The sequence below is a fragment of the Triticum urartu genome, chromosome 4A (assembly GCF_056163025.1).
Source record: "Triticum urartu cultivar PI428250 chromosome 4A, HENAU_Tu73, whole genome shotgun sequence".
NCBI classification, from domain to species: Eukaryota; Viridiplantae; Streptophyta; class Magnoliopsida; order Poales; family Poaceae; genus Triticum; species Triticum urartu.
The window spans coordinates 575,308,546-575,452,724 of record NC_141876.1 but is presented as its reverse complement, the minus strand read 5'-3'; positions in this window follow the sequence as shown (position 1 = coordinate 575,452,724).

Here is a 144,179-nt window from a genome sequence, read left to right as displayed (position 1 = left end):
GCCCTCCCGATGGAGGTAATACCCTACATCCTGGTTGACGGATCTTGATGATATGAGTATTACAAGAGATGGTCTACCACGAGATCGTAGAGGCTAAACCCTAGAAGCTAGCCTATGGTATGATTGTATGGTGTCCTACCGACTAAACCCTCCGGTTTATATAGACACCGGAGGGGGCTAGGGTTACACAAAGTCGGTTACAAGGAAGGAGATCTACATATCCGTATTAGCAAGCTTGCTTTCCACGCCAAGGAGAGTCCCATCTGGACACAGGACGAAGTATTCAATCTTGTATATTCATTATCCAACAATCCGGCCAAAGGATATAGTTCGGCTGTCTGGAGACCCCCTAATCCAGGACTCCCTCAGTAGCCCCTGAACCAGGCTTCAATGATGATGAGTCCGGCGCATAGTTTTGTCTTCAGCATTGCAAGGCGGGTTCTTCTTTCGAATACTCCATAGAAGATTTTGAACACAAGGATAGTGTCCGGCTCTGCAAAACAAGTTCCACATACCACCGTAGAGAGAATAATATTTCCACAAATCTAATCTGCTGACATGTTTTGATAGCATGACATCATGTCATGGCTCGGTCATTATTCGAACCGTTTTTCTCAACCAGCACTGCACATATCGCGGGGCGATTTTCTTGACACGTCTTGTGAAAGCAGAGATCGTGTCCCCCTTATTACGATATTCTCATCAATACGGACGTGGGTAACCCAACCGCACCTTCAATTACGGCGCTTGGGGAATAAGCGATTTTACCAGGTAAGTGGGGAGGCGCATCGCCTCCTCTGCCCTTATAAACGGACAATGATTCACCCTTTTTACCCACGCCTTCTTCCTCCTTGCTTATCCATTCTTGCGCACTCGAGCTCCAGCGCCCAAGTTCGCGTCTTTCTTCTCAAACCACTCCAAGCATGTCCGGAGCGGGAGGCAAATGGATGGTCTCCTCCGTCATGGAGGAGCACATCGCAAAGCTACGGGAAGCCGGATATCTGGTCGCGGATATCGCGCACCGGCTACCAGATGTAGGGCAGATCATCCCTACGCCCGAGCCCCATGAGAGGGTAGTTTTTCTTATCCACTTTGTCCGCAGACTTGGATTTCCCCTCCACCCGTTTGTCCGCGGGCTCATGTTCTACTACGGGCTGGATTTTCATGATCTGGCCCCCAATTTCATCCTCAACATCTCGGCGTTTATTGTCATGTGCGAGGCCTTCCTCCGCATCAGGCCCCACTTCGGCCTGTGGCTGAAGACCTTCATTATTAAACCAAAGGTGGTGGTCGGCCAGCAAGCAGAGTGCGGAGGCGCCATGGTGGGAAAAATGCCTAATGTCACATGGCTCGAAGGCTCCTATGTGGAGACCATAAAGGGGTGGCAATCGGGGTGGTTCTACATCACCGAGCCATGCGACACCAACTTGGTGGCGGCCCCCAAATTTCGATCCGGAATCCCCACGCGGCTCACTTCCTGGAAAGAGAAGGGCCTGTCCTGGGGTTCCCCGGTAGAGCTGACCGGACTCCAGACCTGTATCAGGAACATGATGAGCAAGAAAATCAAGCTCGTCAACGTGGTCCAGGTCATGCTCTTTCGCCGGATTCTCCCGTGTCAACAACGGGCATTCAATTTGTGGGAGTTCGACCCGGCCAAGCACCAGACGCTGCGAGAGCTCTTCAACACGATGCAAGAGGACATCTGGAGGGTGCTGTTCAAGGGCACCGAGGTACCTCCTCCACTTACCGAGGACCGCGGACTGAGCGCAAAGCGCCATGCCAATCCGGTAAGTTTTTATATCTCACAGGATATTTATTTGCCCCAGTTTAATCATGTGTGGGATCTAAGCTCCCATGCCATTAACAGGACTGGGTAGAGACAGCGGAGCAGGTCGATTGCCCAGCCCCCCTGCCTGAAGATCCTGCAAATGCTCTCCAAACGGAGATGCTGGTTCCGACGCCTTATGAGGTGCCGGTGAAGAAGGCCCAGAAGAAGGCCACGGGGACCGGAAAGGGTCTCCAGTGCAAGGTTATATCAGATTCATCATCTGATAACTCCGACGCACACTCCTCCCACGAAAACGAGGAGGAGGAAGAAGAAAGTTCTCCCCCCAGTCGGGGGAGACAAGAAAGGAAGGCCGACCCAACCGGGGATGCCTAAGGGTCCAAGAAGGGAAGGAACCTCCTTCCGGACTGCTCCACGACAGCCGCCTACAGCGGCGACGAGTGGTTACCCAGGGAGAAGCCCTGGCGAAGTCGTAAGTATCCGGATACCATAGTAATTCATGGTATGTTTTATTGCACTGCTTCTCCTTTTGCCGAATATGATTATGCAGTCCGTCCCGAGCCTGTCTCGACGAATATTCATTGGAAGGTTCTTTGGACTCGTCGGATATGAACAGTGATTCACCTCCGACCGCCTCCACCCCTTGCCCTATGGACAACGTCGAGGTGTTGTCTCAAAAGGCACCGAGACGAGGGGAGGTAGTCCTGGGGGCACCTCGAGGCGACCTTCTGGACCCTGGGCGCAAAGGGAGAAAGACTCCCACGGGCTCCAAGTTCGGCCCCCAGCCGAACACTGCGCCGGAACCTTCGGTGGTTCCGGACTCCGGCAGGCAATCCCCCATTAAGGGGGGCAATCCGCCCATGCTGGTGGCCTCTGTCCATCCAGAGGCACCTGAAAACTTGTTGGAAGCGCTTCGCGGCGCTTCCATCGATGAAGAGCACCGCACTATCATGAGTGCGGTGATCGAGAAGGTTCAGTGCGCCAAAAATGGACTAACTGAAGCTTGTGCCAGCCTCCTAACAGGCCTTGAGGTAAGCAATCAAAATATAGGGAAAATATTACTGCATAGATAGTAGCCCCTGATGCTCTATTTGGCGTTCGCGAAGAAAGGCCGAATAGAGGATCAAATAATGACTCAGAGTCTAATCTGGACATGTCTATGTGCAAATGCAGGCTTCACTACTAGCCGCTGCCGCACGTACTGCGGAGGTCGCTGCACTGAAGCAGGACCTTGAGCGGTCCGAGGACGAGCTCGGCCTGACCAAGAGGCAGCTCGAGGAGAGCAAAGGTAAGCAATACTTTGTCTACATGTTAAAAAGAAATTCGGTTGTAAATTAATAGGATAATCATGAATTTTTTCAGGGGCCACGACCCAGGTGGCGACCCTGAAGAAGGCGCTGTCCGAGGCCGAAGACAAAGCGGCCAAGGAGCGCATTGAGCGGGAAAATCAAGAAGCCCGGGTAGGCAAGGTGCAGCAAGAGCTCGAGGCTCTCGCCAAAAAACACGAGTCCTTGGAGCTTGACTCTAAGACGCGAGAGTCCGAGCTTGTGAAGGCGCTCGAAAGCACACGGAGCGCCAAGGCTGAAGCCCACAAGGCCCTCCAGGAGATGGATGCGGTGAAGAAGATAGCAGCGGGTAAGGCATTGATTATGCAAAGCAAGCATGTGAAGGAAACTTTCCTTTTACTTACCCGAGTTCAGAGCCCTCCAGGAGCGTTCGCAGATCTTCCCCGTAGTGTACTGGATGCCGCAGGGTTTTACCGAGCTGAGGAGGGGAGCTCAACGGAAAAGTTGTTCTGGTCTTAGTATACTGAGACCGAACACCCAATGCCCTTGAGCGACCAGCTGAAGCAATTGGTAGAGCTTCACAAGCCGGCCGAACAGGCCATGAAGGGTCTTATAGTCCGGATGTGGCCTGGCGAGCCCCTGCCCGGCAGCTACTTCAGTCTGGTGAGGCGGCTTGTGGATGCCTGCCCACGGCTTGAAGTCATAAAGTGGTCCGTCTGCATCGAGGGTGCGCGCAGGGCTTTTGCCCGGGCGAAGGTGCACTGGGCGAAGCTGGACGCTGTGAAGCTGGTGAAGGAGGGGCCGCCGGAGGGCAAGGAGCATCGTTGCCCCGAAATGTATTATGACAGTGTCCTGAAGGGTTCCCGCCTGGTGGCGGAGGAATGTGCCAGAGATGTAATTTTTGAATGAACATGCTCATGTGATCCTGTAATATGAAACGAGTTCATTTGCGCAATGCAACACTTTTTGAATTTAAAATATTACCTTCTGTGCGGCCGTTTATAAAATATGAGAGTTGGCCAGTCGTCAGCTTCTGCCCCCATGTATACTAGTACTTGGGTGTTCGGGATAAACCTAAGCACTCTTTATCCCAATTTTGGGTCCTTCGAGGGAGGTGTTCAGCACAACGAACCAGGCAATCGGACTATAAGGCTTTATCACTCTCACTTAGCCATAGAAGTCTACAATTTTAAATTTTGGCAAAGCCCCTAGTATTCGGAAGGCCAAATTTGGGGCGCTATATACGCCTAAGTCGGGCAAGGCCGACTCCTCGCCCGAAGCGGAAAAAGTCTTTAAGGACTTGAGACCTCTCGAACAGTGACCAGCTCTCGCCTTATCATGACAGTCAGTTTTCGGCTTTCTCTACTGAGGTGCTTGTCCAGAAGAACCGGGACACAATCGCAGTAGTTCTCCCAGCGCTACCTTAGGCGATATAGCGGAACATAAGGTACCAAAGCATGGGAGCCGGGCAAACCAAACTATTGACCCAAGACATGATTCGAAGCTGATGCATATAATGCTATAAGTTCGGGGTGCCGCACTGTCGAAAGTGTTCGGACTTCTCACGCCGTATTATGGGGTAAACGAAAGTCCCTGGCGTACTGACCGTACCAGAATGTACAGGTGCAAGTTGTTGTAAATGAACATATAAGAAAAAAGGGATGGGTAATGCAATAATAGACTAATGCTATGCATTTAAATAATACGTCGAAGCGTACTAATACAAGTAGTGCAATAAGCAAAAAATAGGACTATTTGACATGTCCTATCCAAGGGCAAGCTGCGTAAGGATAGTGAAAAGTGGGTATATCGATTATTGTTAGAGACCACCTAGGGGTTCCCTTGTACGTCTTAGTTTCTTGCCTCCTTGCTTGTTCCTTCCCGTAATGTGTCCGGTAATCCTACTGCCGGAAAGGGCTTCCAGAGGGTAAGGTCCTGAAAGAGAAAAATGATAAAGGTATGCAGCCCCTAGGGCGGTTAAGCCGTATTGCGGGACGTGCCCTGATCGTACCCCCGCCTATGCCCATGGTATTTTCAGTGTGTAATTATGTACGCGCGGCACGGATTTTTTCGCTTGAGTGGGACTAGGACGGGTGCCGAATTGCTAGGCGAGCTCTGAACATGCCAGGCGATCTTGTTGCAGGTTACTCCGGACTCGCTTGACGGTGTCCGGGGGCTGTATCGCCGAATTGGCGGTTTGCCTTAGAAGGCTGCTTTGTGCTTCTACTGCGAGGGCCCCCTAGGTCCTGGCATCTTGAGCTTGAGGTATGCGTAATGCGGTACCACATTGAATTTTGCAAATGCAGCTCGCCCGAGCAGTGCGTGATAACCACTACGGAACGGGACGATACCGAAGATTAACTACTCACTTCAAAAGTTGTCCGGAGATCCGAAGGCCACTTCCAGTATGATTGAGCCCGTGCAATGGGCCTCTACACCTGGGATGACGCTCTTAAAGGTGGTTTTGGTGGGTTTGATCCTCGAGGGATCTATACCCATTTTGCGCGCTGTATCATGATAAAGCAGGTTCGGGCTGCTGCTGCCGTCCATAAGGACTCGAGTGAGGTGAAATCCGTCGATGATGGGGTCTAGGACCAATGCGGCGGATCCGCCATAACAGATACTAGTGGGGTGGTACCTGCGATCGAAAGTGATCGGACAAGAGGACCATGGGTTGAACTTTGGGGCGACGGGCTCTATCGCATAGACGTCCCTTATTGCACGCTTCCGTTCCCTCTTGGGAATGTGGGTTGCGTATATCATGTTCACCGTCTTCACTTGTGGGGGGAACCTCTTTTGTCCTCCAGTGTTCGGCGGCCGGGGTTCCTCCTCGTCATCACTATGTAGCCCCTTGTCCTTGTTTTCGGCATTCAACTTGCGGTCCTGCTTGAACACCTAGCATTCTCTGTTGGTGTGATTGGCTGGCTTATCGGGGGTGCCGTGGATTTGACACGAGCGATCGAGTATGCGGTCCAAACTGGACGGGCCCGGAGTACTTCTTTTGAATGGCTTTTTCCGCTGACCGGGTCTAGAGCCTCTGAATCTGGCATTGACTGCCGTATTATCCGTGTTATCGCCGTTGTTGCGGCGCTTTTGTCTGTTATGACGTGGTCTGTCGTTGGCATCTTTGGTATCCGAGGTGCCCGGATTCCTTGATATGTTGTTGCTGCGAGCCAGCCAGCTATCCTCGCCCGCGCAAAAGCAGGTCATGAGTGTCGTGAGGGTTGCCATAGACTTCGGCTTCTCCTGGCCGAGGTGCCGGGTGAGCCACTCGTCACGGATGTTATGCTTGAATGCCGCTAAGGCCTCTGCATCCGGACAATCAACAATTTGGTTTTTCTTAGTTAGGAACCGTGTCCAGAATTGCCTGGCCGATTCCCCTGGCTGCTGAATTATATGGATCAAGTCATCAGCATCCGGTGGTCACACATAAGTGCCCTGGAAGTTGTCAAGGAATGCATCTTCCAAATCCTCCCAACTGCCGACGGAGTCCGCTGGCAAGCTATTCAGCCAATGCCGAGTTGGTCCTTTGAGTTTTAGTGGAGAGGAACTTGATGGCATGCAGATCATCACCGCGAGCCATGTGGATGTGAAGGAGGAAATCCTCAATCCATACAGCGGGATCTGTTGTACCATCATACGATTTGATATTTACGGGTTTGAAACCCTTCGGGAATTCGTGATCCATAACTTCATCAGTGAAGCATAGGGGGTGTGCGGCACCTCTGTGCCGGGCTATATCACGAAGCAGTTCATATGAGTCTTGTCTGCTGTATTTGGCCCGGCCGGATTTACTTTTAGTGTATCCGGCGCGACGGTCATCGTCTCGCGTTGGCGCGCGACCCCGTGGCCCGTATATCGACCTTGCATGTTTTTCCCTACTGTCCAATACGTCTCGTAGGTCCCGTGTGTTGCCCCAGGCCTTGGTATTTTTGTTTGAGTGGCGGCGGGGTGCAGGCTGTACTTCAGGCTGAAACGCCTGTCTGGCTCGGCCACGAGGTGGCCGGTCAGCCGCATCGTATACTGGTGATGTAGGTTTCAATGCTTCCTCCTCGAGGTGAGGTAGCAACCTGCGCTTTGGGTAACTCTTGGAGGGGCGCTCGAGTTCGTATTCCTCGGCCGCAAGGACTTCGGTCCATCTGTCTGCTAGCAAGTCTTGATCAGCTTGAAGTTGTTGTTGCTTTTTCTTCAAGCTATTTGCTGTGGCCATAAGCCGGCGCTTGAAGCGCTCCTGCTCGACAGGATCCTCAGGCACGATAAATTCTTTGTCGCCGAGGCTTACCTCGTCTTCGGAGAGAGGCATGTAATTGTCCTCCTCCGATTCTCCATCTGCTGCCTGCTCTGGAGGGCTGGCTTGTTCACCCTTCCGCTCTAAATCGTGCTAGAGGGGATTGTTGTTGTCTTCGGCACTATCCAGAGTGTTATTGTCTCTTGTGCCGATATCACTACTTTTGCTATGGCGGTACTTAGAGTGGCGCCGCTGATGTCGGCGCTTGGGTTGCGTCTTGGAGGGGTCATCCTCCGTTGTCTCGTCGCCATTGCCTTCTTTGGGGGTGTCCACCATGTATATATCATATGATGAGGTGGCGGTCCAGCGCCCTGTGGGCGGTGGTTCCTGTTTGTCTCCTGCATCGTCGTCCATACCATCGATGTCTTCGGAGTTGAAGTCAAGCATGTAGGCTAAATCGTCGACAGTGGCTACTAAGTGGGTGGTGGGTGGGGAGCGAATTTCTTTGTCGTTCGCATCCCATTCTAGCCGGACATAGTTCGGCCAAGGTTCCCCTGACAAGGAGAGAGACCTTAATGAATTTAGCACATCGCTGAAAGGTGAGTGCTGAAAGATATCCGCGGAAGTAAACTCCATGATCGGTGCCCAATCGGATTCAATAGGCACGGGCGGTTCGGAGCCTATGGCCGGGGACGAATCCAATTGTTCGGCGGCATGGCTCTCGCAAGGGGTGAAGTCAGTATCCGGCTCCATCGCCACTGAGAGTGCGTCTTCCATGGCGGGGTCTATCCCTCCATCCTCGGATGGCGCAATTTTCTCCGGATTGAAGGCTGGAGTAGTTGTAGGTGTGATCTCCCGAACACTGTCCGACGGTAGAGCTAAATCATGCTCGTCGTGATCGTGCGGTGCACCTGACATGGGCTCGGATCCGTCGAAGATCAAGTCTCTGCGGATGTCGGCAGTGTAGTTTAGGTTTCTGAACCTGACCTGATGACCAGGGGCGTAGCTCTCGATCTGCTCCAAATGGCCAACGCGAGTTGGCCCACAGTGCGAAGCCGCCGAATACAAAGATCTGTCTGGGGAGGAAAACCTCGCCCTGGACTACATCGTTACCGATGATCGAAGGAGCCATCAAGCCTTACGGTGACGGCACAGTGGAACTCTCAACGAAAGCACCAATGCCGGTGTCAAAACCGGCAGATCTCGGGTAGGGGGTCCCGAACTGTGCGTCTAAGGCGGATGGTAATAGGAGGCAGGGGACACAATGTTTACCCAGGTTCGGGCCCTCTCAATGGAGGTAATACCCTATGTCCTGCTTGATTGATCTTGATGATATGAGTATTACAAGAGTTGATCTACCACAAGATTGTAGAGGCTAAACGCTAGAAGCTAGCCTATGGTATGATTGTATGTCATCCTACGGACTAAACCCTCCGGTTTATATAGACACCGGAGGGGGCTAGGGTTACACAAAGTCGGTTACAAGGGAGGAGATCTACATATCTGTATTGCCAAGCTTGCCTTCCAGGCCAAGGAGAGTCCCATCGAGACACAGGACGAAGTCTTCAATCTTGTATCTTCATTATCCAACAGTCCAGCCAAAGGATATAGTCCGGCTGTCTGGAGACCCCCTAATCCAAGACTCCCTCAGTCGATTTCGTCGGAATGCCATTGGTCCACCCAAATGGGATGACGAGGCCATGGGTTCCGTGGTGTGGGGATAGTGTGCTACCTCTGCAGAGTGTATATAAAGTCTATCGATAGCAACACAATTCGTAGTGGGTCACACTATCAGGTCTTGGTCGAAATGGAGGATAAACCTGAAAGAATTAAATAAATTAATGTGATAACGAGAATATGGTGACTTGGACTATGAGATAGTCGTGAGAAGTCACGACGATGTTTTGATATGATCACGAGATGAGGTCTCGGTGAGTGTTGAAGACCAAGTGCTGGTCATGGTTGTGATCACTGGAAAGATCCCCATTTGGTTGCGAGGCAACCCGTTGGTAAGAGAGTCCGAGGGACTCAGTGCACAAGTTTGATTGCATTGCATGAGTAATTTGTTGCTATTTGCATTTAAAGAACCATGACGGAACAGAAGATGGCTTTATAAAGTTAACATGTTATGTCTACATTGAATATGATCGGTAGTTTATTTTGAAAATAGTTTCATGATGCCATGCCATGTTCGGATTGATTATGCCATTAGATGATATGCTATGTTTTGCTATTGCCATGTTAGAAGCCTGTTTTGATATGCCATGTTATTGCCATGTTAGTAGATGCTATGATGTTGTTCATGCTTAGTTGATATTTTTATCCTGCCATCTTTAGTAATTGATATGAGATAAGTTGTTGCATGCGCTTGGTTCTTGCTTTGTCTTCTAATTGTTTGGATGCTATATAATTGGTTGTCTTGCAAGTACATTCAATGTACTGACCTGGCGTGTCATGCCAGCTTTGTAGGTCATACCTGAAGTGTTCGCTTGACCCGTCGTACTAGGCCGTAACCTTGCGAGTCCTGTGAGTTGTGGAGCCTAGCCAGAGTTGTTGTGCTGCCAACCCCAGACATCCGCCGCCATTTAAATAAGTTTCCGCTGCCATTTATATAGCCTTAGGGCTATGCCAGATATTTGTATTCATCAATGATGTACTCTTCTATACATGTATTTGATGAATATTCTTGTACCTGGAGTGCTGTATTATGGACCTGCCATGCGTCAGGTGTTATCCTGGGCTGACGTGCGAAGGACCCCTACTCCATGCGGATCGGGGTGCCACAACATCAGCTCTGAATCATGTCTTTGGTCAATAGTTGGGTTGCCCGGCTCCTGTGGGTGCTACCTTACGTTCCACTTGTTCGGCTAAGGTGGTAAAGGGAGAACTACTGCGATTGTGTTTCTGGCTCGTCCGGTCAAGCACCTCAGTAGAGAAAGCCGAAAACTGACTGACATGATACGGCGAGAGCTGGTCAGCGATTCGGCGATTCACCATAAAGTCTGTTGCGATTTCTTCCGTACTATACGAAGGACTGGCCTTCATCCAGTCATGCATCTAAGGCATCCAAGTTCAGATAGCCGCACACACGCCAGGGTCTAGTTCCTAGTCCCATTGTCAAACTCCTATGGCTAATTAGTGAGAACGATAAAGCCACATAGTATGATTGCCTAGTTCGCTGCGTAGACACCTCCTTTATGGACCAAGACATTGGGTCAAGTGTGGTTGTGCGCTATACCGAACACCCTCATAACATCTACATGGGGGCTGAAGCCGGCGACTAGAAAACTCTCAGGCATAACAAACGGCCGCAGAAGAGGAAAATAATTTCAAATCAAGGCATAAATATATTACAAAACCTTGGTTCATAAAACAACACCTGGACAGCTCGGATACATTCATACAAACATGATATCCTTCGAGCATTGGCCCTCTACTATCCGGGCACCCTCCAGGACGTCGTCAAAATACCGCTCCGGCTTGCATTGGTCTTTGCCTTTGGGTGGGCCCTCGATCGCCAGGACGGTGGCCTTCATCTTTGCCCATTGCATCTTGACGCGGGCAAAGGCCATCCGTGCACCCTCGATGCACGCCGAGCGCTTGCGGCTTCATTTCAGGGTAGCGCGTCAGCAAGTCGCTTCACCAGGCCGAAGTAACTGCTAGGTATGGGTTTGGTTGGCCAGAGTTGGACTATGACGTCCTTCATGGCCAAACCAGACATCCTATGCTACTCCGCCACCTGCATCATCTGGTTGTTCAGCAGCGCCGGACACTCTGGCGCCAGGTACTGTGACCAGAAAACCTTCTCTGTGGTGTTCCCCTCCTGGGCCCGGAAAAATTGTGCAGCATCGGCCGCACTCCTCGGAAGATCCGCAAAGGCGTCTGGAGAACTCCATAGTCGATTGTGCAAGGCATATTTCTGACTGCCGAATTTACTCTGCAAAATAAAGGGCTTGCCAATCGCTATCTGTTCGGCCTGCTTGATCTCCACGCGAGCCGCCCGGGACTCGGTCCGCGCCTCCTTGGCCCCCCGAAGAGCCTTAGCGAGATCGGTCGCTTGGGCCTTATTCTTCTCTTCCAAGGCGCCTCGCACTTGCCGTCGGCATCCTTGAGCTCTTGCTCCACTTTAGTCACCTGCTGCTCATATCGGCGGCGGGCAACCTGCTCGACCTTTAAATCCGCAGCCTCCTGGCTCACCAGTGCCTGCTCCTTCGCTTGGGCAAGGGCGCTCTTTAGAGTCTCGACCTCAGCCGCACTACCTGCAGTAACGATCAGGGTAACACGGGAGCTTAGACTCCGCATTGGCAAATTACTTCAGGTGTGTAAACAATTTTTCAAAACATACTTGCGCCTCGTTGAACCGCTTGTTAATGCGGATGATATCATCATCGGCCAGCTGCAGCTTCCGCTTGAGTTCGGAAACCTCAACGGCCTGGGCAGTCGCTGCCAATAGGGAAGCCTGTTTATCAATAGACCAGTATGTTACCTCCTGCGATTGTTATTTGATCCTCTGTTCGGTATTTTTATATGAAAAGAGGTTAAGAAAATTACATCTCATACCTCGAAGCCTGTTAGCAGGCTGGTGAAGACTTCGTTTAGCCCGCTCTTGGTGGACTGAACCTTCTCAACTACCGCACCCATCAGGGTGCAGTGCTCCTCGACGATGGAAGCATGTTGCAATGCCTCCATCAGAGTGTTCGGTGCCTCCGGATTAGTGGAGGTCGCCACCTGTGACACCCCAAAAATTTGGCCTTGTTTTAAGGGATTAAATTTTTTTTGCCAGGAATTAAAACTTTGAATATCTGAGCTCCATTTTGATTTCTAAAATCTTTCCCTTCCCTGTTATGATGAGTTTTTCCCAAAGAGAAAACTTTTCAAAATATGTTATTGGACTTGTTTAACCTCTCAAGAAAAACTTTTCTTTTATCAGTATAACTAATTAACTAATTTAATTGCTTGATCTTTATTTTCTTGAAGAATGGATTTTTAAGGTTAAATGGCCTTATTTGAACTACAACCATTTGATAAATTCACTTAAAATTCCAACCAAAAATTGGAGATGTCATGTGATGTTTTTAAATCACTTTTGTACAAAAACATCTTTATTTTATGTAATATTTTGAGCTCTACACTCAATTTTCCTTCTCTGGTCCATAGTGCAATTTGCACTACAACCCATTTAAATAATTCTTTCTAGCCTCCACCAAAATTATGGGATATTGGTAGTAGCATATGATTCAACTTTATGCAAAAAACATAGTGCTGTTCTTTGAAAGATTTGAGTGAATCAACATCATTTTCATTCTGGACCAACTTGATGGTTTGTACAGCAACCATATTTCTGCTTGCTCTTTAACCCTTGATTATTTCTCCTACTTGTAGCCCTCCATGTTAAACCTCTAAATCCAGGAGCATGCACCCATTGGATTAATTTTGGTTCATGAAATAATGTCATTTATTTCCTGTCCAGAATTGAAGTTTTGCAAAACTTGCACTAACAAGTTTCTGCTTTTGGCAAACCAACCTTACCACCCTCTTATTCATCTAAAGAGACCACCATCTGGAAGTTTTGGCTACCCCAAGAGATGCCTAGGTGCCTGTGGCATTTTGTCGAACACCTGGAGAGCATGACCAGTTTTAACATGAGTTTTGGCATTGCACTGTGGGCTTGCACCTCTGATCAAACACGCATGTCCACTAGGCTCCCAGTTGCTCCTAACCTGGGTCTGTTGATTGCCAGCCTCGACCGCGACCTCTAGCGTGCTCTGGCATAGTGTCGAACACGTCCCGTGCACGCCCGGAGCGCGAGCAGAGCGCGCGTATTGCACGACCCGCGCCCGAGCCGACACGCTGGCCCCACGGCTTTGGCCCGCTCTGCAGCACCTCGCCACCCGCTCCCCTTCTCACCGCAACACGCCAAGCAGCCCCCGCCGCGCCCGACAGGACAAGCGCTAGCCGCCGCCGCCCGACAGCCCCTGCCCATGTCGGCGCCGCCAAAGCCACTCCCGCTCGCCACCTGGCCCCTGGAGCAGTGCCCACTCGTCCACTAGCTCTTGCCGTCATCCCAAGCCACGCCATGTTGCCCTGCAAGCTACAGAGAGGCGGTTCGCCGGCATCCTCATCCGCCGCCGCGGAACCGACCTCGACGAGCTATAAAGGGAGGCCCCCGAGCTTCCCCGAGCACGCAGGCAACCTCAGGCCACCCCATTGGCGCTCCCCTAGCTCGCATTCGACCCGGGGAGGTCTCCTTCCTCGTCTCCGGCAACTGCTGCAGCCGCCACCGCCCCGGTCAATTCGGCACCACCAGGGCCTCCCACTCTCCGTTCTCTTCGCCAGGAACCTCCACATCCTCCCATGAACACATTCCCCTACTCGATTTTGATCGGAATCCACCGTTGCCCCAAAACCACTCCGCTCCCGAAGCTCTCCGTCCGCCGCGAAGCTCGCCGCCGGCAGCTCCCTCCGTCCCCACCGGCCGGGCAACCACCGGGAGGACCGCACTGGAGTGGCGGATCCATCCCCGCCCTCGGGACCCCACGAAGGGCTGCCAGTCGCCGGCGACGATCGCCTGAGCTCCGCCTCCGCTCGGGACAGGGGAAGGAGGGGGAGAAAGACTAGTCAAACCTGACTAGTGGGCCCCTTGGACCCACTGTCAGTGACCCTGCGCCTATCCCCGTGGGTTAAGTGAAGGCGTAATCCGCCCAGTACGTTTTCCCCGCTCCGAAACGTTTTCTTTTCTGTTTTAACTTAAATAACAGATTTGACCAGAACTTTGACTGGCTATAACTTTTTAAATATAACTCCAAATGAATTGATTCTTTTTCCTACATCTCTCAAATAATGTCCAGTTTATTTTAAGATTTATTTGAAAATTTTCCAAGCAACTTTTTTGTACTGTTTTTGAAATGTGTGTTAATTGAAATATATTTTAAAATAGGGTTTTGGAGAGAGAGAAGAATCTTTCAAAATTTTTGGAGAGCACACCCACCCCTCCACAACTTAAAGGCAAGCATTCTGAACCCTGGCATAATATTTTTGGTGTGTTATTTGACACGTTTATAACACCACCTTATTTCGGAGGACTTGTTATTTCATGTGACATGATCATTTGCATGGAAGCATGTTAGTAATTTCCTTGCTGTTGGGAATGAATATTATTGTGATGGTAATCATCCTCATGTGCCTTGCATGCATGCCAGAAAGGAATCCGGGAAAGCCTCGACCTTGGGTAGGCGTGAGCTTGTCGCCGGTCCCCGTCGGGACGGTTATGTCCGGTATGGCATGGTAAGGTATATTGAGTGGTGATTTTGTTGATTGAAATATATTTGTTACAGGTCATGCAAGGAATTTATAAACCTCCTGAGTCGACCGTAGACCGAGTCTTGTTTCCAGTAACCCCCATACTTGCTATGTACTACCACTTGTCCCTGCCGCAGGTAGGGTATGGTTCAGTAAGTCGTCAACCCCTTTCAAGCACACACCGTACAGAGAGGCCATGGTGGAAGATATCGGTTGTAGCCGGTAGGCATGCCACCTGGTCCGGGGGCATGGGTGTTTCCGGTTGAGACCGAGAGGGGAGGCCACCCCTTAGAGCGCGCGATATAAATTTGATCCCATGCTACGCGAGGTTGTAGCCTCCCCACTTAGAGTTTTGCTTAACAGGTGTCGTGGGTGATTCCAGACACCGGTGAGTTAAGCTGGTGTGTGCAAGTTAGGCGTGTTTTCAACTAAAAGACCGTAGACGGAATTAGTCCCGATGGACTAAAGGAATCCGTTACTCGTGGGTAAAGAGTACACCCTCTGCAGAGATTAAACCTATTCGAATAGCCATGTCCATGAGTAAGGATTACAGTCTGGGATGGGTCAAGTGTTGGTCTTAGTGTCAGTCTTCGGAGGAGATATAGCTAAACCAAACTTGGATACTGACTGATTACTTGTGAGAACCATGATTGTTATTTTATGATGGACTAACCTATTGGCATTATTTGTATTATTGAGTATCCCTGGGACGGTTCTACCTCCTGGATTTTTATTGTGATCATTTCTTTTAAAGCCCTTTATGTGGTGTCGCTCAGACGCCCGACTGTGGCATTTCTTTTAAAACCCTTTATGTGGTGTCGCTTAGACGCCCGACTGTGGCATTTCTTTTAAAGCCCTTTATGTGGTGTCGCTCAGACGCCCGACTGTGGCATTTCTTTTAAAGCCCTTTATGTGGTGTCACTCAGACGCCCGACTGTGGCATTTCTTTTAAAGCCCTTTATGTGGTGTCGCTCAGACGCCCGACTGTGGCATTTCTTTTAAATCCCTTTATCTGGTGTCACTCAGACGCCCGACTGTGGCATTTCTTTTAAAGCCCTTTATGTGGTGTCGCTCAGACGCCCGACTGTGGCATTTCTTTTAAAGCCCTTTATGTGGTGTCGCTCAGACGCCCGACTGTGGCATTTCTTTTAAAGCCCTTTATGTGGTGTCGCTAAGACGCCCGACTGTGGCATTTTATTCCCTCTCTTTTATTGCTTACTCATGTTGCATATAAATAACCTGCTTACATACTTAAAAGATATTTTATTTGTGACTGACGATGTGATCAAAAAAAAATTTCCATGCATGAATATCAATTATATTATACCTGTGTTCTTAATGTTTGCGAGTACATTCAAAGTACTCACTGGCTTGTCCCTGGCTATTGTCTTGGCCAGATTGCTTGCTTGGAGAGGAGCGTGGCGATTGACAGCCTCGAGACCTAGGCAATGGTGATAGCAGCCTCGCGAAGATAGGAGTTAACCTGGTCAGCTGTTCCTGTGGGAAATGGAGTCCCATAGACACTGATGATTCACAAACCGCTTCCGCCATTGATCACTAGAAACCCAATTGTTGTACTCACAGGCCAGAATGGTCTTGTACTCCATATTTTGTATTTTGCTTGAGATTTCTGTATCCAGTTTGAGCCTCATCAGGTAACAGTAATCCTGGGGCTGATGAGCACGACGATCTTTTCTGGAAATTTATGTCCGGAAAACCCGGTCGTGACAGACTTGGTATCAGAGCCAGGCTGACCATTGGCTAATCCTATCTTAGCCGGGTCTATAAACTTAGGCAAACCAACCCACCAAACCATAACCAAACCCCAGCCAAGCTTCTCGTGCAAGATAGCCACACAGTGACCCAACACCTTTTTGGCAGTCGGTGCCCAACCTATCAACCTAACCTGTGACTCATGCACCAGTGACCGGCCCCTAAATAGGCCTTTCTCACAAGCGTGCGAAGGAAGACTCCGTCCCCTTTTTCATATAAAAAGGGACATGCTAACCCCAACCCAGCACAGCAGCCGCTACCCCAAACCGAGCCACAATGCCTGGACCCATCGTGCACAATGAGACCACAGCAACCAACCTTGGAGGCTTTGTGACCATACTCGCAAACCTCACCCGTCGTGCCTATGCGTTAGAAGAGCCCCTAGAATATGTTGTGTACCAAGGACCCATGAGTGGTGAGAGCCGTCAATTCTGGGCCACTGTGCACATTTACGGTAGGGGACTAGAGCCCGAGCGCCCCTACAGGTTCACCGGAAGAACAACTTCCTTTGAGCTTCAAGCCATCCAACTAGCTGCTCGAGAGGCTATAGTTCATCTTCGGCACTTGTCGCCCAGAGTTAACTGTTGCTCGTTCCACTACTACCCCAGACGTGAAGGGTATGGTAGACCACCCCAAGTTGCCAACGGAGATCACGGGACGGATCCTGCATTGTTGCACCTAGTGCGCTATGTAAGTGCACTAGAGGAACTGTGCGATCAAATCACTATTGATCTAATCGCAGCTCGAGGAGAGCTGGTTCGTCGAGCCCCGACGAGAGAAGAAAACGAGCCCAACGCCGACAACCCAGTCGTGCTGTTTGGACACCCGATCGAGTCCCGGATGCCTGCCCCAGCCATCGGCCAAGGTGCTGCGATAACCCCAGAAGTGCTTCGTCGCATATTGGGAGCACACTCCAACGGGATTGTGGCCAACAATCCCCGAGATGGTCCTCATCGCTACCCCGAGCCTGCAGCCCCTCGACCCACTCCAGCTAATTCCGACGATGAGACCCGTGGAGGAGCCTCAAGGCACGCCCGCTTGGATGTAAACGAGGTAGACTAAGTCACCCGAGTTGTATCGAGTTCTAGTGTACCCTCGCCTTGTAATCGTGTGGCCTTGTAAGTAAGCGCCGCCTGTTGTCGTGCCTCTGTTTTAATGGTAGCCTTGCCTAGATACGCCAGTATGCGGTAAAAGATTCCTATCCCGGACACAGTTACCAAAGATCACCCCGTCAACCCCACAGTAACACATCACTATAGTGAAATGTGTGAATCTGTGACTTGACCCCGACCCTTGGAACAGAGCTGAAAATTTTCTTTACCATTCACCACGGTAAAAATGACCCAGCTCCGGTGCTATAAAAAGGACACCGCGTGACCTTGCCAAGCACCCCTCATCTTGTGCACCACCCTCACAGCCATTTCCTAGCCATGCCGAGCCCTAGCATTTATCTGAGAACCCCAGATGCAACCCCAGGAAGTTTTGTCAAGATATTGCGGGATTTTACCTGCAGTACCATGGGCGCTACCCAGCCACCCCAGTACGAGTTGTTCAAATCGAGGATTACCCCTTCCACCTCAAGATATTGGGCAGCAGTACACATCCCTCCCGTAAACTCAAACCAAGATCCAACGGAAGTCTCCTTCGTGGGGAAATCTATGCCAACCCCACAGATGGCCATAGAAGCCGTTGCATACGAAGCACTTGCTCGCCTTCGATTCGCGGTACCCTATGCCAGCGAACGAGGGTATTATTACTTCCCGAGCCGTGCAGCGCCCGGAGGAGTGACATCTTTTCCCGGTGGACGCATTGAGAGAGACCCAGTCCTGGCCAACCTTGTCCAGTACGTCATCGCTCAAGAGCATTTTTCCCAACGTGTGATGGGTTATCTTCAGAGCCTCGCAGATTTAAATCCTCAGATCACCATCGGCAGAGCACTAAGGCCCGACCAGGAGAGACACGTGCATCGTCTGGTCAATCCACTTTCTCCGATAGAAGAGGAGTGTATCCCAGTACCAGAGACGTTTTCTAGGGACCCCATCCAGTTACCGTTTCCATTTTAAACGTTGCTACGGTGTTCATTATTGCAACATTTATTTATGTGTGTGACTCATGCGTAATACCCTGAGTTTGTACGACAAGTCAATTAATTGGCTTCTACTAATGTGTGTAGTTTTTGTTGTGGTTTATGCTCTTTTAAATTAACTGTTTTTCTCTCGCAAAATCCCGGAGTGAGATTTCTTTTCCCTGAGTTGCTACATCTACACTTTCTCACGGCGTGGATTTATTAATTTCACACAGCACCGCGCAGCAGACTCACAACCATTATCATTCGGACACATACACTGTTTGCAAAACTTTGCAACAGTGTTGCATCCAGCTAATCACCCCCTAACAACGGTTAGCACCCGGCACACCTCACCTACTCCTCGTGGTCACCACCACTGCGGAGAGCCAACACCCGAGCAGCACCGTCGCGACGCTCGTCGAGGATCATCGCGCACAGGAGCACGGAGAGCCCCAGCAGTGTCGCCAGCCCTACGCATATCAGGATCGCAAACCAGTCCAGCATCACCTCCGCCATTAGAGCCTCACCCGAGCTTCTGTAAGCAGTAATGGAGGGAGAAGGAGGAGGAGAAGTGAGGCCAGGTGTGAGGAAGAAGAGAGAGGCACACCGGCCGTTTTATAGCTCGAGCTCGGTGTACGGTGGGCGAAGTCCACCAACGCCGCTCGTCGCCGATCGCCGGTGTTCGGAGTCAAATCCGCGAGCAGTGCCGACAGCGCGCTGGCCCGCGAGGTGAGTGCACGCTGCGCCGGCAGCTAGCACGCCGCGCGCTACCACGGTACGGCCTAGATACCCTACACGCTAAACATCGCCGGTGGAGAAAGCGCGGGGAAGCGCGCGGGAGAGAGGAAGAAGAGAGAACCAGAGGGAGAAGAAGAGACTGACAGTGGACCCCGGGTCCACCTGTCAGCCAGAGAGAGCACTGTGCTCTCGGGTACGACCAGCGTATATTTAAATTTAGAAATTATTCTAAATTTATATCTAGCATAGAATCCCACGTTTTTGTCCCGAACCGTAGATTTTTCCACGCAGCACCAGTATTCACACTGTGGTTTTTCACCACTTATTGCCCTCTCACTATAGCCACATCTTCATTGCATAAAATTTTCTTGAAAACAGCTTTTAACAAATCTCGAGGACGAGATTTTTCTTAAGGGGGGTAGTGTTGTGACACCCCAAAAATTTGGCCTTGTTTTAATGGATTAAATTTTTTTTGCCAGGAATTAAAACTTTGAATATCTGAGCTCCATTTTGATTTCTAAAATCTTTCCCTTCCCTGTTATGATGAGTTTTTCCCAAAGAGAAAACTTTTCAAAATATGTTATTGGACTTGTTTAACCTCTCAAGAAAAACTTTTCTTTTATCAGTATAACTAATTAACTAATTTAATTGCTTGATCTTTATTTTCTTGAAGAATGGATTTTTAAGGTTAAATGGCCTTATTTGAACTACAACCATTTGATAAATTCACTTAAAATTCCAACCAAAAATTGGAGATGTCATGTGATGTTTTTAAATCACTTTTGTACAAAAACATCTTTATTTTATGTAATATTTTGAGCTCTACACTCAATTTTCCTTCTCTGGTCCATAGTGCAATTTGCACTACAACCCATTTAAATAATTCTTTCTAGCCTCCACCAAAATTATGGGATATTGGTAGTAGCATATGATTCAACTTTATGCAAAAAACATAGTGCTGTTCTTTGAAAGATTTGAGTGAATCAACCTCATTTTCATTCTGGACCAACTTGATGGTTTGTACAGCAACCATATTTTTGCTTGCTCTTTAACCCTTGATTATTTCTCCTACTTGTAGTCCTCCATGTTAAACCTCTAAATGCAGGAGCATGCACCCATTGGATTAATTTTGGTTCATGAAATAATGTCATTTATTTCCTGTCCAGAATTGAAGTTTTGCAAAACTTGCACTAACAAGTTTCTGCTTTTGGCAAACCAACCTTACCACCCTCTTATTCATCTAAAGAGACCACCATCTGGAAGTTTTGGCTACCCCAAGAGATGCCTAGGTGCCTGTGGCATTTTGTCGAACACCTGGAGAGCATGACCAGTTTTAACATGAGTTTTGGCATTGCACTGTGGGCTTGCACCTCTGATCAAACAAGCATGTCCACTAGGCTCCCAGTTGCTCCTAACCTGGGTCTGTTGATTGCCAGCCTCGACCGCGACCTCTAGCGTGCTCTGGCATAGTGTCGAACACGTCCCGTGCACGCCCGGAGCGCGAGCAGAGCGCGCGTATTGCACGACCCGCGCCCGAGCCGACACGCTGGCCCCACGGCTTTGGCCCGCTCTGCAGCACCTCGCCACGCGCTCCCCTTCTCACTGCAACACACCAAGCAGCCCCCGCCGCGCCCGATAGGCCAGGCGCTAGCCGCCGCCGCCGCCCGACAGCCCCTGCCCATGTCGGCGCCGCCAAAGCCACTCCCGCTCGCCACCTGGCCCCTGGAGCAGTGCCCACTCGTCCACTAGCTCTTGCCGTCATCCCAAGCCACGCCATGTTGCCCTGCAAGCTACAGAGAGGCGGTTCGCCGGCATCCTCATCCGCCGCCGCGGAACCGACCTCGACGAGCTATAAAGGGAGGCCCCCGAGCTTCCCCGAGCACGCAGGCAACCTCAGGCCACCCCATTGGCGCTCCCCTAGCTCGCATTCGACCCGGGGAGGTCTCCTTCCTCGTCTCCGGCAACTGCTGCAGCCGCCACCGCCCCGGTCAATTCGGCACCACCAGGGCCTCCCACTCTCCATTCTCTTCGCCAGGAACCTCCACATCCTCCCATGAACACATTCCCCTACTCGATTTTGATCGGAATCCACCGTTGCCCCAAAACCACTCCGCTCCCGAAGCTCTCCGTCCGCCGCGAAGCTCGCCGCCGGCAGCTCCCTCCGTCCCCACCGGCCGGGCAACCACCGGGAGGACCGCACTGGAGTGGCGGATCCATCCCCGCCCTCGGGACCCCACGAAGGGCTGCCAGTCGCCGGCGACGATCGCCTGAGCTCCGCCTCCGCTCGGGACAGGGGAAGGAGGGGGAGAAAGACTAGTCAAACCTGACTAGTGGGCCCCTTGGACCCACTGTCAGTGACCCTGCGCCTATCCCCGTGGGTTAAGTGAAGGCGTAATCCGCCCAGTACGTTTTCCCCGCTCCGAAAGCGTATTCCCCTCGGAAACGTTTTCTTTTCTGTTTTAACTTAAATAACAGATTTGACCAGAACTTTGACTGGCTATAACTTTTTAAATATAACTCCAAATGAATTGATTCTTTTTCCTACATCTCTCAAATAATGTCTAGTTTATTTTAAGATTTATTTGAAAATTTTCCAAACAACTTTTTTGTACTGTTTTTGAAATGTGTGTTAATTCAAATATATTTTAAAATAGGGTTTTGGAGAGAGAGAAGAATCTTTCAAAAAATTTGGAGAGCACCCCCACCCCTCCACAACTTAAAGGCAAGCATTCTGAACCCTGGCATAATGTTTTTGGTGTGTTATTTGACACGTTTATAACACCACCTTATTTCGAAGGACTTGTTATTTCATGTGACATGATCATTTGCATGGAAGCATGTTAGTAATTTCCTTGCTGTTGGGAATGAATATTATTGTGATGGTAATCATCCTCATGTGCCTTGCATGCATGCCGGAAAGGAATCCGGGAAAGCCTCGACCTTGGGTAGGCATGAGCTTGTCGCCGGTCCCCGTCGGGACGGTTATGTCCGGTATGGCATGGTAAGGTATATTGAGTGGTGATTTTGTTGATTGAAATATATTTGTTACAGGTCATGCAAGGAATTTATAAACCTCCTGAGTTGACCGTAGACCGAGTCTTGTTTCCAGTAACCCCCATACTTGCTATGTACTACCACTTGTCCCTGCCGCAGGTAGGGTATGGTTCAGTAAGTCGTCAACCCCTTTCAAGCACACACCGTACAGAGAGGCCATGGTGGAAGATATCGGTTGTAGCCGGTAGGCATGCCACCTGGTCCGGGGGCATGGGTGTTTCCGGTTGAGACCGAGAGGGGAGGCCACCCCTTAGAGCGCGCGATATAAATTTGATCCCATGCTACGCGAGGTTGTAGCCTCCCCACTTAGAGTTTTGCTTAACAGGTGTCGTGGGTGATTCCAGACACCGGTGAGTTAAGCTGGTGTGTGCAAGTTAGGCGTGTTTTCAACTAAAAGACCGTAGACGGAATTAGTCCCGATGGACTAAAGGAATCCGTTACTCGTGGGTAAAGAGTACACCCTCTGCAGAGATTAAACCTATTCGAATAGCCATGTCCATGAGTAAGGATTACAGTCTGGGATGGGTCAAGTGTTGGTCTTAGTGTCAGTCTTCGGAGGAGATATAGCTAAACCAAACATGGATACTGACTGATTACTTGTGAGAACCATGATTGTTATTTTATGATGGACTAACCTGTTGGCATTATTTGTATTATTGAGTATCCCTGGGACGGTTCTACCTCCTGGATTTTTATTGTGATCATTTCTTTTAAAGCCCTTTATGTGGTGTCGCTCAGACGCCCGGCTGTGGCATTTCTTTTAAAGCCCTTTATGTGGTGTCGCTTAGACGCCCGACTGTGGCATTTCTTTTAAAGCCCTTTATGTGGTGTCGCTCAGACGCCCGACTGTGGCATTTCTTTTAAAGCCCTTTATGTGGTGTCACTCAGACGCCCGACTGTGGCATTTCTTTTAAAGCCCTTTATGTGGTGTCGCTCAGACGCCCGACTGTGGCATTTCTTTAAAATCCCTTTATGTGGTGTCACTCAGATGCCCGACTGTGGCATTTCTTTTAAAGCCCTTTATGTGGTGTCGCTCAGACGCCCGACTGTGGCATTTCTTTTAAAGCCCTTTATGTGGTGTCGCTCAGACGCCCGACTGTGGCATTTCTTTTAAAGCCCTTTATGTGGTGTCGCTAAGACGCCCGACTGTGGCATTTTATTCCCTCTCTTTTATTGCTTACTCATGTTGCATATAAATAACCTGCTTACATACTTAAAAGATATTTTATTTGTGACTGACGATGTGATCAAATTTTTTTTTCCGTGCATGAATATCAATTATATGATACCTGTGTTCTTAATGTTTGCGAGTACATTCAAAGTACTCACTGGCTTGTCCCTGGCTATTGTCTTGGCCAGATTGCTTGCTTGGAGAGGAGCGTGGCGATTGACAGCCTCGAGACCTAAGCAATGGTGATAGCAGCCTCGCGAAGATAGGAGTTAACCTGGTCAGCTGTTCCTGTGGGAAATGGAGTCCCATAGACACTGATGATTCACAAACCGCTTCCGCCATTGATCACTAGAAACCCAATTGTTGTACTCACAGGCCAGAATGGTCTTGTACTCCATATTTTGTATTTTGCTTGAGATTTCTGTATCCAGTTTGAGCCTCATCAGCTAACAGTAATCCTGGGGCTGATGAGCACGACGGTCTTTTCTGGAAATTTATGTCCGGAAAACCCGGTCGTGACAGACTTGGTATCAGAGCCAGGCTGACCATTGGCTAATCCTATCTTAGCCGGGTCTATAAACTTAGGCAAACCAAACCACCAAACCATAACCAAACCCCAGCCAAGCTTCTCGTGCAAGATAGCCACACAGTGACCCAACACCTTTTTGGCAGTCGGTGCCCAACCTATCAACCTAACCTGTGACTCATGCACCAGTGACCGGCCCCTAAATAGGCCTTTCTCACAAGCGTGCGAAGGAAGACTCCATCCCCTTTTTCCTATAAAAAGGGACATGCTAACCCCAACCCAGCACAGCAGCTGCTACCCCAAATCGAGCCACAATGCCTGGACCCATCGTGCACAATGAGACCACAGCAACCAACCTTGGAGGCTTTGTGACCATACTCGCAAACCTCACCCATCGTGCCTATGCGTTAGAAGAGCCCCCAGAATATGTTGTGTACCAAGGACCCATGAGCGGTGAGAGCCGTCAATTCTGGGCCACTGTGCACATTTACGGTAGGGGACTAGAGCCCGAGCGCCCCTACAGGTTCACCGGAAGAACAACTTCCTTTGAGCTTCAAGCCATCCAACTAGCTGTTCGAGAGGCTATAGTTCATCTCCGGCACTTGTCGCCCAGAGTTAACTGTCGCTCGTTCCACTACTACCCCAGACGTGAAGGGTATGGTAGACCACCCCAAGTTGCCAACGGAGATCACGAGACGGATCCTGCATTGTTGCACCTAGTGCGCTATGTAAGTGCACTAGAGGAACTGTGCGATCAAATCACTATTGATCTAATCGCAGCTCGAGGAGAGCTGGTTCGTCGAGCCCCGACGAGAGAAGAAAACGAGCCCAACGCCGACAACCCAGTCGTGCTGTTTGGACACCCGATCGAGTCCCGGATGCCTGCCCCAGCCATCGGCCAAGGTGCTGCGATAACCCCAAAAGTGCTTCGTCGCATATTGGGAGCACACTCCAACGGGATTGTGGCCAACAATCCCCGAGATGGTCCTCATCGCTACCCCGAGCCTGCAGCCCCTCGACCGACTCCAGCTAATTCCGACGATGAGACCCGTGGAGGAGCCTCAAGGCACGCCCTCTTGGATGTAAACGAGGTAGACTAAGTCACCCGAGTTGTATCGAGTTCCAGTGTACCCTCGCCTTGTAATCGTGTGGCCTTGTAAGTAAGCGCCGCCTGTTGTCGTGCCTCTGTTTTAATGGTAGCCTTGCCTGGATACGCCAGTATGCGGTAAAAGATTCCTATCCCGGACACAGTTACCAAAGATCACCCCGTCAACCCCACAGTAACACATCACTATAGTGAAATGTGTGAATCTGTGACTTGACCCCGACCCTTGGAACAGAGCTGAAAATTTTCTTTACCATTCACCACGGTAAAAATGACCCAGCTCCGGTGCTATAAAAAGGACACCGCGTGACCTTGCCAAGCACCCCTCATCTTGTGCACCACCCTCACAGCCATTTCCTAGCCATGCCAAGCCCTAGCATTTATCTGAGAACCCCAGATGCAACCCCAGGAAGTTTTGTCAAGATATTGCGGGATTTTACCTGCAGTACCATGGGCGCTACCCAGCCACCCCAGTACGAGTTGTTCAAATCGAGGATTACCCCTTCCACCTCAAGATATTGGGCAGCAGTACACATCCCTCCCGTAAACTCAAACCAAGATCCAACGGAAGTCTCCTTCGTGGGGAAATCTATGCCAACCCCACAGATGGCCATAGAAGCCGTTGCATACGAAGCACTTGCTCACCTTCGATTCGCGGTACCCTATGCCAGCGAACGAGGGTATTATTACTTCCCGAGCCGTGCAGCGCCCGGAGGAGTGACATCTTTTCCCGGTGGACGCATTGAGAGAGACCCAGTCCTGGCCAACCTTGTCCAGTACGTCATCGCTCAAGAGCATTTTTCCCAACGTGTGATGGGTTTTCTTCAGAGCCTCGCCGATTTAAATCCTCAGATCGCCATCGGCAGAGCACTAAGGCCCGACCAGGAGAGACACGTGCATCGTCTGGTCAATCCACTTTCTCCGATAGAAGAGGAGTGTATCCCAGTACCAGAGACGTTTTCTAGGGACCCCATCCAGTTACCGTTTCCATTTTAAACGTTGCTACGGTGTTCATTATTGCAACATTTATTTATGTGTGTGACTTATGTGTAATACCCTGAGTTTGTACGACAAGTCAATTAATTGGCTTCTACTAATGTGTGTAGTTTTTGTTTTGGTTTATGCTCTTTTAAATTAACTATTTTTCTCTCGCAAAATCCCGGAGTGAGATTTCATTTCCCTGAGTTGCTACATCTACACTTTCTCACGGCGTGGATTTATTAATTTCACACAGCACCGCGCAGCAGACTCACAACCATTATCATTCGGACACATACACTGTTTGCAAAACTTTGCAACAGTGTTGCATCCAGCTAATCACCCCCTAACAACGGTTAGCACCCGGCACACCTCACCTACTCCTCGTGGTCACCACCACCGCGGAGAGCCAACACCCGAGCAGCAGCGTCGCGACGCTCGTCGAGGATCATCGCGCACAGGAGCACGGAGAGCCCCAGCAGTGTCGCCAGCCCTACGCATATCAGGATCGCAAACCAGTCCAGCATCACCTCCGCCATTAGAGCCTCACCCGAGCTTCTGTAAGCAATAATGGAGGGAGAAGGAGGAGGAGAAGTGAGGCCAGGTGTGAGGAATAAGAGAGAGGCACCCCGGCCGTTTTATAGCTCGAGCTCGGTGTACGGTGGGCGAAGTCCACCAACGCCGCTCGTCGCCGATCGCCGGTGTTCGGAGTCAAATCCGCGAGCAGTGCCGACAGCGCGCTGGCCCGCGAGGTGAGTGCACGCTGCACCGGCAGCTAGCACGCCGCGCACTACCGCGGTACGGCCTAGATACCCTACACGCTAAACGTCGCCGGTGGAGAAAGCGCGGGGAAGCGCGCGGGAGAGAGGAAGAAGAGAGAACCAGAGGGAGAAGAAGAGATTGACAGTGGACCCCGGGTCCACCTATCAGCCAGAGAGAGCACTGTGCTCTCGGGTACGACCAGCGTATATTTAAATTTAGAAATTATTCTAAATTTATATCTAGCATAGAATCCCACGTTTTTGTCCCGAACCGTAGATTTTTCCACGCAGCACCAGTATTCACACTGTGGTTTTTCATCACTTATTGCCCTCTCACTATAGCCACATCTTCATTGGATAAAATTTTCTTGAAAACAGCTTTTAACAAATCTCGAGGACGAGATTTTTCTTAAGGGGGGTAGTGTTGTGACACCCCAAAAATTTGGCCTTGTTTTAATGGATTAAATTTTTTTTGCCAGGAATTAAAACTTTGAATATCTGAGCTCCATTTTGATTTCTAAAATCTTTCCCTTCCCTGTTATGATGAGTTTTTCCCAAAGAGAAAACTTTTCAAAATATGTTATTGGACTTGTTTAACCTCTCAAGAAAAACTTTTCTTTTATCAGCATAACTAATTAACTAATTTAATTGCTTGATCTTTATTTTCTTGAAGAATGGATTTTTAAGGTTAAATGGCCTTATTTGAACTACAACCATTTGATAAATTCACTTAAAATTCCAACCAAAAATTGGAGATGTCATGTGATGTTTTTAAATCACTTTTGTACAAAAACATCTTTATTTTATGTAATATTTTGAGCTCTACACTCAATTTTCCTTCTCTGGTCCATAGTGCAATTTGCACTACAACCCATTTAAATAATTCTTTCTAGCCTCCACCAAAATTATGGGATATTGGTAGTAGCATATGATTCAACTTTATGCAAAAAACATAGTGCTGTTCTTTGAAAGATTTGAGTGAATCAACCTCATTTTCATTCTGGACCAACTTGATGGTTTGTACAGCAACCATATTTTTGCTTGCTCTTTAACCCTTGATTATTTCTCCTACTTGTAGTCCTCCATGTTAAACCTCTAAATGCAGGAGCATGCACCCATTGGATTAATTTTGGTTCATGAAATAATGTCATTTATTTCCTGTCCAGAATTGAAGTTTTGCAAAACTTGCACTAACAAGTTTCTGCTTTTGGCAAACCAACCTTACCACCCTCTTATTCATCTAAAGAGACCACCATCTGGAAGTTTTGGCTACCCCAAGAGATGCCTAGGTGCCTGTGGCATTTTGTCGAACACCTGGAGAGCATGACCAGTTTTAACATGAGTTTTGGCATTGCACTGTGGGCTTGCACCTCTGATCAAACAAGCATGTCCACTAGGCTCCCAGTTGCTCCTAACCTGGGTCTGTTGATTGCCAGCCTCGACCGCGACCTCTAGCGTGCTCTGGCATAGTGTCGAACACGTCCCGTGCACACCCGGAGCGCGAGCAGAGCGCGCGTATTGCACGACCCGCGCCCGAGCCGACACGCTGGCCCCACGGCTTTGGCCCGCTCTGCAGCACCTCGCCACGCGCTCCCCTTCTCACCGTAACACGCCAAGCAGCCCCCGCCGCGCCCGACAGGCCAAGTGCTAGCCGCCGCCGCCCGACAGCCCCTGCCCATGTCGGCGCCGCCAAAGCCACTCCCGCTCGCCACCTGGCCCCTGGAGCAGTGCCCAATCGTCCACTAGCTCTTGCCGTCATCCCAAGCCACGCCACGTTGCCCTGCAAGCTACAGAGAGGCGGTTCGCCGGCATCCTCATCCGCCGCCGCGGAACCGACCTCGACGAGCTATAAAGGGAGGCCCCCGAGCTTCCCCGAGCACGCAGGCAACCTCAGGCCACCCCATTGGCGCTCCCCTAGCTCGCATTCGACCCGGGGAGGTCTCCTTCCTCGTCTCCGGCAACTGCTGCCGCCGCCACCGCCCCGGTCAATTCGGCACCACCAGGGCCTCCCACTCTCCGTTCTCTTTGCCAGGAACCTCCACATCCTCCCGTGAACACATTCCCTACTCGATTTTGATCGGAATCCACCGTTGCCCCAAAACCACTCCGCTCCCGAAGCTCTCCGTCCGCCGCGAAGCTCGCCGCCGGCAGCTCCCTCCGTCCCCACCGGCCTGGCAACCACCGGGAGGACCGCACTGGAGTGGCGGATCCATCCCCGCCCTCGGGACCCCGCGAAGGGCTACCAGTCGCCGGCGACGATCGCCTGAGCTCCGCCTCCGCTCGGGACAGGGGAAGGAGGGGGAGAAAGACTAGTCAAACCTGACTAGTGGGCCCCTTGGACCCACTGTCAGTGACCCTGCGCCTATCCCCGTGGGTTAAGTGAAGGCGTAATCCGCCCAGTACGTTTTCCCCGCTCTGAAAGCGTATTCCCCTCCGAAACGTTTTCTTTTCTGTTTTAACTTAAATAACAGATTTGATCAGAACTTTGACTGGCTATAACTTTTTAAATATAACTCCAAATGAATTGATTCTTTTTCCTACATCTCTCAAATAATGTCTAGTTTATTTTAAGATTTATTTGAAAATTTTCCAAACAACTTTTTTGTACTGTTTTTGAAATGTTTGTTAATTCAAATATATTTTAAAATAGGGTTTTGGAGAGAGAGAAGAATCTTTCAAAATTTTTGGAGAGCACCCCCACCCCTCCACAACTTAAAGGCAAGCATTCTGAACCCTGGCATGATGTTTTTGGTGTGTTATTTGACACGTTTATAACACCACCTTATTTTGAAGGACTTGTTATTTCATGTGACATGATCATTTGCATGGAAGCATGTTAGTAATTTCCTTGCTGTTGGGAATGAATATTATTGTGTTGGTAATCATCCTCATGTGCCTTGCATGCATGCCGGAAAGGAATCCGGGAAAGCCTCGACCTTGGGTAGGCGTGAGCTTGTCGCCGGTCCCCGTCGGGACGGTTATGTCCGGTATGGCATGGTAAGGTATATTGAGTGGTGATTTTGTTGATTGAAATATATTTGTTACAGGTCATGCAAGGAATTTATAAACCGCCTGAGTCGACCGTAGACCGAGTCTTGTTTCCAGTAACCCCCATACTTGCTATGTACTACCACTTGTCCTGCCGCACGTAGGGTATGGTTCAGTAAGTCGTCAACCCCTTTCAAGCACACACCGTACAGAGAGGCCATGGTGGAAGATATCGGTTGTAGCCGGTAGGCATGCCACCTGGTCCGGGGGCATGGGTGTTTCCGGTTGAGACCGAGAGGGGAGGCCACCCCTTAGAGCGCGCGATATAAATTTGATCCCATGCTACGCGAGGTTGTAGCCTCCCCACTTAGAGTTTTGCTTAACAGGTGTCGTGGGTGATTCCAGACACCGGTGAGTTAAGCTGGTGTGTGCAAGTTAGGCGTGTTTTCAACTAAAAGACCGTAGACGGAATTAGTCCCGATGGACTAAAGGAATCCGTTACTCGTGGGTAAAGAGTACACCCTCTGCAGAGATTAAACCTATTCGAATAGCCATGTCCATGAGTAAGGATTACAGTCTGGGATGGGTCAAGTGTTGGTCTTAGTGTCAGTCTTCGGAGGAGATATAGCTAAACCAAACATGGATACTGACTGATTACTTGTGAGAACCATGATTGTTATTTTATGATGGACTAACCTGTTGGCATTATTTGTATTATTGAGTATCCCTGGGACGGTTCTACCTCCTGGATTTTTATTGTGATCATTTCTTTTAAAGCCCTTTATGTGGTGTCGCTCAGACGCCCGGCTGTGGCATTTCTTTTAAAGCCCTTTATGTGGTGTCGCTTAGACGCCCGACTGTGGCATTTCTTTTAAAGCCCTTTATGTGGTGTCGCTCAGACGCCCGACTGTGGCATTTCTTTTAAAGCCCTTTATGTGGTGTCACTCAGACGCCCGACTGTGGCATTTCTTTTAAAGCCCTTTATGTGGTGTCGCTCAGACGCCCGACTGTGGCATTTCTTTAAAATCCCTTTATGTGGTGTCACTCAGATGCCCGACTGTGGCATTTCTTTTAAAGCCCTTTATGTGGTGTCGCTCAGACGCCCGACTGTGGCATTTCTTTTAAAGCCCTTTATGTGGTGTCGCTTAGACGCCCGACTGTGGCATTTCTTTTAAAGCCCTTTATGTGGTGTCGCTAAGACGCCCGACTGTGGCATTTTATTCCCTCTCTTTTATTGCTTACTCATGTTGCATATAAATAACCTGCTTACATACTTAAAAGATATTTTATTTGTGACTGACGATGTGATCAAATTTTTTTTTTCCGTGCATGAATATCAATTATATTATACCTGTGTTCTTAATGTTTGCGAGTACATTCAAAGTACTCACTGGCTTGTCCCTGGCTATTGTCTTGGCCAGATTGCTTGCTTGGAGAGGAGCGTGGCGATTGACAGCCTCGAGACCTAAGCAATGGTGATAGCAGCCTCGCGAAGATAGGAGTTAACCTGGTCAGCTGTTCCTGTGGGAAATGGAGTCCCATAGACACTGATGATTCACAAACCGCTTCCGCCATTGATCACTAGAAACCAATTGTTGTACTCACAGGCCAGAATGGTCTTGTACTCCATATTTTGTATTTTGCTTGAGATTTCTGTATCCAGTTTGAGCCTCATCAGCTAACAGTAACCCTGGGGCTGATGAGCACGACGGTCTTTTCTGGAAATTTATGTCCGGAAAACCCGGTCGTGACACCACCAAAGCTGGCGCTCCCCCTCCTTTGAAGGGGGTTTCTCACTCGATTCCGGAGCCACATGGGTCTCCGGAATGGTGTTCGGCTGCGGCCCGGACTGGTCAGGGCCCCCGTCGTCAGTCTCCATGGGGGTTGTGCCCCCATGTTCTCGGCAGCCGAGGCATTACCCTCTGCCACCGTCTTGGTGGCCTCCTGCACCTCTCCATGGCCCGGAGAGGTCCTTTGGGATAACACCTCGGTGTCATCTGCGGCGGGTGGCAGGGAGGCTTGTGGAGGCGTCTCGCTCTCCACCATCTCCGGCGCCAGAGAGTTCCCCAAAGATGATGATAGTTGGGGGAGTTCACGGGCCGGACTGAAACACACAATATAATATGTTATCCTACAATCATGAAAGCGCGGATATATGTAAAGGATCTTGGATACTCACGATGCGGTCTGGGGCTTCGCCCTAGGGCACCGCTCGGGGATGACTTCGACATCCGAATCTGAGCCGTCCGAGAGGGATATTTTCCCTCTCTTGGACGTCCCCGCCTCCGGGTCTATGGAGGCCGCCCTCTTCTTCTTCCTCCCCTTAAGGGGAGAATCGCTCTCTGCCTCCGCCTCCTCTTCATCTTCATCTCCCTCGTGGGAGGAGGGAGTTTCAGTCTCTCCGGACACAATGTTTGAAGTACCTTTATGGCGGAGGCCACCTTTTGCCTCCTTGCTCTTCTTCTTGGCCTTCTTCTCTGGCGCCGAGACCAGCATCCTCTTTAGCAAGGGAATGGATGGGTCTTCGGGTAGCGGAGCCGGACACTTGATCAGCTCCGCCTTCTTTGTCCAGCCCCGATTGAAGGATGGAAGGCTCAACGTACCTTTTGATTTACGAACTGAGGTTATGTTCGGAAACTAAATGCTTACCGGGGTGGCCGGATGCGCGCTGTCGAGGCCGATGTCGTCGGTTGTATCGGGCCACATCTTCTGGGCCTTGAAGAGCAGCTTCCAGATCTCTTCGTGCGTTGTGCCAAAGAATCGTTGCAGGGTCTGATGAAGCTATGTACCTAGGGTAGGGTCATGGACCTGTCCGACATACCCTCCGCAAGGACATCTCTGCAAAGAATCAGAAGCAGTCGAAGAGAAACCATCATCCACTCGACCATGAAGATGCACTCACTCGACCAACTTGAAGACACTCGACCACCAGAAGATGAGAAACTCTCCACTCTGCAAGGGTCAAGACTTAAACCATAGTTTTATGGGCATTTATAGCACTTTACTGCAGGCGTTACCAGTAACGCCCCTCCTTTATGAACATTGAACACTGTGTAACGGAGGGGAGTTGGGGTCCTGGCGCACTCTATATAAGCCACCCTCCTTCGCTGGGACAAGGGTTCGCACTTTTGTAAACACACACTCATATAATCCAATCGACCGCCTCAGGGCATCGAGACGTAGGGCTGTTACTTCCTCCGAGAAGGGCCTGAACTCGTAAAACTCATGCATACAACTCCTCCATAGCTAGGATCTTGCCTCCTCATACTTACCCCCCATTCTACTGTCAGTCTTAGATCCACGACAGTTGGCGCCCACCTTGGGGCAGGTGTCTTAGCGACTTATTGGAGAAGTTGCAATTTTTCCGATACCCTTCATCATGGTTCCAGGTGGAGGTTTGGCTGAGAACCGCGAGATCCGTCTCGGCGCGCTCGTGTTTGTCGCCGACGACTCCGCTTGGCTCCAGGAGGCACCACTCGACGCCGACGCGCTCCCCGCCCGCGGGGCGGTGCACTTCTGCGCGTGTGTCCGCGGCGTCCCCCTGCGGCTACCGTCGACCCAGTACCAGTCGACTCCAGCAGCTTTCCCCCTCCCTGCGACCCGCCGGAGCAAGCGCACCGGTCGGTCGAGGCTTCAGCGGTGGGTGAAGCATGCGGTGGCCCGCCAATGGGCCGCCCCTCAAGTCGCGGCGATCGAGCCCGACGAATCTCTCTACGGCCTATTCGATCTGTCAACTGGCTCCGTAGAGACTGCATCCGAGTGCGGCAGTAGTGACTAGGCGGCGGAAGTCCTGATGGTCAATGGACCACGCAGTCCTCCTGGCTTCAATCGTGAAGACGGAGGTGACGGGAACGGCGAACCGTCGCGCATTCACGAGGAGTACCGCCCCGAACCTCTCTCCTCGCAGCAAAGGGAAGAACTTCGTCGCCGGAACATGGATGCCCTGCACACTCCTATAGCTGGAGAAACCCCCGAGGCCCAGGCCTTGGAGCAGGCGCGCTTGGCCAATCTGGCTGAGCGCACTCGACTGGAGAACCTCCAACGCGCCCTCGACGATCGTTCTCGACAACGTGCTCCTGAATCCAGTCGACGCCAACTTTTTCACCTCCAACTCAGGTATACCGAACCCCGATCCAGAATCTAGCTGCTGCCCCCCAGATAGCGGAGTCGATCCAACCCTCCCAGTCAGAAGCTGGTCGAGGTCTGGTGCAGATGCGAGCCTTGCTTCGGGCGGCGAGGGAGCAGAATACAGTTGTATCTCAGTCGTGGGATAGGATCCACAGCAGATCAGTGATGGCAGACACAGTTCAGTCGGCCCATAGCCCAAGATCGCCTCCGAGGTGTGAGGGACGTGGGGATCGACGAGATCAGTACAGAAATCGAGAGCAGTATGATCGCCGAGTCGATCGTGATGATCGCCGTCGAGTGCCCACGCCTCCCCCGAGGAACGGGTCCTACGCGCCTCGGCAACATGAAGACAGACGTCCTCACAGTGTTGGGCGAGGTATTCCAATCGACCCCAGGGAGCCAGGCTTTGATGCAAGATCTATTGTCGTGCAGGGCTTGGTCGACAGAAACAGAGCTCAACGGGAGGGCCATGATGGAGGTCCACAAATCAGCAACAGGGTGCATGTCTCTGGTCCAGAGTGCTTCAGCAGAGCTATCAGAGCTGCGGTGATTCCCCCCAACTTCAGGTTGGCGTCTGGAGTTAGTAAGTTCACCGGGGAGTCCAAGCCTGACACTTGGCTTGAAGACTACCGAGTGGCTGTCCAGATTGGTGGCGGTAATGATGAAGTGGCCATGAAACACCTTCCTCTGGTGTTAGAGGGCTCAGCTAGAGCGTGGCTGAATCAGTTAGCACCTGGAAGCATCTATACTTGGGAAGATCTCGCCCGAGTGTTAGTCAGAACATTCGAGGGCACGTGCAAACGGCCGGCAGGTTTGACAGAGTTGCAGTGTTGTGTTCAGAAACCGAATGAAACTTTGAGGGATTATATCCAGAGATGGATCACCCTACACCACACAGTAGAAGATGTGTCAGATCATCAGGCAATTTGTGCCTTTAAGGAAGGTGTCAGGTATCGAGAGTTGAATATGAAATTCGGCCGGACAGGGAATATGACCCTGGCTCGGATGATGGAAATTGCCACCAAGTATGCCAATGGTGAAGAAGAGCGGCTCCGGAGCGGCAAGCACAAAGCAGTCGCCCACGAAGCCGGAGGAGGAATCTCCGGTCGAAAACAGAAGCGCAAGGTCGAGCCAGCTGCTCCGGGTGAAGCCTTGGCTGTGGTTCAAGGAAAGTTCAAGGGGAAGCCCAAAGGGCCGTGGAACCCCAAGAAAGTAAAAGATCAAGATGGAAATGACGTGTTGGATCTGCCGTGCCATATCCACACCAAAAAAGATGAAGAAGGTAATTTCATTTACCCGAAGCACACCACTCGGCAATGTCGGCTCCTAATCCAGCAGTTCCGAGAGAAACAACCCAAGGAAAAAGAGAAGGAGACAGACAAGGCTGAGGATGAGGAAGAGGATGACGATGGTTATCCCCACGTGAATTCCACTCTGATGATTTTTGCTGATGTCGAGAGCAAAAGTCAATTGAAAGTTATCAACAGGGAAGTGAACATGGTCGCTCCGGCGACACCCAGTTACTTGAAGTGGTCACAGACTACCATTACATTTGACCAGTCTGATCATCCAGCGCACATTTCCACCCCTGGGAGGCCAGCACTTGTAGTCGACCCGGTGGTCGAAGGCACTCGACTGACAAAGGTCCTGACGGATGGAGGCAGTGGCCTGAACATACTGTATGCAGAAACGTTGAAAGGAATGGGCATTCCGATGTCCAGGCTCAGTGAAAGCCATATGAGTTTCCATGGGGTCATTCCAGGCAAGAAGGCTGCATCCTCGGTCAGATTGCACTCGACGTGGTTTTTGGATTCCAAAAATTACCGCAAAGAAAAGTTGACGTTTGAAGTTGTGGATTTTCAGAGTGCTTATCATGCAATTCTAGGCAGGCCAGCTTATGCACGATTTATGGTTCGACCATGTTACGTGTACCTCAAACTGAAGATGCAAGGTCCCAGAGGAGTGATTACTATCTCTGGTAATCGGAACAAGGCAGAAGAGTGCTTCCAGAAGGGCTCAAAGATCGCCGATGCCTAGATGGCCGTAGTAGAATTGCAAGAATACCAGAAAAATGCAGATCCGAGTGACTTGCTGCGAGCCAAGAAACCAGCCACAGATTGAACATTCCAGTCGTCTGGTGAAACGAAGTCGATTCATATTCACCCGGCAGATCCCAGTGCTTCTCCGACTCACATTTCAACCTCACTCGACTCCAAATAGGAAGAAGCGCTCATCCAGTCCCTCCGTGAGAACTGGGACATCTTTGCATGGAAGCCTTCTAACATGCCGGGTGTTCCCAGGGAACTGGCTGAGTATCGTTTGGGAGTCGACCCGAAGGTGAAACCAGTCAAAGAACATCTTCGACGGTCCGCCGTCCAGAAAAGAAAGGCAATCGGGGAAGAGGTGGCTCGGCTTTTGGCAGCTGAGTTTATCCGAGAGATTTACCACTCCGAGTGGTTAGCCAATGTTGTCATGGTCCCAAAGAAAGACGAATCACTTCACATGTGCATCGATTTCAAGCATATCAATCGGGCCTGCCCGAAAGATCACTTTCCTCTCCCTCGCATTGACCAGATAGTCGACTCGACTGCAGGGTGCGAGCGTTTGTCCTTTTTGGATGCCTACTCCGAGTACCACCAGATCCGTTTGTATGGACCCGATGAAATAAATACAACGTTTATCACCCCGTTTGGGTGGTTCTGTTATGTCACAATGTCATTCGGTTTGAAAAACGCCGGAGCCACATTCATGCAGATGATTCAGAAGTGCCTGCTCACTCAGATCAGTCGGAATGTAGAAGCATACATGGATGACATTGTGGTCAAGTCATGTAAAGGTTCCGACCTACTGACTGACCTTGCTGAAAGCTTTGCCAACCTCAGAAGGTATGATATCAAGCTCAATCCATCAAAGTGCACGTTTGGAGTTCCAAGAGGAAAGTTACTTGGTTTTCTTGTTTCTGAACGAGGAATCGATGCTAACCCAGAGAAAGTAGGTGCTATACTCCGAATGAAGCGCCCTGTGCGTGTTGCACGATGTCTAGAAGCTTACTGGTTGCTTGGCCTCCCTAAGTCGATTCATTTCTCGCCTTGGTGAAAAGGCGCTGCCTCTTTACCGACTGATGAAGAAATCAGACAAGTTCGAGTGGACCCCAGAAGCTGATGCAGCGTTTGCAGAGCTAAAAGCCCCGCTTTCCACCCAGCCAGTGCTTGCTGTTCCAATCAGCAAAGAGCCTCTACTGCTTTATATAGCAGCCACTGGACAAGTCGTCAGTACAGTACTTACGGTCGAGCGGGAAGAAGAAGGAAAAGCTTATAAGGTTCAACGCCCAGTTTATTATATTTCTGAAGTCCTGACCCCGTCAAAGCAGAGATATCCTCATTATCAGAAGCTTGTCTATGGGATTTACATGACCACAAAGAAGGTTGCACACTATTTCTCAGATCACTCTGTTACAGTCGTCTGCGACGCTCCATTGTCAGAGATTCTGCACAACAACATGCAACTGGTCGAGTGGCCAAATGGGCGATTGAACTCCTTCCCCTGGATATCAAGTTTGAGGCAAAGAAAGCTATCAAGTCCCAAGCAATAGCAGATTTCCTCGCCGAGTGGATCGAACAGCAACTGCCGACTCAAGTTCACTCTGAACACTGGACCATGTTCTTTGACGGATCCAAGATGCTGAACGGTTCTGGTGCTGGAGCAGTTCCGGTATCCCCCCGAGGAGACAGGCTCAGATATGTCCTCCAGATTCACTTTGATTCCTCCAACAACGAAGCAGAATATGAAGCACTCCTGTATGGGTTGCGCATCGCCATTTCACTCGGCGTCCGTCGCCTCATGGTCTATGGCGACTCAGATTTGGTAGTTAATCAAGTGATGAAGGAGTGGGACGTCAGAAGCCCAGCCATGACTGGTTACTGCAACACAGTGAGAAAGCTCGAGAAGAAGTTTGAGGGATTAGAACTCCACCACATACCCCGACTGAAAATTCAAGCAGCCAATGATTTGGCAAAGATAGGTTCCAAGAGAGAAGCCATTCCCAGCAATGTATTTTTGGAGCATATCCCCTCGCCGACAGTACAGGAAGATCCTTTTACTGAAGAGCCCCCGCAACCTAAGAGCGCCACAGATCCGACTGAAGTCGAGGTCCCAGCCGTGGTCGACCTGATCATGGAGGTTATGACCATTACTCCCGACTGGACGGTGCCCTACATTGCGTACATCCTCAGGAAAGAACTCCCAGAGGATGAAGAAGAGGCTCGACAGATCGTCCGTCGATCCAAGGCCTTTACTATGATAAGAGGGTAGCTATTCAGGGAAAGCGTGACTGGAGTCGGTCAGAAATGCATAACACCATAAGAAGGTCAAATGATCCTCAATGACATCCACTCGGGGACCTGTGGTCATCATGCGTCCTCCCGGGCCATCATGGCTAAAGCATACCGAGCTGGATTCTATTGGCCATGAGCAAATGAAATGGCGAAAGATATAGTTGACAGATGTGAAGGCTGCCAGTTTTACTCCGACATGTCCCACATGCCAGCGTCTGCTCTAAAGACCACCCCCCTCATCTGGCCCTTTGCTGTTTGGGGACTGGATATGGTTGGACCACTGAGAACTGGCAGGAGCGGCTTCACTCATGTGCTCATTGCAGTCGACATGTTTACCAAATGGATCTAAGCTAAACCTATCAAGAACCTTGATGCTAGCACCACTGTCAGTTTTATCAGAGAATTGACGTTCAGATATGGACTCCCACACAGCATCATCACGGACAACGTGTCGAACTTCGACTCCAATGAATTCAGAGCTTTCTGCACCTCTCAGGGCACTCGAGTCGACTATGCTTCGGTCGCTCACCCGCAGTCAAACGGACAAGCAGAAAGAGCCAATGGCCTAATTCTCAAAGGATTGAAACCCCGACTGATGCGTGATCTCAATCACAAAGCAGGCGCTTGGGTTGATGAACTTCCGTCAGTTCTGTGGGGCTTGAGGACAACTCCTAATCGGTCGACCAGACGAACTCCTTTCTTTTTGGTTTACGGAGCCGAAGCAGTTTTGTCAAGTGACCTGCTCCACAACGCACCCCGAGTCAAGCTCTTCTCTAAAGAGGAAGCAGAGCAGGCCCGGCAAGATTCGGTCGATCTCTTGGAGGAGGAAAGAGAGATGGCCTTGATCCGATCGACCATCTACCAGCAAGACTTGCGTCGATTCCACACCAGAAATGTGAGGGGTCGAGCCTTTCAAGAAGGAGACCTAGTTCTTCGAGTGGATCAACAGAAACCACACAAGATTGCTCCGACTTGGGAGGGCCCCTTCATCATCACCAAAGTTCTCCACAAGGGAGCATACCATCTTTACAGTATTGAGCATCAGAAAGACGAGCCACGAGCTTGGAACGCGGAGCTGCTCCGCCCCTTTTATACTTAAGCACTCGTTCGAATAAAATGTAATGAGAAACATCGTTTGTAATTCGTTTATCAAAGACAAGAGCTTATGGTTCTCTCATTCGATTGTGTTGTTCTTATTTACTTCTGAAATCCCCCAGTGGGTGGCCTTAGTCGCGAATCCGTTTCGCTTAAGTTCGAAAAACTCCTACCGAGTGGAGAGCAATCCTCCCACTCGGGGGCTTAGCTACAGTCCAGCACTCGCCTAAGTTCTCTCACTAGGAGACTTAGTTGCAGTCCGGTACTCGCCTAAGTTTGAAAAAATCCTACCGAGTGGAGAGCAACCCTCCCACTCGGGGGCTTAGCTGTAGTCCAACACTCGCCTAAGTTCTCTCACTAGGAGGCTTAGCTGCAGTCCGGTACTAGCCTAAGTTTGAAAAAATCCTACCAAGTGGAGAGAAACCCTCCCACTCGGGGGCTTAGCTGCAGTCCAGCACTCGCCTAAGTTCTCTCTCTAGGAGGCTTAGCTGCAGTCCGGTACTAGCCTAAGTTTGAAAAAATCCTACCGAGTGGACAGCAACCCTCCCACTCGGGGGCTTAGCTGCAGTCCAGCACTCGCCTAAGTTCTCTCACTAGGAGGTTGAGCTGCAGTCCGGTACTAGCCTAAGTTTGAAAAAACCCTACCGAGTGGAGAGCAACCCTCCCACTCGGGGGCTTAGCTGCAGTCCAGCACTCGCCTAAGTTCTCTCACTAGGAGGCTTAGCTGCAGTCCGGTACTAGCCTAAGTTTGAAAAAATCCTACCGAGTGGAGAGCAATCCTCCCACTCGGGGGCTTAGCTGCAGTTCAGCACTCGCCTAAGTCCTCCCACTAGGAGACTTAGATGCAGTCCAGTACTCGCCTAAGTTTGAAAAATCTTACCGAGTGGAGAGCGACCCTCCCACTCGGGGGCTTAGCTGCAGTCCAGCACTCGCGTAAGTCCTCCCACTAGGAGACTTAGCTGCAGTCCAGTACTCGCCCAAGTTTAAAAAAATCCTACCGAGTGGAGAGTAACCCTCCCACTCGGGGGCTTAGCTGCAGTCCAGCACTCGCCTAAGTTCTCTCACTAGGAGGCTTAGCTGCAGTCCATAACTCGCCTAAGTTTGAAAAAATCCTACCGAGTGGAGAGCGACCCTCCCACTCGAGGGCTTAGCTGCAGTCCAGCACTCGCCTAAGTCCTCCCACTAGGAGACTTAGCTGCAGTCCAGTACTCGCCTAAGTTTGAAAAAATCCTACCGAGTGGAGAGCAACCCTCCCACTCGGGGGCTTAGCTGCAGTCCAGCACTCGTCTAAGTTCTCTCACTAGGAGACTTAGCTGCAGTCCAGTACTCACCTAAGTTCGAAACATATCCCAATCCGCAAGGATGACGAGGTGCAGGTCGACTGCAACCTTCTCCTTCGGAGCTACGGCACAAATACAACGTCCGGTCCATCCCTATCCACAAGGATGACGAGGTGCAGGTCGACTGCAACCTTCTCCTTCGGAGCTACGGCACAAGTACAACGTCCGATCCATCCCTACCCGCAAGGACGACGAGGTGCAGGTCGACTGCAACCTTCTCCTTCGGAGCTGCGGCACAAATACAACATCCAGTCCATCCCTATCCGCAAGGATGACGAGGTGCAGGTCAACTGCAACCTTCTCCTTCGGAGCTGCTGCGTCTCCAGCGCAAAGACTATTCAAAGCAGTGAGTAAAGTCCATTCGAGGAAAAACACAAGCACATTCAGAAATAAACCAAATTCAGATAAATCCTAAAGATTCCGAGCAGCAAATCAAAAGTACTCGGGCATCAAGCCCGAAGGAGTTCAATGGTTACAGCAATCACTCGGCATTCCGAGGCAAATTTAAAGCGTATTCAGGTTTCATGAGTCTGTTCACTCGGCCGGAAGAGGGCTGGCAGGCTCCACGAATGAGTCCAGGTCGATCCCATCAGCAATCCGAGTGGCAGCGTCGATGAAAGTCTCCATGAAGGACTGGAAGTCATGCTTTTTTGTGTTAGCGACTTTGATCGCAGCCAGCTTATCTTCACGAGCCTCCTTGCAATGGACTCGCACCAAGGACAGCTCAACGTCAGCACCGCACCGGGCAGAGGATTTCTTCCATTCTTGCACTCGGTCAGGGATCTTGTTCAGTCGAGTCATCAAGGATTCCAGGTCATTCTTAAGCGTCGCCCCCGGCCAAAGCGATGAGTCGATTCGAGAGACAACCTCCTTCAGGTGTGCGAGGTAGCTTGTGGCGCTGGTGATACGGGACTCCAGTCGGAGCATGTTCATCGCAGTTTCGTCGCAGACTGGGGAAGCGATAGGGTCCAGACCCATCTCGACCCTTCCACTTTCTTCGTCGAAGTCTTGGTAGAGTTCTGCAGCCAAAAGTTAGTCAATCGACCGAGCAAGATCCGGTCGCAAGCATCAACACAGTCGGATTAAGGGAAATACCTTCCAGCGCGAGATAAAGCTTCTTGGTGAGAGTCCTCAGATAAGCTTCTGTGTCATTCCTCTTGCGGATTGCAGACTCCAACTTTTCATTCAGGACGACCTTGTCCTTCTTGAGACTGGTCACTTCGCGGTTAGCTTCATTAAGACAAGATTTCAGTTTGTTCACCTCTCCTTCAAGCGTTCCGATTGAAGCAAGCTTCTTGTCTGCGAGAGCAGTTTTGTCTTGGGCTGCTTTCTGCGTCGCGGCGAGGTCTAAGTCTTTCTTCTCCAGAGCCAACTTCATTTTCTCTGCAAAAGAAGCAATCGAGTCAAAGAAGAGATCAAAGAGATATATTGAGAGTCAGTCGACAATCAGTTACCTTCCATACCAGCGGCCTCGTCTTGAGCTTTTTTCAGATTTTGCTGAGCCAATTCCAAGTCTAAGTTGAGTTGCCTCTGCTTCTCCTCGAGTTCAGCAAACTTGGAAATAAGAGTACAAGACTTCTGCAGAAGGCAAAAGACAAATCAATCGATAGGATCAAAGGTGGTTCACATCCGAGTGAATAAAACCTAAAGAAGCCCATTTAGACCCCAGTCGACTGCACACAGTCGACTGCGGTCTCAGGGGCTACACCCAGCGGGTGCACTTGGCGTGCCCCCGCTGACTAAGACTCAACTCGTCCGGTCCGCCCGGACCAGGTTAAAAAAAGGGGGCAGCAAGCTGTTAAGACCCCAGTCGACTGCCAGCAGTCGACCGCGATCTCGGGGACTACACCCAGTGGGTGCACATGGCGTGCCCCCACCGGTTCGGATCTTACTCGACCGGCCCGCCGGAGTCGAGTGTAAGGAGTAGAAAGAAAAGAACGAAGAACTCAGACCCCAGTCGACTGCCAGCAGTCGACCGTGGTCTCGGGGACTACACCCAGTGGGTGCACTTAGCGTGCCCCCACCGGTTCTGATCCCACTCGCCCAGACCGAGTGGAAGAGTGAAACTACCAAAAACAACAAAACACCCAGTGGGTGCTCTAATTCAATGCAAACAACATGAGATCGTGCAGAAGAATATTTTTCAAGAACAAAAACAGTCGGAAAGTTTACTCACCTGGACATTGGCCCGAAGGGCGGCACTGGCGTCGTAGGCAGCCTGGCTGTTCTCGTGCACCGTCTTCACCCGATCCATCATCATGTCAGCCTGTCGAATGGCTTCCGCAGCCACTTCCGACTGGTTGTCCGAGACGGGGTAGCTGGTGAAAAAGTGTGCAGATGACCCAGGTGCGGTGGTTTGGAGCTCTGTGGCATGGAGTTGGACAGTTGAAGGAACCACAGGTGCAGTCGACGGTGCGGGAGGCCCACTCGACAAGGGTGCAGCGAATGTCACAGAGGCCCTTCCCGCGTCTTCAGCTTGATGGACAGTAGGTGTTGGAGTTGGTTCTTGCCGAGCCACCCTGTCAGCTACTACCTTCTTGCTCTTCCTGGGCTTAGGAGCCACATCTTCATCGTTATCTGGAAGATCAATGATGTTGGGTGGAGCTGCAAGGCAGATCATTCGACCCCAAGTGAACCACACAAATGCAGTCGACCAAAGAATCCAGAACAAGATCACAAGAGTTTATACCTGGGTTGGAGGTTACAGCATCTTCAATTTCCTCGTCCCGGTACTGGAAAGAAGAGGTTCCTGACGTAGCAGCACTGCAAAGACCCGTATTCAATCGGTTACGTCTGGTTAATCGAGTCGACGAAAAAGACAAGTCAGATGGTTACCCGGAGATAGTAGGAACGGTCACTTTGATCCTGGGCAAAGCTTTTGGCAGTTTGGAAGAGGTGGCTTTCGGCGCTTTCGGCGCTAGAGGCGGCGCAACTTTGGGCTGCTTTGGAGCCTTTTCAGCCGGCGTTGGGGAAGACGTCCTAGGACGCTTCGAAGTCTGACCAGTTGGCGCGGCCACTAAGTCCGGAGCACTCGCCGGGTCGTGGGCTTGTTTGGATCTCCTCTCCCTGCGAGGAGGCGAGTCGACTTCTTCGTCACCAGTCGATTCGTCGCTCTCCTCGTCTTCCTCGGCCTCCGAATGCTCCTCGCCGCTCTCGCCACCGCTCCCTTCTTCCTCAGCCTCTTGGTCCTGCACTCCGTTGGGCATTGAGTACATGTCGATGAGGGCCTGAAAGGACAATGATCAAAGGAAATTCAATCGACCATAAACAAGATGTCACTCGGTGAATCGAAAAGATACTCGATAAGACATGGTTGGTGTCGGTAATTTTTACTTGGCACACCTCGCACTCTGCATATATGCCGTTTCCATCCGTACATTTGTGCAGTTCCACCAAAATGCAGCTAAATAACCCTGTTTGCACAGATAATGAAAAAGCGTGATTACATTATAATGGCACTAGTTGATGAAACACGCAAAATAAATACAAGAAAATATTGCGATAGTATCATAGTATGCCATGCTGCGAGGGGGAGATGGGCCCTGCGACGCCTCATACGGTACGCCACGCCTCATACTGGAAATCGTCCCAAGTCTCCCCGATACACCTTCTGCCAGTGATGAACATCAGTGTATAGCGGTAGTACAAGGAGGGGCCTTGAGACATTCAAATCTCTATTTTGTGCAGATCAACTAAAGTTAAGCACCCCAGTTTGTAGAAACGCTTAAACATTAACAACGGGACTAGTTGATGAAACATACATTAACAAAGAGAAGCAATTTCTTTATACATTGGAAATGAAATGATAGAGAGGACACTTGCTCTATTTTAACTATATTATTACTTCATTTTATCAGTGACACTAGGATCGAACATGTGGCAAACGAGGTGTACCATGCGTCGCAAGGATGAAGGCCGGGGGTGCTTAGACTGGGATGCTGAAGCTGGCTCTTTCAGTCCCTATCTTCCCCCTGATGTTTCTGTGGCAGCATTTGGGTTGTAATCCAAACTTGGTCGAGCTGGTGCTGCGTCCCCCTACCTGCCTAGCTTATGTGGCGAACTTGTCTCCTGCTAGTACTCAGTCCGTTCTAGTAGTAGTTGCATAACTGCCGATTTGCACTAAGATGTTGTCGGATAATGGTTCTCTATGGTTGGGTTTCTTTAATGAAATCGGAGGGAACCCCCTCTTTCAATATATTAAAAAAATAGTGGCACTAGCAGTGCAAAAACATTGCCTCAAATTAATAGTGCCACTAGATTAAGGTGCAAAATAATAACATTACTGCTTTATCATGGCAGTGCCAAAACAGTAGCACAAGAGCAGGATCAACACGCAGGATCTTTGGCAAACGGTTAGACCAAAAAGGAACATATCTCGTGATGGGAACCATATCTGTAGTCAATGCCATCGTAGAAGGGATGACACCAGTCACCAACATGGATGATTCAATTCATGGGACCTTTTGGTGCAGTTCACCTAAAATGAAGCAATGTCCCATGAGCTAGCAGCTTCTTCTTCTTCTTTTGTTAAGAAAAGGGCTCCAGCCCCAGTTCCATTTCCATCAGAAAACGAAACCCACAGAGCTTCTTCTTCATTAGTTGCAATAAAATTGAGCAACATCAAGGTTGGTCTTGAAGCTCCTGGAATGTTCAACTATAATTTGGATATCATTTGTGCTGTTCAACTAAGATCAAGCGTGAAATGTATATCTCTGTTTGCACAAAAAAGGTGGAAAGGAGGGTGACTAACAAGTGATAAACATGCATCAAATGAAAAAAAGCATGTTCCTTATCTGAATGGCAATCATACAAGGACAGTAGCAATTTCTAGCAGCATTGCTAGATATTAGTGTGGGCATTAGGATTAACTATGACAACTGCTAAATACGACATTACTTTAATGTTGCCATTGCTTTATTTTACTAGCAACATTACATTAAGAACTGCTACAGAGTCGGTATTTGGGCACAGGAGAGTAGGCGGACCAGGACAGTTGCATCTCTAATGAAAAGAAGCAACTTATCTTAATGGGAAATTTAGCAGGACATGAAAAAAGTGCCATTGATTCATATTATTGGAGGCATTACATTGTAAACAACATTGGTTTAACGTGTCCTTACTTTTAACAGTGCGACTGCTACGTTTTACCAGTGGCATTACATAAGAGCGGCTCAGGGCAACAAACATCAGAAGAGGATATCTGGGTTGGTCCCATTTTTGTTCGGTATATAGCCACCTTATATTGTGTTAGGCTAGCAAATCTAATGCTGGACTTACTCTGTTGACTTGTCCCCCAGTCCCCACTTTCTTTCCTTTCTCAACCAATAGATCGGGTTTATATTGAGTTTGTACTGCGTTCGCTTTATTTCCCTATTAGACCTAGAGACCAGTTGGATAGCCAGTCTCTGCTACTTTTCGCCCCCATTATTTCCTCTTTCGACCAAGTCCTAGATTCAGGTAACAAATCTTCCCCCACCCCCACCCCCTTTCTTCCTTGTTTGAACCAAGTACTACTAGATTCGAGTGCATGAACTAGTTTTACCTCTTAACAGTAAAAAATTAAGTGGTTTTCAAACAGCCGATCGATCCTATCTACGAGGGGGCCTGAGAAATAGTAAAAGATACAAATGTAGCGACGTCAGGAGCTCGGGAAGTAGAGCAAGGCCGGTTTCGAAGGAAGTTATACTTGAGGGTCGCCAGGATGTCGCTAGGTGGGCGGCGGGAGGCCGGATCTTCCCACACTACGGCAGTGAGGAAGAAAGGGTGGGAGGCCCTCCCTCTCCAGCGATGCTTGGGAGAGAACGGCAAGGCACGCTGATCGGGACGCGTCGGCAGTGGGTAAGAGCCGTCGCCGAGGACGACCGCGTGAATGTTGCACCTTCTCACCTTCCCTGGTGGAGAGGATCCGGCTAGATCTGTGACCAGCGATGAGTAGAGAGAGAGAGTGTGTGTGGCCACCACTGTCGTGTTTAGATCTGGAGAGGACGAGACAGTGTGAAGAGAGCAGCACTAGCAAGCAAGCGCGGAGGCTCCTGCCTATATAGTGGAGTACTAGTTTTCTTTTGTCTACCGGCCAGAGCCGGCTTGACCTCGGCAATGACTGTCGAGAATTCTTCATGCACGTGCCCCGGAGGCGCAGTTGCCGTCATTTTGATCTGTAGCACCGGATTATAACATATAACACGAAAAAATGCCACATGACAAGAAATCATAATCTCACTGCCCAAAGGAGACAAGATGAATCCCGACGGACAAACTAGACGAGGATCAAAGCTCAAATTAAAGATAAACTCATAGAAAAGGGGTTCGTCGATAGATGTCCTAATTAACATAGTCGGCTTGACCTAGATGGCAGCAGAGTAGTCTTCCCGCATGTGCCCCCAATGACTAGCCCAACTCAGTTGTCGCTGTTTAACCCTCGCAGTGATCCGAAGCACATGACACCTAATTTTGCGAGATGATAAGAAACCTTTTTTTAGATTTCTCACCAGAACTACAGCCTTGTACAACACAGCCTGCACGATATGTAGACGATAGCCAATCCAGGCGTGTCTGCTGGAGTCTGGTCACATGCATGGATGAACTGATCTTCCGTGTCTTGCAGGGATCGTCCAGGTACCAATGTATGTACTCCTACAACACTTCTCTAGTAGTACTATCGCTCATCTCTCTCTTCCATTAACTCACCCGACTTGCGGGGCCGGGGAGTGTGCCTATGGTCGGTTCTCAATTGCAGTCCCACATGTGTGTGCAAACGCAATATGACGCGTGTTCCATTCGGAGAGCGGCGTGCCAGACCGACCGGCCGTCTGGGGTGAGACGCTAACGCGATGGGCATGCTGTATACTCCATACATGTGTATCGCCGTTTTCTTGAGGCTTTTCTCCATGGCACAATCCATGGATACAAAATTAGTATACTGTATTATTTAAAAGTCGAGGGCGGGGCTTTTCTCGCGTGGTAGGCGGGGCAGTTTCGCCTAGTCGGTTCGACAGAGACGCGAGAAGATGAGGGAGTAGGCTGCTGCAAACGTAGGGCTGTGTGATTTGACAGTGAGTTACTTCTAGAAAGGTGGGGCCCGGGGATTTGACTTGCCATTATCATTTTAACTGCGGCGCTACGACCGGCGTGAGTCTCCCGATTCCTGACCACCTCCGTACAGGTGCCTCTCCCGATGCTCCACCATGTAGAGACTGGCTCTTGCTTAAGAGCCCACTCCTCCACATTTTCCTTGCCTATTTCCCCCCACATATGCAAAAATGCTATGTAAAGCGGGCTTATAGCCCACTATTTTACTTGATCCTAAAGGTGCTAAGCCTGCCACATAGGCATAAAGTCTGATGTGGCAAGTTAATTAAGAAGCGAGAGACTAGTTTGGTGACCCTGGGAAGAAATGGTGATAAGCGCGTGTATCTAGATGAAGCAAACTTGGCAACAAAAAACTAAGCACCTATGCATTGGGGACTTGAGTTGCTAAGCCATTTAATGCCCATAGCACCTCATCTAAGCACCATTTCATTGGAAGAGGTCACTCCTTGGCAAATGCAATAAATACTACGAAGAAATAGATAGAGAGAAGTAAACAAAAAAATACTCTTATAGCCAACCTTATAGCTAACCTTGTTGTATGAGTGACTAAGTGATGGCTATGTATGACATGCCAACATCAGATACCCTAACGCACTGTGTTAAATCTCCAAGGGCGCGACCGCGCGAGCGAGGCGACTGTCGTGGTAGGCGCGACCATGATACGGGCTGCTGGCAGCCCTTGGATCTGAGATCGAACGGTCGCATGCTAAGTTGCTGAAAAATTGCAGAATAACCCTCTAGGATAGGATATTCACCCATAGGTCTAGAATCACGCCATGCAACCATTCGATCTCAGATCCAAGGGCTCTCGGAAGCCCGTATCATGGGAGAATGGAAAGCTTCGTATCACCTGTAATTTTCCCGACGCTTGACATGACATCGAAAGCCATTTAATTGGGCATCGAATAGACATGACATCTAATTGGGCCCCCATAGTACTGTGCATGAATCCATTTATCCACCAGGCAAGCCACTACCCTGCCATTCGCAAGCGCCCCCCGCTCGACATAATCGATAAACCGCTCCTAGTCGTCCCGTCCTTTCACATTACGGCAGTTCCACTAATCCTAACCCTCCTCCCAAATCCATGGCATCCCAAATCTCCCTGATCGGCGGTGAGTACAAGGTTAGAACCATCACCGGCGATGAGTTCGACGTCATCTACACCCGTTCTTCCGCAATGGTGAAAGAATGCCTTGCTCTCTTCAAACGCATGTTCGAAAACTCAAATGATGAGTGGGTCGCTGGGCTAGATGTTGAGTACACCATAGTCCTGGGAAGCCAGAAAAATCTAAAGGAGGCACAGAAGAAGAAGCCCACCGTGATCCAGGTTTGCGTGCATGACTTATGCTTGGTCTGCCACATGTGCCATGCCGACGTTAAGCGTGAGGAATTTAAGAAGTTCCTCAAGGGCGACCGAGTCAAATTCGTTACTGTAGACTTTAGGAACGACAAGGAAATCCTGGGTCGGATAGGCCTCGTTGTAGGCAACCCCTTCGACCTCCAGAAGGAAGGGCTGGTTCCCTCCCTTGATCAGCCTTCAACGCTGACCCTGGCAGGAGCCAGGTTCATCCTTCGTACGGTGAACTGAAGAAACCTCCGCACACGTTTCATCGTGCATGGCAGTGGACTGTACTAGATATAGACCACATCCACTACGCTGCAATGGATGGCTACCTTTGTTTCAATATCTACAAGGGTTGGATGAAGAGCAAGAGCCAATTGTGCGGTTCAGGCAAAGAAGTATCGCCCAAGAGGAAGAGGGACAAGGACGAAGTCGAGGACGTGGATGAGGACTCCGAGTAAGGTGGCAGTGTCGTTGCTCATGGTGGTTCTAATGCAGTGTCTACTGGATTAGTTGCTTAGTTTAATTTTTGGTGTGCTTAGTTTTATTTGAGGGATGTGTTGTGTTGAGCCCCCAGTAGAACTATGTTATGTTTCTTCTCGTTATATTTAGTACATTGAATCTTTTAGTTGGTATAGTACTACCACTCGTTTCCTCACATTATATACATACAATATATATGGCCAACATCATATATCCAGCAGTTTAGTTGTCAAAGAATTTCAGGGTGCTTAGTTTTGTCAAAGAATTCTAGGGTGCTTAGTTTTATTTGAGGGGTGTGTTGTGCTGGACACCATTAACTTATCATTGTTAGAATCGGCTTATTTTTGTCATGTAACATGGTCAACGGGTTTGACATGAAAATAACAATGTCTAATGGCATTTCTGAGCAAACATCTAACTTAATGATGGCATTTTTTAGATATCTAATTGCATTTTTGAGCAGGCATCTCATGGATCGATGGCATTTTTGAGTAGCTGTAACTTCTAATGGCAAAACTGAGTAGTGATGCACAACTAGTGGCATAAATAATAAGAACCCAAGAATTAAATAGGTATGCTAATTTCTTTATTTCTTTATAGCTTTGTGTGCGAAACAATATACGCTGCCTCCCCCCAGATTTTCTTTACAGAGGCAACATAGAACTATATGAGTGCCCTGTTAAATTTTGGAATTATTCCAAGTTCGTTTGGCCTTTTTATACATTAATTGAGTTTCTGGTCATTTAATGTGCATAATTCAAATTTGAACTACAAGAACATGCTCCCATGCACCAAAGTTGATTGAAAAATCACATGTGTGTCCTCGAGTGAATTTCTAGGTCCCATGCAAGAAATGGGAATGAAATTCAAACATCTGGGCATCGTGGTTCGGCCGAGAACATTGAGAAGCTTGATTTTAAAATTCTTGTAAATCCAAAACGCACCTAGAAATCATGACACTTGGCATGGTGTCATGTCATGGTACTACCATGCTGTGGTAAAAAAATTTGCAGAATAGGAACAAGTTTTGGTATAAGTTTCTTGCAAACCAGAGCTTCTCTCAAGAAGGCTCGTGGTTCTAAGAGGGAACGTGTCACCTTTGTGTGCATAATTCAAATTTTAAATACAAGCGCATGCTCCAGTGCACCAGAGTTGGTTGAAAAATCACATGTGTGTCCTCGGGTAAATTTCTAAGTCCCATGCTAGAAATGGGAATGAAATTCAAACATCTGTGCGTCATGCCTCGGCTGGAAACATTGAGAAACTTGGTTTTTTAATTCCTATAAATCCGAAACATGCATGAAAATTATGAAACTTGGCTTGGTGTCATGACATGGCACGAACATGTTGTCGTAATTTTGTTGTTCGATTTGCGAAGGCGCACACATTAACAATCAACAAAGTCATTTTGGAACAAGTGCTATCACGTTACAATCGGAAACACAAGTATTATTGAAACCGTGGGCGTTCTATTTACCATTTGTGTGCCGCCACGCGCCCCCTTTTGTTAGCTAGGAGGCGCCGTGTAGGGTAGCTATTTGAGTACGGGAGGCGTCCGAGCCATTTGACCTCCATCTGTCGTCCACCTCTCTCCCAAGGTCTCCATTAATGGTGCCTGTCATGGAGTTGACACGACAGATGTCCTAGAGCAAGGACTTAGTCGTAGGGCCATCACACTAGGAAGCTTAAAGGGGTTAATCGGGACAAAGGACACGAGAGAGGATTTTATACTAGTTCGGCCCCTTACGATGAAGGTAAAAGCCTACGTCTAGTTGGGAGGTATTGCTGAGGTTTCGATCTCCAAGAGGCTCAACTCGTTGGCTTGGTGTTCGACTTGATTGTTTCTTGCCCTAAGCCGCCACCGGGTCGCCCCCCTTATATACACGGGTTGACGCCTGGTGGCTTACAGAGTCCCGGCCGTCTCATAATCGTATCCGGCTTGGTGACTTCCTTTACATGCCTTTCTTTACAAGTCTTTCCGCCCATATGGCGGTTTACAATAACGGGCCTTAAGCCGGCTCGAAGCCTTTGGGCTTTGTATATATACTAATAAAGTATCATCTTGATTGTATATTGGGCTTCTTGTGTAACCCACCATTAAGGCTGACCCGGCCCCTCCTGGGCGGGTTTTAGCTGATAGTAATATCCCCAACATTAGGCCCCAGGTTCGCTTTGAACTTTGTTCTTTGTCAATCTTCAATACTTAGGCAGAATCCATCCTTTGTCTGAAAACTTCCTTAACCCGTAGTGACATCATCTTTTTAAAACACAAAAAACTTTCATGACATCATCTTCCAATGGATCTTTCATTTTTAATGCCTTCCGGGAATCGAGGCATCTATTTAGTTGGATAATCATTACTGGGTCTCCTTGATTTTCGTGCCCGCCTGTTCGCGCATTCCCTTATAAATAGGCATAATTTAGGTCTTTCTCATTCTCCTTTCTTCCTCATCTTCTTCCTCTCGCAACCTCCGTCGCTGCTTTAGCTCCGCCGTCACCGGAACTCTCATCGTCGTCGTCAAGCTTCGTCATCACCCTGAGTTCGTCCAGAGAACGCGGCGACTCCCGCGGCAGGCCTGCTTCTTGTAAGCTTTCTTCTCTCTCACGCACCTAGATGTGTTTCTAGGTTTACGAGTTCTTCAGTGTTCTTCATCTGTTCATCACGGGCCATCTTGTAGATCTTCTCCGCAACTTCTTTTGATCCAGAAAAGAGATATAACTCGCGCAGTAGCTGTTTGGCATTCGTTTTTTATATTAGTAGATCCCTTTTGCCTGTATAGATGCTTCGTTATAGTTGACGAACTCCTCTGTACTATGTTTTTAGGTCTAGAATATTTCCCTTTTTGAAACATCCCTTTGAACCAAAATGATAATAATAACTTGGTGAAACTTGTTTATGCCAACACTTAACTGAATTCTGCCTTCTGAGAAAATCTGTAGTCATGGCGGCTTACCACTCCGGCTTTCTTTTCCTTATATGTCATTAGCCCTTAGTTAAACCGCCATTACTTGCTTTATAATTGAGCATAGACTGAACCGGCATATTATTATTTATTTTTCAGTTCGTTGCACATCATGCCGTCGAAGTCACCCACCGTCTGTAACTGGGTCCCTTCATCCGTAACTGAGCAACAGTTAAAAGAGTTCTTCATCGTTGGGTTTCTGCCTTCAAAGAATGTCATGTCTTATCGTGCTCCTGACCCGGAGGAAGAACGTCCCAATCCAAAAGACGGAGAAGTGATTATCTTCACTGACCACATGAACCGTGGATTTTCACCACCCGGTTCAAAATTATTTAGAGAGGTCCTTCATTTTTTCAAACTCCATCCTCAGGACCTTGGACCCAACTCTATTTCCAATATTTGTAACTTCCAAGTGCTCTGTGAGGCATATCTTCAGCAAGAGCCCACTGTAGAGCTGTTTAGAGAGTACTTTTATCTGAATCGCCAGAATGAATGCACCAATGGTTCTAGCTTAGAACTTGGAGGCATCTCGATTCAGCGCCGTCAGGGTGCTATTTTTCCTCTCATTGAATTACCGAGCCACCCAAAAGACTGGAACCAAACTTGGTTTTATTGTCAGGATACTTCTCCAGCAAACGAGAAGCCTCTGCCGGGTTACCACCCTAGTCGTCTTGACTCCAAGTTCACCCTTCTGGATAAGCTTACCATCGCTGAGTGTAGGAAGCTTCTTCCCTCCATTAGAAGAATCAATGGCTTCTTGGGTAATGGTCTAACCGGAGTAGATCTGACCCGTTGCTGGATCTCATCGCGGGTTATCCCATTAAGTCGTCGATCTCAATTGATGTATGAATATGACGGAAGCCCAGACCACCCTCTTCATCATAGTCCAGTTGAACTCATCGAAGAAGACATTGTTTCGATGTCAACCCTTTTGGTAAATGGGAAGTACGAAGATTGTAGTATTGTTGGGTTAAGTCCCTTCTACAAGATTAATCCGGTGCCAGAAGTAAGTATATCTCTTTTTCTTTGTGTTTTCCCAGCTATCAGTACTTAATACTGATCTTTCTTCTTGTCTTTACAGGCCAATTCTGACTTCTGGAAGGTGAAATATGACCACGAAGCTGCCAAGAAGGCGAAAGCCGCCGCTATGAACACCAAGAAGACGACCCAGAAATCAAAGAAAAAGAAGAAAACAACTGCTGAAGATTTAATGAAGCTTGATGATTCGTCTGACTCGGAGGTAGCCCTTGATTCCCTTGGCCAATTTTTTAACAATCTTATTGACACTGATCCTTACCAGGATGACACTAGGGCCAGTCAGGCCGGGGAAGCAAAGGTAACTATCATTTCCTCCGACTCAGAGCCCTTATCAAGACACAAAGTTCGACGAGTGATCCGTAAAGTAAGGTTTTCTAACCCTTTAGCTCACCTGGATCCCAACTTTCATTTGAAAAAGCAGCAGCACGAAAGCTGCCGTGAAGCTGAGATTGAAGATGAACCGGCTGTTGATCTTCAACAAACCCCTCAAAAACGCCTGAACGAGGTTTACTTTTACTGTCTTTAACTTGTTTTAATGAATCCTTCTCATTGTATTCCTTTTTAACTCCTTTATTTACCTTTTTAGGAGGTGTCTCGCTCTTCAGGCGACTCTTCTCAAACACAATTCCCAGCATTCAAGACTGCCCCTGGGTAATCAAAAAATCTTCTTCTCTTCCGGACTGGTCAATTGTATCTTTGATGTTGACTGTCCTGTAATGTATATATATTTTTTCTTTAGTGGCCAGGTGAGATCCAAGAAAGCGAAGGTAACAAAGCCGGCGGAAGACCCGCCAGTACCAATGTCTAAGCCGGCTAGGCCGCCTTATCCACTAACTGCCACCCCAGAAGACCCGCCAATTAGCCATGAAGAGAATCCTTTGGAGCCGTCCCTTGACCAAGCTACCATGAATCCTTCCATAGTCGGACCATCAAGCTCAACTGACCCGCCGTCTCCACATGCTCCAGACGTTCAAATTATCGGGAGCCGCTTTGTTGAGCCGGGGAATCCAACGGTGTTGGCTCGGTGCACAGCAAAGCAAGAAGCCTTGGAGCGGCAGAAGGTTCACTTTGATATCGCCAATTATGACCATCTCAATGCCAGTGATATCTTATCCGGCTATCTTAGTCATGTACACTCCAGTCGTGAGTCTGAGATTGAGATGGCCAAGCAGCTTCAGTTGAAGTATGAGGTATGTTATTTCCGGTTTACCAATATTCTGTCAGCCTCCAAGTCTTCAGATTATAAGAGAAACGAAATGACCTGTAGACTTAGAATATAAGCCGAAACATTTTATCTCTGAAGCTTTGCCGTGTACTGATAGAACAAAACTTCACCCATAGTCCCCAAGGACCGGTTCATTTTGATCAGTAATGAATCGGCACTTTAGAATTTAAAACTGTCTTTAAAGTATTTTAACACTCCGGCTTAACCTTGAAAAACTTTGCTGAACTGCGTACATTAGCCCCCAAGTGCCAAGTGTTGTTACTTTGTAAAGGACCTGGGACTTCAAATATGCTGGTAGAATTGAAAAAAATTTGATTTGGCATACATTAGCCCCCAAGTGCCAAGTGGTTTATTCGTAAAGTACTTGGGACTTGAATCTTGAATTTGGATGCTGGAATTTAAAACCAAGTCTTGACTTGTCTGAATATTTCATAGAATGCATTGTCTAAACTAAACTCTCAACTGAATGACGCGAAGACCCGGCTAGCGAGTCAGGAATCAGAACTGAAGTCTGCCACCTCCAAACTGGAAGTAAGCCTTTCTGAAATGGAGAATTTGAAGACCAACTTTGCTGCCAAAGAGAAAACTTGGGAAGATGAGAAAACACTTCTGACCCGGCGAGCTGAAACAGCCGAAACAACCCTGGAAGAAATATCAACCGAGCTGAAAGGTTTAAAGGGACGGGTGTCTCAGATGGTCGCTGCTATCTTTGGTAAGCTGGCTAGCTTTGACCTTTCGTGTATGTTATGCTAAACCGGAGTATAAACCGCCCACTGACTCTGTTAAATATATGCAGGTCCGCGAAGCAAAAATCTGAGCCAAGACCCGTTGGTTAAACTGAAGGCCGTATACACCTTGGTTGAACAACTGTACATTGGTGCACAACGGGCTCTGGCCGCTATCTCTCCTGTAAACCAAGGATCCAACTGGCTTAGTGATGTCCTGAAGAAGCTTTCCATCCTTCCTGCCCAGTTCCAAGAGGTAAAACATTCCTGTGCGCGAGCCGGAGCTTTGACTGCTCTAAGCCGCTCCAAGGCTTGGGTGCCAGATTTGGACCCGGCGGACGTAGCAAGGGGCTATCCTACCGTGAAGGAGGACGGGTCTCTGTTTGACCAAGATGATTTTATAGCGTGTGTATGTGAAGTCCGGCCTTAGGCCACTAGTCTTGGAGAGGACACCAATGTGGACAAGTACCCGCCGGGTTTTGACAGTGAAAATAAGAAGATGGCCACTCCTTCCTATAAAGTAGCAGATCTAATCCCACCTGTGAGAGAAGATACCTTTGCTCCGGAAATTGACCCGGTCGGCCTGATTGACGATGAAGCCGAATTCATCGCCATGAACGGCTTTGATTGGTCAAAGTCTAACTTCCAGCAACCAGACGGTGGTGCACCGGTGAGGGAGGGACAGTGATCATCTTCACAAGTTTATAAAGCCTTGTAATAACTTTAGTAAAAACTCTGCCTGTTTTCTTATGCCGTCGTGCATAAAATACTTCTTATGTGAATCTGTGCTTCCAGATGCCAATGTTTAATGCTTTTAATGCATCGTTTAATGCTTGTCTCCGCAATGTTTGAACTCTGTTCCTGTGAAAATAAGGAAAAAACCTGGCAAGGTGGTTTAGAACCAACTAGGCTTAAACACCTAATATACAATCCATAAATTTACCTCAATAAGCAAAAAAAGACCAATGTAAATAAAGGATAAGGTTTAATACTAACTCTTGAGTTAACGCAGCAGGTAAGCGTGTATAAGTAAAAACCATACCTTATCCTTGTTGATCCTTAGATCTCCGGCTTAAGTAACCCGGGTGATGAATTGATAACTCCATATATATAAAAGTTAATATTACTTGAATATTCAATAATCATCATATCTCAGTAGCTCGTACCTTTGGTTCCTTAGACCACCGGCTTGAATAACCCGGGTGTTTGTGTTGTCCAATAATTGAGCCGACAAAGAAAAACAGGCTATCTCATTTGTAATATTGAAACAACAAAAACTCAAAGGCAAGCAACAGATAATAAACATAATTTTCACTATGTATTCAAAAGATTGGGGGTTTCTGATTCGAATACGATCAGTAAACCGGACCAAAGGGGTTAAGCTAAAGTTTGAATACGACCATATAGCCCCCAATGGCTTTGGCATTGCGCCGATCAAAAGGGTACCGACAGCTATGTTCTCTTTTGTTCGAATACGACCTATGTTTGAACAGGAAGCCCCCAAATGACCTTGAGAGGTTTTTAACGACCCTGATTCGAATACGATCCAAGTCGGCTCAAAAGGGGTTAATCTATGATTCGGATACGATCAAGAAGCCCCCAAGTGAGTTTGGCTTGGAGCCGATCAAGAGGGTTACGACAGCTATGTTCTCTTTGGTTCGAATAAGACCTATGTTTGAACAGGAAGCCCCCAAGTGACCATGAGATTTACAGCTAGATTTGAATACGATCATAAGCCAGACTGGAAAAGGTTAAACTTGATTCAAATATGATCAAATCCTTAATAGTCATTTGTGAAAAATAATAAAGATGCATAATCTTTGAAAAGAAAAGAGACCGATGGTCTTAATTTATTGCTTATCATCGTATATACAATGTGAACGTATGTACATGATGAGAGCCGGTGGCTCAGGTATAGTACGACCGAAGTTGAGCAATGTTCCACGGCCGGCGGGTCTCCTCTTCCGACTTACGCGAGTCTGCATGCTCTCGAATGTCAATGAGGTAGTAAGACCTGTTGTTTAAATTTTTACTGACCACAAAGGGTCCTTCCCAAGGTGGGGATAAATTGTGTGCATCTGAAAGATCTTGGATGAGCCGGAGCACCAAGCCGCCTTCCTGAAAAGTCCTGGTCATAACCCGGCGGCTGTGATAACGACGCAGGTCCTGTTGATAGATTGCTGACCGTGCTGCTGCTAAGTCTCTTTCTTCATCCAATAAGTCAAGCGCATCCTGTCTGGCTTTTTCATTGTTAGCTTCAACATAAGCCGCCACACGGGGCGAGTCATGACGGATGTCACTGGGCAATACTGCTTCTGCCCCATAAACCATGAAGAAGGGTGTTTAACCTGTAGACCTGTTGGGTGTAGTATTGATGCTCCATAACACTGAAGGCAACTCCTCTACCCAACAACCCAGCGTTCGCTGTAAAGGAACCATAAGCCGTGGCTTTAGCCCTTTCAGAATTTCCTGATTGGCTCTCTCAGCTTGACCATTGGATTGAGGATGATCTACAGAAGAAACATCAAGCCGGATGTGCTCTCGCTGACAAAACTCTTCCATAGCTCCTTGGGATAGATTAGTGCCATTGTCTGTGATAATACTGTGTGGAAAACCGAAACGGAAGATTATTTTCTTCATGAACTGAACCGCCGTGGCTACATCACACTTACTCACAGGCTCCGCCTCAACCCATTTAGTGAACTTATCAACAGCCACCAAGAGATGTGTCTTTTTATCTTTAGACCTTTTGAAAGGTCCCACCATGTCAAGCCCCCAGACTGCAAACGGCCAAGCTATTGGAATCATCCGGAGCTCTTGAGCTGGCACATGCGCTCGTCGTGCGAATTTCTGACAACCATCACATCTACTGACCAGATCTTCCGCATCAGCATGAGCTGTCAACCAATAAAAACCGTGACGAAACGCCTTGGCCACTAAGGATTTTGACCCAGCGTGATGACCACAATTGCCTTCATGGATCTCACAAAGGATTTCTTTACCTTATTCGGGGGAGACACCATTGAAATGCTCCGGAAACACTGCGATGAAATAACTCTCCATCCGAAATCGTCATGGACTTAGACCGCCGGGTTATCTGTCGAGCCAGGGTCTCATCCGTTGGCAATTCTCCCCAGGTCATGTAAGCCAAAAATGGCACCGTCCAATCTGGGATGACATGAAGAGCCGCCACCAACTTCGCCTCTAGGTCAGGAACAGCTAAATCTTCTTCTATGGGCAACTTGACAGAGGGGTGATGCAAAACATCTAAAAAGGTGTTGGGTGGTACCGGCTTACGTTGAGACCCCAGCCGACTTAAAGCATCAGCTGCTTCGTTTTTTCGACGGTCAATGTGTTCCACCTGATAACCTTTAAAATATCCCGCAACCGCATCGACCTCTCGGCGATAAGCCGCCATGAGAGGGTCTTTGGAATCCCACTTGCCAGACACCTGCTGAGCCACTAGATCTAAATCACCAAGACATCTAACCCGGCTCAAGCTAACCTCCTTTGCCCACTCGAAGACCATGGAGCAATGCTTCATACTCTGCTGTGTTGTTAGTGCACGAAAACATCAATCGTAACACATAACAAAATTTATCACCTCGTGGGGAAGTTAATACAACTACAGCCCCCGAGCCTTCCAATTGCCTGGACCCATCAAAATGAATAGTCCAATATGTGTTGTCCGGCTTTTCTTCTGGCATCTGCATCTCTGTCCAGTCATTGATGAAGTCAACCAAAGCTTGAGACTTAATCACAGTGCGTGGAACATACTTCAGCCCATGAGACCCAAGCTCAATTGCCCACTTGGCAACTCGCCCTGTAGCTTCTCTGTTTTGAATAATGTCTCCCAAAGGAGCAGAGCTAACCACAGTGATTGGATGTCCCTGAAAGTAATGCTTAAGCTTCCGGCTTGCCATGAACACCCCATAAAAAAGTTTCTGCCAATGTGGATATCGTTGCTTAGACTCAATTAACACTTCACTGACATAATAAACCGGCCGCTGAACCAGATGCTCTTTGCCAGCCTCCTTGCGCTCCACCACCATAGCCACACTGACAGCCCGTGAGTTGGCAGCTACCAATAATAATAGCGGCTCTTTCTCAATTGGAGCAGCTAGGACCGGCGGCTCAACCAGTTGTGCCTTTAGATCCTCAAAAGCGGCGTTCGCAGCATCACTCCAAACAAACACATCCATTTTCTTCATCAACTGATACAGAGGCATAGCCTTTTCCCCTAACCGGCTTATGAACCGGCTCAACGCGGCCACACAACCCGCCAGTCTTTGAACATCATGGACGCAGGTTGGCTTGGCCAGAGATGTAATTGCCTTGATCTTCTCCGGGGTAGCTTCAATACCTCGGTTAGACACCAGAAAGCCCAAGAGTTTGCCGGCTGGTACTCCAAAAACACACTTGGCCGGGTTAAGCATCATCTTGTAAACCCGAAGATTATCAAAAGTCTCTTTCAGGTCTGTGACCAAGGTTTCCTCTTCTCTGGACTTCACCACTATATCATCCACATAGGCATGAACATTGCGCCCAATTTGATCATGAAGACAATTCTGCACACACCGTTGTTAAGTCGCCTGAGCACTCTTGAGCCCAAAAGGCATAGACACATAGCAGAACACCCCAAAAGGTGTTATAAACACTGTTTTCTCTTGATCCTTGACTGCCATATTAATCTGATGATACCTGGAGTAAGCATTTAAGAAACTCAACCGCGCGCAACCCGCCGTAGCATCAATGATCTGATCAATACGGAGAAGAGCAAACGGATCAGCCAGACAGGCCTTATTTAAATCTGTGTAATCCATGCACATATGCCAGGTGCCATTCTTTTTTAGCATGAGCATCGGGTTAGCTAACCATTCTAGGTGAAAGACCTCCACAATGAACCAGGCCGCCAAGAGCCGGGCCACCTCTTCTCCAATGGCCTTGCGCCTTTCTTCATTGAACTGCCGAAGAAACTGTCTGACAGGTTTGAACTTTGGATCGATCTTAAGAGTGTGCTCAGCGAGTTCCCTCGGGACACCCGGCATGTCTGAAGGTTTCCATGCAAAGATGTCCCGGTTTTCACGGATGAACTCGATGAGAACGCTTTCCTATTTCAGATCCAAGTTAGCGCTGATGATGAACTGTTTGGATGAATCGCCGGGCACAAAGTCAACCATCTTAGTGTCATCAGCTGACTTGAACTTTAACTCCGGCTCATGCTCTATTGTTGGTTTCTTTAATGACGTCATGTCCGCCGGGTCAACATGATCCTTGTAGAATTTCAACTCCTATGTCGCACAAACAGATTCAGCATAGGCTGCATCCCCTTCTTCACATTCCAAGGCTATCTTCCGGCTCCCATGGACTGTAATGGTGCCCTTGTGACCTGGCATCTTGAGCTGCAAATACACGTAACACGGCCGAGCTATGAACTTGGCATAAGTCGGCCGCCCAAACAGAGCATGATATGGGCTTTTGATCTTAACCACTTCAAAGGTTAATTTTTCTGCTCTGGAGTCATATTCATCTCCAAAGGCTACTTCCAGCTCGATCTTACCAACTGGGTATGCCGATTTACCAGGCACCACACCATGAAAAACTGTGTTGGATTGTTTAAGATTCTTGTCCGTCAATCCCGTCCGGCGAAACGTCTCATGATAAAGGATGTTGATGCTGCTGCCTCCATCCATGAGTACTTTGGTAAACTTATACCCACCAACCTGAGGTGCCACTACTAACGCCAAGTGACCCGGATTATCAACCCGGGGCGGGTGGTCCTCTCTGCTCCATACAATGGGCTGCTCCGACCAACGTAAATAACGTGGAACTACCGGCTCAACGGCATTGACGGCCCTCTTGTGGAATTTTTGGTCTCTCTTACATAAACTGGTAGTGAAGACATGATACTATCCACTACTCAACTGCTTCGGGTTGCTCTGATAGCCGGATTGTTGCTATTGTTGATTCCCTTGGCTGTGTTGCTGATTATATCCTCCCTGGTGACCAGGATGACCATGAAAACCTCCTCCGCTTGAACCGGCGCCCGAGCCCTGAAAGCCGCCTGAGCCGCCACCCGGACCGTGACCCCCATCAAATGCATTTGAATTTTTAAATGCCTTCATGATCGTGCAATCCTTCCACAAGTGGGTAGCTGGCTTCTCCCTGGTGCCGTGTCTTGGACAAGGTTCATTCAACAGCTGCTCAAGGGTGGGGCCTGACCCGCCCGATCGAGGGGGCTGCCTGCCCTTGCGCCGCTGATTACCACCCTGCGCATTAGTATTAGCAACAAACTCATCAGCCTTATGCTTATTACCTCCTTGATTTGCCGGGTTATGCTGGTGACCCTTGCCATTGCCGTTTTTCTTTCCCTTCGTTGCCTTTTCTTCATCAGACGCCGGGTCTTTAGTGGTATCAGAATCGGCATACTTGACAAGAGCCGCCATCAACGTTCCCATGTCATTACAGTCTTGTTTAAGCCGCCCCAACTTCTGCTTCAGAGGTTCAAAACAGTAATTTTTCTCCAACATCAAAACTGCTGAGCCGGCATCCATTTTATCAGACGAAGGTATTATCTCCTTGACCCGGCGCACCCAATGGGTTGTAGATTCTCCATCCTCTTGCTTGCAATTATTCAGGTCCATAATTGACATTGGTTGCTTACACGTGTCTTTAAAGTTCTGGATGAACTGTGCCTTCAACTCTGCCCATGAGCCGATGGAATTGGGCGGTAATCCTTTCAACCAGGTCCGAGCCGTTCCATCCAACATCATGGTGAAGTACTTGGCCATTGCAGCATCACTAACCTCCAACAGCTCCATAGCCATCTCATAACTCTCAATCCAAGCCCCCGGCTGTAAGTTAGCCGTGTATTTAGGTACCTTACGAGGTCCCTTGAAATCCTTGGGCAACCGCTCATTGCGTATGGCTGGGACTAGGTAAGGTACGCCTCTGGTTCTTGTAACCATTCCTGCCTCAACCGAGGTTGCTGGATAAGCCGGAAAGGTTTGGTGAGCTGCCTGCTCTGCTGCTATCTGAGCCGCCCGTTCCGCCTCTTGACGAATCCTCTCCTGATCCGCCAAGTTAAGGGCTCCAGCCCGCACTGGCTCATGCCTATATGGCCGATTATGGCGTTGAGCGTTACTTGACATCTCTGCAGACTCCATGTGCCTACTATAACTCAGGCTCCGGCTTGGGCGAGGAGTTGAATGAATCCTGTCTCGACTGTAGGATTATGCATCCTGCTGGGCCAAAGCTGTCTGAAGTAGTTCTCTTACCCTCTGGGTTTCAATTGCTGCTGGCGAGTCGCCTTCCATTAGGAGAGCTGCCAAACGAGCCGACGCCGCAATGAGGTTCTCCATGGGGTTGGAAAAGTGACCCGGGGCGTTGCTATATAACGAGGAGCTGTATTCATGCGCGGCAGCTCCATGGTGCGGTGCTGAACTGGTGCACCGGGCGTCGTGACCCGGTTTGCCTCTGGCGGGTCGCTCCCTCCAGCTCCGGGTGTATGGAACAGATTCCTCGGATCCAACATTAGAGGCAGATGCGACTGAGTTTTCTGACGCCTCCTCCTCATGACTTCGTTTGATGCATTAAGATCTTCCGAGAGCCGGAAGGTTTCTGCTTGAAGCTGCTGAGCACGAGCATCCAAAGCTGCTCGCTCTGCTGCCATCCGGGTTTCCTCCGCGGCTAAATTTTCCTTAGCTTGCACCATCTCCTCCCGTACGCGTGCCACTTCCGCGTCATGTTGGGCTTTATCCGCCGGCTCTACCGCAACGGTTAACAGAGTCGTCAGTTTACCCATGAGGTCCATGAAAACCTGAGCCGGGGGGCGCGCGGGGTCTCCTGACCCGGCAGCTGTCGACCCGGTGGCCGCCGCTGTCGCTGCGGTGGAGTTCTGCCCGGGTTGTGTCCCTGGCATGAAGACTCCTGCCCAATTTGGCGGCTCAAGGGGGTCCGGAATACTGCTGCCATCGGAACAGCCGCCGAGCACGCCATCTTGCAGTTGGTACAACGAGTCCGTCTCACCTATTGAGGATGCAGTATCAGAGCAGATGGCCGTCTCTCCGCCCTCCATCGATCCTTCAGAGTATTCACCACCGTGGATGCAGCCTACGAAGGCATGCTTCACGACATATTTAACACGGGCGGACCTAGCGCGCTGAGCCGTTTCAATGAGGTCGGTGTCGACATCCCGCCCAGGGCCTGACTCGCCGATCCAGCTGATGAAGACGTGAATTCCGCCGAAGGGGACCCGGTACCCATACTTAATTGAGCCAGCCTCGGGACCCCAGCCTTCGTCGTCGATGTAGATCTTGCCGCGATGACTCTTGATCATCTGGCCCACAGCGTATCCCTTGAGCCCTTCGAAGTTTCCCTTCAAGAACTCAAATCCACCGTGCGCTGGCCCCACGGTGGGCGCCAACTATCGTGGAGTTGACACGGCAGATGTCCTAGAGCAAGGACTTAGTCATAGGGCCATCGCACTAGGAAGCTTAAAGGGGTTAATCGGGACAAAGGACACGAGAGAGGATTTTATACTAGTTCGGCCCCTTACGATGAAGGTAAAAGCCTACGTCTAGTTGGGATTGGTATTGCTGAGGTTTCGATCTCCAAAAGGCTCAACTCGCTGGCTTGGTGATCGACTTGATTGTTTCTTGCCCTAAGCCGCCACCGGGTCGTCCCCCTTATATACACGGGTTGACGCCTGGTAGCTTACAGAGTCCCGGCCGGCTCATAATCGTATCCGGCTCGGTGACTTCCTTTACATGCCTTTCTTTACAAGTCTTTCTGCCCATATGGCGGTTTACAATAATGGGCCTTAAGCCGGCCCGAAGCCTTTGGGCTTTCTATATATACTAATAAACTATCATCTTGACTCTATATTGGGCTTCTTACGTAACCCGCCATTAAGGCTGACCCGGCCCCTCCTGGGAGGGTTTTAGCTGATAGTAATATCCCCAACAGCGCCCGAGCCTCTGTTTAATATCGTGGCAATGTCTCACTCGACTGAGATTTAAGAGAGTAAAAAGAAAATCTGACAAGAAAATTTTGCACGGATCTTGATGTAAGATCCAACGGACCTAGATAGCATCTACTGCGACTTATAGCAAGACTGATGAATATATATAAGGACGACGAGAGTGGGTAATAATTGTCTTACATAATTAGGAAGATAATTAAAAAAGACACATGTGGATACGCCCGAAATACACAAGGGAAAAGAAGAAGGAAGACGCATACAACGATATGGCTCGCTGATCTCTACTTTCTTTATGCGCTGCTGAAAGTGCAACTATCCCTAGGTGGTTTTGGTAATTCATAACAACATATAGCTCATTGAGCTAATGCTATTCCAAGATGATTATTTTAGGAAAGCTCAATGATTGGCATGGCATGGATGTGAAAGTGGAACCCTCAAAATGCTAAGGACAAAGGATTGGCTCAAGCTCAAAAGCTCAAGACTCTTCATTTTATATTTTAGTGATCCAAGATCACATTGAGTCTTTAGGAAAAGCCAATACTATTAAGGAGGGATGAGGTGTTGCTTAATGAGCCTCTTGCTTCATGTGCTTAGTGATATGCTCCAAAACCCTCAACTACTTTCCCATATCCACATATGACCTAAACCCTAAGCCAAACTCGGTCCTACCGATTCTTCCTATCCGGCGCCACCGAGTTTCACTTGTCATTAGCCACTGCCAAACCCTAGCAATTCGGTTCTACCGATAAGGATCTCGGTCTCACCGAGATGGGGTTGCAAACTCTCTGTTTCCCTTTCATAACTTTTCGGTCTTACCGAAAGAGCGAATCGGTCCCACCGAGATTGCAATGTAAACTCAGTGTTTCCCCTTTGTAACTTTTCGGTCTCACCGAAAGAGCAAATCGGTCCCACCGAGTTTGCCTGACCAACTCTCTGGTTAGCTAATTACCAAATTCGGTCTCACCGAGTTTGTGTAATTAGTCTCACCGAGATTACGTTATGCCCAAACCCTAACCGAATCGGTCCTACCAAGTTGCATGTCAGTCCCACCGAAATTCCTAACGGTCACTAGGTTTACTATTTCGGTCAGACCGAGTTTGTTGATTCGGTCCCACCGAGATTGGAAAACTGTGTAACGGTTGGATTTAGTGTGGAGGCTATATATACCCCTCCACCTCTTTCTCATTCGGAGAGAGAGCCATCAGAACACACACACCATTCCAACTCATATGTTCTGAGAGAGAACCACCTACTCATGTGTTCAGATCAAGACATTCCATTCCTACCATATGAATCTTGATCTCTAGCCTTCCCAAGTTGCTTTCCACTAAAACCCTCTTTCCACCAAATCCAAATCCTATGAGAGAGAGTTGAGTGTTGGGGAGACTATCATTTGAAGCACAAGAGCAAGGATTTCATTACCTACACACCATTTGTTACTGCTTGGAGAGTGGTGTCTCCTAGATTGGCTAGGTGTCACTTGGGAGCCTCCGACAAGATTGTGGAGTTGAACCAAGGAGTTTGTAAGGGCAAGGAGATCGCCTACTTCGTGAAGATCTACCGCTAGTGAGGCAAGTCCTTCGTGGGCGATGGCCATGGTGGGATAGACAAGGTTGCTTCTTCGTGGACCCTTCGTGGGTGGAGCCCTGTGTGGACTCGCGCAACCATTGCCCTTGGGTGGATCCCTGTGTGGACTAGCGCAACCATTACCCTTCGTGGGTTGAAGTCTCCATCAACGTGGATGTAGGATAGCACCACCTATCCGAACCACGGGAAAAACATCCGTGTCTCCAATAGCGTTTGAATTCTCCAAACCCTTCCCTTTACATTCTCGCAAGTTGCATGCTTTACTTTCCGCTGCCTATAAACTCTTTGCATGCTTGCTTGAATTATGTGATGATTGCTTGACTTGTCCTAAATTAGCTAAAATCTGCCAAGCACTAAAATTGGGAAAAGGTTAAGTTCTTATTTGGTCAAGTAGTCTAATCACCCCCCTCTAGACATACTTTCGATCCTACAAGTGGTATCAGAGCTTTGGTCTCCATTTTCTTGATCTCCATAGCTTTTGGTGGTCATAGCCTTGGTTTCACAACCTAGGAGAGTATGGCGTCTAGCGAGGGAAATTATCACCGTAGAGGTCCTTACTTTGATGGTACTAATTTTGCTAGTTGGAAGCATAAAATGAAAATGCATATTCTTGGACAAAACCCCGCTGTTTGGGCTATTGTGTGTGTTGGTTTGCAAGGTGACTTCTTTGACGGGAGAGAACCAAACCATGAAGCTACCGCAGATGAGTTGAAGATGTTGCAATACAATGCTCAAGCTTGTGATATTCTCTTCAACGGATTGTGCCCCAAAGAATTCAACAAAATCAGTCGCCTTGAGAATGCAAAGGAAATTTGGGACACTTTGATTGATATGCACAAAGGTACCGACTCCGTCAAGGAATCCAAGTTGGATGTGCTTCAAAGCCAACTTGACAAGTTCAAGATGAATGATGGTGAAGGTGTCGCTGAAATGTACTCTAGGCTTGCTCTCATCACAAATGAGATTGCCGGCTTAGGAAGTGAAGAGATGACTGATAGATTCATCATCAAGAAGATCCTAAGACCCTTGGATGGAAAATATGATATTGTGTGCACATTGATCCAAATGATGCCCAATTACAAAGATCTCAAGCCAACGGAGGTGATTGGAAGAATTGTTGCTCATGAGATGTCACTTAAGGATAAAGAGGAACTTCACAAAAAATCAAATGGTGCCTATAAAGCCTCATGTGAAGCCCCTACATCATCAAGTGAGAAACAAGACTTCAATGAAGAATTGAGCTTAATGGTGAAGAACTTCAACAAGTTCTACAAGAGTAGAAGCAAAGATAGAAGCTCCAAGTCAAGGTCCTACAATGACAAAAGATCTTCTAGTCGAAAGCAAAACTGTTACAATTGTGGAAGACCCGGACACTATTCCAATGAGTGTACGGCTCCCTACAAGAGAAGAGAAGATTCTCCAAAAAGAAGAAGCAAAGGATCACCACCAAGAGAGAGAAGGAGTAGAGATGATCGTTATGAACGAAGATACTCACGGAGAAGCAAGGATTCGGAAAGGAAGGAAAAATCATCAAGGAGCTACACAAGACGAAGACATCAAGCTCATGTTGGTGAATGGGTATCCGGCTCCGACTCCGACAGCCACTCCGAGAGAAGTTATCACTCCGACTCCGAAGATACTCAAGATGAAGGTGTTGCCGGTCTAGCACTTGTGTCAACCAACTCCTACGACATATTTGACTCACCAAATGAAGGAATTGGAAGATGCTTCATGGCCAAAGGTCCTAAGGTAACAGACCCCGAGTATGTTGATTTCAATAGTGATGAAGATGACTTGTTAGGTGATGATTTGCTTGGTGACAACTCTAGTGATGAATACTATGATGAAAGACCAATTAATCATGCTAATCAAGATAAAACGAATGACAATGATAAGGAGAAGATTGAGGCTCTAACTAAAGAACTAAAAACTCTTAAGTTAGCTCATGACACTATCTTCGAAGATCATCGAGAACTTTTAAGAGCTCATGAGAAACTATGCTTTGAAAAGCTCAATCTTGAGCAAGAGCATGAGTTCTTAAAGGCAATCAATGATGATCTCCGCAAGAAAAGTTCTTCTTACATTGCCAAGCGTTTACTCTTATCCACTTACATGCCTCAAGTCAAGTCTAACAAGAAAGATTCTTCCTCTAGTAGTAACAATGATCATGCTAAATCCAATATTGTTGCTTCTAGTAGTTCTCTTGATTCCACTAATGATTCTCTTAGCCAAGTTACACTTGAGCAAGAAAATAGCTTATTGAAGGGAATTATAGAGAAAGGAGTGTACAAAAGCCTTGCCGGGAGTAAGCAATTCGAGGAAATTGTGCGGAAGCAAGGAATGCACCGGAAGAATCAAGGTGTTGGTTTTGAACGAAAGTTCAATGCCAATGGAGTTGAATGGGAAGAAGATCAATGCCCCAAGACAAAGTTTGTCCCTCAACAAGAGAAGTATACTTCTTTCAAGGGGACACAAGCTCAAGATGATCTTCCACCACAAGACTACGAGCAAAAAGGCAAGGAAAAGCTTCAAGAGGAAATTGATGCATTTGAAGAAGCTCCTAAGACCTTAGTCAAGTGGATTCCCAAGACTACTTCAAGTTCCACTTCATCAAGTACGACTACAACTCCAAGGATTCCCATCAAGATGATGTGGATCCAAAAGAAGAAGAACTAGAGAGTTCTTGAGGGTGACTCCGCCAACATACTTCACTCTTATCATTTTGGCAAGAACAAGTGCAATCAAATTCCACATATTGCACTAGTTCAAGGAGTCACAAACCCTCTTGTTGGTAATACAAGGGACAAGGTAACCTAAAAGTTTTCATGGACATCATCTTTTGTGTGCATCACTCTATGTCTATGGATATCCTTGTTTGTTCCTTGTGGGACTAACCCATGTAGGTATTGAAAGTGCAATTCACTCAAATGGATAGCTCCAAGAGATCTACATCAACATTGAGCATCCACATCTTCAATATCTACATGAAGTCATCATCGACAAAACCCAAGGTTAGTTCATCCCTCTTAGGGGGGATATCACATCTAGGGGGGAGCTTTACTCTAAGACTTGAGCTAAAGCAACTCTAAAGATGTGAACAAAACAATGCTTTATGTAAAAGTGGTAACCCCACTTGAGCTTAAACGATGAGTATGACCTATGATCAAGTGTTCTCACTTGACTCCTAAGTCAATATACTCATATATAGATGACCTAGTCATCGCAAATTGCTTGATAGATGCTAGAATTGGTTGTGCATGCCTTGTCACATATTTCATTTGCCATCTTATTGTGTGAGCATACTGGTTGCATATTTTACTCATTCGAGGACATCCACTTGTTGTTTTGATTGTTCGGCTTTATTTCTTTTTGCCAAGTGGATGGACAAGAATGCCTAAGAACCTCCTCTAGCTATCTATGCTTTTCTCGTCTCAAACTCTATTCATGCTGCATCACAAAATTTGATCAAGTCAGATTCGAACCACTCTGTGTGAGGAGCGCTCGGAGTCCCCGATTCGTCATAGACTTAAACTTCCAAAACCTCTTTATGATTCTCGGTCTGACCGATACTCCACTTTCGGTCCTACCGAGATCATTAAGTTGATCTAGGTTTTCGATCTCGGTGCAACCGATTTGAACCTTTCGGTCACACCGAGTTTCAGTAACTGCACGTAGTTATGAATCTCGGTGCCACCGAGTTGTTCCACTCGGTCACACCGACAGGGTCGGGCTATATATAGTCACGGGCAAAATTTGGAAATTTCTCCAAACCCCTTCGCCCGCGCGATAGCCTGCTCTGCCCTCGAGGTCTCCGGATCGTCTTCTAGCCGCCAGCAGCCTCCAGTCGCTGGTCTCCTTCGCCATCAATGGGAATTCTGCCCCGCCGTTGCCGCCGTAGCAAGTCCCCGCCGAACTAGGGTATGGACTTGATCTTTGTGCTATTCCTCAATCTGATTCCTAGCACATTGTGATCATATTGTTTCTAGCCACGTTTGATAAACTTCTATCCAATCAAAATGCTCATAGATTAGGTTTGATTCGAAAATTCTAGGTTTAGGTTTCCGCCGAAACTATCTCGGACCCACCGAGTTGAAAAACTCGGTCCCACTGATTTGGCTTATGCCATTGCACAAGTGAGACTCGGTCTGACCGAGAATTACTTATCGGTGTGACCGATTTTTTAACTCAGTGAAACCCTAGCAGTCTCGGTGCCACCGAACTGTGACTCGGTCCTACCGAGTTCACTAGTTTAGGTTCCAAAACTGCTTCGGTATCACCGAGTTTGAAAATCGGTAGATCCGAGATGATTTCAGTGGGAAACTAAAACTAAGTTTTTGGATCATTCTTTTTGCAAAAACTTTGCATTTTGTGATGCTCATCCACTCTATCTCCTCTATAATCTATTCACAGGGTCAGCAGTCAGTTTGCAGCATGTCAGACCAGAGTGATAGCCAGAATCTGTCAGAGCAGCAAGTGGTGATGAGTGAGGGCACTAGTCCCTCCAGTTCATCTGATGAAGGCAGCAGGAGCACTCCTAGCAATTTGCCAAAGGCTACCACGAGACAAAGGAAGAAGAAAACTTCAGACTCTGAAGATGAGGACTATGTGGCAGAGGAAGAGGCCACTTCCAAGAGAATTGAGCCAGCCCAAGGCACTAAGCCAGGTCTAAAAATCAAAAGGCCAGCAGGCAGGAAGCCCATGTCAAAGGCTAGAGCCTCGACTGAGAAGCCCACTTCCCAAGAGCCAGTTTCAGCTGAGGGCAAGAAGAGGAAAGAAAGAGTGAAGAAGACTGTAGCCAGAGTGCTTGGGAAGGCCTCCATCATGGTAGATGAGGAGGAAGAAGAAGAGGTTGCTGCACCAGCGCCCAAGGCACCCAAGCTAATGGGTGATGCCATAAAGTCAGGGGCTACTGCATCTAAGCCCAAAGCTACCTCCAAGCGAAAATCTAAGAGAAATACAAGGAGCATTCCTGCAGCTGAGAAGAACAAGGCCCTAGTGCCTGAGACTGTTGCTGAGGATGAGGAAGAAAATGTCCTAAGGAAGCTAAAGCCCAAGATCCCAGACCACAACGATGCTCATCCTATGGCTGAGAACATGAAGCTCAGAAGAGATTCAGGGCTGAGGAAATGGAGAGAAGCAAATCCATATGCTTCTAGGAGAAGGACTACAGTGGACTACAGGTTTCATACCAAGGAGCAGCAGGATTTCTATGAGACAGTGCTACTTGACAAGAAGCCAATTGTATGTGACATGAGATGGGTCGACTGGACCTATATCAAGGACAATGAAGAGTACTACCCTGGAGTATTTGACAGCTTTAGTGCGTGTGGAGTTGCAGACTTTGTTGGGCAGAAGCTCACAAAGTGGAACGAGGAGATAATCATGCAATTCTACTCCACAGCACACTTTTATCCAGATGGCAGGATCACATGGATGTCAGAGGGTACAAGGTACCACTCTACTGTTGAGGAATGGGCGAAGCTGATCAATGCCCCAGAGGAGCAAGCAGATGACTTGGACATTTATGCCAAGAAGAAGATGGATCACAACTCAATGTCCAATATGTACAAGGAGATCCCAAATGAAGCACTTGATACCTTCAAGTTTGGCTCTGTGCATTACCTTCTGTCAGGGCTCCCGACGATCAATTGGATACTAAGGCACACATTATTGCCTAAATCTGGAGATCACAAGATGATTAGAGGCCATGCTATCAATTTGCTTCATGTCTTTGACGTGCCTCAAAAATTCAAAGTCATGAGCCTCATAGTGGAAACAATCAAAAGGACTGCGGCAGATCAGAAGAGGAGCTGTGGATATGCCCCTCAGATTCAGGAGCTCATCAACGCCAAGATGGGCACGGGCGTATATTTGTTGGATAAGGAACACCTGCCCATCCGTCCAGATTTCGAAGATAATCAAGTTGTTATGACTGAGAATGAACCATCATCTGCCCATGCACAAGCTCAGAAGGAGAAGGCGAAGAAGGAGAAAGCTGCCAGGATGCCTACTCAAGCGGAGGCATCTGATTACTTCCTGAAAACCAAACAAGAGCAGCTTGGTTACCTGATTGCGTCCACCCTGCGGATTGAGCAGAGTATAGCCACCCTGACTCAGAACCAGGCGAGTTTAGAGAGGATCATGGAACAGAGGTTCTATGACTTGGACATCAAGGTGACAGAGATACAGACTGCCGTGGAGCAGCTCTAGGAGGACATGAATGAGAGGAGAGGCAGGACCACGACTGATGCTTTTGCGAGGGTGCCACGAGGTCCGAGGTCGTCCGCACTGCCAGTTGCTGACACCAGAGCTACAACGTCTGCACCAGCCACAGCCTCAGTTCCACCAGCTCCAGCATCCACTTCAGCCTCGACTCCGACCACGTCTACCGAAGGCTTCGTCCTTGGAGTGATCCGGACTCCACCACCACCTGAAGATCAAGCCTGAGCGTCGATCTAGTGCTATGCATTTTCTAGGAACTTTTTGGTAACTTGTTGCCAAAGGGGGAGAAGATGTATAGATCATAGGCTTCGAGAGAGAGAGTGTTGCTTTTCTCTCTTGCTTTATTTGGTGGTTTTTCGAACTTATCTGCTTTTGAGTGCTTGATACTACGTCATTATTTGTGAGACATTGATGATCATGTGTTTGATCATAAGCTACACTTAATGCTTGCTTAATGCCATTATCATTCTATCTATCGTTTGTGATCATTCACTATTCTTGGTGATGAGTGCATGTATTTCATTCTTATCATTTTGAGCGCTCCACCTAGATGTATGTGACATGGAAGAGTAACCCATGACTCTAACTCTTTGTGCATTTGCAGTCCAAAGCAAATTTTAAATATGCACAAATTTAGGGGGAGCTCTTACTTATCACATACTTCTCAAAGCGACATGATTATTATCTTTTGTCGAAGCTTTGATCTATATGTTGTCATCAATTACCAAAAAGGGGGAGATTGAAAGTGCAACTATCCCTAGGTGGTTTTGGTAATTCATAACAAAATATAGCTCATTGAGCTAATGCTATTCCAAGATGATTATTTTAGGAAAGCTCAATGATTGGCATGGCATGGATGTGAAAGTGGAACCCTCAAAATGCTAAGGACAAAGGATTGGCTCAAGCTCAAAATCTCAAGACTCTTCATTTTATATTTTAGTGATCCAAGATCACATTGAGTCTTTAGGAAAAGCCAATACTATTAAGGAGGGATGAGGTGTTGCTTAATGAGCCTCTTGCTTCATGTTCTTAGTGATATGCTCCAAAACCCTCAACTACTTTCCCATATCCACATATGACCTAAACCCTAAGCCAAACTCGGTCCTACCGATTCTTCCTATCCGGCGCCACCGAGTTTCACTTGTCATTAGCCACTGCCAAACCCTAGCAATTCGGTTCTACCGATAAGGATCTCGGTCTCACCGAGATGGGGTTGCAAACTCTCTGTTTCCCTTTCGTAACTTTTCGGTCTTACCGAAAGAGCGAATCGGTCCCACCGAGATTGCAATGTAAACTCAGTGTTTCCCCTTTGTAACTTTTCGGTCTCACCGAGTTCCACTCGGTCTCACCGAAAGAGCAAATCGGTCCCACCGAGTTTGCCTGACCAACTCTCTGGTTAGCTAATTACCAAATTCGGTCTCATCGAGTTTGTGTAATCAGTCTCACCGAGATTACGTTATGCCCAAACCCTAACCGAATCGGTCCTACCAAGTTGCATGTCAATTCCACCGAAATTCCTAACGGTCACTAGGTTTACTATTTCGGTCAGACCGAGTTTGTTGATTCGGTCCCACCGAGATTGGAAAACTGTGTAACGGTTGGATTTTGTGTGGAGGCTATATATACCCCTCCACCTCTTTCTCATTCGGAGAGAGAGCCATCAGAACACACACACCATTCCAACTCATATGTTCTGAGAGAGAACCACCTACTCATGTGTTGAGATCAAGACATTCCATTCCTACCATATGAATCTTGATCTCTAGCCTTCCCAAGTTGCTTTCCACTAAAATCCTCTTTCCACCAAATCCAAATCCTATGAGAGAGAGTTGAGTGTTGGGGAGACTATCATTTGAAGCACAAGAGCAAGGAGTTCATTACCTACACACCATTTGTTACTTCTTGGAGAGTGGTGTCTCCTAGATTGGCTAGGTGTCACTTGGGAGCCTCCGACAAGATTGTGGAGTTGAACCAAGGAGTTTGTAAGGGCAAGGAGATCGCCTACTTCGTGAAGATCTACCGCTAGTGAGGCAAGTCCTTCGTGGGCGATGGCCATGGTGGGATAGACAAGGTTGCTTCTTCATGGACCCTTTGTGGGTGGTTGCTTCTTTGTGTACCCTTCGTGGGTGGAGCCCTGTGTGGACTCGCGCAACCGTTGCCCTTGGGTGGAGCCCTGTGTGGACTCGCGCAACCGTTACCCTTCGTGGGTTGAAGTCTCCATCAACGTGGATGTAGGATAGCACCACCTATATGAACCACGGGAAAAACATCCGTGTCTCCAATAGCGTTTGAATTCTCCAAACCCTTCCCTTTACATTCTCGCAAGTTGCATGCTTTACTTTCCGCTGCCTATAAACTCTTTGCATGCTTGCTTGAATTATGTGATGATTGCTTGACTTGTCCTAAATTAGCTAAAATTTGCCAAGAACTAAAATTGGGAAAAGGTTAAGTTTTTATTTGGTCAAGTAGTCTAATCACCCCCCTCTAGACATACTTTCGATCCTACAGCTGCAGGTCACGGAGACTAGTTCTCGCGGCGGGCGATGATCTCTTTCATCAGTTTCATGTCCTTAATACGCTACTTGGCAGCATCCATGGATTCCTCCACCAGCCTGTTGCTCTCGATGCGGAGAATGGCATTCTCATCCATAAGTTTCTTGACGATGACGCCCGTCCTCTGCAACAAGGCAGCGGTCTCCTCCTCCTGCTTCGCCCTCAGCAGGTCACGCTCACCCCAGAGCTTCGCATTACCCTCCCCTAGTTGCCGGATGACGCCAGTAGCCTCGTCCTGCAACCTCGCCCAGTCGGAGATCTGATCCATCTGGCTATGGACCATCGCATGCATGCGCCTGTAAGAGTCCTCACCTGCCCGCGAGAAATTTTCCCAGGCCGTCGCGGTGCGGGGGGACCACCGTGCTGCTTCGGCGGCATGGCGGGACATCTCTACTGCTTCTGTGGCATGGCCGGACCAATCTGCTACATCGACGGCGCGGCGAGACCTCCGTGCTGCTACTGCTGCGCAGCTGGACATGTCGGCTGCTTTCGCGGCAAGGCGGGACATCTCTCGTGCTTCCTCTTCCATGCTCACCTCTCCCTGGTGGAAATCTCTCGACCCAGAACTCACGCTGGCTATGGCTTGATTGACTTGATTGTTTTTTGTGGATGAGGAGTTGAGGAGGAATGTGCAGTCATCTTAGCATAATAGTATTTATAACCGAGTACTACTAATACGTTCCTAAGTGGGAAACCGTTTAGGTTGTGATCGGTGTGAACAGGTTTGCAATTAAATATAGCATGGTGGTGGTAGTAATTTGGAATGTGACGAGACACGCTCAAAATTTATTGACGGTTCTAGTTTCGAAGCACGGCACTATTCCCGGATGGCGTAACATCGACACGTTTTCTCGGCCGTGGTGTAGCATATTCCATGGTACTAGTTCTTTTTCTACTGCTGTGTACGTGCAAAAACTGGCACTGTCAGATACATATCTTACGTTTGGCGTTCAACAGGAATAGCCTCGTGGCGAGCTATAGACTAGTCTTTTTTCAGACGCATTACACCTATCTCTCGGGACTTCTCGCACACACCATCATTGCTCCCTAGGTCGATGCCACCCACATACACTTGTACTCTGAGAAGAGGTGCATGCATGCACTCGTCCTCTCTCACACATGCATCTGTAGCTACGAATTATAGTGTTCTCAACCATCCGATTGGCTCTATCATAGGTTTCACGTTGCTCCTTGGCCTTGAGATGGAGGCACGAGGTTTTGGTTAATGTGCGGGCCGCACACAGCACCAACACGACATGAGCTTCGTCTGCCTGGTGCGCATGCAGTCGGGTGAGTTGTCCAATTATAGACACAACCAGGCCCTTGTTGGTATCTGCGCCTCGACTTTGGATGGTCATAGTGGAGAGTAATATAGACTAGTTACTAGTCTATGTTACTAGTACCTTCATAGTGGGTAGTGTCATATAGTATATGCATAATTTGGAGACGAGCGCTCTCTATATGTACCACCTTTTTTCTTTAATTTCAGTGTCGGGGGTTGGGTGCGACATATGCCAATGGATGGTTATCATGGTGGAGGCGAGTAGAACGTCGCTAGTGCCTGGAAACAGGATGAGGCGTAGACACGAACGTCGGCGTGCTTTACCCAGGTTCGGGGCTCTCCTAGGAGATAACACCCCTAGTCCTGCTTTGCGGGGTCTCCGCATGATCACTAAGGCAAAGTGAGTACAAAGGCGCTCCTCGAGTTGTATCTGTGGACAGGAGAAGGCAGGGCTAGCTCTCTCCTTTCTCTATGGTCTGGTCTAGTTCTAACGAATCGGAACCCTTTGCATGGGTGTCCTGGGGGTTTATATAAGCCTACCCCCCAGGGGTACAAGGGTAAACTGTATGGACATAGGGACTAGCTGTCAGTCTCCTCGCCTGCGGGCCCTCCGGCCGAATGCCGGGGTCCACTGATTGGTGGGCCCAACCGACTGGTCTGGTACGGAGCCGACAGGCCGCACCCGCCGCTGGCGGGTCCTGCCGGCTGCTGATTACTGTAGCCGTGCCTCTAATGACGCAGGCTTGGTCATGGGGTCGTGGCTACAGGCCTGCCGCCTGGCATGCGATTACTGTAGCCACTCCCCGTCTCGTCTGGTCAATGGCGCGGGGGACCCATGGGAGGGGCAGGCCGACTTCCACGGGCCGGCTCCCTACGGGTCCGACTGGTGGCGCCCTTGCCGTCTTCCGGACTCTCACTGACTGGTAGGGCCCGTCTTCCGTGGATCGTACTGTCAGACCGTCGTGGGTACAGGACTCCGCCCACTGTTGCTGACGTCAGGGATGGCATGGCAAAAGTGCTGCACCAGACGGAGATCTCCGCTGGTACAATGCACTGTGCCCTGGCCATCCCCCGGAAAAGGGGAGGGAGTGGGCTTTACTGTCGCCAATCCCTGTCCCATCCCCCCTGATGAGGGCATGGGCTTTGCTGGTGTCGTGGGCCGACTGCCCGTGGCCGGCTTCTCTGGAAGCCGCCAGTCGGAGTCAGCCGATCTTGATCTCTTCTCTAGGGCTCGGACGCATATGGGCTGCCTGCTGTTCCTCCAGCCGCCCTCCTGAAGTCGTCTCTCTGTCCGTTGTTTTGAGGGGCGCCGTCAGCCCCGATGTCTTGAAAGGTTATGGGCCTCGGGTTAGCCTACCCGCGGCCCATTTCTCTGACATTCCTCTTGTTAGTTTTGCTCCATGGTGTAATCCATCGATACTACTACTATACAAATGTATACATTTTTTTAAAAAGGCTAGAGGGTGGGGCAATCTAGCTTGGTCCTTTTTCACGAGAGGCGAGGGCCTTTGTGATTTGACGGCTCATTACTGCTGGAAGGCGGGGCCTTGTGATTTGACTGCTCGTATAAATGTGTTGACGACCTGAGGAGGAGCAAAGAACCGTGTGGTATACTCAAGTTTTCCACTGGAGTAGTACTACGATGGAGGAGCACGAAACACGGCAGCCCAGTGTCATATGGCGATAAAAAATGATCTAATTTGCTAGTCATCTCATTGTTAGCATTGTTCTATTCATGCCTCGTAGAGAACATGACACGTGCACCGAAACACCCGAAGCAAATGAAGAAACAAATGAGCAAAAGAAGAAGGAAGATTATCACCCCAAATGATCTAATTCGCTGCGGAGTCGTAACTGCTTCTTCATCGCCTCCACGACCTCCATCTCCTTGCGCGTCTCCTTCGCCATCTTCTTCATTCTGTCCATGGCGTGGGATTTCTCGACGCGAGCCTTCATCATCTGTTCCATGGCCACATTACATACCTAGACAGCAGCCGGGTGCTTGATGCGGAGCTTCGCGAACTCCTCCTTCTATTCCATGACGAGGGCCTACAGCATCTTCATCGAGGAACTACTACTCTCATCCAGCTTCTTCCAATCGGCGTTCTTCTCCTTCAGCAGGTCGAGCTCATGGCAGAGCTTCGCCTTGTCCTCCTGAAGTTGCAGGATTTCGCCGGTCGCCTTCTTCTCCAAGGCAATGCTCTTCTTCAGCAGTAGCACCAAGCCGGTGGTCAACTCCCCTTGCTTATTGAGTTCAGCGGGCATGTCATCGAGGCTCTCCTTCAACAGCTCCACCAAGCCGTGGATGAACTCCTTCTGCTTATTGAGGTGCTTATTGAGCTGATCGGGCATGCCGTCGAGGGATAACGACTCCAGCGCCGCCATCTCGGCATGTTCGCCTCCGTGGCTAGGGCGCTCCTAGGAGCCATCGCCATCCCGTGAGAGATCTTTCGAGGTCTCTGCGTGGTGGTGAGCCCTCTCTTTTTTTTGCAGCCTTAGTTGCCGCTCCCTTGTTACAGGTATTTCTCGACCTAGAGCTTTGCGCACCATACATGGCAAGGATGGACGAAGAAGAAGCACTTATGAGGAGGAAAGGTAGAGTAATTTTCGGTTAGGTAGTTCCCCTTTTTATAACCTAAGTACTAGCACTAGTACTAATACCTGCATAGTGGCAACACGTTCAGGTTTGTTACGTACTAGTAGGTGTGAGCAGGCTTGCACTTAATTATAGCACTAGTACTTTCGAATGTGATGGGAACAAGGTAAAGATAAATTGACGGGTTTTGGTTTTGAGGCCCAAAACGGCTCCCGATGAGTTTAGTGGAGCATAAATTTCAAGTACTCTACACTGCTCAGATGCGTAAATATTATGTTACTGTCAAAAATTGGCACAAAATATGAAGGATACCAATGGAAGTACTGCCACGTCGCTGGAGCAGTAATGCCTTTCTTCCGCCCTCACGTCCACTCAATTTGCATGCGCTGTATTAATTGACCATCAATGAAGTGAAGGACTTTACACGCGTCAAATTATCACATGGGGTGGATCTTGGTACAAAATTGCGTCCACCCATGTACCTGCGTGTGCGTGCGAGGGAATGACTGTGTGCATGGCGTACGTGCACATCTTCGCTTTGTGCATGTACCGCCAGTGTGGCTCAGGGAGGACGAGCACATTCTTCTGGAACCAGCAGCACGTCACTATGATCAATCCACACAAGGATGTCACGACAACGCCTCCGCATGTGCCACGTGGCTTCATGAACTGTAAGAGAGATACTGTGTAGCGTGCCATTGTTTTTTGCACATACTCGGAGTACTAGTAAGGTACACGTGCATTGCACGCATCAGATTTTGCAACCAAATTATGAATAATTACCACACTATAGCATGTAAGCTCTGAGTCATATATGCATGATCTAGACCTTCATTTAATTCTTATAGTTCATCTCATTCAAAATCAATTAGTTTTTATAAAAAACCTAGGGCCTCTTTGATTTGTAGGATTTCCAAAAACGCGGGAATAGGAAGAACATGGGATTAGAGTGGAATGTCGTCTTGAATCCTACAGGATTGTACGAGTGTTCGATTGTGCATAGAAAAAACACAGAATTCTTTCAAAGAGGTTTGAGTGGATGGGATGTTTCCTATGAAATCTAGTGCAAATGAATCATATGGAAAAATTCCTATGGTTTACAATCCTACGAATCAAACAACCAAGATAGGAAAAATTCTGAAGGATTAGAATCCTCCAAAATTCCTTTGAGAATCCTTTGAATCAAAGAAGCCCTTAATCTATTTTATGATTCATGGAATTGTGAGTTATAAAGCATAAAGTAAAAACAAATAATGGCAATTCAACTAGAAAAAAGTTTGGGCGGTTATGATACGGAAGATTCTAGAACAAAGGAGAACCACTGTTGTTTTGAGATTTGTGCATTATGCTTAAGTGCAACCATGGAGTCTGCTAGATTATACATGTGGCAAACTCCGGTGGGGGCCTAGAAGATGGTGCGAGTGGCCGAGTGGAGGGAGACTATGAAGGAGTGCACAACTGCGAGATCGATATTTAGACAGAGGGGGCGAGAATATGCGCTGTTGCGTGCAGTGGCGGAGCCATGAAAAATGTCCCATGAGCTAGGGGGCCAAGCATTGCTAATCCTTTACAAGGAGGGCCAATTCATTAACTTAAACCATTTTTACCAGCAATTGTCTAATGATCACATTCATATTATCCTCGATATATAGTGATGTTAGGGGCGGACAGGGCCCTTGCTGCCCACTGTCTTCACCATTGTGCGCGCGTTTGAGAGATGAAGCGGAAGGCATGGATGATGAGAAGGGGCGTTGGATATATAATTAATGTGGGTGTATTAGCTATATATGTAATCCTATATAGAGAGGTATAGATTGATCAATGTGGACGTGGGAAAGAGGGTGCGACCTCACTAGATATATAGATTGATCAGTTTATGTGGAAAACTATGAAAGACCTAGCTATATACACACACATAGAGGAACATCGATCGTTGCGCATGCACGTGAAAGATAAAGAATGCCCGATATGATGGAGAGGGGGATGTGTGCGTGCCTTCATGGGAGACCGACTTGAAGAAAAAGATTGCATGTGTGCGATGGATAATGCCGACTGGTAGCGTGTGTGCATGCATGCACGAGAGAAAGTTAGTGGTACAATTATAAAGAGAAGACCAATGTGTGGGTGTAAAAGACTAGGTGAGGTCATAATCAATGTAAAGTTGAATTCACATATTTGAATAAGAGATCATGATGTTTGAAACCCATGCATGCATGAATATATTGGAGATCTGCACGGTGTGGTTTGGAAACGAGCATGTTGTAATGTATACACATTGAGCAAGGTCAGACTGGTTTGAATTTGAGATACGGATGGCAGACATCATTTGGTCACATTGCATCCGTGCATGGACACACTGTTCTAATTGGAGATGATAGGGGGGCTTTTGCATCACATATCTATATCTATACCCCTATATATATATATATTATATTTTTTATATAGTGTGCGGATAACTTTAACTTTGAAAGATGGTCGTTGGATGAGGCCAATCCGATGGTGCAGAGCTGGCAAATTTGAGCACTATTGGCCATTGGATATCATCTAGATTCCATCATTTTTTGCCACATGTGCAATCTAGAAGACTCTATGGTTGAACTTAAGCATAATGCACAAACCTCAAAACACAAGCACTTCTTCTTTGTTCTAGAATCTTCTGTATTAGAATTGCCCAAATGTTTTTCTACATGATTTGTTTTTACTTTATGCCTTACAACGCACAATTCCATGAATCTTAAAATAGATTAGTTTTCTTATAAAAACTAGATGATTTTGTATGAAATTAACTATAAGAATTAAACGAACATCTACATCATGCATATATGACTCAAAGCTTACATGCTATAATGTGTTATTTATTCATAATTTGGTTGCCAAATCTCATGCGTGCAATGCACGTGTACCTTACTAGTCTAAATGGTGTCTGTGTGTGTGTTGTGCGTGTTAAACACATTGTACGTAGTATATCATACTAGTCTAAATTGTCTTTTTTGGGTACATGTTAAAATTGTTCTCCCGGAATTTCAAGTCGCGCCTTGTTATGCCAAAATTTCAAGCTAGCGTCTCTCCCTGTCATGTTGCGAAATTCCCGCCTCTTCAACCCGCACCTTGTTACCCCGAAATATTTAAGATAAATCTTTGTCTCGTTGTGCTCCGACAACTCCCTCCATCTCAACCCGCGCCTTGCTATTCCAAAATTACAACGCGCGCGAAAACTCCCACCTCCTATGAAATCCCGACACGTGAAATGCCCATGATACCCCTGAACCGAAAGAACCACCTCAAATCGGTGGGGGTACTTTCGTAACTTACCCCACATTTCGGACAAGCGCATCCCAAAGCAATGGTTCCCCACTCCGATCCCATCTGCCCACCCATTCGTACACCGAGGCCGGGAAAACCCGCGAAGCCCCACACCCTCCTCCGTCCGCCACCCTGCCGGAGCCTCTTCCCCGATGACGTCGTCCACAGCAACACCACGACGTCCCTCATCCATCATACCGGATGAGGATCCGTTGTCGATCTGGTCGTCCCGCCGGTTCAGCCACCCCGTCCTCCACCTCCAAGGAGCTGCTCCGATGTTCCCCTCGTCTTTTGCGCCACCTCCATTCCCACACTGCCGTCTTCACCTGCACCACCGAAAGAGCATCATCATCACCGTTTCCTCGGATGAAGCTACGGCCTAATCGGCGCCACCAAAGAGGTTGTACACTAATCGCCGCATTTTCTTCTTGATTCGATCTCACGGTGATACCGGCGCTCGGTCCCGAGCCGACAGGGCGCGGCTCCATCCACGGCGGCGTCGCCGGCGACTTCCTCCATGGTGTCGCTCCCTCAGCGGCGACATCCACATCAGTAGGAGCTGCTGCTGCTTTAGCTCTCGCTCACGCTGTTGCTCTGCTCTTGCTCTCGGTCCCCTGCCTTGTCTTCTCTTTCTCTTGCTCGCGGTGCTGCTCTCGCTCTTGCTCTTGCTTGCGATGCTGCTCCGATTTAGCTACACTTTAGTCGACTGAATCGACTTTTGGGTCAGTCAATTTTCAGGGGGTGGGGGGCTCGCAGGAGTTAAGGAAGAACCAGCCGCAGCGGGTGGGGGGCTCTCCGGAGAGGTACCCCACTATCTATCTTAGGGTTCAGGGTGGGGGCGGTGGTCGCCGGCGGTGGTGGGATGGTGGCGTGGGGATCGCCGGAGAAAAAGCTCGGAACAGGGGGGCCTAGAGGGATGGCCGGCCCGGCGGCGGATCGGTGGTGGGGAGTGTTTTTGGGGCGGGCGGGGCGGCGCACCACCGGCCGCGGGCGGCTGTTTGGCCGGTGGTGGCTGGCGGCTCAGGGGGGTGGAGGTTGAAGATGAACTGCAGGCCCTTGATTTCGTATCCAACGGCTGCAAAATCGACAGACCAGAGATGAAAAGTCAGTCGACTGACGTGTAGCCTCACCTCTAGTGCGTTCAGTTTCGACAGTAAAATTCAGTTTCGACGGTCAAGTTCAGTTTCGACAGTTAAATTCAGTTTCGACAGTTAAGTTCAGATATGAGCGGCTGATGTATTTTACATCTAGCACTTTGTGGTTATGTATTTTACGTCATCTATTGGAGATGCTATTAGAATTCCACTCGGGTTAACGTTGTATCTCTTGTCCTGCTTCAGCCTCGGCGTCGTACAACTCACTGGAGCTGCTCTAACGACGAAACCCTCCATCATAGCGGAGCAGTACCTCGAGCTCCATCTCCAAATGCCTAAGATCTTCTTCCCCTCCTCCGACAGCCAAGTCAGCCGGAGCATCCTCACCGGCCAACCCAATCACGATGAGGTCGACATGGCTTCGCCAAAGAGGATGTACACTTGTTGCATATCTTTTTTACTCTACATGTTATATATATATTGTCCACTGAGCACACGGAGTAACGGGAAATACGATTATTTTATCCTACTATATGACAAGCAGTGAGGTACCAGGCAACTTAGCTATCCGTGATCGACTCTCTTGAACGCCATCACTATTTATCTCTGCGTGTTTGAGCTTTGCATTTGTTGATGGCCCTGGGAATTGAGCTAGTAGGGCAGTGGCCTGGGTCCAAAGTAATACAAGTAGCACAAAAACATTTTTTTAGTGTAGGCTTTTCCTTGCTCAAGCCTGCCTACTAGAATTGCTAGTTCTTGAAAGGAAAAGTGAATGAAAAACTTAGGAATTGGAAAGTTTCCTATGGTACTACTTTTCATGAATTTGGTGCAAAGGAATGGAGCAAAGGAAAAATGTAGGATTTGTTCCTTTAGTGTCTCCTTGAAAGAAAAACCGTAGGAAGTTTAATTTCCACTTGTCCTCCTTTTCAAATTCCTATTCATGAAGCACAAGATTAAGAGATAGTAGCATAATAGCATTATAACCGTACATTTTCTTGTGGTTTGGCTTAATCTCACCATGCTTCTTTGCATCCTGTGATCTTCCAATTCTTGTGAACCAAACACCCAGATTGGCAGAAATCCTGTGTTTTTAAATTCTCTGTTTTGCACGTGCATTCCTATCCTATTCCTGTCTATTTCCTATCCCTGCATTGTTAGAATCCTCAAATTTAAACAAGCCCTTACACAATTACTTCTGTTACAGGTATGTGTCAAAGAAAACCTTGTGTGGTTTGTCCAACTCCTGCGGTGTTGTGTTCCACCCCAGCTCAGCTGCTCCAACGATGGAAGGGTTCACCACAGCAGGGATCCACTCTCCAGACTGTCTTTCGCCGCCTCAGATCTTCTTCTCCGCCACCGGCAGCCATGACAACTGCATTACCATCATCAACTGAGCAGATGACCTTGAGGACTACACGGGTCCGCTAGAGAGGTCGCACTCTTCCGTGTCTGCTTAAGTTATGCATCGCTTAATATGATGAGATGCTACTTTATCATCGTGTTCACCTATTAGACATCAAGTCAGGTCCAAACTTATGCTGAAACTTGAGTTTTTATATGGTTGTGGGGTACATATTGGGGCAGCAATAAGTACTATCTGTCTACTATTTGGTTAATCTCGGGTGTCTACTATGAGTTGCATGTTCGGTGCAAACAAACATTAAAGGAGCCATTATCTGTATTTTTTTACTAAGCTATTATCTGCCTACTATCATTGGTTTTGGGTCGATCCACAGTTTGCTACCATCACTCTGGATTTGTGCATGCACTCCTTACATAATCTCACTATGTTTTATTCCTATGCATGTCAGTTATTGTACACAACGGAACTGAACATATAGAGCAAAAGGGACGAGCCTTGCGTGGCAATAAAAATTCATGCAGACATCGCTCCATGGTGGTCGCAAAGGCAGCCCCCCCTCCACCCATTTCGAATCGTAATCAAGAGGAAGATAACTGTTCTGAGGGGGATTCAGAAGCAGAAGACCACTCCTATTTACTCCATGAGGTCTTCGCTCTAACTTGGCATGCTGATGTTGGTAATATCATGCATATGGTGCCTTGCATTGCTTACTATATACATCAAAGATGTCATCTGCTTAGTTTAGACATGCTTTGTATCAATGCCATCTGTTTAGTTTCTTTATTGTATATGTGAATCATGCAATGCCATCTTGTTTAGCCAGGCATCATATATGTGAATTTTGCAATGCCACCCCGGTTAGCCAGTCATCTTATATGTGAATTATATCATGACATCATTTTTTATTACGTGTTAAATTTGTCAACAATTTTAGTACATTCAATTACTCTTCTTGTGCATCAGCCATTCGGCACGGTCATGGAAAAATCTGGAGTGGAAACAAGGTCTTCAGAGCAGACAATGCTATCTGATGAAGCGCATGTCTTGCTGGTTATAGATAGCTCCTCAGAGGAGGATACAGAGATAGATGACCAGTCCTATCCCCCCCCCCCGAGGTGCAAGCTCTAACTTGGCAGGGTTATGTTGCTCATATCGTGTGTATGGTATCTTGCATTGCTATGTCATTTTCTTAGTTTAGACATGCTTTGTGTGAATGCCACCTGTTTAGTGTCTAATTACCATATATGCGAATTATGCAATGCCATCTTGTTGCAAGACATTATATATGTGAATTATGCAATGCTATCTTGTTGCAAGGCATTATATATGTGAATTATGCAGTGCCATGCTGTTTAGCCAAGCGTCATATATGTGAATTATATCATGACATCCTTTTTTGTATTTCTCATTGCTTTTGTCGACAAAGTTTGTATATTCAACTGCTCTTCCTGTGCAACAGCCATTTGAATTGGTGATGGAGAAATCTAGAGTGAAAACAAGGTCTTCAGAGCAGACAATGCTACCTGCTGAAGCAGATATATTGCTCGTTATAGATAGATCTTCAGAGGAGGATTCAGAGGCAGATGACCAGTCCTATTATCCCCCTGAGGTGTATGCTCAAACTTGGTAGGGTTATATTACTCATATCATGCAAATGTTGTATTGCAATGCTTAGTTTTAACATCATATACACGATATTGAATGCCATCTCCTTAGTTGACACATCATATATGCGATTGCCCTCTGCTCACTTCCTTAGTATATAAATCGTATATTTGAATTATATCATGCCATGATGTTTACATAGACACCATGTATCTGAATTATGGCATGCCAACCCATTTCCTAAAGACATAATATAGTTATATCATCTCATCATTTTCACATAGCCATCATATTTTGAATTATGTCATTCTATCCGTGAATTATATCATGCCATCATGTTTCCATCGATGGCATGTTTGTGATTTATGGCATGCCAACCACTTTAATAGACACATCGTATAGTTATATCATGTCATCATGTTTACATAGTCATCATATTTTGAAGTATGTCATTCTATCATGTTTAGTTAGCCATCATACATGTGAAATTGTGTCATGCTATCCTGTTTAATTAGCCATCATATATGTGAAATTATGTCCTGCTATTCTGTTTGGTTAGACAACATAAATGTGAATTATTGCATGCCTTGTTTTCTTCCCTACTATCCATTGCACCTGTCTATCTTACAATGTATGTACATTCAATTACTTTTCTTGTTTATCAGCCATTTCAATTGGAGGGGGTGATGGCAGTATATGTGGGAGTAAAAACACGGTCTTCAGAAAAGATCGTGCTACCTGTCGATGGAGATAGAACCACGGTTGTACTTGCCCAAGAACCAGCCCCACCACACATAAGCCAGACTCACGCAGATTGTACCCCTTCCCAATTGGACAGAGAACCAGCTACACCCCTTCTAACCCCAACCCCAGCAGATAGTAACCCAGTTCCCATTGACACAACACCGTCTCCACCACAGAGCACGCAAACACGAGCAGTTAGTATGGCAACTGTAGTGCCCAAAGCACGAGGACCACCACTCCGAACCCAAAGTCAACGCTTAAAGCAGAAGAAGAATTGTTCTCAGGTCAGGTTCCATAGCTATGGTTCATACTACTTTGCTCTTGCATCACTGTATTTACTCATACCGACTAATTTCAAATTTGAAGGATGCAATTGAAACTCCAATGGCGCAACAGGTATGTTTTAAACCTGTTTCTTTAACGTGTTTGCTGCTGTGACTTGCTCTATGTTGATTTCAGTTTCAATTGAATAAATAGTTGCGTTCTCATGCCATGCACATTACAAGTGTTGTTATTGCTGTGTAGTTTCCCACACTTATATTCTGTCTATGCTGCTTTGTCTTAAATAGATATGATTCGAACTGTATCTATCTTGATTTGGCAACATAAACTAGAATGATATAGTGTAACGACCCGAGACCGATGTGCCAGGTGTCCTCCAGTTTATTTCATTGTTGTTGCCTTGTCATTGCTTGTGTGTCATGCATTGCATATCATGTCATCATGTGCATTTCATTTGCATACATGTTCGTCTCAAGCATCCGAGCATTTTCCCCGTTGTCTGTTTTGCTTTCCGGCGCTCCTATCTCCTCCGGTGGTCATTTCTACCTTTCTTTCGTGTATGGGGGTTACATATTTCCGGATTGTACCGAGACTTGCCAAGCGGCCTTGGTTTACTACCGGTAGACCGCCTGTCAAGTTTCGTACCATTTGGACTTCGTTTGATACTCCAACGGTTAACCGAGGGACCGAAAAGGCCTCGTGTGTGTTGCAGCCCAACACCCTTCCATTTTGGCCCAAAACCCACCTAAACCCCTTCTATCATCTAGAGCGTTTGATCACGATCGCGTGGCCGAAAACCGCACCTCATTGGAGCTTCCTAGCTCCCTCTACCTCTATAAATAAACCCCTTCATTTTCGTTTTCGGATCTTTTCCCCGAAACCCTAAAACTCCTCCCTCAGCGCCGCCGGACATGTCCGTCTTGCCGCCGAACGCGTCCACCCAGCCGCCATGTCGCCCAGCCAATGAGAGTGCGACACGTCAGCCTCTCCGCCTCCCACGTCCAACCGCATGGCGCCACCTGTCCCGCCGCCCTCTCGCCGCCGCACCGGCCCGCCGCGCCCCATCGCGGGCCCGCGCGAGCCCGTCCGCGCGCCGCCGCGGCCCGAGCACGTCTCCCTCACCGTGCGTCCCCTTCGCCGGCGTTGACCGCCCCGCACCGCCGCCTGGGAGCCGTCCCGCCGCCCGTTCACCGGCGTCGCCCTCACCGGAGTACCCCGCCGCCGTTTTCCTCCGATGCCCGCGGCCGCCCCGGTTCCGGCCTCCTCCTCCACTCCGGCAAGCCAGCGAGCACCTCCCCGCTCCGGCCGACTCTTCCTCCGGCGACCTTGATTTCTCTGGCGAACCTCGGGAAGCGCGCGTGAACAGTAACTGGATCCAGATCCAGATCCAAAACTCGGTTGACTTTTCGTCCCTAACCCTAATTATATTGCCATGTTCATCGTGCCGTAACTTTGCATCCGCAGATCCGTTTTGCGCGTTTAGCATATCAAAATGTTCGCCTCAGAGAGTACATCATTTCATCTCATTGCATCATTTTCATTTGAGTTCATCTTGATTCCCGAAATGCTATTGGAAGAGAGCTATTTGAGTTAATTGTCAGATCTGCTGCACCAAATAGGTATTTGTCATTTTTGCCATGATTAATGTGTGCATGATATGCCCCTGAGCTCTACATGAGTTTTGTTACATGCTTTGCCATCTTTCCAGAGGTGCTATCCATGTATTTTTGTGATGTGTGTGGTGACTAGCACAAGCTTGCAAAGTAGTGCATTCGTTAATGCTGATTTCAGGGACTTAGCAATTCCCACTAAGTCCTTGATCTGTTCTTACCAATATGCCATATGTTCATGTTGTTTCCTAGAGATCTGTGCCTTTTTTGAGGATGATCAGTAAGGATGTTTTGTTAATATTATGGTGCTTTATCCATACATGTCTTTGTTTGCAATTATGGAGCACCCTAGCTTGAGTCAATCGAGCTCTACTTTTACTATTTCGTGAATCTGGGAAGATTGTCTACTTGTTAGTGATTTTGCCGAAGATGTTGTAGTTGATCCGTGCATGCTATGTTGTTGTTCTTGCCATGTATAGTTTACATAATATGTATTATTGATGGGTGTATGCTTATTTTGTCATGCCTTGCTCTGTAGTGAGTGCATCGAGCTCGTGAACATGCCTACTTGCTATCATATTCGCATGCTCGAGTTTTTCACTAAGTCTGTGATCTGATTATATTTTTGCCATGTTCACATGCTTGCAATTGTATTTTCTGATCCCTTTTGGCTCAAGGTCACTAAGGGACTTTTGTTAAGCTCTTTGAGTAGCTCCATGCCATGCCTTACTTTGCCATGTTAAGTTCCTGTAGCATATAATTTTCTTGCTCCAAAGTGTGCTACCTGATCTGAAATTCCAGACTGTTTATCAATTGCACTTTTGCCATGCTTGTTTGAACCTGTTAATGGATGAATTAGCCGTAGCTCAGTGTTCATCTTTTGTCAAGCATTATGAGTGGATCCCTGCCATGTATTTTTTGCCATGTTTGAGTGTCGTAGCATATTTATCTTGATGCATTTAGATGGCTACTTGCTGTTTATCGCAGACCGGTGCCATATTTATTTTGCTTGCCATTTCCAAACCGTGCATCCGATTCCGGTGATCTTTATATCGATTTCAACCAAAATCACTTCACCTTTCCAGTGGCAACCTTGGATTTCCATGTTGAGTCCAGGTTCAATCAATCCTTTCCAAATCATGCATATGCATCGCATACCGCATCCCGCATATCATACCATGTTCATGTGTTGGTTGTTTACTATGTTGTGTGCTTCTTTCCGGTGTTTGCTTCTTCGGGTTGGTTCCTGTAACGTCGCGTTTGTGAGAACCCGTTTGACTATGTCCGTTTGTCTTCTTCATGGACTCGTTCTTCTTCCTTGCGGGAAATCACTTCTATCTTTGCTTGCTAGTTGCTCGCTCTTTTGCTATGCCTATGCTGCGATACCTACCACTTGCTTATCATGCCTCCCATATTGTTGAACCAAGCCTCTAACCCACCTTGTCCTAGCAAACCATTGATTGGCTATGTTACCGCTTTGCTCAGCCCCTCTTATAGCGTTGTTAGTTGCAGGTGAAGATTGAAGTTTGTTCCTTGTTGGAACATGGAGATGTCGTTCCTTGTTGGAACATGTTTACTTGTTGGGATATCACAATATACCTTATTTAATTAATGCATCTATATACTTGGTAAAGGGTGGAAGGCTCGTCCTTATGCCTGGTGTTTTGTTCCACTCTTGCCGCCCTAGTTTCCGTCATATCGGTGTTATGTTCCTGGATTTTGCGTTCCTTACGCGGTTGGGTTATAATGGGAACCCCTTGACAGTTCGCCTTGAATAAAACTCCTCCAGCAATGCCCAACATTGGTTTTACCATTCTCCACCTAGCCTTTTCTTTCCCTTGGGTTCTACAGACTCAAGGGTCATCATTATTTTAACCCCCCCGGGCCAGTGCTCCTCTGAGTGTTGGTCCAACTGAGCGATGTCCGAGGCTACCAGGGGCAACTCTGGGCTGGCTTACCCGACGTCTTGCTCATCCGGTGTGCCCTGAGAACGAGATATGTGCAGCTCCTATCGGGATTTGTTCGCACATTCGGGCGGTGTTGCTGGATTTGTTTTACCATTGTCGAAATGTCTTGTAACCAGGATTCTGAGTCTGATCGGGTCTTCCCGCTAGAAGGAATATCCTTCGTTGACCGTGAGAGCTTGTAATGGGCTAAGTTGGGACACCCCTGCAGGGATTTGAACTTTCGAAAGCCGTGCCCATGGTTATGGGCAGATGGGAATTTGTTAATGTCCGGTTGTAGAAAACCTGAAGTTGACCTTAATTAAAATACATCAACCGCGTGTGTTACCGTGATGGTCTCTTCCCGGCGGAGTTCGGGAAGTGAACACGGTGTTGGAGTTATGCTAGACGTAGGTTGTTCTAGGATCACTTCTTGATCATAGTTTCTCGATCGTGCTTTGCCTTCTCTTCTCGCTCTCTTTTGCGTATGTTTAGCCACCATATATGCTAGTCGCTTGCTGCAGCTCCACCTCATACCTTGACCTTTCCCATAAGCTTAAATAGTCTTGATCGCGAGGGTGCGAGATTGCTGAGTCCCCGTGACTCACAGATACTTCCAAAACCAGCTTGCAGGTGCCGATGAGTCCTTGTAGATGACGCAACCAAGCTCAGGAGGAGCTCGATGAAGATCTTGTCCTTTGTGTTGTTTCGTTCTAGTCGATCAGTAGTGGAGCCCAGTTGGGGTCGATCATGGACCTTGTCGCATTTGGGGTTCTTCTTTCATTTTGGTTCCGTAGTCGGACCTTGATTGTATTTGGATGATGTAATTCTTTATTCATGTAATTGTGTGAAGTGGCGATTGTAAGCCAACTATGTATCTCTTTCCCTTATGTATTACATGGGTTGTGTGAAGATTACCTCACTTGCGACATTGCTTTCAATGCGGTTATGCCTCTAAGTCGTGCTTCGACACGTGGGAGATATAGCCGCATCGAGGGCGTTACATATAGACCATAAAATTACCATACTACATAGATATATGTTTGTTTCATGCTGTTATCCTGTCCACCTTACTACCGAACTCGTTTACCAAAATGAGTTTCATATACTACATTGTAAACCTGTGATTTGTTTGTTTGTTTCTCTTTTAGAATGCGGATAAAATATTGGAGAAGAGTACCCCGTTATGCAATGGTAAAGGAAGTAATGCAGATAAGGTTCAAGATAGTGAGACATCCCTATTGGTCTCCAAGAAAGCTGATAAAAACTATATTGAAGACACTGAGACAACCCCAAAGTCCTATCTTGATGTAGTGTTCGAGTTACTGGCTACTACTGCTGGCAGCACCTCTTCGAACTCGCTGCCTGAATTAGTTCGGCTTCTTGAGTCTTAACTTCAAGTTGAAAGACATCGATCAGATGTTATGCGTCAGGAAGCCAAAGGACTGAGGAAGTCCCTGCAGAATTCAGACGCATACTTTCTGGTGCAACACCAAGTGCTGGAGGATTTAAGCGCCAAACAAGAGAAAGTTAATAAGCTTGCTAAGCATCTTGCCAGCATTATGGGTACCCAGGATATTGTTTCTTGAGCTCTTCTGAAGTGGTTTCAGTTCTGGACTTGTTTTGCTGCGGCGTTTATATGCTGCTTTGTTCCCTATATTTGCACTGGTGGCGAACTTTGATGCCCGGTGGATGTAATATGTGTAATAGCTGTGATAGCCTAGCATAAGTTGCTTGCTTATTTATTTCCTTATTGTCTTGTTTATTTGTTTTCTTGTAGTTAGTGCAGTTCTTTTTCCATGATTTGCTAGTGGCCGCAATAACCTATTTTTTAAAACTAGGCCACATTAACCATGGGCTGCATATTTACTGTAGTTAACATGGGCCTCCTATGGGCCATAGAAACAATGGGCCTTCTAAGGGTCGTAGAAACAATGGGCCTTCTACGGGGCGTAGAAACAATGGGCCTTATACGGGCCGTAAACACAATGGGCCTTCTACGGGCCGTATCATCAATTGAACTTCTACAGGCCGTATAATCGGTTGGCCAAACATGGGCCAATAACAGACCACATTATGGTCGTAAATCGGCCGTATTTGATGGCGCTATGAAAACGGCCCAGCATATTAACGTTCCACAAAGGGGCCGACTGTAACCACGGGCTGAATTTGGGCCACAAGCAGAAAATGACAGTAGCGGGCCGAAAGTAAACAAATGCTGGAAATGAGCCCAAGAATAAATGTGCCCCGATATTGCCAAAAGATAACATGGGTTGGAAACGGCTGTCCGCATTCTGGGAACGGGGGTCCCCAGACTTGCTTGCCTGCGGCCTGCAGCGTGCCTCAAGTGGGGGCCCAGCGCGGCCCACCTTCATCAGCTCAAGTTCAAGACCCTCGCGAGGGGCCAAGCCTCACGGAGCGGACGACCGGAAGCTTCCTCAGAGGCAGCCTCATCAGGAAAGCTCACGAGGAGGCGGAGAGATCAAGGCAGGGGTACCTCGCGAGGAGCCCGTGACGCAAGCCATGACGATCGAGACCAGGCGGGCGCCGGCCAGCGCAGTGTCCTTGTTTCCCCTTTGGTGCAAAGGGGGCAAGCACAGGCCAAGGCATCGGGCAAAGGTTGCCATTCTGGTGCAATGAGACCAAGACCAGCACAGCGGCAGGACGGAGGTCACCATGGAGCCCAAGACGGCGTCATCACCAGTAATTTTGGCAGCCGAAGACCACCTTTGGTCAGGATAAGTTGTACTAGATGTTCCCCTTCAAAATGGCCAATTGTTGGCGCCCTTCCCGCTCGTTATTTGGGGAGAGGCCCAGGGCCTCTATAAATAGAGCTAGCCATCACAGAGTAGAGAGACGGCTAGAGATCTGGTAGAACCCTAGCAGAGAGAGAGAGAGAGAGAGGCGACTGAACTCACCCTAGCAGTTCATCGCACCAGCTCAAGAACACCTCTCGCGAGGCTGCTCTTCCCTCGTACTGTTCATCATCAGCCCCTGAGGCAATCCACCACACCACACACTGGAGTATGGTATTACACCACAATGGTGGCCTGAACCAGTATAAACCTCGTGTCCCTTGTGTTGTTTGTTGTTTCCAGCTTGGATCACGTGAGGAGATTGGGCGTAGAGTGGTAGGGGAGAGATCTCCGTGCGCACCCTAGTGTTCGAACCTCAAGGGTCTGCGGGAACCTGAAATCCGACATTTGGCGCGCCAGGTATGGGTGCGCCGGAGTCCTCCCTCCTGACAACCCGCTCTCCCCCGACATCGCATCCCGCCCTCATGGCGGACAACTCCGGGCCCGGTCAGCGGAAAAAGCCATTCAAAAGAACTACTCCGGGCCCGTCCAGTTTGGACCGAATACTCGACCGCTCATGCTAGATACATGGCACCCCCGAAAAACCAGCCAATCACACCAACAGGGATTGTTTGGTGTTCAAGCAGGCAGGCAAGTTAAATGCCGAAAGCAGAGACAAGGGGCTGCATAGCGATGACGAGGAGGAGCCCCGGCCGTTGAACAACAGTGGACAGAAAGGTTTTCCCCCACAAGTGCGGACGGTGAACATGATATACGCAACCCACGTCCCCAAGAGGGAGCGGAAGAGTGTGCTAAGGGACGTATACACGATGGAGCCAGTCGCCCCAAAGTTCAACCCATGGTCTTCCTGCCTGATCACTTTTGATCGAAGGGACCATCCCCACTAGCATCCGTCATGGCGGATTCGCCGCATTGGTGTAAGACCCAATTATTGATGGATTTCACCTCACTAGAGTCCTTATGGATGGCGGCAGCAGTCTGAACCTGCTTTATCAGGATACAGTGCGGAAAATGGGCATTGATCCTTTGAGGATTAAACCCACCAGAACGACTTTTAAAGCCGTCATACCAGGTGTAGAAGCCAATTGTACAGGCTCCGTTACACTTGAAGTGGTCTTCGGATCTCCAGATAATTTCCGAAGCGAGGAGTTAATCTTCGACATAGTCCCGTTCCGCAGTGGCTATCACGCACTGCTCGGGCGAACCGCATTTGCCAAGTTCAATGCGGTGCCGCACTACGCATACCTCAAGCTCAAGATGCCAGGCCCTCGAGGCATCATCACGGTAAATGGAAACACCGAATGCTCTCTCCGAACGGAGGAGCATACGGCGGCTATCGCAGCGGAAGTACAAAGTAGCCTCTCAAGGCAATTCTCCAGTCCGGCCATTAAACGTCCGGACACCATCAAGCGCGCCCGGAGTAACCTACAACAAGACCACCTGGCACGTTCAGAGAAAGCGTAGCAATGCGACCCCAACCCCAGCCTTCGTGAACTTGCGAAACCAGTGTTGCACGTACATAACTACGCTCTAGAAATACCATGGGCACAGGGGGAGGGGCACCATCACGGCACGCCCGAAATGCGGCTTAAACCGCACTAGGGGCTGCCGATTTCTTAATTTTCTCTTATTTTCAGGACTCCATTCTTCGGAAGGCTTGTCCCGCAGTACAATTGCCGCACAAACGATACAACCAGGGAAGCAGAACGCTACGCCGCACTACGGAACTCTAAGGTGGTCTCTATAACGAGCAGTATACCTGTTTCGCATAACATTCCGCAGCTCGCCCCTGGAAAGGACATATTTGATAGTCCCATCTTTTTCTTATCGCACTATTTGTATCGTTCTGCTTTGATTGCAGCTTCAATGCATAGCTTCCGTCTATTATTGCATTACCTCTTTTTTACAAATATATGTTCATTAATGACATGTTGCACCCATACACTTTGGTATGGCCAATACGCCAGGGGCTTAAGTACCCCACGACATGGTGTGAGAAGTCCGAACACTTTCACAAGTGTGGCACCCCGAACTTATAGCATTATACGCATCGGCTCCGAATCATGTCTTGGGTCAAATGTTGGGTTTGCCCGGCTCCTATGTTTTGGTACCTTACGTTCCGTTATATTGGCTAAGGTAGCACTAGGAGAACTACTGCGATTGTGCCCCAGTTGAGCTAGGCTAAGCACCTCAGTAGAGAAAGCTAAAACTGACCGTCATGATGAGGCGAGAGCTGGTCGCTGTTCGAGAGGTTTTCGAGTCCCTAAAGACTTATGCCGCTTAGAGCGAGGAGTCGGCTTCGTCCGTCCTAGGCGTGGATAGCGCCCCGAACTCGGTCTTCCGAACACTAGGGGCTTTGCCGAAATTTAAAATTATAGAATTCTATGGCTAAGTGAGAGTGGTCAAGCATTATAGTCTGATTGCCTTGTTCGTTGTGTTGAGCGCCTCCCTCGAAGGACCCAAGAATGGGAAAAAGAGCGCTCATGTTTATCCCGAACACCCCAGCACTCGTGGCATGGGGGCAGAAGCCGACGAGTCGCCATCTCTCAAATTCGATAAACGGCCGCACAGAAGGTAATATTTTAAATTCAAAAGCGTTGCTTAGCGCATATGAACAAGTTTTTAGCGCACAAGATCACAAATGCAAGTTTACTCAAAAATTACATCTTTGGAGCATTCATCCGCTATAAGGCGGGCACCCTTCAGGACGCCCTCATAATACATCTCGGGCTTGTGATGCTCCTTGCCCGACGGTGGCCCGTCCTTCACAAGCTTCTCAGCATCCAGCTTGCCCCAGTGCACCTTCGCACGGGCAAGCGCCCTACGGCACCCTCGATGCATACGGAGCGCTTGATGACTTCAAGCCTTGGAAAGGCTCCACCAGCCCGAAGTAGCTCCCAGACATGGCCTCTTTAGGCCACAGCCAGACTATGAGGCCCTTCATGGCATGTTCGGCCACCTTATGGGGCTCAACCAGCTGTTTCAGCTGGTCGCTTAAGGGCACCGGGTGTTCGGCCTCAGCATACTCAGACCAGAACACCTTCTTCGTCGAGCTTCCCTCCTCGGCGCGGTAGAAGGCGGCGGCATCCGACATGCTACGGGGCAAATCTGCGAATGCTCCTGGAGAGCTCCAGATTTAGGTAAGTGACAAGTAATTCACTTTTACATGCTTGCTTTGCATAAAGAATGCCTTACCCGCCGCTATCTTTTTTATTGCCTCAACCTCCTGGAGGGCCTTCTGGGCTTCGGCCTTGGCAGACTTGGCATCTTCAGTGGCCGCCGCAAGCTCAGACTCTCGCGTCTTCGAGTCAAGCTCCAAACTCTCATGTTTTTTCATGAGAGCTTGGAGCTCTTGCCGCACCTCGCCAACCTACGTCTCATGCTTCTCCCGCTCGGTGCGCTCCATGGCCGCCCTCTTTTCGGCCTCGGATAGCGCTTGCTTAAGGGTCGCCACCTCAGTTATGGCCCCTACAATAGCCGCGTTAATCTTGCCACCTTTTGCAATTGCACCTTTCACATATTTCAATAAGGTATTTCTTACCTTCCTTCTCCTCGAGCTGCTGCTTGGCTAGGCCGAGCTCTTGCTCGGACCGCTCGAGGTTCTGCTTCAGTGTATCCACCTCCACAATCAGTGCGGCGGAGGCCAGCAGCGAAGCCTGCATACGCATATTGACTTGATTATGTTAGACTCCTGCGATTATTTGATCCTCTATTCGGCTTTTCTTTCCGAACGTCGAACAGAGCATCAGGGGCTACTGTCTATGCGGTAATATTTTTTACATATTCTTTAATTACCTCAAAGCCTGTTAGAAGGTTGGCATAGGCTTCAGTCAGTCCGCTCTTGGCGGACCGAACCTTCTAGATCACCACACTCATAACAGTGCGGTGCTCCTCGTCGATGGAGGCGCCGTTAAGCGTCTCCAGCAAATTGTCCGGTGCCTCCGGTTGGACGGAGGTCACCGGCTCGGTAGGCTTGCTCCTCTTGGAAGGAGGCTGCCTACCGGAGTCCGGAACCGTTGAAGGTTCCGGCGCGGTGTCCGGCCAAGGCCAGACTTGGAGCCCTTGGGGGTTCTATCCCCTTTACGCCTGGAGTCCGGGAGGTTGCCTTGTGGCACCTCCAGGACCACCTCCTCCTGGCTTGCAACCTGTTGGGACGCCACCTCGGCGCCATCCGTAGGGTGGGGGAGGAAGCCGTCGGAAGCGAATTCACATCCAACGAGTCCAGGGAGCCGCTCAATGACTCGTCGAGCCCGACCTTGGGCGGACTGCACAATCAAGTTTGACGTAAGGAAACGTTGTGCAATGTGGGAATACTATGAATCACTCTGGTATCCGGATACTTACGATTTCGCCAGGGGCTTGGCGCTGTGCGGCCACTCCTCTTCGCCGTCGTCGGCGTTGGTGGAGTAGTCCGGAGGAGGGGTCTTCCCCCTATTGGACCCTTCGGCCTCCCCGGTTGGGGCGGCCTTCCTTTTCTTCCCTCCCCCCGCTGGGGGGAGAGGTTTCTTCTTCCTCCCCCTTGTCTTCATGGGAGGAGTGCGCCTTGGAGTCGTCGGATGGTGAATCCAACACCTCCTGGCGCCGGGCACTCTTTTGAGTCCCCGTGGCCTTCTTCTTGGCCTTCTTCTCCGGCACCACGTAAGGTGCCGGAACCAGCAGCTTTGCCAAGCGAGCATCCGCTGGGCCTTCGGGCAAAGGAGCCGGACAGTTGATCTGTCCGGACGTCTCCTGCCAATCCTGTCAAAGGTAAGGGAACTTAGATCCCGCATGGAGTCAAACTATGAAAAACTAACACCCTGTAAAAGGTGAAAACAGCTTACCGCACGAGCGTGACGCTGCGTGCGGAATCCGCGATCCTCGGTAGCAGATGTAGGGGCCTCAGAGCCCTTGAAAAGCACCTTCCAGCATCTTCGTACGTCGTGTCGAAGAGCCTGCTCAGAGTTTGGTGCCGTGCCGGGTCGAACTCCCACAGGTTGAAAGCCCGTTGTTGACACGGGAGGATCCGACGGATGAGCATAACCTGGACTACGTTGACAAGTTTGAGATTCCTGTCCACCAGGGTTTGGACGCATGTTTGGAGTCCGGTCAGCTCTCCTTTTTTACCCCATGACAGGCCCGTCTCTTTCCAGGAGGCGAGCCGCATAGGGGGTCTGGATCGGAACTCGGGGGCTGCGACCCATTCAGGGTCATGCGGCTCGGTGATGTAAAACCACCCCGACTGCCACCCCTTTAGGGACTCCACGAAGGAGCCCTCGAACCATAGGATGTTGGGAATCTTGCCCACCATGGCGCCTCCGCACTCTACTTGGGTGCCGCGCACCACCTTCGGCTTGACATTGAAAGTCTTGAGCCATAGGCCGAAATGGGGGCGGATGCGGAAGAAAGCCTCACACACGACGATAAACGCCAAGATGTTGAGGACGAAATTCGGGGCCAGATCGTGGAAATCCAGGCCATAGTAGAACATGATCCCCTGGACAAATGGGTGGAGAGGGAAGCCCAGACCGCGGAGGAAATGGGGGAGGAACACCACCCTCTCATGGGGCCTAGGGGTGGGGATGAGCTGCCCCTCTTCAGGAAGTCGGTGCGCAATGTCGTTAGACAAGTATCCGGCCTGCCTCAGTCTTTTGATGTCTCCCTCCGTGACGGAGGAGACCATCCACTTGCCTCCCGCTCCGGACATGGCTGGAGAAGGTTGAGGTGGGGTGTGCGGACTTGGGCGCTGGAGCTCGAGTGCGCGGAAATGGATAGGCAAAGGAGGAAGAAGGCGTGGATGAAAAGGTGGATCCTTAACCCCTTATATGGGCGGACGCGACTATGCGTCCCCACTAGCCTGGTAAAACTCGCTTATCTCCCAAGCGCCGTAGTCAATGGTGCGGTTGGGTTACCCACACCCGTATTGATGAGGATCCCAGAATAAGGGGACACAATCTCTGCTTTAACAAGATGTGCCAAGGAAACCGCCTCGCTAAACACGCTGAGGTGGGACGATGAAACGATTCGAATAAAGACTTGGCCGTGGTGTGATGTCACGCCACGGAATACGTCAGCAGATTAGATTTGTGTAAATATTATTCTCTCTATGGCAATATGTGGAAACTTATTTTGCAGAGCCGGACACTACCTTTGTGTTCAAAATCTTCTATGAAGTACTTGGAGGAGGAACCCGCCTTGCAATGCAGAAGACAATCTGCGTGCTAGACTCGTCGTCATTGAAGCCTGGTTCAGGGGCTACTAAGCTACTGAGGGAGTCCTGGATTAGGGGGTGTCCGGATGGCCGGACTATACCTTCGGCTGGACTCCTGGACTATGAAGATACAAGATTGAAGACTTCGTCCCGTGTCCAGAAGGAACTTTCCTTGGCGTGGAAGGCAAGCTTGGCGATACGGATATGTAGATCTCTTACCATTGTAACCGACTCTGTGTAACCCTAGCCCTCTCTGGTGTCTATATAAACCGGAGAGTTTTAGTCCGTAGGACGAACAACAATCATACCATAGGCTAGCTTCTAGGGTTTAGCCTCTCTGATCTCGTGGTAGATCTACTCTTGTACTACCCATATCATCAATATCAATCAAGCAGGACGTAGGGTTTTACCTCCATCAAGAGGGCCCGAACCTGGGTAAAACATCGTGTCCCCTGCCTCCTGTTACCATCCGGCCTAGACGCACAGTTCGGGACCCCCTACCCGAGATCCACCGGTTTTGACACCGACAACGTCCTTCCCGCTCGTTATTTGGGGAGAGGCCCAGGGCCTCTATAAATAGAGCTAGCCATCACAGAGTAGAGAGATGGCTATAGATGTGGTAGAACCCTAGCAGAGAGAGAGAGAGAGGCAACTAAACTCACCCTAGCAGTTCATCGCACCAGCTTAAGAACACCTCTCACGAGGTTGTTCTTCCCTTGTACTGTTCATCATCAGCCCCTGAGGCAATCCACCACACCACACACTAGAGTAGGGTATTACACCACAACGGTGGCCCGAACCAGTATAAACCTCGTGTCCCTTGTGTTGTTTGTTGTTTCCAGCTTGGATCACGCGAGGAGATTGGGCGTAGATCGGTAGGGGAGAGATCTCCGCGCGCACCCCAGTGTTCGAACCTCAAGGGTCTGCCGGAACCTGAAATCCGACAACGGCCCAACGGAATACTGGGCCGTTAATGGGTATAAAGTGATACAATGTTCATTATGGGCCAGTTTTACCATGGACCGTTAATGGGACGAGGGTTACTAAGGGCCTCATATCGGCTGAAAGACGTCATGGGCCATACATGGGCCGGAAGTTAAAACGGGCTGGAATTATATTGGACGTCCCAGATGACGCTACTGGGCCTAATTCGGGTAGGCCGTAAACGAGCCCTAGGTTAGCGGGCTAAATGGGCTATATGCGAACAGGCCGTTAATAGGCTTGCCGTGGGCCGGCCCGCCACCTTTTGACCAAGTCAAACGGGCTGGCCTTTTCACACGAATGGGCCTTTGTTGGGCCGTGCCACATGTCGATGTATCATAGGCACTTTGGGTCCAATGAGTGGATGACATCTGTCCCAATGGTGAGCCGACATGTGTTTCCTCTAGCCAATGATGATTTTACATGTGGAAAATCCCCATTGGTCGGGACTGTTAACGGGTTATCAGATCCAAAACTAGACCTGATAGCTTAACTTCGTTCTGTTATGGTGGATGCCATGTGTCGGTCACCCTTAACGAAAGCACTTCTGTGAAACGCGATTTATCGTCATGGAAGTGGACACTTCCGTGATGATAATTTTGGTAATGTCATGGAACGCTTCTACGACAGCACAAGTATGACTATCTTGATTCTGTCATAAAATTGTCATGGATGTACATGCATGACAGAAAACGTGACCTACTGTGACAAACACGTATCATCAGGGAAGTGTATTTTTTTGTAGTGTGTGTTGTTGCCATCGAGGATAGAAAGATGGGGTTTTCATCATATTGCTTGAGTTAATTCCTCTACATCATGTCATCTTGCTTAAGGCGTTACTCCGTTCTTCATGAACTTAATACTCTAGATGCATGCTGGATAGCGGCCGATGTGTGGAGTAATAGTAGTAGCTGCAGAATCGTTTCAGTCTACTTGACACGGACATGATGCCTATATTCATGATCACTGCCTTAGATATCATCATAACTTTGCATGTTTCTATCAATTACTCGGCAGTAATTTGTTCACCCACAACAATATCTTCTATCTTGAGAGAAGCCTCTAGTGAAACCTATGGCCCCTGGGTCTATTTTCCATCATATAAGTTTCCGATCTACAATTCTCGTTTCCTATTTACTTTCTTTTGCAATCTTTTACTTTCCGTTCCATAAACCAAAAATACCAAAAATATTACTTTACCATTTATCCATCTCCATCAGATCTCACGTTGCAAATAATCGTAAAGGGATTGACAACCCCTTTATCGCGTTGGGTGCAAGGTTGGTGTTTGTTTGTGCAAGTATTTGGTAGCTTGCACGTTGTCTCCTACTGGATTGATACCTTGGTTCTCAAAAATGAGGGAAATACTTACGCTACTTTGCTGCATCACCCTTTCCTCTTCAAGGGAAAAATCAACGCAAGCTCAAGAGGTAGCACAGAATTAAGGTAATAAGTCTATAGTGTCTCATTCAGTCGGTTGGCACTGCAGGAATCCACTTTCTTAAAGATTAAGCAATCGTCGGTAAAGGGAAAATCTGAAATCCATGGAGCACTAGACCGAGCTCGAATTCCTTTGTTAACCCATCCACCATCATAATTTTTCAACATGCACCACAACCCTTCCCCACACAATAAAAATAAAATACCAGGAGGTGGGTGTTGGGGAACGTAGCAGAATTTTAAAATTTTCTACGCATCACCAAGATCAATCTATGGATTCATCAAGCAACGAGGGAGAGCGGAGTGCATCTACATACCCTTGTAGATCGCGAGCGGAAGCGTTCAAGAGAACGGGGTTGATGGAGTCGTCCTCGTCGTCATCCAAATCACTGATGACCTAGCGCCGAACGAATGGCACCTCCGCGTTCAACACACGTACGGTTGGGAAGACGTCTCCTCCAACTTGATCCAGCAAGGGGGAAGGAGAGGTTGATGGAGATCCAGCAGCACGACGGCGTGGTGGTGGAAGCAACGGCGATCTCGGCAGGGCTTCGCCAAGCTTAGCAAGAGGGAGAGGTGTCACGGGAGGGAGAGGGAGGCGCCGGGGGCATGGGTGCGGCTGCCCTCCCTCCCCCCCCCACTATATATAGGACCCCTAAGGGGGGGGCGCCGGCCCTAGGAGATGGGATCTCCAAGGGGGGGCGGCGGCCAAGGGGGGTGGCTTGGCCCCCAAGCCAAGTGGGGCGCCCCCCACCCCTAGGGTTTCCAACCCTAGGCGCAGGGGGAGGCCCATGGGGGCACACCAGCCCACCAGGGGCTGGTTCCCCTCCCACTTCAGCCCATGGGGCCCTCCGGGATAGGTGGCCCCACCCGGTGGACCCCCGGGACCCTTCCGGGGGTCCCGGTACAATACCGATTACCCCCGAAACTTTCCCGATGGCCAAAACTTGACTTTCTATATATAAATCTTCACCTCCAGACCATTCCGGAACTCCTCGTGACGTCCGAGATCTCATCCGGGACTCCGAACAACTTTCGGGTTACCGTATACTAATATCTCAACAACCCTAGCGTCACCGAACCTTAAGTGTGTAGACCCTACGGGTTCGGGAGACATGCAGACATGACCGAGACGACTCTCCGGTCAATAACCAACAGCGGGATCTGGATACCCATGTTGGCTCCCACATTCTCCTCGATGATCTCATCGGATGAACCACGATGTCGAGGATTCAATCAATCCCGTATACAATTCCCTTTATCAATCGGTACGTTACTTGCCCGAGACTCGATCATCGGTATCCCAATACCTCGTTCAATCTCGTTACCGGCGAGTCACTTTACTCGTACCGTAATGCATGATCCCGTGATGAACCACTTGGTCACATTGAGCTCATTATGATGATGCATTACCGAGTGGTCCCAAAGATACCTCTCCGTCATACGGAGTGACAAATCCCAGTCTCAATTTGTGCCAACCCAACAGACACTTTCGTAGATACCCGTAGTGCACCTTTATAGTCAACCAGTTATGGTGTGACGTTTGGCACACCCAAAGCACTCCTACGGTATCCGGGAGTTGCACAATCTCATGGTCCAAGGAAATGATACTTGACATTCGGGAAAGCTCTAGGAAACGAACTACACGATCTTTGAGCTATGCTTAGGATTGGGTCTTTTCCATCACATCATTCTCCTAATGATGTGATCCCGCTATCAATGACATCCAATGTCCATAGTCAGGAAACCATGACTATCTTTTGATCAACAAGCTAGTCAACTAGAGGCTCACTAGGGACGTGTTGTGGTCTATGTATTCACACATGTATTATGATTTCTGGATAACACAATTATAGCATGAACAATAGACAATTATCATGAACAAGGAAATATAATAATAACCATTTTATTATTGCCTCTAGGGCATATTTCCAACAGTCTCCCACTTGCACTAGAGTCAATAGTCTAGTTACATTGTGATGAATCGAACACCCATAGAGTTCTGGTGTTGATCATGTTTTGCTCTAGGGAGAGGTTTAGTCAACGGATCTGCTACATTCAGGTTCGTATGTACTTTACAAGTATCTATGTCTCCATTTTGAACACTTTCACGAATGGAGTTGAAGCAACGCTTGATATGCCTGGTCTTCCTGTGAAACCTGGGCTCCTTGGCAAGGGCAATAGCTCAAGTGTTGTCACAGAAGAGAGTCATCGGGCCCGACACATTGGGTATGACTCCTAGGTCGGTAATGAACTCCTTCACCCAGATTGCTTCTTGTGCTGCCTCCGAGGCTGCCATGTACTCCGCTTCACATGTAGATCCCGCCAGAACGCTTTGCTTGCAACTGCACCAGCTTACTGCCCCACCATTCAAAATATACACGTATCCGGTTTGTGACTTAGAGTCATCCAGATCTGTGTCGAAGCTAGCATCAACGTAACCCTTTACGACGAGCTCTTCGTCACCTCCATAAACGAGAAACATATCCTTAGTCCTCTTCAGGTACTTCAGGATATTCTTGACTGCTGTCCAGTGTTCCATGTCGGGATTACTTTGGTACCTTCCTACCAAACTTATGGCAAGGTTTACATCAGGTCTGGTACACAGCATAGCATACATGATAGACCCTATGGCCGAGGCATAGGGGACGACACTCATCTTTTCTCTATCTTCTGTCGTGGTCGGGCATTGAGCCGTGCTCAATCTCGTACCTTGCAACACAGGCAATAACCCCTTCTTTGACTGATCCATATTGAACTTCTTCAATATCTTGTCAAGGTACGTACTCTGTGAAAGACCAATGAGGCGTCTCGATCTATCTCTATAGATCTTGATGCCTAATATGTAAGCAGCTTCACCAAGATCCTTCATTGAAAAACACTTTTTCAAGTAGGCCTTTATGCTTTCCAAGAATTCGATATCATTTCCCATCAATAGTATGTCATCCACATACAATATGAGAAATGCTACAGAGCTCCCACTCACTTTCTTGTAAATGCAGGCTTCTCCATAAGTCTGCGTAAACCCAAACGCTTTGATCATCTCATCAAAACGAATGTTCCAACTCCGAGATGCTTGCACCAGCCCATAGATCGAGCGTTGGATCTTGCACACCTTGTTAGCATTCTTAGGATCGACAAAACCTTCCGGCAGCATCGTATACAATTCTTCCTTAAGGAAACCATTAAGGAGTGTCGTTTTGACATCCATTTGCCATATCTCATAATCATAGAATGCGGCAATTGCTAACATGATTCGGACGGACTTCAGCTTCGCTACGGGTGAGAAAGTCTCATCGTAGTCAACCCCTTGAACTTGTCGATAACCCTTAGCAACAAGCTGAGCTTTATAGATGGTTACATTACCATCTGCTTCTGTCTTCTTCTTAAAGATCCATTTATTTTCTATGGCTCGCCGATCATCGGGCAAGCCAGTCAAAGTCCATACTTCGTTTTCATACATGGATCCTATCTCGGATTTCATGGCTTCCAGCCATTTGTCGGAATCTGGGCCCCCCATCACTTCTTCATAGTTCGAAGGTTCACCGTTGTCTAACAACATGATTTCCAAGACAGGGTTGCCGTACCACTTTGGTGCGGAACGTGTCCTTGTGGACCTATGAAGTTCAGTAGCAACTTGATCTGAAGTTTCATGATCATCATCATTAACTTCCTCTCTAGTCGGTGCAGGCACCTCAGGAACAATTTCCTGAGCTGCGCCACTCTCCGGTTCAAGAGGCAATACTTCATCAAGTTCTACTTTCCTCCCACTTACTTCTTTCGAGAGAAACTCTTTCTCTAGAAAGGATCCATTCTTGGCAACAAAGATCTTGCCTTCGGATCTGAGGTAGAAGGTATACCCAATAGTTTCTTTAGGGTATCCTATGAAGACGCATTTTTCCGATTTGGGTTCGAGCTTTTGAGGTTGAAGTTTCTTGACATAAGCATCGCATCCCCAAACTTTTAGAAACGACAGCTTAGGTTTCTTCCCAAACCATAATTCATACGGTGTTGTCTCAACGGATTTCAACGGAGCCCTATTTAAAGTGAATGCGGCAGTCTCTAAAGCATAGCCCCAAAATGACAGCGGTAGATCGGTAAGATACATCATAGATCGCACCATATCCAATAGAGTGCGATTACGACGTTCGGACACAACATTACGCTGAGGTGTTCCAGGCGGCGTGAGTTGTGAAACTATTCCACATTTCCTTAAGTGTGTGCCAAATTCGTGACTCAAGTATTCCCCCCATGATCTGATCGCAAGAACTTGATTTTCCTGTCATGTTGATTCTCAACCTCACTCTGAAATTCCTTGAACTTTTCAAAGGTCTCAGACTTGTGTTTCATTAAGTAGACATACCCATATCTACTCAAATCATCAATGAGGGTGAGAACATAACGATAGCCATCGCGAGCCTCAACACTCATTGGACCGCACACATTAGTATGTATGATTTGCAATAAGTTGGTTGCTCGCTCCATTGTTCCTGAGAACGGAGTCTTGGTCATTTTACCCATGAGGCATGGTTCGCACGTGTCAAATGATTTGTAATCAAGAGACTCCAAAAGTCCATCTACATGGAGCTTCTTCATGCGTTTGACACCTATGTGACCAAGGCGGCAGTGCCACAAGTATGTGGGACTATCATTATCAACCTTACATCTTTTGGTATTCACACTATGAATATGTGTAACATTACGCTCGAGATTCATTAAGAATAAACCATTCACCAGCGGAGCATGACCATAAAACATATCTCTCAGATAAATAGAACAACCATTATTCTCGGATTTAAATGAGTAGCCATCTCGAATTAAACGAGATCCTGATACAATGTTCATGCTCAAAGCTGGCACTAAATAACAATTATTGAGGTTTAAAACTAATCTCGTAGGTAAATGTAGAGGTAGCGTGCCGACGACGATCACAACGACCTTGGAACCATTCCCGACGCGCATCGTCACCTCGTCCTTCGCCAGTCTCCGCTTATTCCGCAGCTCCTGCTTTGAGTTACAAATGTGAGCAACCGCACCGGTATCAAAGACCCAGGAGCTACTACGAGTACTGGTAAGGTACACATCAATTACATGTATATCACATATACCTTTATTGTTGCCGGCCTTCTTGTCCGCTAAGTATTTGGGGCAGTTCCGCTTCCAGTGACCACTTCCCTTGCAATAAAAACACTCAGTCTCAGGCTTGGGTCCATTCTTTGACTTCTTCCCGGCAGCTTGCTTACCGGGCGCGGCAACTCCCTTGCATCCTTCTTGAAGTTCCTTTTACCCTTGCCTTTCTTGAACTTAGTGGTTTTATTCACCATCAACACTTGATGTTCCTTTTTGATTTCCACCTCTGCTGATTTCAGCATTCAATATACCTCAGGAATGGTCTTTTCCATCCCTTGCATATTGAAGTTCATCACAAAGCTCTTGTAGCTCGGTGGAAGCGACTGAAGGATTCTGTCAATGACTGTGTCATCCGGGAGATTAACTCCTAGCTGAGTCAAGCGGTTATGCAACCCATACATTTTGAGTATGTGCTCACTGACAGAACTATTTTCCTCCATCTTACAACTGAAGAACTTGTCGGAGACTTCATATCTCTCGACCCGGGCATGAGCTTGGAAAACCATTTTCAGCTCTTCGAACATCCCATATGCTCCGTGTTGCTCAAAACGCTTTTGAAGCCCCGGTTCTAAGCTGTAAAGCATGCCGCACTGAACGAGGGAGTAATCATCAGCACATGACTGCCAAGCGTTCATAACGTCTTGGTTCTCTAGGATGGGTGCGTCACCTAGCGGTGCTTCTAGGACATAATCTTTCTTAGCAGCTATGAGGATGATCCTCAGGTTCCGGACCCAGTCCGTATAGTTGCTGCCATCATCTTTCAGCTTGGTTTTCTCTAGGAACGCGTTGAAGTTGAGGACAACATGGGCCATTTGATCTACAAGACATATTGTAAAGATTTTAGACTAAGTTCATGATAATTAAGTTCATCTAATCAAATTATTCAATGAACTCCCACTCAGATAGACATCCCTCTAGTCATCTAAGTGAAACATGATCCGATTCAACTAGGCCGTGTCCGATCATCACGTGAGACGGGCTAGTCAACATCGGTGAACATCTTCATGTTGATCGTATCTTCTATACGACTCATGCTTGACCTTTCGGTCTTCCGTGTTCCGAGGCCATGTCTGTACATGCTAGGCTCATCAAGTCAACCTAAGTGTATTGCGTGTGTAAATCTGGCTTACACCCGTTGTATTCAAACATTAGAATCTATCACACCCGATCATCACGTGGTGCTCCGAAACAACGAACCTTCGCAACGGTGCACAGTTAGGGGGGAACACTTTCTTGAAATTATTACAAGGGATCATCTTATTTAAGCTACCATCGTTCTAAGCAAATAAGATGTAAAACATGATAAACATCACATGAAATCAAATAGTGACATGATATGGCCAATATCATTTGCTCCTTTTGATCTCCATCTTCGGGGCTCCATGATCATCGTTGTCACCGGCATGACACCATGATCTCCATCATCATGATCTCCATCATCGTGTCTTCTTGAAGTTGTCTCGTCATCTATTACTTCTACTACTATGGCCAACGCTTTAGCAATAAGGTAAAGTAATTACATGATATTTATGTTGACACGCGGGTCATAAATAAATTAAGACAACTCCTATGGCTCCTGCCGGTTGTCATACTCATCGACATGCAAGTCATGATTCCTATTACAAGAACATGATCAATCTCATACATCACATATATCATTCATCACATCCTTTTGGCCATATCACATCACACGGCACATGCCGCAAAAACAAGTTAGACGTCCTCTAATTGTTGTTGCAAGTTTTTACGTGGCTGCTATAGGTTTCTAGCAAGAACGTTTCTTACCTACGCCAAAACCACAACGTGATATGCCAATTTCTGTTTACCCTTCATAAGGACCCATTTCATCAAATCCGATCCGACTAAAGTTGGAGAGACAGACACCCGCTAGCCACCTTATGCAACTAGTGCATGTCAGTCTGTGGAACCAGTCTCACGTAATCGTACGTGTAAGGTCGGTCTGGGCCGCTTCATCCCATGATGCCGCCGAATCAAGATAAGACTAGTAACGGCAAGTAAATTGACAATATCGACGCCCACAACTGCTTGTGTTCTACTCGTGCATAGAAACTACGTGTAGACCTAGCTCATGATGCCACTGTTGGGGAACGTAGCAGAATTTTAAAATTTTCTACGCATCACCAAGATCAATCTATGGAGTCATCTAGCAACGAGGGAGATGGGAGTGCATCTACATACCCTTGTAGATCGCGAGCGGAAGCGTTCAAGAGAACGGGGTTGATGGAGTCGTACTCGTCGTGATCCAAATCACCGATGACCTAGCGCCGAACGGACGACACCTCCGCGTTCAACACACGTACGGTTGGGAAGATGTCTCCTCCAACTTGATCCAGCAAGGGGGAAGGAGAGGTTGATGGAGATCCAGCAGCACGACGGCGTGGTGGTGGAAGCAACGGCGATCTCGGCAGGGCTTCGCCAAGCTTAGCGAGAGGGAGAGGTGTCACGGGAGGGAGAGGGAGGCGCCAGGGGCATGGGTGCGGCTGCCCTCCCTCCCCCCACTATATATAGGACCCCTAAGGGGGGCGCCGGCCCTAGGAGATGGGTTCTCCAAGGGGGGCGGCGGCCAAGGGGGGTGGCTTGCCCCCCAAGCCAAGTGGGGCGCCCCCCACCCCTAGGGTTTCCAACCCTAGGAGCAGGGGGAGGCCCATGGGGGGCACACTAGCCAACCAGGGGCTGGTTCCCCTCCCACTTCAGCCCATGGGGCCCTCCGCGATAGGTGGCCCCACCCGGTGGACCCCCGGGACCCTTCCGGTGGTCCCGGTACAATACCGATTACCCCCGAAACTTTCCTGATGGCCGAGACTTGACTTCCTATATATAAATCTTCACCTCCGGACCATTCCGAAACTCCTCGTGATGTCCGGGATATCATCCGGGACTCTGAACAACTTTTGGGTTACCGTATACTAATATCTCAACAACCCTAGCGTCACCGAACCTTAAGTGTGTAGACCCTGCAGGTTCAGGAGACATGCAGACATGACCGAGACGACTCTCCGGTCAATAACCAACAGTGGGATCTGGATACCCATGTTGGCTCCCACATGCTCCTTGATGATCTCATCGGATGAACCACGATGTCGAGGATTCAATCAATCCCGTATACAATTCCCTTTGTCAATCGGTACGTTACTTGCCCGAGACTCGATCGTCGGTATCCCAATACCTCGTTCAATCTCGTTACCGGCAAGTCACTTTACTCGTACCATAATGCATGATCCCGTGATCAACCACTTGGTCACATTGATCTCATTATGATGATGCATTACCGAGTGGGCCCAGAGATACCTCTCCGTCATACGGAGTGACAAATCCCAGTCTCGATCATGCCAACCCAACAGACACTTTCGGAGATACCCGTAGTGCACCTTTATAGTCACCCAGTTACGTTGTGACGTTTGGCACACCCAAAGCACTCCTACGGTATCCGGGAGTTGCACAATCTCATGGTCTAAGGAAATGATACTTGACATTTGGAAAAGCTCTAGCAAACGAACACGATCTTTGAGCTATGCTTAGGATTGGGTCTTGTCCATCACATCATTCTCCTAACGATGTGATCCCATTATCAATGACATCCAATGTCCATAGTCAGGAAACCATGACTATGTTTTGATCAACGAGCTAGTCAACTAGAGGCTCACTAGGGACGTGTTGTCGTCTATGTATTCACACATGTATTACGATTTCCGGATAACACAATTATAGCATGAACAATAGACAATTATCATGAACAAGGAAATATAATAATAACCATTTTATTATTGCCTCTAGGGCATATTTCCAACAGTGGGGTCCCATTGTCGGATACCTCTAGATGGGCATAATGATGGCGGTAGCTGCCCATTAACCTTCACCTGAAAGCTCACATAGGCTACACACCTCATTACAAATGAAACCCACCCATCCTGCAAAGCCAAGTTACTGCATGATGCCCTAAAGGTAAACCACCCAATGCAGTCAGACGCCATCGTGTCTATTTTTGCTGCACACCAGCCTTGCTTTCCTTTCTTCCTTACTATAGAATGGACGCAATCATAAGTATTTAAAACATTACCGATATTGGCCTTTCTAGCAAAAAAATAATCTGCTCTTCTGCTATAAGCTCATCAAGTATTTCACGTTGACGATTAGCAAAGGACTTTAGAGCGTAACTTATAAATCAAATTGCATAATGAAATCCACCTAAATTGAGTAATGTTCCTAGGGTTTTTGACCTTCGGAATTAAGTAAGTTGTCATGTAAGACACATGTTCCCGTGAATAAAATTGAGAACCGTCATAGTCACATCATCCTTGAACAATGGCCATTGACCTTGAAAAACCAGCATTGAAGACATCAAGTCCCGCCGCCTTAGACAGACTAATCATGAACAATGCTTGTTTAATTCCAGTGTCATAAATAGCATGGTCAGGGACTCATTCATTTCTTGAATAATTTTTGCACACACATTATGCAGAACTACATGAACGTCTCCTCTAGAGCCGTATACAAGCCAATATTGAAGTTATGCACCTTGACATGAACTTGTTGCTTAATCTTGAACACTACCCCAGCCACATTCTTGAACATAATTATTCTGTTTTGGTTGTGTCCCATAGTTGCACATGCATGAAAAAAATTCATATTGTGATCTCCCACGCGCAACCACGACACTTGTACCACTAGCGGGCCATGACTTCCTCTTTGTGCAAGAAAATGTTTAGTTGCCCCGACAATTCTCTGTCCCTTGGAGACACAACACAGTACATAAAGTTGGCACACTCCCACTAAAAATCTCTTCTCGCCTTTTTAATCCTCCTCCCAACATCACGAAATATAAGTGTTTTCCAGCTAGTTAAGTGAACTTGTGTATCAAGGAATGCATCGTTCAATCCAACGATTCAGTCACACCCGCAACCAACTTTTCATCCTTGTAACACATCATCATCATTATATGATTCCTCTCATTGACAAGCTTACTCATGCATGAACCTCCTAGGAACATTATCACCATACTACTCTAATAGCCGAGAAAATTTGGCCACTAACATGCAAGAATCCGACATCCGAGATGGCATATCTTTACCAATTGTTGTCGAGAAATTCATAAACTCTAGAACTACTAGAAAACAATCTAACCGAACCTTGAAATTAGCTATGCCCTCTTGCCTATTCCATGTGAAGGGAATGCAATCGTAGCCAACATCATGAAAGTTAGAAAAATCAACAACCTCTCTGAAACCTCCCATTTGCCAATCTGGTCTCTCACTACTACCAGAATACTCTGAATTATCCAGGATCTCATTAAAATCACCCCACATAAACCATGGTAGGTCACTCTTGTCCTCTGGGCCACTTCAACAGACCCCAACTTAGGGAACACTCACTCCAAGCCTTGGCATAAAAGATAGTAAAATGTCAGGTCTTCATATCAACCCCGACATATTGTATATTAGGATCAATATGATGATCTTAGACATTATTAATCGTTACATCAACCTCCTTTTGCCAAAACAAAGCTAAATCACCACTTAAGCCTTCACTTCTTATGGACATACAACTAGCAAATCCCAACCTCGTGATAGGTTGGAAACTCTCTTCCCCTCAACCTTCGTCACACACACACACAAAACCAACGTGAAATCTCACGAACTATCTTCAAGTTCCCTAGCCCACAATAGTTCCATGCTAAGAAACTCATTAGTGTTGACGGGGCTACTCCGCGACCACTGCCAAATCCATATCTACATTCTCTCTATATTCCCTCTTCTTCTTTGAGTCCCTACTACATTGATTCAAGTATTTTTAGGAGTCCCCTTCTTTCTTCCTATTTTTGTTAAAACTTTATTGATCAGCCAACATCAAAACATTACTTGCTCCAGCTTGGCCATGCCCATTCTTCCCTTCCATATTCACTGGCCGGTACACATCACTTTTTCCTTGTCCTCGGCCTGGCCCCTTGTACCCCTGAAAGCCACGACCATTCGTTTCTTGATTGGTCACTTCTCAATCTTTTGCTAGCCTTCATTTTGTACTAAGTATGATCACTATTTGTGCATCCAAAATCCTTTAAACCAGTTTTGCCACATGAGTCTGCTATACCTACCTATATGCGGTATTCTTTTGCCATTCTAATTAAATTTGTATGTGCCATATCTAATATTCAAAATAAATTTCTCTTTTGTGTGCTCGTACCACTCACGAGGCAGTGAGGGGTGGCCAGTATTTTCCATGCTAGACGTGTTATTCTCACGATGAGTGTTTATTCACTTATCATTGCACAAGAGTAAGGCAAAGGTATTAGGGATGCACAGTCCCGAAATAAAAAATAAATTTACTTTATATTGTCAAATAATAAATTACTTGGAAAGTGTTGGTACGGAAAGCACCCGTGGATACGGTTAGCCATGGAAAGTGAAAGCATGGTGGAAAAAGGAATAAACTTTAATTTCTGTTTGGGAACCACCTATGATATATCTAGCATGAAAAGTGTTGGGAACTCTAAGTCGTTTTCGTTGGTGGGAAAAGTATGCCTCTCAAAATGTTTTTATCTCTAAATTTACGCTTTGAGCTCTGGCACCTCTACAAATCCCTACTTCCCTCCATGAAGGGCCTTTCTTTTTACTTTATGCAATTTTTATTTTTGAATTTGAGTCTCCATCTTCTCTTATAAATCACCAACTAGGGGGCACTATGATCATACTTGAGCATTGGGTGTAGCTAATATGCGAGTGTGTTTCATGAATGGATCAATGATTGAGCATGATGGGCTAGGGATAACTTATTTTGGCGTTGATGTTTTGAAAGACTTGGTTGCTCGTTCATATGCTTGAGTATTTAAGTTATCATGTCAAAACTAGACTATTGCTTTGAACAATATAAAAGTCCAAATGTCCACGCTATAAAGTAAAGAATATGAGATGACATGTTAGGCAGCATTCCACATCAAAAAAAATCTGTTTTTGTCATTTACCTACTCGAGGACGAGCAGGAATTAAGCTTGGGGATGCTGATACGTCTCCAACGTATCTATAATTTTTCATTCTACCATGCTGTTATATTATCATCCTTGGATGTTTTATAATCATTTTATAGTCATTTTATATCATTTTTTTGGTACTAACCTATTGACATAGTGCCAAGTGCCAGTTGCATTTTTTGCATGTTTTTACTCCCTCCGTTCCAAAATAGATGACTCAACTTTGTACTAGAGTTAGTACAAAGTTGAGTCATCTATTTTGGAATGGAGGGAGTGCATCGCAGGTAATCAATATCAAACAGAGTCCAAATGCAACGAAACTTTTTGTGGATTTTTTGGGACCAGAAGACACCCAATGGGCCGGAGAAGCGCTTGGGTGGTGCTCTGAGGGGAGCACAACCTACCAGGGCGTGCCTGGGGGCCCAGGCGCTCCCTGGTGGGTTGTGCCCACCTCGAGTGTCGGCAGACCACCTCTTTACTCTATAAATACCCCAATATTCCAGAAACCCTAGGGGAGTTGACGAAAATCAATTCTAGCCGCCGTAGAGTCCAGAACCACCAGATCCAATCTAGACACTATCACGGAGGGGTTCACCACTTTCACTGGTGCCTCTCTGATGATGCGTGAGTAGTTCTTTGTAGACCTTCGGGGTCCGTATTTAGTAGCTAGATGGCTTACTCTCTCTCTCTCTCTCTCTTATTATCAATACAATGTCCTCTTGGAGATCCATATGATGTAAATCTTTTTGCGGTGTGTTTGTTGGGATCGGATGAACTTTGAGTTTATGATCAGATCTATCTTTTTATCCATGAAAGTTATTTGAGTTTCTTTGATCTCTTATATGCAATATTGCTTATTGCCCCATATTTCTTCTCCAGTATTTGGGTTTTGTTTGGCCAACTTGATCTATTTATCCTACAATGGGAAGAGGTGCTTTGTAGTGGGTTCGATCTTATGGTGCTTGATCCCAGTGATAGAAGGGGAACCGACACGTATGTATCGTTGCTAATAAGCATAAAACGATGGGGTCTATTTCTACATAATTAGAACTTGTCTACATCATATCATCGTTCTTATTGCATTACTCCGTTTCTCCATGAACTTTATACACTAGATGCATGCTGGATTGCGGTCGATGTGTGGAGTAATAGTAGTAGATGCAGGCAGGAGTCGGTCTACTAATATTGGACATGATGCCTTTATAATGATCATTGCCTGGATATCGTCATGATTATTTGAAGTTCTATCAATTTCCCAACAATAATTTGTTTACCCACCATTTGCTATTTTTCTCGAGAGAAGTCACTAGTGAAACCTACGGCCCCAGCGTCTCTTTCTCATATTATTTGCCTTTGCGATCTATTTTACTTGCCTTTTATTTTCAATCTATTAATACATAAATACAAAAATACCTTGCTGCAATTTATTCTTATTTATTTTATTTGGCGTTCGATCTATCAATCTACTACAATTTATTCATGTCTGTTTGCCAATTTCTGGCGTCTTTACCCGAAAGGGATTGACAACCCCTTTAATACGTTGGGTTGCGAGTATTTGTTATTTGTGTGCAGGGGCTGTTTACGTTGTGTTGCTTGGTTCTCCTACTGGTTCGATAGCCTTGGTTTCATCACTGAGGGAAATACCTACCGTCACTGTGCTCCATCATCCCTTCCTCTTTGGGGAAATACCGATGTAGCTTCAAGCCACATCAAAAGGGATTTCTGGCGCCGTTGCCAGGGAGGATCATCAACATATACCAGGTTGCTAATCACAAATCTCATCTCCTCACAATTTAGATTATTTGCCATTTGCCTCTCATTTTTCTCTCCCCCACTTCACAAAAATTTGTCATTCTATTCGCCCTCTTTTTCATTCGTCGTTTTCTTGCCGGATATGTTTTTGAGTGCAATCTTGTTGCATAGTCATCATGGCTCAAGAGAACACCAAGTTGTGTGATTTCTCAAATACCAACAACAATGATTTTATTGGCACTTCGATTGCACCTGCCACTATTGCAGAGTTGTGGCACCCCGGCTCAGAGCGATCGGTTTACCCTGCATTGCTAGCCCAGAGACCATGTCTTCTGGCAACACACAACATCTTGGTACAGAAAGACAACCGCTTTATTGATGCTAGCGGCTCAGATTTTATATTACAACAGATGTCGAGGCTGAGCAGCACGCACGGTGCGGCTGAACAATATGTACATTATTTAGTGAACATAAAGGGGGCCTTGATCATAACAACTACGCTGCAGTGGAACAACGTCGTAGCGGAAACTCCATATCACAGGGACACCGATGTGGGCACGATCTAGACTCGAGCAGCGCTCCTTTCCAACGCGACTTTCCTGAGATCTGGCATGACACGCCAGGTCAGTACATTGAATGTACTTGCAAGCTCACAACAGGCATAATCATAATGACAAACAATATCATGATATTTAACCAATTAATAATGCAATAATGTTCCAACATGATGTGCTCATGCTCCTGGGATAAACATCCCTCGGTACCACCTTACTAATCGTGATCGTTCTCGGATCACCACCAAACCACCATCGTGGTTTTAACCAGAGTAACTTGTGATCCTTACGGCGATCACCACCAAAGTAACTCGTGATCCTTACGGCGATCACCACCAAAGTAACTAGTGATCCTTACGGCGATCACCACCAAAGTAACTCGTGATCCTTACGGCGATCACCACCAAATTAACTCGTGATCCCTACGGTGATCACCACCAAATTAACTTGTGATCCTTACGGCGATCACCACCAAACCACCATCGTGGTCTCGAACATCTTGATGGCATTTCAGCCCTCAACATCAGTGCAATGATCATAACTTAGTGTGCATCTTTATTAAACGTTGACTCATGGTGGGACCTACTATGAGTTGTCCGTAACCGTGGACTCGGCTATCGATAGATTATACACTCTGTAGAGGTAGCACACTGTACCCACACCTCAGAACCCATGGTCTCGCACTCCCATTCGGGTGGACCAATGGCATTCCGACGAAACCCTTCCATTGCCATGACACTCTCTCGGTCACTCCGACCCAATCCCCAACGGGCTAGTCCTGGGTGGCCCCGTGTCTACCAAAGACACACCGAACATTGTCGTGGCCAAAACTTCCCTCACGGGGACTGAGGGAGTCCTGGATTAGGGGGTCTCCGGATAGCCGGACTATATCCTTTGGCCGGACTGTTAGACTACGAAGATACAAGATTGAAGACTTCGTCTCATGTCCAGATGGGACTCTACTTGGTGTGGAAGGCAAGCTAGGAAATACATATGTGGATATCTCCTCCTTTGTAACCGACCTTTTGTAACCCGAACCCTCTCCGGTGTCTATATAAACCGAAGGGTTTTAGTCCGTAGGACAACAATCACAACATACAATCATACCATAGGCTAGCTTCTAGGGTTTAGCCTCTCTGATCTCGTGGTAGATCTACTCTTGTACTACCCATATCATCAATATTAATCAAGAAGGACGTAGGGTTTTACCTCCATCAAGAGGGCCCGAACCTGGGTAAAACATCATGTCCCCTGCCTCCTGTTACCATCTAGCCTAGACGCACAGTTCGGGACCCCCTACCCAAGATCCATCGGTTTTGACACCGACATTGGTGCTTTCATTGAGAGTTCCTCTGTGTCATCGTCGTTAGGTTTGATGGCTCCTACTATCATCGATAGCGATGCGGTCCAGGGTGAGACTTTTCTCCCCGGACAGATCTTCGTATTCGGTGGCTTTGCACTGCAGGCTAATTCGCTTGGCCATCTAGAGCAGATTGAAAGCTACGCCCCTGGCCGTCTGGTCAGATTTAGAAGTTTGAATTACATGGCCGAAAACCACGGAGACTTGATCTTCGACGGGTTCAAGCCACAACCGGGCGCGCCGCACTATCGCGATGGGTATGACCTAGCTGTGCCGCCGAACAGTACCCCAGAAGCCGCGCCCGCATCAGCTCCGACCCTTACCTCGGAGCCAACTGTGCCAATCGAGGATGGGTGGTTAGACACCGCCTCAGGGGCTGCAGTCTCAACGGCGGTCGAGTCGAACACCTGCCTAACCCTCTGCGCAGCCCGTGACTCCAAGGTGTCGAACTCTTTTTCTGACTCTGAACCGCCCGCGCCCCTGCCAATCGAATCCGATTGGGCGCTGATCATGGAATTCACCGCCGCGGATATCTTTCAGCACTCGCCCTTCGGCGACATCCGGAATTCACTAAAAACTATCTCTTTGTCAGGAGAGCCCTGGCCGGACTATGGCCAACAGGATTGGGATGCGGACAACGAAGCAATTCGACGCCCACCCACCACCCACTTTGTATCCACTGTCAATGATTTAACCGACATGCTCGACTTCGACTCTGAAGACATCGACGGTATGGACGACGATGTAGGAGACGAACATGAACCAGCGCCTATAGGGCACTGGAAAGCCACCTCATCATATGACATATACATGGTGGATACACCCAACGAAGGCAATGGCGACGAGATAGCGGAGGATGACCCCTCCAAGAAGCAACCCAAGCGTCAACGTCAGTGGCGCCGTTCTAAGTCCCGCCAAAGCAAAAGTGGTGATACCGGCACAGGAGATAATAACACTCCGGATAGTGCCGAAGACAACAACAATCCCCTCCAGCAAGATTTAGAGCAGGAGGATGAAGGAGCCTGCTCTCCTGAGAGAGCGGCAGACGGAGAGGAGGAGGATGACAATTACATCCCCCCTCCAAAGATGAGGCAAGCCTCGGCGATGGTGAATTCGCCGTACCAGAGGATCCCGTCAAACAAGAGTGCTTCAAGTGCCGGCTTATGGCCACGACAAATAGCCTGAAGAAAAAGCAGCAGCAGCTTCAAGCTGATCAAGATCTGCTAGCTGACAGATGGACTGAAGTCCTCGCGGCCGAGGAATATAAACTCGAGCGCCCCTCCAAGAACTACCCAAAGTGCAGGTTACTACCCCGACTGGAGGAAGAAGCGTATGATACGGCTGAGCGGCCACCTCATGGTCGCGATAGAGAGGCATTCCAGCCAAAAGCTCAGCCTCCATCCCGACGCCATTCAAATAAAAAGGCATGGGGAGATATGCTAGACCTGCGAGACATATTGGAGGACAAAGCAAAGCATGCAAGATCGATCTACGGATCACGACGGCGCACCACTCTGCGAGACGATAAACGTCATGCCGGATACAGTAAAAGCAAATCCGGCCGGGCCGAACACAGCGGGCAAGACCCATTCGAGCTGCGTCGCGATATAGCCCAATACAGAGGCGCCGCACACCCCTTATGCTTCACAGACGAAGTAATGGAACATCAATTCCCAGAAGGTTTCAAACCTGTAAATATTGAATCATACGACGGCACAACAGATCCCGCAGTATGGATTGAGGACTTCCTCCTCCACATCCACATGGCCCGCGGTGATGGCTTACACACCATCAAATACCTCCCACTAAAGCTCAAAGGACCAGCGCGGCATTGGCTTAACAGCTTGCCAGCGGACTCCATTAGCTATTGGGAATATCTGGAAGCCGCATTCCTCGACAACTTTCAGGGCACCTATGTGCGACCACCAGACGCCGATGACTTGAGCCACATAATTCAGCAGCCAGAAGAGTCGGCCAGGCAATTCTGGACTCGATTTCTTACAAAGAAAAATCAAATCGTCGACTGTCCGGATGCGGAGGCCTTAGCGGCTTTCAAGCACAACATCCGAGACGAGTGGCTAGCCCGACACCTTCGTCAGGAAAAGCCGAAATCTATGGCAGCTCTCACAACGCTCATGACCCACTTTTGTGCGGGAGAAGACAGCTGGCTGGCTCGCAGTAATAACAAAATCAAAGAACCATGGTACCTCAGATACCAAGGACGGCAATAGCAGATCACGTCGCAACAAACATAAGCGCCGCATTAACAGCAAAAATACTGAGGATACGGCAGTCAATGCCGGATTCAAATGCTCTAAACCCGGTCAGCGGAAAAAGCCATTCAAACAAAGTACGCTGGGTCCGTCCAGCTTGGACCGTATACTCGATCGCTCGTGTCAAATACACGGCACCCCAGACAAGCTAGCCAATCACACCAACAGGGATTGTTGGGTGTTCAAGCAGGCCGGCAAGTTAATTACCGAAAACAAGGACAAGGGGCCGCATAGCGATGACGAGGAGGAGCCCCGGCAGCCGCACACCGGAGGACAGAAGAGGTTTCCCCCGCAAGTGCGGACAGTGAATATGATATACGCAACCCACATCCCCAAGAGGGAGCAGAAGCATGCGCTCAGGGACGTATATGCGCTGGAGCCAGTCGCCCCAAAATTCAACCCTTGGTCCTCCTGTCCGACCACCTTCGATCGTAGGGACCATCCCACTAGTATCCGTCATGGCGGATTCGCCGCACTAGTCCTATACCCAATCATTGATGGATTTCACCTCACTCGAGTCCTTATGGATGGCGGCAGCAACCTGAACCTGCTTTATCAGGACACAGTGCGCAAAATGGGTATAGAACCCTCAAGGATCAAACCCACAAAAACAACCTTTAAGGGCGTCATTCCAGGTGTTGAAGCCCATTGCACAGGCTCAATTACACAGGAAGTGGTCTTCGGATCCCAGGATAACTTCCGAAGCGAAGAGTTAATCTTCGATATAGTCCCGTTTCGCAGTGGTTATCATGCGCTGCTCGGGCGAACCGCATTTTCTAGATTCAATGCGGTACCGCATTATGCATACCTCAAGCTCAAGATGCCAGGACCTCGCGGAGTTATTACTGTCAATGGAAACACAGAGCGCTCTCTCCGAACAGAGGAGCACACCGTGGCCCTTGCAGTAGAAGCGCAAAACAGCCTTTCAAGGCAATCCACCAGTTCGGCGTTTCAAAACCCGGACACATTCAAGCGCGCTCGGAGCAACCGGAAAATAGTTTGCCTGGGGCAATCTGAGCTCGCGTAGCAATGCGGCCCCCACCCCAGCCCAAGCCAAACGGCGAAACTCATGCTGCGCGTACATAATTACGCATTAAAAATACCATGGGCACAGGTGGGGAGAGGGGCACAACTGCGGCACGCCCCAAGACGCGGCTTAAACCGCACTAGGGGCTTCCCTTTTGTTTTTTTTGTTTTTTTTCAAGACCTTAATCTCTGGAAACACTGTCCGCCAGCACTATTGTTGAACACATGATGCAGCAACCAAGGAGGCAGACAACTACGTCATACCACGGAATTCCCAGGTTGATTACATTAACAAGTGAAATATTCGATTTAATATCATTCCTCAGCTCACGCTTGGAAGGGACATAGTCCTACTCTTTGCTTATCGCACTATCTGTATCACTCTGCTTTAGCGCAATTTTTTAATAAACAATGCATGACATTACAACTATTATTGCATTCTTGTTATATATATATGTGTGTGTGTGTGTGCTCATTAACGACGCCTTGCAACCGTACACTTTGGTACAGCCAATACACCAGGGGCTTACGTACCCCACAATATGGTGTGGAAAGTCCGAACACTTTCACAAGTGCGGCATCCCGAACTTATAGCATTATATGCATCAGCTCCGAATCATGTCTTTGGTCAAATGTTGGGTTTGCGTGGCTCCTATGTTTTGGTACCTTACATTCCGCTCTATCGGCTAAGGTAGCGCTAGGAGAACTACTACGATTGTGCCCCGGTTCTGCCGGGCTTAGCACCTCAATAGAGAAAGCTAAAACTGACTGTCATGATAAGGCGAGAGACTGGTCGCTGTTCGGCGAGGTTTTTTGAGTCCCTAAAGACTTATGCCGCTTAGGGCGAGGGGCCGGCCCTGTCCGGCTTACAGGCGTGTATCGCGCCCCAAATTCGGCCTTCCGAATTCCAGGGGCTTCGCCGAAATTTAAAATTATAGAATTCTATGGCTAAGTGAGAGTGATAAAGCATTATTAGTCCAGTTCCCTTGTTCGTTGTGCTGAGCACCTCCCTCGAAGGACCCAAATATGGGAACAAGAGTGCTCAGGCTTATCCCGAACACCCCAGCACTCGTGGCATGGGGGCAGAGGCCGAGGACTAGCCATCTCTCAGATTGGATAAACGGCCAAACAGAAGGTAATATTTTAAATTCACACAAGCGTTGCATAGCGCATATGAAACAAGTTTTCATCATACAGGATCACACGAGCAAGTTTACTCAAATATTACATCCTTCGAACATTCGTCCGCTACAAGATGGGCACCCTTCGGGACACCCTCATAATAAATTTCGGGGGTGCGATGCTCCTTGCCCTGCGGCGGCCCTTCCTTGATCAGCTTCACAGCGTCTAGCTTGGCCCACTTCACCTTCACACGGGCGAAAGCCCGGCGTGCACCTTCCATGCAGACGGACCGCTTGATGACCTCCAGCCATGGGCAGGCATCCACAAGCCGCCTCACCAGGCTGAAGTAGCTATTCAGAAGGACGTCGCCGGGCCACAGCCGGACTATAAGGCCCTTCATGGCCTGTTCGGCCGCCTTGTGCAACTTGACCAGCTGCTTTAGCTTGTCGCTCAGAGGCATTGGGTGTTCGGTCCCAGTATACTGAGACCAGAACAGCTTCTCCGTTGAGCTTCCCTCCTCGGCCTGGTAAAACTGTGCGGCATCCGATACGCTGCGGGGCAAATCTGCGAATGCTCCTGGAGAGCTCCGAATTCGGGTAAGTAATCGGTAATTTACTTTTACATGCTTGCTCTGCATATAGAATGCCTTACCCGCCGCTATCTTCTTCATCGCGTCAATCTCCTAGGGGGCCTTCTGGGCCTCGGCCTTGGCACTCTTTGCGCTCTCAAGGGCCGCGGAAAGCTCAGACTCTCGCGTCTTCGAGTCAAGCTCCAACGCCTCGTGCTTCGTCACGAGAGCCTAGAGCTCTTGCTGCACCTCGCCCACCCGAGCCTCGTGCTTCTCTAGCTCGGTGCGCTCCTTGGCCGCTGTATCTACGGCCTTGGTTAGCGCTTGCTTCAGGGTCGCCACCTCGGTCGTGGCCCCTGGCAAACATACGATGATCCTGTCATTTTGCAATCGCATCCTCTTATATATATATATATACATAAGACAGGGTGTTACTTACCCTTGTTCTCCTCGAGCTGCCTCTTGGCAAGGATGATCTCTTTCCTGGACCCGTCGAGGTCCTGCTTTAGTACGGCGACCTCCGCAGTTAGTGCGGCGGACGCCAGCAGCGAAGCCTGCATATGCATATTGACATACTTATATTAGACTCCTGCGATATTATTTGATCCTCTGTTCGGCATTTCTTTGTGAACACCGAACAAAGCATCAGGGGCTACTGTCTATGCGGTAATATTTCTACTACATTTTAAAACACTTACCTCGAAGCCTGTTAGAAGGCTGGCACAGGCTTCAGTCAATCCGCTCTTGGCGGACTGAACCTTCTGGATCACCGTACTCATGATAGTGCGGTGCTCCTCGTCGATGGAAGCGCTACGAAGCGCTTCCAGCAGATTGTCCGGCGCCTCTGGATGGACAGAGGTCACCGGCACAGGTGTCTTGCCCCTCTTACAAGGAGGCCGCCTGCCCGATCCTGGAACCGCTAGAGGTTCCGGCGCGGTGTTCGGCTGAGGGCCGAACTCGGAGCTCTCAGGGGGCCCGTCCCCTCGGCTCCTGGAGTCCGGAAGGTCGCCTTGAGGCGCCTCCGGGATTGTCTCCCCTCGATCCGGTGCCTCTTGAGACAACACCTCGGCGTTGTCGGCAGGATGAGGGGAGGTGGCGGTCGGGACTGGATCGCTATCCATGTCCGACAAGCCCAAGGAGCCGTCCGATGATACATCGATACTAGATCGTGGCGGCCTGCATAATTGCGTTCGGCGTTAGGGAAAGCAGTGCGACAAAGGAATCCTATGAGTTACTCTGTATCCGAATACTTACGATCTCCCCGGGGGCTTGACCCTGGGCAACCACTCATCTTCGCCTTTGTCGGCGGCAGTGGAACCGTCCGGAAGGAGAGTCCTTCCCTTCTTGGACCCTCCGGCCTCCCCGGTTGGGGCGGCCTTCCTTTTCTTGTCTCCCCCAGTCGGTGGGGGAGCATCTTCTTCTTCTTCCTCTTCTTTGAGGAAGAGTGCGCTGCAGAGTCATCGGACGGTGAGTCCGACGATGCCTGGCGTCGGGAACTCTTTCGGGTTCCCTTGGCCTTCTTGGTCTTCTCCGGCACCGTATAAGGGGCCGGAGTCAACATCTTCGCCAGAAGATCGTATGCGGGGCCTTCGGGCAAAGGAGCCGGACAGTCGATCTGTCCAGCCATCTTCTGCCAGTCCTGTCAAAGGCACGGGAGTTTAGATCTCGCATAGAGTCAATCTATATAAAAAATAATTATCCTTAGAAAGGTAAAGCAGCTTACCGCACTGGCTTGGCGCTTCGCGCTGAATCTGCGATCCTCAGTAATAGGGGGGGGACCTCGACACTTTTGAACAGCACCCTCCAGGCGTCTTCATGAGTCGTGTCGAAGAGCCCGTTCAGAGTTTGGTGCTGCGCCGGATTGAACTCCCACAAGTTGAACTCCCGTTGTTGGCACGGGAGTATCCGGCGGATGAGCATAACTTGGACTATGTTGACAAGCTTGAGCTTCTTGTCCACCATGTTTTGAATACATGTTTGGAGTCCGATCAGCTCTTTCAAACTACCCCAGGACAGGCCCTTCTCTTTCTAGGAGGTGAGCCGCGTGGGGATGCCAGATCGGAACTCGGGGCCGCTGCCCATGCAGGGTCGCGCGGCTCGGTGATATAGAACCACCCCGATTGCCACCCCTTTATGGTTTCCACAAAGGAGCCCTCGAGCCATGCTACGTTGGGCATCTTGCCCACCATGGCGCCTCCGCACTCCGCCAGGCGGCCGCCCACCACCTTTGGCTTGACATTGAAGGTCTTCAACCATAAGCCGAAGTGGGGCTTGATGCGGAGTAAGGCCTCGCACACGACGATAAACGCCGAGATGTTGAGGATGAAGTTTGGGGCCAGATCGTGGAAATCCAGGCCATAATAAAACGAGATCCCTCGGACGAAGGGATGGAGAGGGAATCCCAGTCCGCGGAGGAAATGGGTGAGGAATACTACCCTCTCATGGGGCCTGGGAGTGGGGATGAGCTGCCCCTCATCTGGGAGCCGGTGCGCGATGTCGTCGGGCAGGTATCCGGCTCCCCTCAGTTTCTTGATGTCTCACTCCATGATGGAGGAGACCATCCACCTGCCTCCCGCTCCGGACATGATTGGAGAAGGTCGAGGTGGGAAGTGCGGACTTGGGCGCTAGAGCCCGAGTGTGCGAAAACGGATGGGCAAGGGAGGAAGAAGGCGTGGATAGAAAGGTGAATCCTTATCCCTTTATATGGGCGGACGAAACTAAGCGTCCCCACTTGCCTGGTAAAACTCTCTTATCCCCCAAGCGCCGCAATTGATGGCGCGGTTGGGTTACCCACGCCCGTATTAATGAGGATCCTGTAATAAGGGGACACGATCTCTGCCTTGACAAGACGTGTCGAAAAACTGCCTCGCGTTATGTGCGGGCCTGGTTAAAAGAAATGGTTCGAATAATCACCGGGCCATGACATAAAGTCATGCTGCCAAAACAAGCCAGCAAATTAGATCTGCGGAAATATTATTCTCTCTACGGTGGAATGTGGAACTTATTTTGCAGGGTCGAACACTATCCTCGTATTCAAATTCTTCTGTGATGTATTTGGAGAAGGAACCCGCCTTGCAATGCCGAAGACAATACTGCGCGCCGGACTCATCGTCATTGAAGCCTGGTTCAGGGGCTACTGAGGGAGTCCTGGATTAGGGGGTCTCCGGACAGCCGGACTATATCCTTTGGCCGGACTGTTAGACTACGAAGATACAAGATTGAAGACTTTGTCTCGTGTCCGGATGGGACTCTACTTGGCGTGGAAGGCAAGCTTGGCAATACGTATATGGATATCTCCTCCTTTGTAACCGACCTTGTGTAACCCTAACCCTCTCCGGTGTCTATATAAACTGAAGGGTTTTAGTCTGTAGCACAACAATCACAACATACAATCATACCATAGGCTAGCTTCTAGGGTTTAGCCTCTCTGATCTCGTGGTAGATCTACTCTTGTACTACCCATATCATCAATATTAATCAAGAAGGACGTAGGGTTTTACCTCCATCAAGAGGGCCCAAACCTGGGTAAAACATCGTGTCCCCTGCCTCCTGTTACCATCTGGCCTAGACGCACAGTTCGGGACCCCCTACCCGAGATCCCCCGGTTTTGACACCGACAGGGACCGGTACCAAAAATCTCAAACAGGGGCACATAAGGTTATGCCTGCTTACCGGGCCAGGGTAAGCACGCCCATAACCTTCCCTAGTTGGAGGCACCGACCAGAGGCATGTCAATGGAACAAATCAAGGCCTTCCCACAAAGGCAAATGTGGTTGCACTGGGAAAATCTCGATTCAGCGGCACGATGACCCAGTCAACGATATATTTAGGTCAAGTTATATTCAGGTTCAACTTAAAAGGAGAATGAGTAGTGTCATAGCATGCCATGAAATGCAATACTACACATGCATCACATAATACGAAAATGACTCATGTCAACCATATTTACACTAAACATAAGCATCAACAACTTATATTACTTTTTTGGTCTTACTTTAACCATTTATTTTGCAGAAAGCAATATTATTTACTCAAGCAAGAAAATAACTCCGATTAATTCCTCAAAGCTTCTAATATCATCATCGCAAGCAAATCCTAATTTCTTTAACAATCAAGTTAGGTCCAAACATTCTGTAAATTAGGTAAATTAGCTAAACAAGCAGTTAACAGGATATTTTCTAGCAAATTTAAGCATTTTTTATTTATGTAAGAAAATAACTTCAATACATTATCCATATGCATAACAAATCATTTTATCATTACCACAATTATATCTTAGCTTCTTTACCAACTAAGCTATTTTCAAGGTTCTGTAAATCAAGCATAATACGAACACACACTTAACAGAATATAAATAACATAATAGTTATTTTAATGCATGGATTAATCATATCATTCAAGTAAGAAAATCATCAATATTGAAAATGGCACCATGAAAATATTGTTGTGGCTCACCTTAGTGCAGATGAGGTTCACAAGCCTTCTGGTGATCCTCAAGACAAGCCTCACCCTCTGAAAATAATTGTAAACACAAGAAGAAAATATCAAGAACTCTTCTGAAAATCACCAAAAATTCTAAACAGCTCAGAAAAATCTCATGTTTGGTGAGTTGTTAGATTTATTTGCAAAGAACAAGATGCAAAAAGAATCAATTCATTTGGACTTATGGTTAAAAAGTTATGGCTGTTTGAAGCTCTCTGGAATTGAATTAAGTTTGAATTTAAATAAACAGACTGGGGGGACGTCGAAGGCGTAAAGCCTCAGGGCGCCACCACTCATACCGCTTCACGAGCGTACAGAGTGGCTGACTAGCGGGCCCTGCTAGTCTGGTGAGAAGGAGGGGAAGAAGGAAACAGAGGGAGTCGCAGCTCCGCCGGAGCTCTCGCCGGTGACGAGGACTCCTTGGCCAAAACGAGAGGGAGGGATGGAGAGAGGGACGGCGGCACACCTGCCCGTACCCGTAGCGTGGCTAGGGGTGGTCGGACGGCGTCGGAATCAACCTCGCAAGTGGAGGCAGAACGCGGTGGTTGCCAGAGATGAAGAAGACGGTGAGCAGAGGCAACTCCAGGGGCTTCAGGTGGACGGGATGGCTTCACCGGAGAGAGGCGGAGGCCCTGGAAGTGTTGCCCTGGCCTGGGATGGGATGGAGCTACCGCAGCAACCAAAGGGGATCGCCGGTTAGCTCGAGCTCGAGGACAGTGGCCCGCGGCCTGCCCGGCCGGGCTACGGCTTCCTACTCGCTTGTGGGTTGTGTGGGAGTGGTGGATGGTGCTCGAGGAGGCTGGGGGCGGCTCCATTTATAGGCGAGCGGAGAGGGGGGTTCGGGCTCCGCCGGTGGACACCTGTCCACGGCGCCCGGCGACGAGCGGCGTCATTGAGAGGGGGAGAAGGCAACACAGCTCACGCGGGAACTGTGGGCGAGCGGGGACGAGCACAGGAGCGAGGGGAAGGCGACGAGCACAGTGCACACCGCACTGTTGGGTTGGCCGGACCGTGCTCGTGCTCGCTGCGGTGAGCTCCGGCGTCGGCGAGCGCCAGGGAGGAGTTAAGGACGTTGAGACGAAGATGGTGGCGAAGTTTGGCGTGCTATAGCAGGCGGGGGAAGCGAGCACGCGCGAACAGACCGTTCGGCGGCACCCAGAGCGCGTCGACACGCATGCCAGCACCCCTGGACGAACGCGGTTACCGCATGGACTATGACATTAGGCCGAGCTAAGCCTAAACTTCATGTCTGGCGTGTTGTCCATGGTAGATTGAGAGGTTACCACGCTTTGGTTTGGATCCAGGTGCAGTAGAGAAGTTTTTACATGCAGGTAAGTTTCTGGTCAGTAACTTTGAGAGGTTACTGAGGTCAAATGGCTGGGAGTTGGAGGCTGTGCTTTGGAGGTTAGCCATGAGTTACTATGGTGAAGATGCACAAGAAAAACCAGGCACAATGGAGCAAGTAAAATGGTAGTTGCTATAGAAACCACCATTTATGTCCAGAACAGAAAATATTTTCTGTAGCAAAAATATTCCAAAAAGTGATGAAATATTTTTGCTCAGGAAGGTGCTCTAGGGTTCAAAGAATATTTGTGAATTATCTCAGATTTTTCTGAGCCATAAAAATTAGGGTTGCTTTGGAGCATAGTGATCTAGCTAGGGTTTTTGAGAGAGAAATGAATCATTTTCATTTAAGAAAAATATTCCAAAGATTATTTTGGGGTGGATTAGAAGGGGAATGATTATAAGGGAGGGAAACGAAGCACTTGGGTGAAAGCCAAGGGTACCCAAGTGTTTAAGTCCATATGAAAAGATTCAAAAACTCCAGGTTTCAAATTGAACCCAAAAGAAAATCAAGCAAATGAGAGAGGGCAAAAACCAGGCTGTCACAAACCTCCCCCACTTAGAATGAATCTCGTCCTCGAGATTCAGTTGCTTGGGAAAACCACTCTGGATAATGAGTCCTTAGGGATTCTTCCCGCTCCCAAGTTGATTCTGACTCTGTGTGATGCTCCCACTGAACTTTATAAAAGTTTCTTACTTTACTGCGAGTGGCCCTTTCCATCTGATCCAAAATTCTAAACGGTCTCTCTTCATAAGTTAAATCATTTGCCAACACTACCTCGGCCATAGCGGTCCTTTTCTCAGGCGGGGATATGCATCGTGTCAATTGTGAAACATGAAACACGTTGTGCACGTCTGCCAATTCAGCGGGTAGTTCCAATTGATATGCAACAGTGCCCACTCGAGACATAACCGGGAATGGACCAATAAATCTGGGTGTCAACTTTCCACGGGTCTGAAATCTCTTGACTCCTTTCATAGGAGTGAATCGGAGGTATACGTGCTCTCCGGGTTCAAAACTGACCTATCGGTGCTTTGCATCATAATAACTTTTCTGTCGAGATTTGGCCAATTGCAATCTGTCTCTGATTTCCTTAACTTGTTTCTCAGCTTCCATCATGAGATTTTTTCTGAAAATACGGCTATCTCCACTTTGAGACCAATTTAAAGGAGTGCGGCACTTACGGCCATACAGAGCTTCATACGGTGACATCTTTAGACTGGTCTGGAAGCTGTTCTTATAGGAAAACTCAGCATATGGAAGCAGTCTTCCCATTTAGGTCCTTGAGCTAATGCACAAGCTCGAAACATATCTTTGAGTATTTGATTTACCCGCTCTATCGGTCCATCGGTCTGAGGATGATAAGCAGTACTATATTTCAGTGTTGTCCCCAAGGCGTGATGGAGACGGGACAAAAAAGCGGAGGTGAACAGGGAACCTCGGTCGGAAGTGATAGTTCGGGGTACTCCATGCAGACTGACAATTCTGGATACATACAGCTGTGCAAGTTGATCTGCTCGATATCTGGTGCTGATCAGAATGAAGTGAGCAACCTTGGTTAAGGTGTCCACTATGACCTAGATTGCATCATTTCCTCACTGAGTCTTAGGCAATCCCGTAATAAAATCCATACAAACGTCATCCCATTTCCATTGCGAAACCGGCAGCGGTTGGAGGAGTCCGGCTGGCTTCTGATGCTCTGCCTTGACCTTGTTGCATATGTCGCAACAGGCCACAAAATAGGCAATATCTTTCTTCATTCCCTCCCACCAGAATATTTGTCTAAGGTCCTCATACATTTTTGTACCTCCCAGGTGAATGGAATATGAGGATTCGTGTGCTTCCGACAGGATTTTCTTCTTTAATTCTGGCTGGTTGGGTACACAAATTCGTCCATGGAATCGGAGGGTACTGAAATTTTCCTTGGAGAAATTTGGGGTCTTCCCTGCCATCGGGCTCTTGGAACGCTTCTGTAGTTTGATGTCAGATGTCTGGGCCTTGCGGATCTCTTCCTCAAGTGTGGGGGTAACTTCCAAAGTATTAGCGAGGCCAGCATCCACTATGACCAGGTTGAGCTGAGCGATCTCCTCTTGGAGTTTGAGGGGCAAGGATTTCAATATGGCATTTAAGCTGACAGGCTTTCGACTGAGGGCATCGGCAACCACGTTGGCCTTACCCGGGTGATAATTTATTCCAAGATCATAATCCTTGACCAACTCCAGCCATCTTCGTTGATGGAGATTTAAATCCAGTTGAGTAAATATGTATTTAAGGCTCTTGTGATCGGTAAAAATTTGGCACCTTTTTCCAATGAGGTAGTGTCTCCAATTTTTTAGCGCATGAACCACCGCAGCCAATTCCAAATCATGAGTAGGATAATTTCCCTCGTGAGGTCGTAGCTGTCGCGATGCATATGCTACTACCTTGTTGTCCTACAAAAGTACGCAACCAAGGCCTTTCCTGGAGGCGTCACAATACACATCAAAGCAGCGATAAATGTCTGGGAGAGTCAACACAGGTGCGTTTGTCAGCCGTATCTTTAGCTCATTGAAACTTTTCTCACAGTCCTCCGTCCATTCAATCTTCTTATCCTTTTTTAGCAGCTTCGTCATGGGTTTAGCAATCTTGGAAAACCCTTCGATGAAATGACGGTAATATCCAGCTAATCCGAGAAAACTCCGGATCTGTGTCACTGTCGTGGGCGGCAGCCAGTCGAGCACATCCTTTACTTTGCTCGGGTCCACGGCTATACCTTCGGCGGATAGTACATGTTCGAGAAACCCAACTTGCTTGAGCCAAAACTCACATTTACTGAATTTGGCGTAAAGCTGATGGTCGCGGAGTCATTGTAGCACTGCTCGAAGGTGATCCTTGTGCTCGTCTTCACCCTTGGAGTAAATGAGGATGTCATCTATGAAGACTACCAAAAATTTGTCGAGGAAGTCCATGAATACTTTGTTCATCATATGCATGAAGAAAGCAGGGGCATTGGTGAGACCAAAGGACATCACGGTATATTCAGAAAGACCGTACCGAGTAGTGAATGCGGTCTTAGGAATATCTTCCTTTTTAATCTTGAGCTGATGATATCCGGTCCGTAAATCGATCTTAGAGAATACTTTAGCCCCACTGAGCTAATCAAACAAATCATCAATCCTTGGCAGTGGGTATTTATTTGTGATGGTGACCTCATTCAGCTGGCGGTAATCTACGCACATGCGGAGACTGCCATCCTTTTTGTCCACAAAAATAGCGGGTGATCCCCATGGTGAAGAGCTGGGACGAATACATCCTTTCTAGAGCACTTCATCAAGCTGTTTCTTTAGCTCCACTAATTCTGATGAGGGCATTTGGTAATACTTCTTGTATAACGGTGTAGTTCCGGGCACAAGATCTATTGCAAATTCTAGTTCTCGGTCTGGTGGCATGCCTGGCAGTTCTTATGGAAATACATCAGGGTACTCGCTCACCACAGGAATTAGTTCCAACTCAGCCACAGCAATGAAAACCAATTCTTGCTTGGGTATTTTCTTGTGAGCATAGAATTTGCTAGTCTGCCCATTCAGACTGGTCAAAGTGACTTCTCGTGTTGCACAGTTTATACAAACTTGATATTGGGTCAACCAATTCATACCCAATATAATATCCAACTTTTTAGACTCAATAATTATTAGAGAGGTTGGAAAGTAGACTCCGTTGATATTGATTTCCAGATTGCGGCTGACCATGTTGCTCTTGATTAGAGATCCCGGGGTTTGTACCAGCATATTTTTGCCCAAAAATGTACGAGGAAATTTGTTTTGGGCAGCAAAACTCCGAGAAATAAAATAATGGGAAGCCCAGAGTCAAATAAAATTACTGCAGGTATGACATTAACAAAAAACATACCAATGACGACTTCGGGGTTCTCTTGTGCTTCATCGGCTGAGAGATGATGCACGTACCTAGTAATGTTGTGCTGGGTCGGGCATGACTCTATAAAGTTGACTTGTGGCCTGAATGGGGCATTCGCCTTGTTGTTCTTGGGGCACTGTTTGGCATAATGCCCGTTCTGCCCACAATTGAAGCACGAGTTATTGCACTGACGCTCATCCCGTATTGGGTTGGGCACGACATTCTTGACTTGAGTGGTGGTCTTGTTAACATTCTGTTGCCAATTGGGCTTGTATTCCACCCAAGTCTGTTGCCTGGTTCGAGCCTTTTGTACTGGTTGCCCATCCTTCTTTAGCTCAAACTTACGCTTGTTCTCATTGTTGTTGGCAGGCCTATTATCTAATACAAGCTTGTGCTCCCGTTCAGCAATGAAAGCCTTGTTCACCAGAGTTTGGAAATCTGGGAAATCAAACATACTGAGAGTACACCGAGTTGCGGATTTCAGCCTCCAAGAAATCTGTCGATCTTCCTTTCCTCGGTGGCCACGTCATAAAGGGAGTAACGGGCCAGATGATTAAATTTTTGCAAATATTCCCCCACAGACTGGTTTCCTTGGACGAGTGCGAGAAATTCACGCTGCTTAACCTTCATAACTCCAGTAGGGATATGATATTTCCGAAACTAATCCTTAAATTTTTCCCGGGTGATTTCTTCATCGGCAGGCCACATGGCCTTCACATTTTCCCACCATATGGCAGCAGTTCCTTCAAGGTAATGAGTTGAAAATGGAACTTTATCATTTTCTTCAGTACGAGCAATCTCAAGCTTTTTCTCAATGGTACGCAACCAATCGTCGGCATCCAATGGGTCATCAATTTGACTGAAACTGGGTGGCTTGGTCCTTTGAAAATCTGACAGATTTGAGTAATGACCATTCTGATTTCCATTCTGTCCAACCATAGCTTGCACACTTCTTAACATTTCAAGAAGATCATTGTTCCTTCTTTCATCAAACATACGCAGAATTTGCTCGGTGGAGGGTGGATTTGGCGGTGGAGGCGGTGGCGGAACGTACGGCTCGGGAGAATGTCCTGCCTGTCGTGCGGAACGACGAACAGGAGTTCCCTCACGGACGTTGCTATTGTTGCCTCCCTGTGTCATCCTATTGTGGATTTTTCCCAAGACAATGCAATCGAGATGAGAAACATCCAAGAGTAAATTTGGGGAAAAGCCAGCAACAAATCCCAGAAGAAAACAAAAGAGCGAAGAAAATACGGTGAATAAAGTCCCAACATAATTATACATAGACTCATACATGAAAGATAAACAACATGATAGGTTCAACTACTCTCATACATGCAACAAAACATCATGACTCGTACGGCTACATTTGTACATTATCCTGACGACTGCGAATACTCCGAGGTACTACTGCTCTGCTGGTGCTGTGATGTCCTCCCCTGAAGCAGACTTGGATCCTAAACTGACGTGGTTAACGGTAACCACCGGGTTAAAGGTAACATGACGACGCTGCCTCGAGGGCTCTCCCTCTAGGGAAGGGGCAGGATGAAGCATCGGGGCTACAGGAGTAGAGAGAAGTGAAACCCACTCAGCAGGAGTACGGAGAGGGCTCACCGTCGAAATGCCTGAGCTACTCGGGGGAGTAACCGGTGAAACAGGGGAACTAGAACTTGCTGGAATATAGGGAGTAAATCCCAGAGAAGATGGAGTAGTGGCAAATCTAGTAGTGACCAAAGCAGCGGCTAAAGCAGTACGGGCACGAGTCAGCTCTCGAGCCAGCTCGTGGATCATAAGATAGCTAGCAGTGACATAACGAGCAAGGTGGCTAGCAACGCTATCAGACTCCGGATCAATGATCTGGAAACGGACACTACCATTATCGTGCAGAGAAGGGTAGTAAAAGAAACCTACATTGTTCTGCATTCAGATCTCGTTGTAGCGAAGCTTAGCAAGGACCTTGAATGCAACAAACTGTTGGGGAACGTAGAAGAATTTAAAAGTTTTCTACGCATCACCAAGATCAATCTATGGAGTCATCTAGCAACGAGGGAGAGAGGAGTGCATCTACATACCCTTGTAGATCGCGCGTGGAAGCGTTCAATAGAACGGGGTTGATGGAGTCGTACTCGACGTGATCCAAATCACCGATGACCAAGTGCCGAACGGATGGCACCTCCGCGTTCAACACACGTACGATTGGGAAGACATCTCCTCCAACTTGATCCAGCAAGGGGGAAGGACAGGTTGATGAAGATCCAGCAGCACGACAGCGTGGTGGTGGAAGCAACGGTGATCTCGGCAGGGCTTCGCCAAGCGCAGGGAGACGGAGGAGTGTCACGGGAGGGAGAGGGAGAGGCCAGGGGCTTGGGTGCGGCTGCCCTCCCTCCACCCCACTATATATAGGGTGCCTAGGGAGGCGCCGGCCCTAGGAGATCCAATCTCCTAAGGGGGGCGGAGGCCAAGGGGGTGCCTTGCCCCCCAAGGCAAGGGTGGCGCCCCCACCCCTAGGGTTTCCAACCCTAGCCGCAGGGGGAGGCCCAAGGGGGGCGCACCAGCCCACTAGGGGCTGGTTCCCCTCCCACTTCAGCCCAAGGGGCCCTCCAGGATAGGTGGCCCCACCCGGTGGACCCCCGGGACCCTTTCGGTGGTCCCGGTACAATACCGATTACCCCCGAAACTTTCCCGATGGCCGAAACTTGATTCCTATATATAAATCTTCACCTCCGGACCATTCCGGAACTCCTCGTGACGTCCGGGATCTCATCTGAGACTCCGAACAACTTTCGGGTTACCGTATGCTAATATCTGTACAACCCTGGCGTCACCGAACCTTAAGTGTGTAGACCCTACGGGTTCGGGAGACATGCAGACATGACCGAGACGCCTCTCCGGTCAATAACCAACAGCGGGATCTGGATACCCATGTTGGCTCCCACATTCTCCACGATGATCTCATCGGATGAACCACGATGTTGAGGATTCAATCAATCCGTATACAATTCCCTTTGTCAATCGGTATGTTACATGCCCGAGACTCGATCGTCGGTATCCCAATACCTAGTTCAATCTCGTTACCGGCAAGTCACTTTACTCGTGATGTAATGCATGATCCCGTGATCAACCACTTGGTCACATTGAGCTCATTATGATGATGCATTACCGAGTGGGCCCAGAGATACCTCTCCATCATACGGAGTGACAAATCCCAGTCTCGATTCGTGCCAACAAAACAGACACTTTCGGAGATACCTGTAATGTACCTTTATAGTCACCCAGTTACGTTGTGACGTTTGGCACACCCAAGGCACTCCTACGGTATCCGGGAGTTGCACAATCTCATGGTCTAAGGAAATGATACTTGACATTCAGAAAAGCTACAACAAACGAACTACACGATCTTTGAGCTAAGCTTAGGATTGGGTCTTGTCCATCACATCATTCTCCTAATGATGTGATCCCGTTATCAATGACATCCAATGTCCATAGTCAGGAAACCATGACTATCTTTTGATCAACGAGCTAGTCAACTAGAGGCTCACTAGGGACGTGTTGTGGTCTATGTATTCACACATGTATTACGATTTCCGGATAACACAATTATAGCATGAACAATAGACAATTATCATGAACAAAGAAATATAATAATAACCATTTTATTATTGCCTCTAGGGCATATTTCCAACACAAACTGGACAGCCTGAGAAGCGGTAGAGGCGTAACCACTCCGAGAGGTACGAGTGTAAGAGCCGGAATCGGAACTAGTGCGTAGAGTAACCACTACATGATACTCATACACTGAATCAGCTAAACGCTCCCGATAAACACGATAGACTGGATCGTCTTCGAGGGGGTACAGCCAATGCCACATGTTGCGAAGAAGGTGTGGTGATGTGTACGGCATCAGCTGCAGCTGGCACGGATCCGGCACTGGAGCCATCTACACTCACAACCATTAGCAGGTTAGCATAAAAATATAAATCAAGTGCATGCAATGCAACAACCAGCTACAATTCCTACCGACACTAACTTAAGATCGTATCTAACATCCAGTTAACACGTCGTAGTCAAGCGTGGCCTACAATCAACGCGACTCTGATACCAAGCGTTGTGGCACCCCGGCTTAGAGCGAGCGGTTTACCCTGCATTGCCAACCCAGAGACCATGTCTTCTGGCAACACACAACATCTTGGTACAGAAAGACAACCGCTTTATTGATGCTAGCGGCTCAGAGTTCATATTACAACAGATGTCAAGGCTGAGCAGCACGCACGGTGTGGCTGAACAATATGTACATTATTTAGTGAACATAAAGGGGGCCTCGATCATAACAACTACGTGGCAGCGGAACAACGTCGTAGCGGAAACTCCATATCACAGGGACACCGATGTGGGCACGATCTAGACTCGAGCAGCACTCCTTTCCAACGTGACTTTCCTGAAATCTGGCATGACACGCCAAGTCATTACATTGAATGTACTTGCAAGCTCACAACAGGCATAATCATAATGACAAACAATATCATGATATTTAACCAATTAATAATGCAATAATGTTCCAACATGTTGTGCTCATGCTCCTGGGATAAACATCCCTCGGTACCTCCTTACCAATCATGATCTTCTCGGATCACCACCAAACCACCATCGTGGTTTTAACCAGAGTAACTTGTGATCCTTACGGCGATCACCACCAAAGTAACTCGTGATCCTTACGGCGATCACCACCAAAGTAACTAGTGATCGTTACGGCAATCACCACCAAAGTAACTCGTAATCCTTACGGCGATCACCACCAAATTAACTCGTGATCCTTACGGCGATCACTACCAAATTAACTCGTGATCCTTACGGCGATCACCACCAAACCACCATCATGGTCTCGAACATCTCGATGGCATTTCAGCCCTCAACATCAGTGCAATGATCATAACTTAGTGTGCATGTTTATTAAATGTTGACTCATGGTGGGACCTACTACGAGTTTTCCGTTATCGTGGACTCGGCTATCGATAGATTATACACTCTGCAGAGGTAGCACAATGTACCCACACCTCGGAACCCATGGCCTCGCACTCCCATTCGGGTGGACCAACGGCATTCCGACGAAACCCTTACATTGCCATGACACTCTCCCGGCCACTCCGACCCAATCCCCAATGGGCTAGTCCTAGGTGGCCCCGTGTCTACCAAAGACACACCGACCACCATCGTGGCCAAAACTTCCCTTACGGGGACGGGTACCAAAAATCTCAAACAGGGGCACACAAGGTTATGCCTGCTTACCGGACCAGGGTAAGCACGCCCATAATCTTCCCTAGTTGGAGGCACCGACCAGAGGCATGTCAATGGAACAAATCAAGGCCTTCCCACAAAGGCAAATGTGGTTGCACTGGGAAAATCTCGATTCAGCGGCACCATGACCCAGTCAACGACATATTTAGGTTGAGTTATATTCAGGTTCAACTTGAAAGGAGAATGTCGGGTGTCATAGCATGCCATGAAATGCAATACTACACATGCATTACATAATACGAAAATGACTGATGTCAACCATATTTACACTAAACATAAGCATCAACAACTTATATTACTTTTCTGGTCTTACTTTAACCATTTATTTTGCATCAAGCAATATTATTTACTCAAGCAAGAAAATAACTCCGATTAATTCCTCAAAGCTTCTACTATCATCATCGCAAGCAAATCCTAATTTCTTTAACAATCAAGTTAGGTCCAAACATTCTGTAAATTAGGTAAATTGGCTAAACAAGCACTTAACAAGATATTTTCTAGCAAATTTAACCATTTTTTTTATTTATGTAAGAAAATAACTTTAATCCATTATCGATATGCATAACAAATCATTTTATCATTACCACAATTATATCTTAGCTTCTTTACCAACTAAGCTATTTTCAATGTTCTGTAAATCAAGCATAATACCAACACACACTTAACAAAAAATAAATAACATAATAGTTATTTAAATGCATGGATTAATCATATCATTCAAGTAAGAAAATCATCAATATTGAAAATGGCACCATGAAAATGTTGTTGTGGCTTGCCTTAGTGGAGATGAGGTTCACAAGCCTTCTGGTGATCCTCAAGACAAGCCTCACCCTCTGAAAATAATTTTAAACACAAGAAGAAAATATCAAGAACTCTTCTAAAAATCACCAAAAATTCTAAACAGCTCCGACAAATCTCATTTTTCGTGAGCTGTTAGATTTCTTTACAAAGAACAAGATGCAAAAAGAATCAATTCATTTGGACTTATGGTTAAAAATTTATGGCTGTTTGAAGCTCTCTGGAATTGAATTAAGTTTGAATTTAAATAAACAGACTGGGGGTGACGTCGAAGGCGTAAAGCCTCAGGGCGCCACCACTCGTACCGCTTCGCGCGCGTACAAAGTGGCTGACTAGCGGGCCCTGCTAGTCAGGTGAGAAGAAGGGGAAGAAGGAAACAGAGGGAGTCGCAGCTCCGCCAGAGCTCTCGCCGGCGACGAGGACTCCTTGGCCAAAATGAGAGGGAGGGATGGAGAGAGGGGACGGTGGCGCACATGCCCGTACACATAGCGTGGCTAGGGGTGGTCGAACGGAGTCGGAATCAACCTCGCAAGCGGAGGCAGAACGCGGTGGTCGCCGGAGATGAAGAAGACGGCGAGCAGAGGCAACTCCAGGGGCTCCAGGTGGACGAAATGGCTTCACCGGAGAGAGGCGGAGGCCCTGGAAGTGTTGCCCTGGCCTGGGATGGGCTGGAGCTACCACAGCGACTAGAGGGGGTCACCGGCGAGCTCGAGCTCGAGGATGGCGGCCCGCGGCCTGCCCGGCCGGGCTACAGCTTCCTACTCGCTTGTGGGTTGTGCGGGAGTGGTGGATGGTGCTCGAGGAGGCTAGGGGCGGCTCCATTTATAGGCGAGCGGAGAGGGGGGTTCGGGCTCCGCCGGTGGACACCTGTCCACGACGCCCGGCGACGAGCGCCGTCAGTGAGAGGGGGAGAAGGCGACGCAGCTCACGCGGGAACTGTGGGCGAGCAGGGACGAGCACAGGAGCGAGGGGAAGGCGACGAGCACAGTGTGAACCGCACTATTGGGTTGGCCGGACCGCGCCCGTGCTCGCTCCGGCGAGCTCCAGCGTCGGCGAGCGCCAGGGAGGAGTTAAGGACGTTGAGATGAAGATAGTGGCGAAGTTTGGCGCTACGGCAGGCGGGGGAAGCGAGCACGCGCGAACAGAGCGTTCGGCAGCACCCAAAGCGCGTCGACACGCATGCCAGCACGCCTGGACGAATGCGGTCACCGCGTGGACTATGGCATTGATACGTCTCTGTCGTATCTACTTTTCCAAACACTTTTACCCTTGTTTTGGACTCTAACTTGCATGATTTGAATGGAACTAACCCAGACTGGCGCTGTTTTCAGCAGAATTACCATGGTGTTATTTATGTGCAAAAACAAACGTTCTCGGAATGACTTGAAACTTCACGGAGCAACTTTTCGGAAAATATAAAAAATACCTGCAAAAGATGAAGGCCAGGGGGCCCACCACCTGTCCACGAGGGTTGGGGCCACGCCTGCCCCCCTAGGGCGCACCCCCTACCTCGTGGTCCCCCTGGAGCTCCTCCGACTCCAACTCCAACTCTATATATTGTGTTTCGGGGAGAAAAATATTAGAGAGAAGAATTCATCGTGTTTTACGATACGGAGCCGCCGCCAAGCCCTGAAACCTCTCGGGATGGCTGGTCAGAAGTCCGTTCGGGGCTCCGGAGAGGGAAATCCGTCGCCATCATCATCATCAACCATCCTCCATCACCAATTTCATGATGCTCACCGCCGTGCATGAGTAATTCCATCATAGGCATGCTGGACGGTGATGGGTTGGATGGGATCTATCATGTAATCGAGTTAGTTTTGTTAGGGTTTGATCCCTAGTATCCACTATGTTCTGAGATTGATGTTGCTATGACTTTGCTATGCTTAATGCTTGTCACTAGGGCCCGAGTGCCATGATTTCAGATCTGAACCTATTATGTTTTCATGAATATATGTGAGTTCTTGATCCTATCTTGCAAGTCTATAGTCACCTACTATGTGTTATGATCCGGCAACCCCGAAGTGACAATAATCGGGACCACTCCCGGTGATGACCATAGTTTGAGGAGTTCATGTATTCACTATGTGTTAATGCTTTGTTCCGGTACTCTATTAAAAGGAGGCCTTAATATCCCTTAGTTTCCGTAAGGACCCCACTGCCATGGGAGGGTAGGACAAAAGATGTCATGCAAGTTTTTTTCCATAAGCACGTATGACTATATTCGGAATACATGCCTACATTCCATTGATGAACTGGAGCTAGTTCTGTGTCACCCTAGGTTATGACTGTTACATGATGAACCGCGTCCGGCATAATTCTCCATCGTCGATCCATTGCCTACGAGCTTTCCATATATTGTTCTTCGCTTATTTACTTTCCCGTTGCTATTGCTATCATCACTACAAAATACCAAAAACATTACTTTTACTATTGTTACATTTTGCTACCGTTACCACTACTATCATATTACTTTGCTACTAAACACTTTGCTGCAGATATTAAGTTTCCAGGTGTGGTTGAATTGACAACTCAGCTACTAATACTTGAGAGTATTCTTTGGCTCCCCTTGTGTCGATCAATAAATTTGGGTTGAATACTTTACCATCGAAAACTGTTGCGATCCCCTATACTTGTGGGTTATCAAGACTATTTTCTGGCGCCGTTGCCGGGGAGCATAGCTCTATTATTTGAGTCACTTGGGATTTATATCTATTTATCATTATGAAGAACTTGAAAGATCCAAGAACCAAGATTTATCCCTCAACTATGAGGGGAGGTAAGGAACTGCCATCTAGCTCTGCACTTGATTCACCTTCTGTTTTGAGTAAGCTTGCGACACCTAAACCTGCTTTTGCTATTCGTTCTGATATGTCGCATGTTATTGATGATGCCACTTCTGCTATACATGATACTTATGATGAAACTACTTCCATGCTTGATACTACTATGCCACTTGGTGAATTTCTTGATGAACAACTTGCTAGGGCTAGAGAGATTGAAAATATTGAATCTGATAATACTGATGAAATTGATGATGAAGACTTGCATGTTATTCCATGGTTATGTTTTTGATAAAGAAGCTTCTTTAGCTATTTTAGCTTGCAAGGATAGACACGAACTTAAGAGGTTATTAGCTAAATGGATTAAGCAATCTCTAAATGCTAGAATGAAACCTGACCCTGCTTTTGCTTGTTCACCTATTTGTGTTACTGATAAGGATTATGAATTCTCTGTTGATCCTAATATAATTACTTTGGTTGAATCGGATCCTTTTCATGGCTATGAATCTGAAATTGTTGTGGCACATCTTACTAAATTAAATGATATAGCCACCCTGTTCACTACTGATGAGAGAACTCGTTACTTTTATATCCTTAAAATATTTATGTTCTCATTAAAGGGTGATGCTAAGATATGGTTTAATTCTCTTGATCCTGGTTGTGTGCGTAGTTCCCAGGATATGATTTATTACTTCTCTGCTAAATATTTCCCTGCTCATAAGAAACAAGCTGCTTTAAGGGATATATATAACTTTGTGCAAATTGAAGAAGAGAGTCTCCCACAAGCTTAGGGGAGGCTTCTCCAATTACTTAATGCTTTGCCTGATCATCCTCTTAAGAAAAATGAAATACTTGATATCTTTTATAATGGACTAACCGATGCTTCCAGAGATTACCTGGATAGTTGTGTTGGTTCTATTTTCAGGGAAAGAACACCGGATGAAGCTGAAATTGTATTGAATAATATGTTGACAAATGAAAATAATTGGACACCTCTGGAGCCAATTCCTGAGCCTATTCCTAAACCCACTCCGAAGAAGAGGGGTATTCTATTTCTCAGTCCTGAAGATATGCAAGAGGCAAAGAAATCTATGAAAGAAAAAGGTATTAAAGCTGAAGATGTTAAGAATTTACCTCGTATTGAAGAAATACATGGTCTTAATCTACCGCCTGTTGAAGAAACATATGATCTTAACCCTTTACCTATTGAAGAAACTCGTGGTCTTGATAAACCGACACAGGTAGTAAAGGTAAATTCTCTCTATAGATATGATAAAGCTGAAATACCATTTACTAAATTTACTAGCCCATGCTTAGATGAGTTTGTAAATTCATGGCTAAGCAAGAAAACTTTAATGCTTATTTTGGTAGACAATTGAAATACAATTCAAATATGCTTGAACACTTGGGTGATTATATGGATAATGTTAAAAGTGAACTTAAACTTATTAGTAAACATGCTTCTATGGTTACCACTCAAGTAGAACAAGTACTTAAAGCTCAAAATGATTTTCTCAATGAATTGAATAGTAAGAATAATGATAATGTTGTTAGAGTTATGACTAGAGGTGGCAGAATGACTCAGGAACCTTTGTATCCTGAAGGCCACCCTAAGAGAATTGAGCAAGATTCTTAGAGAAATAATATAGATGCACCTAGTCCTTCTAAAAAGAAGAAAAAGAAAAATGATAGGACTTTGCATGCTTCTAGTAAACCTATCACTGAAACACCTGAGAATCCAGATGATATTTCTATTTCTGATGCTGAAACACAATCTGGTAATGAACCTGAAACTAGTGATAATGTTAATAATAATGTTTATGATGATTCTCAACCTAGTAATGATAATGATATAGAAATTGAACCTGTTGTTGATCTTGATAACCCACAATCAAAGAATCAACGTTATGATAAGAAAGACTTTGTTGCTAGGAAACACGGTAAAGAAAGAGAGCCTTGGGTTCAGAAACCCATGCCTTTTCCTCCCAAACCATCCAAGAAAAAGGATGATGAGGATTTTGAGCGCTTTTCTGAAATGATTAGACCTATCCTTTTGCGTATGCGATTAACTGATATGCTCGAAATGTGCTAAGTATATGAAAGATATTGTTACAAATAAGAGAAAGATACCAGAAGCTGAAATTTCCACCATGCTTCCTAATTATACTTTTAAGGGTGGAATACCAAAGAAACTTGGAGATCCAGGAGTACCCACTATACCATGCTCCATTAAAAGAAACTATGTTAAAACTGCTTTATGTGATCTTGGAGCCGGTGCTAGTGTTATGCCTCTCTCTTTATATCATTGACTTGATTTGAATAAGTTGACACCTACTGAAATATCTTTGCAAATGGCTGATAAATCAACTGCTATACCTGTCGGTATTTGTGAGGATGTGCCTGTTGTAGTTGCAAACGTTACTATTTTAATGGACTTTGTTATTCTTGATATTCCCAAGGACGATAGTATGTCTATTATTCTTGGAAGACCCTTTTTGAATACTGCAGGGGCTATTATTGATTGCACTAAAGGCAATGTCACTTTTCATGTTAATGGTAATGAGCATACGGTACACTTTCCGAGGAAACAACCTCAAGTTCATAGTATCAATTCTATTGGAAAAATTTCATCGATTATATTTGGAGGTTTTGAATTTCCTCTTCCTATTGTCAAGAAGAAATATGATATTCTTATTATTGG